The following is a 144,179-nucleotide window of genomic DNA, read 5'->3' as shown; positions in this document are numbered from 1 at the left end:
CCTTCCCTAATCTACTCTAACGTGTGCTAGAGTAGTCTGGTGAATAGAGGGGAAAACATCTAGCACTCAACGTATTGATGTCGGTGACGCCGACCGAACCAGCAGCTGCCAACCACTGTTACGGAATGCTGCCTCCATGGTTCCGCAGGGCGCTGCCGTCACGAAACTCGCCGCTGCCAAGGTCACGACCGGGCCGACAGCGCAAAAGCTCGAAGAGCCGGGCTGTTTTTTCTTTGACACATACATCGGCTGCTTGTTGACACGCCGCTTGGCTTTTTTATAGGCCCCGGGTCATCCATCTGTTGCAACACGTCGACAGGACGAAGGAGGCCCTACGGGCCCTTGTGCTCTCACCGTGTTCTTTTCAACCAGCTCCACATTTTCAGCCATCTCGGCATAAGTTACTAAACACACCTCGTGGCTGACCGCTACGTCTAGCCATCCATGCTCCTGCATTTTCTGCCAACGTGGTAAAATCACCAACGTCCAATCGGGACCGCCGCTGGCGGCGTCAGCTTCCTCAAATTGGGAGCCGCTGCGCTGGGTTGCACCCAAGAATGAATGATGTAGCCACGCAGTGCGTAAGACTCGCCTGACAGGATGGCGCTGCTTGCTTGATTGGGCCCGTGGGTTGAGGGAGTTCGCCGTGCGTTGCATAAGACAGACTGGCGCCACCGCTTGATGACGTCGTTGAGTTGATGGCGTCAGGTGGGCTCGTTTGCTGACCTTAACACAGATTGCCTTTTCAGAGGAAGTCACGTTCGGTGTGGACTCCCAGACGTAACAATGCTCGATGCTTCGACCGTCCGTTTCCTTCGCCAGAAACTTTCATCAGAGGGAACTCTATCCTTGCCTGAACGTATCTACGAGTTGTAGAAGTACCCTCAACTCACCACCACTTAAGATCTTTGCCATTTTCAGGGCGTTAGAAGTTTCTATAGGCGTTTCTTACCACATGCTGCCGACTACCAGGCGCCCCTTCTTGATGTGTTGGCTGGTCTACGAGAAAACGAACCCTCTAACCAACGCCTTCCCTCAACACTGGGACAAACTCCCACCTGTTTAGCGCAACCAACTCTCGTTCGTCGCACAGCTCACCACCGACATCCAAAACGTCAGCGGGAAAATAACGTGGTCGCCGACGCGCTTTTACGTGTGGCCACTATATGCTCAGTGCAGATAACAGCGGACGTTCTCGCCGAGGCTCAGACCCCGGACGCTGAACTTAAAGAACTTCTGACGGGCACATCCTATCTCACAGTTGCAAAAAGTCTCCATTCCAAGGTTGACAAGCACAGTCTGTTGCAACACGTCGATATGACAAAGGAGGCCCTACATGCGCTTGTGCCACCGCCGTGCTCTGTTCAACCAGCTCTGCAACATTAGCCTAACTGCAGAAGACGTCACCTCAGCCTTCTTCTACGGCTTGATTGCCCGTTTCAGTGCCCCCTCCGCATGACCACCAACCAAGGGCGACAGTTTGAGTATCACCTATTCAGGCCCCCGGGACCCGCAGGGGCGTCTGCGCAAGCAGGCGTTCGGTGTGTGGCAACACCACGGACCAGAGCCAAAAGGGGGGGGGGGGGGTTGACCTCTTCCTACGCTTCGCCATACGTGGCTTAGCCTTGTTCGGAAAAAAGGGGGTCCTGGGGGTTGAGTCGACGCCCGGGTGTGTTAAAAACAGTGGACATAGGGTGAAGGAGATGAAGAGAAGGACGAGAAATGACGCCTGGCACGTGAGGTAGTCCTTGAATCGGCGCTGCAATAAACGGACGTCGAGACGCTCTGCTCTTCATCTCCAGGCGTGTTAGTCTTTTGAACTCGTTTTTCCGTGAAAGAAGTCTTCGGATTTTACATTGGTGCCGAAACCCGACCTGGTTTCAAGGAGGACCATGGAACGCTTGCGAAACTTGAGAGCAGCTAGATGGCGACACAGCTCCAAGATAATCAATGCCGTCGATGAGCTTCTAGCTTCCAATGAGTTCAACTTGGTGGGGCTTCGCAGCATTCTTTATCGCCTGGAGAAAAGCACCGACGAGCTCTCCAAGGCTAACGAAGCACTGCACGCCCACATGACAGATGACTAGGTGCTGGCGGATATAGACTCGGTGCTAGCGTACGAGGACCGAACTGCAGGGAGCAATGGCCTTCTTAAACATCACATCCAGCAGCTGGCTCTCCCAACATCAGGGCCAGCCAGGTACAACTGACTCTTCTCTGCCACATCAAGGAGCCCCATCAGATATTTCTGGCGGCACAGGAGCAAGGCTTCCTAAGCTAGACCTAATGAGATTCGACGGGTCCCCCGTGAAATGGCTGCCATTGTGGGACCTCTTTCAACACTTCGTACACGAGAACCGCATCGGAATAAAGTTGATCGGTTTCACTACCTCCGCTCTCTTCTCGACGGCCCTGTGGCAAAGGCTATTGTAGGCATACTGACAGCAGACACCAGTTATAAGGACGCCATTGCTATACTGAAGGAGTGGTTCGGAGACGTGCGCATCATTGTGCAGAGACACATCGAAAATCTTCGCACACTACGTCCCGTCACTACGTCAGCCAATCTTAGTGCCCTGAGAAGCCTTTATGACTTTGCTCAAATCAACACAAGAGGGCTCAAAGGCCTCGGTGTCTCGGAATCCTGCTACACTCTAAGGCAAAAGGGTGTTAAAAGGGTGTGTGTTTCGTCCTTTTGGGGACTAATGGGACTGCCACAATCATTAATACCTTTAAGGACTAACTGCACCGGGTGTAACAGTTAGTCCCCACAGATGAGCTCAAGGGACTAACATTTAGTCCTCACACTTACGCTTTAGTGAGAAACCGTTAGTCTCACAATTAACCTCAAAAGACTAACATTTAGTCCTTACGTTTACACCTTACAGAGCAACTGTTAATCCCCACATTTACACGTTACCGTGCAACCGTTAGTCCTCACAGTTGCATCTTGCCGGACGAACGGTTGATCCACTCAAATACTCCAATCGGAAGAACTTTTTGTCCCCAGTTCAAACATTGATTTCGTTTATTTTCCGTCAGGCACAATACTTTTTTCACCTGTTTTTCTGCGCAGTGAGCAACAAATATCGCAGAAAAGAACACGCAAAAAAGTAGTTATCCACCTATGTGTAACTGCTTTCGCAGTCACGGCAACAACGAACGACAAAAGTGAGACATCGAAATCTTTTATTTTTCTACATACACATGCAGTTTCTCTATTCTTTTAAGCGAATTCATGGTGAAGTGTACAACTCCAGTTTCGTTGTCAAATCTTGTTCACTCCTTGGGGAGCTCCTCCGACGGAAGCGATAGATGACAGGCATTGCAGACACCAGCGCACGCAGCCTTCGGCCTGTTCCCATGGCTGCCCGTACAATAATATAGTAAAAATATTCAGACACACGTGACAGAAGATGAAGATGCACGTATATGACAAATACATGCACGTTAATATAAAAACATGTGTTAAAATATGACAAACAAATAACTTTACCTTCACATCTCACAGAGTCCTTCTGAAGCTACTCTGACGAAAGAGATGGATGACAGGCATCGCAGACGCCAGCACGCACAGTCTTCAGCACGCTGTGTGCCCACGGCTGCACAATAAGTATGTAAAATAGTGCGTCACACGTGAGAGAGGATGAATACAAATGCATATGAGAAATACGTGCAAGGTGAAATGAAAACATACATGAGATATGACATTCTATTAATTTCACCGTGATGTCACATATCGTCAAAGACTCATTTCGATCCCCGTAGCGCAACAGCTTAGGAGCGGCGGCCGCTGTCACGACTCCGCGAACCACCGTGCCGCTAACAAGTCGGCGAGTCCTATGCGAGCGACGTCGTTCAGCTCGACGAAGCGAACGCGAAACCAAGCACGACGCTGCAGGCGGAGTGTCTGCCGCCAGCGAACTTCGAACAGGAGAGCGAGCATACGCGTGGCCGCCGCCACGAACAGCGCCGAGCTGGTTTTGAGCCAGCGCCGAAGAAATCGATGGTAATGCGGCCCTTTCCCACAAACTTGAGCGAGTGCAGCGCGCAAACACAAGTCCGCCGCCGCGGCCAGCGGACGGCGCCAAGCTGCTTGCGACCGACTGTTATGGCGACCGATTTTCAGTGAGTTCCGACGCTAGCGAAAGCCCCGCCAGACCGTTGCTGGTGCACTTACAGCACGCGCCATACTACAACCAAGCTCTTTACGAGAACCCGCAGCGTGTTTTCGACGACTGCCAACACAGCGACGAAGCCTCAGCCTAATATTGTCAGCCCGGAGCTCATTGCGGTGGCAAAGACAGGCGAGCACTCGATGAGTGAGCGTACGGGAGGCCGACGGCAACGGCGGCGAATTTCCAGGCGGTCGCAAAGCACAGGCGAGCTGCAGACGCCGAAGCTGACCTTCGCGATGCATTTCGTGCGTGCGAAATACAACACGACCGAGCCCGTTGCCGGCAAGGACGATCCGTATCACATACGCGACAAGTAGAGTAGAATAAAGAATGATAACCTACTTGCCTTAGAATCCAGCGCTGTTTTCTGCCCTGAGTAGGACTGAAGTATATAACCGATAGGCCGAAATGCTACGCGACGACATTATCCAAGCATCAAAAAGTCCATGGGCGTCACGCATGGTGTTAGTGAAGGAAAAGTATGGAACACCACGCTTCTGTGCTGACTAGCGGCGCATCAACAAGATCACGAAAAAGGACGTATAACCTCTCCCCCGATCATGCAACGCCCTTTATCGACGCCAGAACGCAAAATGTTTTTCGTCAATTAATCTCAAGACACGCTACTGGCAAATTGAAGTAGGCGAGTGAGACCAAGAAAAAGACTGCCTGCATTACACCACAAGGCCTCGTCAAGTTCAAGGTCATGCCCTTAGATCTTTCCTTAGAACCTGCGACATTCCAGCGTTTTATGGACGCCCGTGCTGGCTGAATGGAAGTGGCAGACTTGCCTCGTGTACGTGGCCGATGTCACCGTGCTTTCCTCAATCTTCGACGAGCATCTCCAGCGCCTCAAAGCTGTGCTTCAAGCAATCAAGACCTCCAAATTTATTCTGAAGGCAGAAAAGGGCCGTTTTGCATACGAGAAAGTCTTGTTCTTGGGACACGTGGTAACAAAATCCAGAGCGTGCCCCGACCCGCAGGAAACAATCTTCATCGCTTCATTCCCGCCCCCTGGCGACAAGAAGGCCATGCGTCGATGCCTGATAACGGGCGTTTCGTCAAAAGTTTTTCCCGTATCGCCGAGCCACTCACTAACCTCACAAAGACTGAAGTCGAGTCCAAGTGAGAAATGCTGTAGGAGGAAGCATTTCAAGAACTAAAATGCCGCCTGCAGACTCCTACGATATACTTGTTCAGTTCTACGAAGACGACGACACGAAAATCTACACCGAGGCAAGCAGAATAGGGCTCTTTGTTCAGAAAATTGACGGCCCTGAAAGGGTCATCTGTTAAGCGAGCCGGTTAATATCTAAGGCGGAAGTCAAATATTCCACCACAGAAAATATCCTGTGCCTTGCCATTATCTGGGCTGCTTCTAAGTTTTGCCCCTAGCAGTACGAAAAACATTTCAAAGTTGTGAGCGGCCACCACGCACCCTTTTGGCTAGCTAACTTGAAGGACCCTTCAGGTTGCGTGGGACAGCGAAGTGTGCGCCTTCAGGAATTCGTGATCACCGTCTTATACAAGTCGGGGTGAAGGCGCTCTGACGCCGACTTTCATTTGCGCGCCAACCAATTTACCCATTACAGCAGGACAACGAGAACGGCGACTGCTTCTTAGGAACCGTAGGCGTCGATGACTTTGCAGAATGACAGCAAGGCGACCCTAAAATCAAGGGCTTTGCGCAATACCTCTAGGGCAAGGCTGCCGTGTTTCTAAAGGTATTCAATTGAGGACTGATGTTTTTTTTTTGCATAATGACATCCTTGTCAAGAAAAACTTCTTTCCACATCGGGCGAATCAACTCATCGTAGTACATTAGGCATTACTTCTAGAAGTTCTGGACGCTCTGCATGATGAGCTGTTGGCTGAGCACGTTGGATTTTCTCGCACGTTTGCAAGGATACAGCAAAAGTATTACTGGCCTTGACTCAATGCCAATATAATACACGTCGTAAAAACCTGCCCAGACTGTCAGCAACAGACAACACCACCAACTAGGCCAGCTGGACTTCTGCAGCCCATTAAGCAAGCTCGCCGGCTTTCTCAGGAAATCGGCATAGACCTACGCGGACCATTCTCGACGTTGAATCCCGGAAACAAATGAATTGCCGTAGCTACTGATTACCCCGCCCTCTACACCAAAACAGAAGAGCTGCCAAGAGGCAGTGCCACCGCGATAACAAGAACGTTCTTCGCCGAGAACATCTTGCTGCATCATGGCGCCCCAGAGCTCTTCATTAGCGACAGAGGTATGGCCCTCAGTAGGGAAATAACTGAGGCTATCTTCGGACACAGCCAGAGAAGCCTCCGCCAGATGACATCGTAAAACCCACAGACTAACGGCCTCATGAAGCGGCTGAACAAGACAATCTCAGACATGGGCAGCACCACCAGTCAATCATTCTTGGAGGACGCCTAATATTCTTCGCATTCATTATGCCTACTACACTTCCGGACACGTCACTCAGCACTGCGGCGGTCACCCCAAGCATTCAGGGACGATTTCAGGTGACCGCAATAAAGAGCCAGCCTTTTCTCCAATACGTTCCTGTCCTCTCATTGCGCAGTGCCCCTTTTAACCAGCATGACTTACAGTCGTAAAATCCACCATCTACAAGTCAGCCATAACGTCCTACCATGCGTCGCCAGCCGGGGACATGCTTAACAGGAAAACTAAGGGCTGCAGTTTTGATGACGAGAATAGCGCCGTCTTCAAACAGCTGAAAGCCTCGCTCCTACACTGCTAACTTGGTCACAAGAACTATTGCAAGTGTTTGTCTTTTGCACTTTTAGGCACTAGTGTAGGTGTTTCTCTTATAGCTGCCAATCTCGGTCGCTCACTGCTCATGGTGACGACGTTTTTCGAAACGTTACTCCACACCACAAGCGTGCAGCAAATGACGCCTCTAGCACCATCCACTGCAACAGTGTTTATGAAACGTCATTTGTATATCGCGAGTTCGTTGTACTGTCTGCATGTCATATTCCTCAGCTGGGATTTTTTTTCCCGCCACAATGCGATCATCGATCGCACGCGCGTGGAAGCTGTTTTTTCTACTATGTGACGCCTCATTACAAGACGCTCTTCATAAGTGGCTTAAGTTGCTCGTTCAGGAAAAAACGAACATTCTGCCTGGCACTTTCTCCCTTTTTTGCGTCTCCTTCAAAGCTCTCAGCGGCACTTTAGTTTTTTCCCGCAGTCCGATCTCTTCACAAGTCGTAAAGCTCTACTGCTAGCCTTCGCAACGCCTCAGAATTTCGCTACAAGCAGCAATATAGTCATGCTCAGTTCGCTCTCTGCGCATGTCTTGTTGCTGGTTGGCGAAGGCCCTGGCTGCGTGAAAGACCTTGTGGGCTCTCAAGACTGAGGCACGCGTTCCCAGAGGGAACGCACACAGTAGAACGTTGTCGGACACAATCGAAACAAATTCATTTATTTAATTACTTTTAGAATGATGATACTGCTAGCCAAAGTATACATCGATTGTTATCGGCATGCTAAAACAACCTTTTCATCGCATTATTTTCTTGTACAAGGAAATAATGCGACATATAACGCACCATAAATTGTTAATAGAAAACCAGCATGGATTCCGTAAAGGACTATCTTGTACCACGCCGCTGGTTGAATTTTATCATAATTTATCCTCTAGTATTGACGAAAATGAGCAAATTGACTGTATTTTTCTTGATTTCCAAAAAGCTTTTGATTCGGTTTCGCATGCGCTCCTTTTGCAAAACTTAAGTTATTTAATTTAGACCTAAATGTGATAATCTGGATAGAAAATTATTTAAAGCATCGTCGCCAATGTGTTGTTTTGAATGGAAAAGCATCTAGTTATGTTGACGTGACATCAGGCGTGCCACAGGGCTTCGTTTTAGGTTCTTTGTTGTTTTTAATTTATATCAATGATATTTCGGTTGGTATCTCATCGTCTATCCGGCTTTTTGCCGATGACTGTATAGTCTACCGGAAAATTAGGAGTGAGCAGGATTCCTCCCAACTTCAAATTGACTTGGTGCGTATTCATGACTGGTGTACAACGTGGAAAATGTCTCTAAATTTTAATAAGTGCATTAACCTTTGTTTTTCAAAGAAGACAAAGAAGATCGAATTTAGATATTGTATAAATGATGTGCCAGTTACCACGAAGACAACTTACAAATACCTGGGTGTGTTCTTTTCTTCTGACTGTTCATGGAATGTACAAGTTGATTATGTTGTCGCGAAAGCTGCGAGGGGGTTAAATTTTATTCAGCGTAACTTACGATGTTCGCATCAGCGACTTAAAGAATGTGCGCATTTGACGTGTGTACGACCAGTCTTAGAGTACGCCTGCGCTGCGTGGGATCCGGCGCAGGTATATCTTAGTGATAAAATAGAAAAAATACAGAACAGGGCGGCAAGGTTCGTCCTGGGACGGTATCAATGGCGGGAAAGCTCTACCGCTATGAAACAAGAATTGAATTGGGAGCTGCTTTCATCGCGTAGAAGAAAATTGCGATGAACAATTTTATATCTAATATTCAATAAAAAAACTGGAATCAATAAGGATATGCATTTATAGACGCCGTATTATTTGTCAAATCGAATTGATCATCCTTTTAAACTGAGGGAATACCGTCCCAGGACTGGAATTTTTGCAAATTCTTTTTTTGTCAGAACAATACATGAGTAGAATGGGCACACAAGTGCACAAGTGTCTGCTGTAAATGAAAATTAGTTTTTTTTTTGAATCTGTAACCCCCTGCTATAACGCCTTCGGGCGCTGCAGGTATACTTCGAATAAAGAAACCTTACACAATATTGCACAACACTCAACAACATACAAAACGCAAACACGGTAGCGCGAAGGCAGAATTCATTGATTTATATGTTGGGTTTAACTTCCAAACTACCATATGATTGTGAGAGACGCCACAGTGGAGGGCTCCGGAAATTTCGACCACCTGGGGTTCTTTAACGTGTACCCAAATCTGAGCACACGGGCCTACAACATTTCCGCCTCCATCGAAAATGCAGCCGCCGCAACCGGGATTCGAACCCGCGACCTGCGGGCCAGCCGCTGAGTACCTTAGCAACTAGACCACCCCGGGGGGGGGGGGGCGAAGGCAGAATTCTCAACGCCGACTCACCACGAGGGCCCACGGCAGACGACCCGCGGTGCCGTCCACTACGAACGCACCGCAAAAGACAGCCGTTCGCACCAACCGCCACGCGCCTCAAAGATCCGCTCATCTCTCATGTGCCGCGACCCAGACTCGCCGCCAAGCGTCACTGCCAGCGTTATGGCAGTAACCGATATGATGATTGTAATTAACGCTCGCGAGCCAAACGCTACCTACGACACGATAGGTGCGAACCCTAAATGTGGCCTACGCGTGAAACACGTGTGCGCCACGAGGTGCAAACGACTTAACAGGGGGTGTCAGCACCCCGAAAACCTCGAGTCATTGTTTGTTGTTGACGTCCCAGATTACTACTCCATCAACCAAATGCCCTTTCAGTCTTCTAATAATCGTCAAGGGACACATTTTAGCGCCATTGCCGATACCGTCACGCCTGCTGAGCATGCCGACCATCTTCTGCTGCCTGAATATCGCAGTTCCTTTGATGTGTCATAGCCTCAACTGGGTCACACGTCGCAAGTGAAGCATTACGTCGACACAGGTGTGCCCCAGTCACTGCGTCAAAGACCATACCGCGTCACCGCTGAAGAGTGCCACTTCATTATCGGCCAAATGAAGCGAATGCTTTATACGGATGTTATTCGACCCTCTCACAGTGCCTGGATATCTCCTGTTGTCCTTGTTCGTAAGGAAGACGGATCTATCTGCTTTTGTGTTGACTGCCATCATTTAAACAGAATAGCGCGCAAGGACGTCTATCGTTTGCCGCACATTGATGACGTCCTTGACGTGCTTCAATGACCAGAATTCTTTTACTTGAGCTATGGCTACTGCCAAGTCCCAATGACTGAAACCGATCACCAAAGAACAGCATTTACCACGCCTTACTGGCTACACGAATTCAACGTCTAGCCCTTTGGGCATCTTAACGTGCCTACCACGATGAACGGTTTATGAACAACACACTACTTGAGCTAAAGAGGTCGATCTATGTTTGAGATTTCGACGAATTCGTATTTTTTCGCCCGATTTCCTTACAGATATAGTTGGCCTAAGACACGTTTCGACTTGTTTAGTCAACGCTGGCCTTCAATTGTCATAAAATGGCACTTCGCTTCACAAGATCTTATCATCTTAAGCTACATTGTCTTTTTTTAATAAATGTATGTAAGGAGAGGTTGGTGCCGATGCGTGGCGCCAGCTACTCCTCTTCTCTTGCACAAAAGTCAGCATCGCAGATTATGTAGCAAACACAAGGCTATACATATGTACATAGCACAACACTTACACAATGAGTTCACGTTTTTTCCACACTGAGCGGCCACACGACACAGAAATGGGTCCACACTGCATAGAATTCTGTCCGCATCACTCTGAGTTTGTAAAAAAGAAACAAACAAAAAAACACAAAAGCAATCATGCCAATTCAAGTGTTCACACAAAAACGTGAAAGTTCAATAAAATGTCTAAGGTGATCTCGTCTCTTAAATACTGACATGTTTTCAGAAAGGTTTTCCCAAAAATATTGTAGTGAAACATGAAAATACTGCTTTCAAACATACCGCGGTTAACACTTCTTTCTTGTTTAGTACTTTTGAGCTATTTATGATTCCTCCAGAAAGTGAACAACTGCACGCGCTGCAGTGGCTTGTAGCTTTCCTTTTGGCCATGGACCCAAGAGTTTTTCAATTGATGGAGGTCGCTTATCCAAAGAATTGAGTTTTTGAAACAGGTTCTTTCGAGGTACGTCATGATTTTTACAATGCAGAACAATGTGCTCCGCGTCTTCTTGAGCTTGTCCACATGAGCAGGTAGGACTGCCAGCTTTCCTCATTCTATGCAGGAAAGCCTTCGTGTAGGCTGTACCAAGTCGAAGCCTATGGATGACTGTTGCTACCGATAGGCTAACCTTTACCGGAATATTCAAATTTATACCGGGATCAATGTTATACAACAGGGAGCTCTGCGCACCATTTTAGAACCAGGTTTCCTTAGACAGTTGACAGCTCAGCTTAATTATTAGACACCGTGCATCGCTCGTCGATAGAGGTAGCAGTGATATATTATTTTCTTGATGTGCTGCACGTGCAATGTGATCAGCTATGTCGTTTCCTGTGATTTCACAGTGGCTTGGCACCCACTGGAACATTATGGTGTGGTTTAAATCTTTTGATATAGCCTACGTCCTCTGTATTTCATATGCGAGCTCACTAGCTTTGTTTCCCAAGCTGATTCCTTTTATAGAAACTAATGAGGACTGTGAGTCACTGATAACTACCAATCGAAGTGGACCTGGCTGTAAACATATGAAGCACAAAGCACAGAGTATTGCATAGAGTTCTGCCGTTGTGGATGTTGTGAAATGGCTGAGTTTAAAAGCTTTTCTCGCTTGGTATGTAGGTACAAAGATTGCCGACGTAGAGCTTTGATCCAGACATGATCCGTCGGTGTACACGTGAATATAGTCTTCATAGTTAGTATAAAGGTGTGTTAAAGTTAATTGCGTTATTACGATTATGGGCAAATCGTTCTTACAATTTATTTCCGGAATCGAAGTGGCAATATCTGGGATAGAGAGTCGCCTTGGTGGGTGGAATGCACACGGAGGCCAGTATTCGTGCGTAGGCAGTAAACCTTTGAATTCTACTATATTTTTATGTATTCTTGCAGCTGATCTCTCCTGAATATGTTGGTATAGGGGATGATTAGCGTGTCGAGTTGCCAACCGAAGATAATGCCGGCAAGTTTCCGTAAATCTCATAGCATGGAAAGTTGGTTGACGAGACTCTGCAATTACTAAAGCACTGGCAGAAGCTCGCAGTACACCAACAATCTGGCCAACAATCTTTGAATCCTCTCCTCTAAGTTACGTGATATTCCATGTAAAACCGGGGCAGAGTAAGCTATTCTTTGTCGAATTATTGCTGAATGTACACGCAATAAAGAAGAACATGAACTACCCATCTCACTCCGGTCAGTCAACATAATATATTGATTAGGGAATTGACTTTGTCCTCTAATGATTTTATGTGTGGTGCCCAAGACAGACATCTGTCCAAAATAACCCCAAAAAATTTGTGCTGCCGCACAAGTTGTAAGCTCTGAGAGTCTATCTGACGTTTGAATTTCTTAAGGCATTTCCCTGTGAACGGAAGTACAGATGTTTTCTCATGGGAAATATTTATGCCTCTGCTCTTAAAGAAGCCATTCATTATTGTCAGCCCATCTTGAAGTTTTTGCTGAACTGCTAGAATGCTCGTGTCTGATGCCCAAATGCAAAGATTGTCTTCAATTATGATGTGTTATCGCCCTCGGCGAAACATCGTGCAGTCACATAATATCCCAGGCCGACGACAATAAAGAAAATTTGCAGTTCTGTAGGCTTATGTCCCTACTTCTGGTGCTTAGTTTACGATTTCGCATTTATCATATCACCATTGACAGAGCTTCTACAAGATAACGTGGACCTCTCCACCTGATCCCCTGCATGCGACACCACCTTCACTACGCTCTGCCCCCTGCTCACTTCTCCACCTATTCTTCGCCACTTTGACTTGACAGCTCCTAGCCAAGTACACACGAACTCCAGCTGCGCAGTGCCTGGCGCTGTCCTCGCTCGACGAATGCCTGGCTTAATCCTTTGTTTGTACTTAATTATTTTCTTGATTTGAATAATTGATTCTAATTCAGGTTCTAAAGAGGTTTTTCTCTTGTGCGTAGATCACCCTGTATTTCTTTATGCATCTCAGAAGCATAAGAAGTCAGGTGATGCCAAAATTCGCCATTGGCTTTTATCGTGTCATAATGAGCCTACAATGGTGAAAGTTTAGTCATCATTTTCTTTTGTATTGCTGAAAACGCAGCTCTTTGCTATATGGCTAAAAAACTGCACGGTCGCTGAGCGAACGACACAGCGAGCTCTGCACTTGCGTTTACGAAATGAAGCACAGCGACTGATCGAATCTAACCAGTTCGCCTCATTTGATATTCGTGTGGTGCACGACAGGTGAACGGCATGCAACGAAGGCCTGTGGGCACTCAACTTTGAGCTGGAAGCACGCCTAACCGACGACCGAGTCGCAGAAGATTACGCCTCCGTAGCAGCCTATGAGGAAAACACTGCTGCTACGCTGTCGTTTCTGAGTCACCGCAGGGAGAATCTCAAGGCGTTGACGTCCAAGATTCATGGCAGTGTGGCAACCCACCTTGAGAACTCTGGTGTCGCCACTGCAGGAAGCCGTGTCCTTGGTGATCAGGTGACACACGGCACTGTCGTGCCTGTTCTCGTCGCCCTAAACTGGGGCTGCTTCACTTCACGCAGTGACAACCTTTCTGGGATATGTTCAGGCACGTGGTTCACGAAAACCCTGGTCTATCAAACATTGAACGGTTCCACTATTTGAAGAGCCTAGTGGCTGAACAAGCATTGAAGGCCACGGACGGCATCGAAGCCATGGAGGAGTCGAACAAAGACGCCATCATTCTTCTAAAGAACTGCATTGAATACAAAAACTTCATCTAACACCAATACAGTAACGTCCTTTAGAAATGTGGCTTCATTGCGCAACTTGTTGGGCACCGTCAACATCAGAAGACTTAGTGTGATCGGATGCCCGGAGCTCTCCTATGCTGTCGTGCTCGTCGAGGTCCTCACAAAAGCGATGCCCGGAAAATATTATGGTATAGTATTCCAAGCAACAGAGCCAAAAGGCGAACGTCGAGGTGGGGGCAACGTCGGAGACGATACATCGGTAGCTACTCGAGTACGGGCGCATGGAGGTGGAGGCTCGTGAGAGAATTGCCTTTGTAGACGCCGGCGGTCGTGGTGCCCGAGATCACCGACAAGGCACACTTCATGAGGCACAACGTATGGCGTTTGCTTTGATGAGCCACGCAAGGATTGAAAAGGTACCTGCTTCTTTCGCCTTTTTGCAGTACACATATAGAGTCATTCACAACCGACAATAGCATACATGAAAGGAAGAACCGCCTAGCAAAGGCCGGTAGGTGCTTCAAAAGCACCATCAAAGACCATCGCTGTAAAAAATGCTGTCGCCACCTTATTTGTTATAAGTGCAACGGAAGGCACGCACCAATTTGAAAACAATTAATTCATCACCGATTTATAATAAAAATGCGGTCCTACTACAGACATTTGGTGCATGGCCATAACCGAAAGCGACTCATGCTTTATAAGAAGTCGAACACTGTAAGACAACGGACATTCATTAGAGAAGAGATCTCAAAGGAGCTAGGATTATCTACAGCGCGCGCTATCGAAATGGATGTCAAGACAGTTGTAGGATCTAAAGGAGTGCCGAAAAGACGACTAAACATTGTCAAGGCGACGTTAAAACATTGACGTTAAACATTAAACCAATTCGACCACACCAAGCATGATGTCGAAGCTATACAAGTACCATTCATATGTGAGCAACGGATGAAACTCCAACCCACGAATCAATTTGCGCAACAGTTGCTACATGAAAAAACGTTTATTGCGTACAAAACTGAAATTACGGCTATAAAAGCAAAGACTGCATATGAGGTTGCTTGTGGGAGCCGAGAAGATGTACAAATTTATGCTCAACTATTCTCGTCCACATGGGCAGATTCGAAACCCATCTGCCTTTACCCGAAGATGGGATGGACGATTCAAAGTCCGATAGCATGCGAAGAAATTATTTCTGCAGGTGCTATTACGGAAATCTATGTACTTAGCACGAGCTGCGTGATTCAGATCAGTCACATTCACTTCGACAATTTTCACATCTCGAGACTGGTAGCCATGAAACAGCTACAAATGACTACCAAAATGGCGCACTCCAAAAATTTAACGGGGAAATGCATCACAAGAATAAGCTCTTTAGATTCACAATTCATTCGGAGCAACTGTAATCAGCTCAAGCAAAGAACCACACAACAACCGAGCGAAATGTTCACAGATTAGCACGACAGAGTGCCGCAAGGCAAGAGCACAAGCGACGACACAAGGCGATCAGGCAACACAACTTCGACGGACGTGCTGGAACCCATTCTTCAAAGATGAAGACACGTTTATCGGTGACAGGCGTACCGTCAGCATACGAATACGTGTTAAGGAAGCTAACATCACGTGCGGCTAGAAAACACTTGTGCTACTGCCGAACCGGTACCTCAGCTCACCGTTATGCTTGCTCAGCGAGAGGTATTTCATGTGGGTGTTAGTGCAACTTTCACCCAAATTTATGCCTATTTTGGGTGAGAAGATCCGTGCACGCCATTAAAAGCGAAATGAAAAATGTTTGATGCATTCTCGGTTTCTAGCAAACTTGACAGGTACACGGGGAGCAACTCGCCAGTGCGATCATAGGCAGAAGGATCTGAAATGACAAAAGTTGATTTTGTCGAGCTGGTTAGTGTGGCGCTAATCATGTGTGATTAGTGTTTTAAGCAAGGGCACCTTAGTGTTTCTTAAGTTTACGCTTGTGAGCCGTACTGGTAAAGTTGTTCGTCCATTTCACAATGCTATTCCATCGAATGCTTCAACTAAGGCCGGGAAGTTTGTTGATTACTTTATTAAAGAGAGAGGAAACCAAAGCGTGGTAACGAGAAAAGAGCTTGTGCCTGGTGTGTTCCAAATGAACGTTTGCCGAACATGGACAATTTTATTATTTATTTGATGTATTAAACATCTGTTTTCGCTCCACTCTATCGGTCAAGACACCTTTTTTTCTTCAGTTGTCTTTCGCACTTTCTCAGCCTATTTCGAAAATGTTCTGTGCCACTGACCAAAGGACGAAAGAGAGAAGGATGGGTTGTTTCTTGCTTGTGCCATCTTGGCTATTGCTGCCAAAATTACTTTGTTTGTGCAAATACTGTAAATACACCAGTCTTTTGTTGTCTCGCCGTAACAATATTGTAATGTTTTATTGAATCCACAATGGGACATTCCCGCAAGTTTCTCGATCGTAGATCATATACTTTTCAGGGCCACACAGCAGGTCATAGATGAAGTGGCACAGGCTGCTAATTTTGTTGACCTTTTCCATTAGGGACCACAATTCACAACCTTCATGGAAAACCGTTAAAAGCAAGCTTTACAGGCTTACTGGTTTAATGATAAATTGAACTGGCAGAATGACTGATTGGACGAGTTGGGGATCCATTACACTTGAAATGCGAGCGCGTAACAAAAACAGGGAATTAGGCTGGCTACCCATGTTGTTGTCAAGTTACCTCCCAGCTTTTTTTGTACGCTCGTGTTTCAAGTATTTTGAAGAGACAAGCATGGCTGCAGTTTTAGGCTATTTGAGTATGAACAGTAGCAGTCAAACAGCCTAGCTATGGAACTGACATACTGGGAAAGTGAGGCTAAAATTTTTGTGTCATGCCACTGTTTGGTAGAATATTAAGCTGCAACGCAATAATGTGTTTTTGCTCCACTCGTTTCAACATCTGTATTCAACTTGACATTCCCGCGCGCGGTATTTCACCGGTAAAGAAGTGAACTTTATTAAAGTGAACTTTACTGCCACACAAAGAAAAACATGTTTAAACAGCATGGTAAATATAAGCTGCATATAGGTAGCTTGGCTGGTGCCCCCTACCCGAACAATAACAGCAGAAGCAACAACATTAACGAGAATTCACCCCTGGCACAACAACAAACTGGAAAACACAAATCGAAGCAATAAAAATTCAGTGAGAAACACACATTCTCAACAAACAGAAAAACTCTGTCGGTAGTTGTAAAATTAGTTGGCGCAATTACTTTTCAGAAAGATGCCGTATGTCCTCATTGCACAGATTATATTTATTTAGTGTTGAAGTAAAACATAATCTGTCCTGTTCCTCACACAATAGTTTGATGGTGAAGAACAGAAGTTCTTGTAAAGCAATTTCTTGTAGAGGACGGTGGGACAGGCGCGTGGCGGCGGATGTAGTTTGTATGACAGAAGCCAGCACACTGAATAGCTTCATTGAAATTTCGGCAATACAGTATAAATAAAAGAAGTTTTTATAGTTGAGTGCTTTCTCAATGACGTTAAAGTACTACCAAATTTCTGAACTCTATGTGTTCCCAGCAGCTGTTCAGTACTGCTAACACTCTACTGCTACGTTACTAGGTCAATAACCTACGGAATTAATTTGACATCTCCTACAAATGTTACTTTTTCTTTTTCAAACAACACACAATTAAAGCTCCGAAGTTCCACGAATCATACATATATGAAGTTTGACAGCAATGTGTGTATAGTAAAGCCAATTAAGCTCATCTTCATTGGAGCTGAAGCACCTGTTTTTTAAAAGGTTTTTACTGCAAGAATTAAACCTAAGTTATTTCGCTATAGTAGCCCCATTCTGCTGATATTTCGTAGGCTAAACAAACTATCTGAAACTTCAATTTGCCAAGCGCAATAAACCTCGCATGTATGAACTTCATTGGCAGACCTACGGCAACAACTTCATCGTACTTCCCACAAAAGCGACGGTCGATGCTTGACTATTTCACCTACACCGGATTTGAACGAGGGGCCAGAGTGCCCTTCGCAGCTTCAACTGGGAGTGCCCTTCAAAATAAATACCGGCATGACAACGAGTACCTTCTTTAGGTACATCTTTACTGTTAAAAAAAAGACGTGATGGCTTTCGGATGACACTACAAGGCGATCCGCGTACCAACCGCTTTGGAAGTGAACGCTCTGAAACTCCATCACGAAGTGTGGCAGCTTGATCTAGTTGGTATGGCATGACAATAGTTATAGCGCGAGAACAAAACGACGACACAGAGACAAGAAGGACACGAATGACACGAGCGCTCGTGTCTTTCGCATCCTTCTTGTCTCTGTGTCGTCGTTTTGTTCTCGCGCTATAACTATCGTCCACCACGAAGCAGTACAGCTTAGGCGTGGCAAATTCGGGAAAACTTATAAGCGTGCCTCTACCACTGCCTTCGTATAATTGTGTGCGCCACTGCTAGGGATGGCAGATAATTTTTACCGCTTGGGGTCTGCCGGTGATTCGAGCCCACTTCCAGCTCTATTCTCGCCAAAAATAGGTTTTGTGTCGCTTAGGCAGATGCCAAAGGAACGGAATATTGATATAATAACAATGAAAACGCAAAATTAGCTACACTTTTACGTCATTAGAAAAATTTTGCTTACCATTGTTTTGATGGCGAACTCTCAGTATGTCACAGTTGTCGTATTCGCTCGCCACGAACGTATATTGCGTATTAAGTGTCTTCACTGCAAAAAAAAAAAAAAAATGCAGCCAAAGTCTTTAACATCATTGTCTGCATACATTATAGGTAGCGAGAATATAATTGCTATCGCAGCAAGAAGCACAAGTTATGGCAAGGAATTATGACTTTGATATAGGGAAATTATCCTTACACTGAAACATTTATACTCCAAACTGAGGGTCGGCAACGTTTGTAGGTAGAGAGTGAAGTTACACGAAGCCGACAAGGCCATGGGCTGCACGGCCAATAAACAGGGAGGTTGGAGAGGTGGCTTTAAATTCTAAGAAAAATACATTCAATGAATAGACTATCACGTATACAAAACTGGCAATATTTTTGGGTAAATTTTGGCTGTATTCTAGCCAAGCCGGAAGATGGGGCACAATGATAAATTTAAGATATATCTAACCATTTTGACAATCAAACTGTCTGTCCGCCTGTAAAATAAGATTCATCAAAAGAAAAGGCGTACAGTTTCTTAAAATAACTAGATGGTGGCGCTGCGATCGTTTAGCGACTATGGTAATGATGATTAGTACACGGACTTGCCTAGTCTTCCTACATGCGGGCGACAAATCGCACTTGTGGTCTCATTTATTCCTGTGTTTTGGTTTTGTTTCGAAGGAAAAAACAAACCATTTTCAACTTTCTGACCACATTTGAAATGGTAAGCATAAAGCAATAAGGTGGTGAAGCGGAAACGCTGAAGATTCGCTGAGTTTTGTTTTTGTTTTGTGACAAAACAGCTTCAAGCACACAAACACATTCGGAGCTAAAACTACGAAGTTTAGAAAAATCCGTGTACTACCCATTATTTCCATGCTCGCTAAAGCACCATACGTTGCAGTTCCCGTGGACACTAGCGCTACAGTTCCCTCTAGTTCCCTCTAATGTTTTTATAGGAAACTCTATGGAAAAAGGAAGTTCGGGTAGGAAAGGGGGAGGAGTGATTCAAATTTTCGACCAGGTCCAGCATATTACGGGCTTGAGGGCCACATGCAACCCACGAATCGTAGGTTGTCAACCCCTGCTCTAAGCAACTAGCCGCAATATTCCAATAATCAATATTTTGAGAATGCGCACTAAGAGTTGGCACAGCACAAGTGACTTTCGTGTTTTACGCACGAAAGCCGCAACAGAAGAAGGCTATCGCACAGCGCTATCTATAAACAGGTATTCCTTTTTGTACAAAGTGATCGACGGCACACTGACGCATTGGTTACCCTTTTTTTGTATGTGATATGCCTCCAGTACCTCACGTGCTAACGTTTTCCTGCGTCGTCCTAACACACGTGCTTCTCAAAACAGTGGTGTGCAGCCGCACGAAGCACAATGTAACGACAGGTATGAACCCACGCCATTCTTAATTAATAATATATGTACCCTAAGGTCATCATTAACAAAGCGTCCTGTTTGGCCTATGGAGACTTTGCCACAGCTCAACAAAATTTCATAAATAATTCCCAAGAGGTTTTTCCTTGCTAGTATCAGTTGCGCCGCCATTATTTCATTAAGCTATGCACCAACTCACCCAACGTCACATTCTGCTAAAACTAATGACGTGAACATACATGTGGCCTAATGCGCAGATGGTCGGCACATGACAATGGTGACTTCAAATTAAGAGAGCCACCTGCTAGCAAGTGCCATCCCTAAAACTCGAAATTTCGAAGAGGCTATAGAGCTGGTGCTTGGGTCCACAACGGTCAGCGTCGTAGTTAGTAACTCTACCTCCTCAGGCCCAAGAAGTCTAAGAAACAATACCAAGGGGGAGATGGAACCTTGCGACGAAAAATCTGTAAACAGGGTTGTGTTCATCTGACGTTTGCACTAGCGAGCTTCTCTTTCTGAAGGCTATATTTGAACTGTTCAAGCCTTGGGGAAGACAATTCCGCTTGTAGAGTTTTAAGGAAGACAAGTCTGCTCCTCGAAACGTCGACTCGACACAACCTCTCTTTACAAATCTTTCATCACGGGCCTGCGAAGATAATTTGAATTCAATTGATTTCAAACTTTTTTATTTTGATATTTGGCACACTAGAAAATGTAGACAGCTTTGTTTCGGAGCAATATTATAAAACTTGCTATATTTGCTGATTTTTACCAATTACAAATATTGCTTTTGTAATTTATCTAAATAATTTAAACAACTCGTTAGTGCAAGTTAAAACACAAATTAGGTACAAGAAATGATTACACTTAATTGGACACCATTCATCATTGCTGTCACATATGGTGGGTAAAAATTAGCAGCCGATCCACAAAGTGAATGCTGATAATGAAGCGAAGCTGAGTCCTAAGGCCATAATGTCTGCGTTGAAGTCATCGAATAGTATGAAAGACGGACAGTTAGACGCATGTACGTATGGACAGACGGACTCACGTGCAGATGAATGGACTGACGCAAGCACGTACGTACAGAAGGATGGACAGAGTACCGTCTGTTTTTAAACCATATGTGCGCTATGAATGCTCCATGTATGGTGTGCGGAACACCTCAGTTTTGGTCCGACGGGAGCTATGACAACTATCACGTCAACGAACATCATACGAGCCTGAGGAGCTTCGCTTGTAAAGATAAACGGCGGGAAATTCCATTTGCGTGCTTCCAGGACGGAAACGTTGTAGTTTCTGAGAACGCCTTTTCAAACTGACCGTACGTCCCACATACCCAGCACAGAGCGTCATCTCGTTGGGCTTAAGTATAGTAATGCCTTCCACATTAGAAATTTAAGTTGAGTATAAAGATATTTCCTTCATAATAAACGTCGCTTGCTCCGAGCAATATTCCCAATAGTGGTCATGGAGATTGAAGAGGCAAATACCGCAATTCGTAAGTTCACTGATGGAAGCGCCTCTAAGGAGGCGATAAGTATTATGACCACCTATGGCGGAGAGCATGACCATTACGTTACATAGTCGCACACCCACTCCTTTATCCTGGGCAATGAAACTGCGCGTGCGCTAGCTCAAGACTCAGCGAAGTGAGCAGGGGCAATAATGACGTACTTGCGCATGCCAAGAGAGAGTACATGGTCAAAAATTCTGCTTATCTCACGTGAGTAACTTGGGATTCGACGGTATGCGAAGCATGCAGAGGTAAGATCACCGTGTTGCACTTTTTTTATGGCGCGACACGTCATGGAATGACGCTAAATATATGTACTAATGTTGCACACACCGACACATGTTGAAGAGTTGCAGTTGTTTATATAACCAGTTGTTTGCACTTGCGCAACGATCCAAACTGGAGCGTGCGTATTAGCAACAGCAGAAGCTGATATTAAGCGCTGATTCTCGCGAAGATGCTGGCCCTAGACACTGCTATAAAAATCAACTTTAGCGCATGGCAACTAACCACAATTGATGTTAACCCAGCGTGACGGCTGTATTGAAGGATTACATATGTAATGGTTATAAGATTGGGTAGGCAGCACTGCAACTACAATTGGCGTTTCACGAAGATTAGCATCTATTTAAAAGTAGTTCCGAGACCTGGCGTAGCTCTGGGGTAAAGTGCTTCATTACCATGCAGAATGGTTGGGTTCGAATTCAGCTGGGACACTGACTTTGATTATTTGCATTCGTTGAGTTGACGCTACTGATTTCAGGTATTACTTAAACCTCGTGAGTTAAAATTCCCCATGCGTGTTCTCGTCGTTCCTCAGTAGATACTAAGTGTAAATCACTGTGGAATATACCCGCATACCAGCAGCACATACATACCCACCCGTTGGTATGTGCCACTGTATGTAAGGAAGTGTTCGACGATGCACGCCATGGGACTCTGACATTATTCATGTTTTGACCAGCGCGTCATATTCGTCGAACCATCTTGCCCTCCAATGCTGAATTGGGTTCACGCCAAGTGAAGGGGGTGACCACGCATGAGAGTACCAAAAGGTAAGCAGCTAGATAGATAGATAGATAGATAGATAGATAGATAGATAGATAGATAGATAGATAGATAGATAGATACGCTCAAATTCACCAAAGTTCGCTAAAATGCTTCGCATTTATTACAATGAAATGAACAAACGCTCTAGAATAGGATGTCAACATTGCCACCTCCAATAACCCTCCTTACTGAACAAACAGTAGGCGACAGAACGGTGATCATTTTGAAGATCTTTCCAAGCCCAATCACTCATAACCTTTGTTACTCACACCTCTACTCCGTTAGACGTAAACACTGGAATCAGTGGCCGCACTTCAAAGACAATATTTAGGCGTTCCCCAACATTACCAAAAAGCCAAACACATATATGAACGCGAAGAAATGAGGCATCATGTTGTTAAGCTCAGACATTGAGGACCACCCACAAGTCGTCAGGCAAGCGGAAGAACGACTCTTAGATGCCATCGAAATCAGGGGAGATAAACACCTCTTAGACTTCTTACTTCATTATCGTGCGCATTTTCGCAAGGAAAGAAGAGCCTCACTGATGGGCTATAAAGCAGGACACAGGCACGGGCTACCTACGCCTTCAGTCCTCGAACACATCATGAGGACCCAATTTTGAGCAGCGGGCCCTCGCTTTGCCTTCATCGGGAGGTACCCAGTTTATATCGAGATGTAAGCGTTGCTAAGGTTCAGTGATGCCACAGTGACCAAAAAAGTGTAGACGCCACTGTTGGCATTTCTAGTTGAGCTTTGGTTCCGTCAATATACTGCTGCAATCTAACCACTAATATCAGGCATTGTTCTAGGCGAGTTTGCTGAAGCATCGGTACTCACGGTAAAGAATATTAAAGATGATAGTCTTCCTTCGGGACCTTCGACGGAAAACTTTTGATCTGTCTGTCTGATTGTCTGTACATTTGTCTGTTTGTACACCCTTAACGATACCTAAAATGGCACCAAACGGCCGTACCATCCACAGCACCCACCAATATTGCTCAAGGTTGAGTGTTCATAGTTGTGCGAATGTCAAGTAAAAAAGAATAATTGCGCATATCTGAGGCACCATAACAACACGTCGATGTTTTTTATGTGTGCCTTAATTCTAGAAGAGGCGCAAACAAGTAACTGTAAAAACTGTAGCGTTTATCACGCTGCGTTCACAGTGCAACGCAATGCTCAAAAAGGTGTTTCCAACGCTTTGCTAAGACGACACGATGGTGTCACATGTACGTCGCTTTGCGTTCTACACCTTATCACCTCCGAGGCAGGCACGCATCTTTCTCCTCGGACGCGCATGCCTTCACTTTAAAACATAACTGCCAGATGGCGCTCGTGTCTAACGTGCGTCGATGCGCTCTTTCGCCTCCGCTTCACACTCGAGGCGCTCTAACGCAGTGCCTCCAGAATACCATTCACCAATTTTCTTGCGCAGAACAACAAATAAACATGTTTTCACTCTCCCCAGACGCAAGACTATCGTCCTTCGACGACATTTGCAGTGTAACATGCAGATTTGGGGCTAATGTTTTAATAGAACATTTCTATCTCTGTCTTTTCTTCTTCTTTCAATTTCATGACTCCGCAATCTATTCAACACAGATAAAAGCACCCAAAAGTTTATATATGTTTTTAAATCACAAGTGAGAGCACTGTTGTGTGTAGCAGCTAAACCTGTGAAATGCTGTGAGATATGTGTGAAGTCATCTAAGTACTTAGGTGACCTGTGGGACGTCACCTAAGTGTTTCGCACAAATGTTTACGATTACCACAGTGCTATGTTTTTATTTTACATACGCATCTCCTCTTACTGTACCCATCATTTTCATTACTCTTTTCCTCCATTTCTATTTTTCTTTGTGAGCTGAGTAGCAGACCAGAGAGCGCCACCTCAGGCCTTCCAATAAACTAGCGCCCTATCTATACCATGTAACTTTCAAGTTGCTGCTATTAGGGTTCGAAGAAACTTGTCCTGTGATTTTTTTTGTGGAACAAAACTAAACAGATATCTTGACCATCAAACCGCTGTAGTTGCCTAGCCAGGCACACACACACACACACCCATCACTTAAATTTCATTCAGTAATATTATATGTGGTTTAACGTCTCAAGATCTCCACATGATTATGAGATGCCGTATTGATGGGCTTCGAAAACTTCGACTCCACTGGGGTTTAATAACTGCAGGTGGGTATAAAACATTCTAGTTCATATCGAAACTGCGGCTACCGTGGTGGTTTACGCACTACAGATGCGCTTGCGGCAGGTTTCCTACTATGAGGTTGTTTCACATTGAGGATAACTTTGCGGGTAGTCGAAGCGATAACATCATATCAGCGACGCGCTTCATGTAATAAATATCCCCACAGCGGTACCTGAATCCAACTTTTCCCGAGGTTCATCGCTTAATATTTCTTAGCTGTGCTAGTTAGCCTACATATATTTTGGCGAAAAAGTACCAAATAAGAGACCACGACAACAAAGTTTCATCCCGTTGTTCTAAACGAACTCGCCAAGCTATGAACTATTCTTCATTTCCTTCTTTCTGCATTGGAACTGTAGAGCCTTTAATCTTTGTTCACTCCAGATTGCGTCTGAGTGCACAACATTCTCCTCAACTCTATTGTTTTTTCCCTGTCAAGAGCCTTCCTGCTTTCAGCCTTGGTCTAGCTTGTAGGAACTGCCCCACCGCACATGGGCTACATCTCTGAGGTTTTTATGCGTGGTCAAGTTTACATACAAATCAGCCTTTTGTTATGAATGTCTTCTTTTTGCCTTTGCAATATATGCCAAGAGAAGCAAGTTCTCTTGGCATATATTGGAAAATGTTTTCGAGGAGATTTGACGGCGAATGCAATAAAGGAATGCACGCGGCGCAACACTATGCTGTTACTCAGAAGCTCCATAAGAAGTGACCAAACACACCAGAATAGCTATACGGTCATGTAAATGGTAATGTTTAAATACCGGATAAAGACAAACGGACATTGACAATTGATTCGAAGTACTGGTACAACCTGTACCAGTACTTGGTACACGCTTCATTCCCATTTTGTCAAATTGGTACAACATGTACGAGTTGCGCAAAATGTAAAAGCTTGCTTTATTACGAAATAGTGCAAGAAAATCAGGCACAGAGCAAGAGTCTGACAGTTGCATTTTGGGACAGCATCCAATATCTTCCAGAGTGCTTTTGTGTTACCACAGAAACAAAAGACAATATCGCTTTTGAGTAATTGTACTGGAGCAGAACAAATCAAATATTTGGTCACTTGATTACATAGGCTCAAAGTACACTTCTCCGGAAGCACATGGATTATAATTGTTTCTTGTACATTCAAGAATCGCATCGCACCCACCGTTAGGCTGCAGGGGAAAGCATAGCGCAAGATGTGCAAGAGCAAATTAATTAACCACACATACATCGCGTTTGTCGACGTAGCTACTTATAAGCGTGTCTTCTTATCCATGGCTCCACATCGCGAAGGAAAACGTACAGCGGGTGCTGCTGCAAGCTATCCACACATATAAATGCCAGTGGAAAGAACTGTCGCAATCTATATCCCCAAAACAAGTGGAAGTAATCTTCAGTCACTCTGAGACGGCGGTAGGATATATCGTATAAATTTGGATCTTCCGAGAGGCACTGCGAACACTAAAGCTATGTAATAGCAAAGAAAAAAAACATGATTGATATGTCCTTTTCGGAATAGGTAAAACGCTGAAGTTAAACGTGTTCTCGCAGAGGTTGAGCATTCACTGCGCATTGTTTAGCCACAAGGCCAAAGACTCAATGCTGCAGTAACAAATTGCAATAGCATGTGAATAACGGTGAGCATCTCGAAACTTGCGGAGCACATTTCAGACAGGAAGCATGCTCGAAATTAACATACTTAGGACTAGCGTGTACAAACAACTGTCAGGATTCTAACTCCATGTGTGAAAAACACGCTTTTTCCGTAAATGCGGCCATGGCAGCGAGCAAACTGACGTTCACGTGGTAACTACTGTAACTTAAAAACAAACTTGCGGTGGAACCACCACAGATACCAAGCACCCGTATTCCAAGATAAGCGGGCATGCCAGTGAGCTAACACGCTATAGAGCATCTCCACGCATTTTTACCACGTTGAACACGCCATGTGGAGGCGCGTGCGCTCAACGCGTGCTTGCCATGCCATCTCGCTACTGATTACTAAAGCGCACTGACCTTTCTGAGCTCTGACGACCACCAGCGGTCTATGGTGTATATAAATGGGTCGCTTGTACGCTCTCCGCCAGAGGTATTGATTCATATGTGGGGTTTAACGTCCCAAAACCACCATATGAATATGACAGACGCCGTAGTGAAGGGCTCCGGAAATTTCGACCACCTGGGGTTTTTTTACGTGCACACAAATATGAGCACACAGGCCTACAACATTTCCGCTTCCATCGGACATGCAGCCGCTGCAGCCGGGATCTGAACCCGCGACCTGCGGGTCAGCAGCCGAGTACCTTAGCCACTAGACCACCTTGGCGGGGCTCTCCGCCAAAGGTAGTTTTGTGGTCTAGTGCTTACCACGCGGGCTTAGGAGAGCGAGGTCACTAGTTTGACGCCCCGTTGCGAAATACTTTCTTCTGCCTTCTTAAGGACGGTAGTCTTTCTTGTGGACCTTCGACGCAAATATTTTCGTCTGTCTGTCTGTCTGTCTGTCTGTCTGTCTGTCTGTCTGTCTGTCTGTCTGTCTGTCTGTCTGTCTGTCTGTCTGTCTCTCTGTACGATTGTCTGTTTGTTCACTCTAAACGGCATCGGGTACTTGAAACGGCCGACCTCATCCTCAGTGCCCACCAATGTTGCTCATGATTGAACGTTCATGCTTGTACAATTGTCATAAAAAAGTAATCATTGCGCATGTCTGAGGCACCATAACAACACGTATGTATTCTGCATGTGCGTTTTTCACTAGAAAAGGCATACATAGGTAATTTTAGGACCGTACCAATTATCACACTACCCTGACCATGCAATGCTTGCACGGAAAGACGAGTGTTTCCAACGCTTTGCTAAGACGAGACGGTGGTGGCACCTACGCGTCTCCTTGCGTTCTACACCTTATCACCTCTGAGATGGGCGCGCACACCCGCCTCAAAGCCACGCGCTTTCTTTTCTAACAAAACTACCAGATGGCCCTCATGACTCACGTGTGACGTGAGTTTAGCTATCGTTCGCCTTCCCTGCACGCTCGAGGCACTCTAACGCAGCGCCTCCAGAATACCATTCACAGATTTTCTTGCGCAGAACATCTTGTTTACTCTCTCCACACGCAAGACTATCCTCTTTCGGCGACATTTGCACATTGACATGCAGATACGGGGCCATTTTTTTTCTCTGCAGTCGTGTTTGGAAATGTTTTACAACATCACATTCGGGACGTAAATGCTTCATGCAGCGGCGGTTGGCCCCGACATGAAAATTTTTCGTGTTAAAGGTTAGTATATTTAGTACACCAAGTCACAAACTAAAAGACAGTAGCCCGAGAGCTTACAGACTAAGCCTCGGTTCTCCGCCTTACCGGCTACCTAGGAGTAGGAATGCAAATACGGAAGGACCAGATATCACATAAATAATGAGGAACAGGAGTGGGTGGGTGGTTACATGATCATATTTCACGAAATATCACCACACCATACAATGCAGAGACGTACACTCGTACCACTACCCTCAATAATAAGCAAAGCTCAGGCTTTAAATTCGCAGTACATACAAACGCAATCCTGCACCAGTCGGGGTTTTATGCATCTATAACCCAGATTTATACGCGACAGAAAATTCAGGATTTAACCTCCAAAGTAATCTTAGAATACCCTATATCAAAATAACCAGGTTTATTGCACAATAATAGTCATCACAAACGGTAGCGTTTGCGCACCCTGTGAGTGTGTGTTGCTCAGATCGAACAAGCACAACGAAATCATGACCATGCAGTGAGCCGAGGAGGCCACCGAAAGCCAGCAATTTTCGGCCTACTCAAGCTTCGGGCCTCTGCAACGATTTACCGGGGGCTTTCCATAAATGTCTTTGACCCCTATAAAGCGGCTAAAGTCAATGATAGTATAAATGAAGAATCGCTTGTCACTCCCAAAAAATAACAAGCGGTATCTTTTTTGACGCCGTACAGAAGTGTATAGCACCTCGTCTTTGCATGCTTTTTGGGTACGACAGTTCTTTCTGTAAAGTATGCTATTTCTTACTTGACCCAGCTGTGCTGTAGAAGCAGTCTACGATAGCAGTTAAAAGTGCGGTGCCATGTTTCAGTGCGCTTGCCATTCCTCTAGTCATGGAAAGAAGAGTTGAGAAACAATGCTTTGTCATGTTTGGTCAAGATTTTTTTTAATTGACGACGTTCCACCACAACTTACCACTGTTTGGGGACAGCGCATACGCGTTAGGAATTCTGTAGCCTTCGGTCGTTTCCGAAAAAAGGTAGGCGGTTGCATTGACTCTGTAAGCGAAAATCATCATAGCTGTTCAAAAGCACACACTATTGAGAGCACATAATTTTTCGAGAGAAGGTGCGAGTGCTGACACGGACGCAGCAAAAACATGCAGTTCACTTTATAGAAGCACCATGTAAAGTTCGTGATGTACTTGGACAGGTGAGGCAGGCAACAGGCTCACGACACATGCTTCACTTGCTATGAAGGTTCTCATGAAGATAGAGCCTCGTAGACTGCGAGCGATGCAAATCCCAATGACATGCAACTTCGAATTGCGCACACAGGTCATATTTCATACGGATGTCACCAGCCACCATCGAATGTTTGTGTAATCCCATTTGAACAGTTTGGCTCCCAATCATAATTGCACTCGTGCAAGCAGATAAATCCTCCCTAACAAGGCCAAGATGTAAATTGTGCGTGTTTCGGTATTTCTTTAGCGATACGCTTTCTGACAGTTTTAATGAAGAAAACATCCCCAAGTGAACTTTTCACGCCTTTGCCGTTACGTCAACACAACTGGCAGAGCAGGAACACCAGTGTCAAGTCCACCAGACAGAAAAAAAGAATGGATGTAATAGTATCGTGAACACAGTCGCATAAAGAAGACCGAAGGAAGAGCGGGGACACAAAATCCGCAATATCACGAGCTGTCGAACGTCGGTTCGCTTCTGTAAGCGCCAGTTACGTATTTTCAACTCTTGCAAGCGTTCTGTATAATGAACCAAAGCTTTAAGCATGCATGCTTTCTCTTCGTAGTTTTCTGATTGCTTTGACGAGACTGAATGGTTGTCCCTTTACTCCGGAAAAATCCTGGGTGCATGGTCTCACACTACATCTGCCAAGAAAGCCACACGAGCCCTTCGGCAATTCTTTAAGGCAACATCACTGAGCTTCTGCCTGTGATACCCTGCACTTTGTTTGGTGTGCAATGTCCAATTCCTCTCTCTCATTTTCTACTTCCTTACCTTCGTCTCCCCTCGTGTTGGGTAGTTAATTGAATGTAGTCTAGTTAAGCTCTCTACCTTCGCCATGCTCCCTCTCTCCCTCTCTGCTCTCTTCCCTATTACAAAGTGCCATGGCTGACCTGTAGATTTAACGTGCAAAAGAATGTTAGCTGGAACGAGGAACGAACTATTTTGAGAAACATTTTCATGGCAGGAAATGTTTTGACAAAAAAATTGGTTCCTAGCAATAATTTTTTGGCAGAATCTTTTTATCGCACTGTAAAAAAGTGACGATGCAGCTGAACTAACTGATACTACAAAAAAAAAAAAAACACTGATGCTTCCGCTGACCATGGGCCAGTTTCATCTCTATCTCATTTCGACGTTTCTTTTTCTCTGAGCTTTTATTGCTTAGACCGTATTCATCTTAGTGCTTCTGCAAGCTCCTGCTTCTGTACAAAGCACTGTAGAGTGATTTTGTTACTTACAGTATATTGAAGGGTATGTTTTGGGGGGACAGAAGTCACTTCGGATATTTCTTTTACACATTCCAGGAATTGAGATAAAACGCTCTTTAAACTACAATGCAGAGATCATGGCAGAAAAATTCTGAAAACAAAATGAATACCTTAGAGCTCTGGCAAGGTGTATTTGAGAATCATAATAAACAAGCAAGAACATACCACATGTTCATTACGATTTCACAGTGTTATCACAAGTATTTCAATTTTCTCACAAGTGTCCTCTTGATATTCAAGAAAGTAATTTCTCTTCTGTCGTGTAACAAAAACGTTCCTTTCACTGCGTAAGCAGCTTTTTTTAGCTTTGTGAGGAAGTGCTGTCATGCTGAGGGAAATTATCATGGACTTCTTTTTTAGCTTATTTCGCATATCACTTAAGTAATGAAAACAATTGGGGTTAAAAACTACGACTTGACGCGTAATAGCAGTGTCACCTATTCGGTCATTACAGCGACGCCGGCGGCACCACGCGGCCCACCTCCAAAGCTCACACATGGTGATAACGATCTGCAGGGCAAATGATGTGACCGATTGCTTTGCCTGCAAACATGTCTGCGTCTGCTTAGCGATAAGAAGTACAGTCCACGGCGAAACTAGAGGGCCTGACGTCCTTTGTTAGTCCAGACGCGCACGCTTGTGAGATCGCCTCATCATCATCTCGCCCACCATTTCGACCTACTGTTGCGCCGCCTATAATTGCCGGAATGATCGAATACTGGTCTCAATACACATCTTTGTCGGATCTTATTATAAAATACTTCAGTCGCTTACTTGTGGTACTCAGACAGAGGCCAATGTAAAACGCCCACGGCATATTTTTCTTCAGGGTAGAACTCAAGCACAATGTCTTGGATACACTTCTGGTCTCCGGAAAATCCAGCATCGTGTTCGAATGACCGCTGGTACAATACGAAGGGACGATCTTGTAGCATAGCCTGTAATTAACAAAATTTTCTGTTTCACGACAATAAAAACGTTGTGAGGCTACTTATTCAAACTGTTCTGCAATTCATGTTGTTGAACTTACTTAGGCCGAATCCCTGGACAGCCGAAAAACTGACTTTTCGGATCGAAGCTCCTTGGCAATGGGTTGTGCGGTGCCGATGTATGTATGTAGTAGTAGTAGTAGTAGTAGTAGTAGTAGTAGTAGTAGTAGTAGTAGTAGTAGTAGTAGTAGTAGTTGTAGGTAGCCACCTACCGTTTAGTCCTTGGAATGTCTGCTAGAAGGCGATACATAATGAACTAATCTTAAAAATACAGGGCTTTGGTTAGATGACATTGGTGTAAGGCATTTAAAACTGGTTGCACATTTAGTTTCCGATAAGCTGTGTCATAATATACACCTTACGTTTAAACAGGGTTTATTTCCTGCAGTCTGAAAAAAAGCTAAAGTAATTCTAGTTTTTAAAAAAGGCGATAAACAAGCACTTTCCAACTACCATTTATTTTTGATTCTTTCCTGCCTCAGCAAACAAGCCGAAAAATTGTTTGTTGAACGTCTGAATGGATATTAGTTAAATTTAGATTGCTTAGAGACAGCCAATTTGGTTTCCGTCCAGGTAGGTCAACAAGTCTAGCTGTGCAGTCTCTCACTGACTACATAAAAAAGTATCGATTCGGGAAATTTAGTTGCTTCGATTTTTTTAGATCTCACAAAAGCTTTTGACACTGTAAACCATCAAGTCTTATAGCATAAACTTCAGTCCTATGGAACAAAAGGCCCTGCGCTTGCATTCTTAACAAATTACCTACTTGAAACGACAGTACACAGTACATGCCGCAAATACCTTCTCTACAACAAAATATGTTAACCAAGGAGCACCGCAGGGCTCAGTATTGGGTCTTTTGCTATTTATTTTATATATGAATGATCTTTCTGATGTTCTTAGCTATTTTGATTGTGGTCAGTGTGTTCTTTACGCTGATGACACAACAATATCTTCATCTTATAAAAACATTGATGCTCTTGTTTCAAAGTTCAATCTTGCATTAGGTGCCCTTATGAATTGGTGCAACACTAATCACTTAGTTATCAACCCCACAAAAACTACATTTATGGTGTTTAAAAGTGCTCAGAGGTCATTATTTGCTATTCTCTTAATACAAATCGGTATTCATTCGATTTTCACTTATTGTGATGTCGTCTTTCTTGGCATTCACTTTGACCCATGCCTTACCTTTCGCAGTCACTTTAACCATCTTAAGCAGAAGACGGCGTTTGGTATCCGTGCAATAATCAATGCTCGCCCTTCGTTTTCCCGTGAAGCTCTACTGGCGCTGTATTTTGCGTTCATTCATAGTCATATTATTTACGGTGTAGCCTCATGGGGCAACACTTACGCTTGTCATTTGTCATCAATACAGCACATTCAAAATTAGTCAATCCGCATTGTCACTTCTAGTTCTTCTCAATCGAACGCCTACACATTACTACGCTCTTACAATATCTTGCCAGTAAATCTTTTGTTCCGGTTAAGTCTTGTGACCTTATTCCACAAACTGCTGTATAATCAACTCGCATTCCCATTTATTACATCTGATCTTTTGCAGACTAATAATGTGACGAGGTTTGCGGCTGATAAAAATTTCCTATTACCCCCCGCTCATACTAATTATGGGCAAAAAACTTCCACTTTCAGTGCGACATCCTTTTGGAATGCGTTACCTTCTAGCATTAAGCATTGCACTTCAATTCCTTTGTTCAAAAAGTCCGTCAAAAATTATTTTCTCGAATAACCTTACTTGTGATCGTTTACCTATTTATCTAGTTTGTTCTTCGTTTATTTATACAATGTTGCGGGTTTTGTCTTGATTTGTGATATAAAAGTGCCTTTTGATGTTGTATATTGTTGGAATTTTCTGTTGCTCTGTATAAATTTTACCGTCGATTTGTATCGACAAACCGAGGGTCCCACCAAAGTCTCTGACTCTGGGACCTTCGTATGTATATATTAGATTTTGTACCTTGTTTTTGGAAATAATAAAACTTGAAACTTGGAAACTTGAAACTTGAATATATGATGAAAATAAACGAGATGGTGGTACTTGGAGTGTTCACTAGATGGATGGACTGACAGACAGACAGAAGGACGGATGGACAGATGCACAGACGGACAGATATACAGACTGAGAGACAAATGGACTCATGGACTGACAGTCAGACAAACAGACAGATGCTGGATGCATGGACTGACACACGGATGGGCCAACAGAGAGACAGACAGACAGACAGACAGACAGGCAGGCAGGCAGGCAGACAGATGGATGAACGAACAGACGCACAGATGGAGAGACAGACATATAGACGGACGCATGGATGGACGCATCGACAGACAGACAGACAGACAGACAGACAGAAAAACAGACAGACAGACAGACAGACAGACAGACAGACAGACAGACAGACAGACGGACAGACAGACAGACAGACAGACAGGTGGATGAACGAACAGACGCGCAGATGGAGAGACAGACATACAGACGGACGCATGGATGGACACATGGAAACACAGACAGACAGACAGACAGACAGACAGACAGACAGACAGACAGACAGACAGACAGACAGACAGACAGACAGACAGACAGACAGACAGACAGACAGACAGAATTGATGAATGCGCCGACGGAGGAAGGCCGCACGGACAGACGGAGGAAGGCCGCACGGACAGATGAAAGGGTCATCAGTTAAGCGAGCCGGTTTCTATCTAAGGCGGAAGTCAAATATTCCACCACAGAAAATATCCTGTGCCTTGCCATCATCTGGGCTGCTTCTAAGTTTTGCCCCTAGCTGTACGGAAAACATTTCAAAGTTGTGAGCGGCCACCACGCGCCCTTTTGGCTAGCTAACTTGAAGGACCCTTCAGGTTGCGTGGGACAGTGAAGTGTGCGCCTTCAGGAATTCGTGATCACCGTCTTATACAAGTCGGGGTGAAGGCGCTCTGACGCCGACTTTCATTTGCGCGCCAACCAATTTACCCAGTACAGCAGGACGACGACAACGGCGACTGCTTCTTAGGAACCGTAGGCGTCGATGACTTTGCAGAATGACAGAAAGGCGACCCTGAAATCAAGGGCTTTGCGCAATACCTCTAGGGCAAGGCTGCCGTGTTTCTAAAGGTAGTCAATTGAGGACTGATGTTTTTTTTGCATAATGGCATCCTTGTCGAGAAAAGCTTCTTTCCACATCGGGCGAACTAACTCATCGTAGTACATTAGGCATTACTTCTAGAAGTTCTGGACGCTCTGCATGATGAGCTGTTGGCTGAGCACGTTGGATTTTCTCGCACGTTTGCAAGGATACAGCAAAAGTATTACTGGCCTTGACTCAATGCCAATATCATACACGTCGTATAAACCTGCCCAGACTGTCAGCAACAGACAACACCACCAACTAGGCCAGCTGGACTTCTGCAGCCCATCAAGCAAGCTCGCCGGCTTTCTCAGGAAATCGGCATAGACCTACGCGGACCATTCTCGACGTTGAATCCCGGTAACAAATGAATTGCCGTAGCTACTGATTACCCCGCCCTCTACGCCATAACAGAAGAGCTGCCAAGAGGCAGTGCCACCGCGATAACAAGAACGTTCTTCGCCGAGAACATCTTCCTGCATCATGGCGCCCCAGAGCTCTTCACTAGCGACAGAGGTATGGCCCTCAGTAGGGAAATAACTGAGGCTATCTTCGGACACAGCCAGAGAAGCCTCCACCAGATGACATAGTAAAACCCACAGACTAACGGCCTCATGAAGCGGCTGAACAAGACAATCTCAGACATGGGCAGCACCACCAGTCAATCATTCTTGGAGGACGCCTAATATTCTTCGCATTCATTATGCCTACTACACTTCCGGACACGTCACTCAGCACTGCGGCGGTCACCCCAAGCATACAGGGACTATTTCAGGTGACCGCAATAAAGAGCCAGCCTTTTATCCAATATGTTCCTGTCCTCTCATTGCGCCGTGCCCCTACAAACCAGCGTGACTTCCAGTCGTAAAATCCACCATCTACAAGTAAGCCATAACGTTCTACTATGCGTCGCCAGCCGGGGACATGCTTAACAGGAAAACTAAGTGCCGCAGTTTTGATGACGAGAATAGCGCCGTCTTCAAACAGCTGAAAGCCTCGCTCCTACACTGCTAACTTGGTCACAAGAACTATTGCAAGTGTTTGTCTTTTGCACTTTTAGGCACTAGTGTAGCCGTTTCTCTTATAGCTGCCAATCTCGGTTGCTCACTGCTCATGGTGGCGACGTTTTTCGAGATGTTACTCCACACCACAAGCGTGCAACAAATGACGCCTCTAGCACCATCCACTGCAACAGTGTTTATGAAACGTCATTTGTATATCGTGAGTTCGTTGTACTGTCTGCATGTCATATTCCTCAGCTGGGATTTTTTTCCCGCCACAATGCGATCATCGATCGCACGCGTGTGGAAGCTGTTTTTTCTACTATGTGACGCCTCATTACAAGACGCTCTTCATAAGTGGCTTAAGTTGCTCGTTCAGGAAAAAACGAACATTCTGCCTGGCACTTTCTCCGTTTTTTGCGTCTCCTTCAAAGCTCTCAGTGGTGCTTTAGTTTTTTCCCGCAGTCCGATCTCTTCACAAGTCGTAAAGCTCTACTGCTAGCCTTCGCAACGCCTCAGAACTTCGCTACAAGCAGCAATATAGTCATGCTCAGTTCGCTCTCCGCGCATGTCTTGTTGCTGGTTGGTGAAGGCCCTGGCTGCGTGAAAGACCTTGTGGGCTCTCAAGACTGAGGCACGCGTTCCCAGAGGGAACGCACACAGTAGAACGTTGTCGGACACAATCGAAACAAATACATTTATTTAATAACTTTTAAAATGATGATACTGCTAGCCAAAGTATACATCGATTGTTATCAGCATGCTAAAACAACCTTTCATCGCATTATTTTCTTGTACAAGGAAATAATGCGACATATAACGCACCACAAATTGTTAATAGAAAACCAGCATGGATTCCGTAAAGGACTATCTTGTACCACGCAGCTGGTTGAATTTATCATGATTTATCCTCTAGTATTGACGAAAATGAGCAAATTGAATGTATTTTTCTTGATTTCCAAAAAGCTTTTGATTCGGTTTCGCATGCGCTCCTTTTGCAAAACTTAAGTTATTTAATTTAGACCTAAATGTGATAATCTGGATAGAAAATTACTTAAAGCATCGTCGCCAATGTGTTGTTTTGAATGGAAAAACATCCAGTTATGTTGACGTGACATCAGGCGTGCCACAGGGCTCCGTTTTAGGTTCTTTGTTGTTTTTAATTTATATCAATGATATTTCGGTTGGTATCTCATCGTCTATCCGGCTTTTTGCCGATGACTGTATAGTCTACCGGAAAATTAGGAGTGAGCAGGATTCCTCCCAACTTCAAAATGACTTGGTGCGTATTCATGACTGGTGTACAACGTGGAAAATGTCTCTAAATTTTAATAAGTGCATTAACCTTCGTTTTTCAAAGAAGACAAAGAAGATCGAATTTTGATATTGTATAAATTGTGTGCCAGTTACCACGAAGACAGCTTACAAATACCTGGGTGTGTTCTTTTCTTCTGACTGTTCATGGAATGTACAAGTTGATTATGTTGTCGCGAAAGCTGCGAGGGTGTTAAATTTTATTCAGCGTAACTTACGATGTTCGCATCAGCGACTTAAAGAATGTGCGCATTTGACGTGTGTACGACCAGTCTAAGAGTACGCCTGCGCTGTGTGGGATCGGGCGCAGGTATATCTTAGTGATAAAATAGAAAAGATACAGAACAGGACGGCAAGGTTCGTCCTGGAACGGTATCAATGGCGGGAAAGCTCTACCGCCATGAAACAAGAATTGAATCGGGAGCTGCTTTCATCGCGTAGAAGAAAATTGCGATGAACAATTTTATATCTAATATTCAATAAAAAATCTGTAACCCCCTGCTATAACGCCTTCGGGCGCTGCAGGTATACTTCGAATAAAGAAACCTTACACAATATTCCACAACACTCAACAACATACAAAACGCAAACACGGTAGCGCGAAGGCAGAATTCATTGATTTATATGTTGGGTTTAATTTCCAAACTACCATATGATTGTGAGAGACGCCACAGTGGAGGGCTCCGGAAATTTCGACCACCTGGGGTTCTTTAACGTGTACACAAATCTGAGCACACGGGCCTACAACATTTCCGCCTCCATCGAAAATGCAGCCGCCGCAACCGGGATTCGAACCCGCGACCTGCGGGCCAGCCGCTGAGTACCTTAGCAACTAGACCACCCCGGGGGGGGGGGGACGAAGGCAGAATTCTCAACGCCGACTCACCACGAGGGCCCACGGCAGACGACATGCGGTGCCGTCCACTACGAACGCACCGCAAAAGACAGCCGTTCGCACCAACCGCCACGCGCCTCAAAGATCCGCTCATCTCTCATGTGCCGCGACCCAGACTCGCCGCCAAGCGTCACTGCCAGCGTTATGGCAGTAACCGATATGATGATGGTAATTAACGCTCGCGAGCCAAACGCCACCTACGACACGATAGGTGCGAACCCTAAATGTGGCCTACGCGTGAAACACGTGTGCGCCACGAGGTGCAAACGACTTAACAGGGGGTGTCAGCACCCCAAAAACTTCGAGTCATTGTTTGTTGTTGACGTCCCAGATTACTACTCCATCAACCAAATGCCCTTTCAGTCTTCTAATAATCGTCAAGGGACACATTTTAGCGCCATTGCCGATACCGTCACGCCTGCTGAGCATGCCGACCTTCTTCTGCTGCCTGAATTTCGCAGTTCCTTTGATGTGTCATAGCCTCAACTGGGCCACACGTCGCAAGTGAAGCATTACGTCGACACAGGTGTGCCCCAGTCACTGCGTCAATGACCATACCACGTCACCGCTGAAGAATGCCACTTCATTATCGGCCAAATGAAGCGAATGCTTTATACGGATGTAATTCGACCCTCTCACAGTCCCTGGATATCTCCTGTCGTCCTTGTTCGTAAGGAAGACGGATCTATCTGCTTTTGTGTTGACTGCCGTCATTTAAACAGAATAGCGCGCAAGGACGTCTATCGTTTGCCGCACATTGATGACGTCCTTGACGTGCTTCAATGACCAGAATTCTTTTACTTGAGCTATGGCTACTGCCAAGTCCCAATGACTGAAACCGATCACCAAAGAACAGCATTTACCACGCCTTACTGGCTACACGAATTCAACGTCTAGCCCTTTGGGTTTCTTAACGCGCCTACCACGATGAACGGTTTATGAACAACACACTACTTGAGCTAAAGAGGTCGATCTATCTTTGAGACTTCGATGAATTCGTATTTTTTCGCCCGATTTCCTTACAGATATAGTGCCTAAGACACGTTTCGACTTGTTTAGTCAACGCTGGCCTTCAATTGTCATAAAATGGCACTTCGCTTCACAAGATCTTATCATCTTTAGCTACATTGTCTTTTTTTAATAAATGTATGTAAGGAGAGGTTGGTGCCGATGCGTGGCGCCAGCTACTCCTCTTCTCTTGCACAAAAGTCAGCATCGCAGATTATGTAGCAAACACAAGGCTATACATATGTACATAGCACAACACATACACAATGAGTTCACGTTTTTTCCACACTGAGCGTCCACACGACACAAAAATGGGTCCACACTGCATAGAATTCTGTCCGCATCACTCTGAGTTTGTAAAAAAGAAACAAACAAAAAACACAAAAGCAATCATGCCAATTCAAGTGTTCACACAAAAACGTGAAAGTTCAATAAAATGTCTAAGGTGATCTCGTCTCTTAAATACTGACATGTTTTCAGAAAGGTTTTCCCAAAAATATTGTAGTGAAACATGAAAATACTGTTTTCAAACATACCGCGGTTAACACTTCTTTCTTGTTTAGTACTTTTGAGCTATTTGTGATTCCTCCAGAAAGTGAACAACTGCACGCGCTGCAGTGGCTTGTAGCTTTCCTTTTGGCCATAGACCCAACAGTTTTGCAATTGATGGAGGTCGCTTATCCAAAGAATTGAGTTTTTGAAACAGGTTCTTTCGAGGTACGTCATGATTTTTACAATGCAGAACAATGTGCTCCGCGTCTTCTTGAGCTTCTCCACATGAGCAGGTAGGACTGCCAGCTTTCCTTATTCTATGCAGGAAAGCCTTCTTGTATGTCGTTTCCTGTAATTTCACAGTGGCTTGGCACCAACTGGAACATTATGGTGTGGTTTAAATCTTTTGATATAGCGTGCATCCTCTGTATTTCATATGCGAGCTCAGTAGCTTTGTTTCCCAAGCTGATTCCTTTTAAAGAAACTAATGAGGACTGTGAGTCACTGATAACTACCAATCGAAGTGGACCTGGCTGTAAACATATGAAGCACAAAGCACAGAGTATTGCATAGAGTTCTGCCGTTGTGGATGTTGTGAAATGGCTGAGTTTAAAAGCTTTTCTCGCTTGGTATGTAGGTACAAAGATTGCCGACGTAGAGCTTTGATCCAGACATGATCCGTCGGTGTACACGTGAATATAGTCTTCATAGTTAGTATAAAGGTGTGTTAAAGTTAATTGCGTTATTACGATTATGGGCAAATCGTTCTTACAATTTATTTCCGGAATCGAAGTGGCAATATCTGGGATAGAGAGTCGCCTTGGTGGGTGGAATGCACACGGAGGCCAGTATTCGTGCGTAGGCAGTAAACCTTTGAATTCTACTATATTTTTATGTATTCTTGCAGCTGATCTCTCCTGAATATGTTGGTATAGGGGATGATTAGCGTGTCGAGTTGCCAACCGAAGATAATGCCGGCAAGTTTCCGTAAATCTCATAGCATGGAAAGTTGGTTGACGAGACTCTGCAATTACTAAAGCACTGGCAGAAGCTCGCAGTACACCAACAATCTGGCCAACAATCTTTGAATCCTCTCCTCTAAGTTACGTGATATTCCATGTAAAACCGGGGCAGAGTAAGCTATTCTTTGTCGAATTATCGCTGAATGTACACGCAATAAAGAAGAACATGAACTACCCATCTCACTCCGGTCAGTCAACATAATATATTGATTAGGGAATTGACTTTGTCCTCTAATGATTTTATGTGTGGTGCCCAAGACAGACATCTGTCCAAAATAACCCCAAAAAATTTGTGCTGCCGCACAAGTTGTAAGCTCTGAGAGTCTATCTGACGTTTGAATTTCTTAAGGCATTTCCCTGTGAACGGAAGTACAGATGTTTTCTCATGGGAAATATTTATGCCTCTGCTCTTAAAGAAGCCATTCATTATTGTCAGCCCATCTTGAAGTTTTTGCTGAACTGCTAGAATGCTCGTGTCTGATGCCCAAATGCAAAGATTGTCTTCAATTATGATGTGTTATCGCCCTCGGCGAAACATCGTGCAGTCACATAATATCCCAGGCCGACGACAATAAAGAAAATTTGCAGTTCTGTAGGCTTATGTCCCTACTTCTGGTGCTTAGTTTACGATTTCGCATTTATCATATCACCATTGACAGAGCTTCTACAAGATAACGTGGACCTCTCCACCTGATCCCCTGCATGCGACACCACCTTCACTACGCTCTGCCCCCTGCTCACTTCTCCACCTATTCTTCGCCACTTTGACTTGACAGCTCCTAGCCAAGTACACACGAACTCCAGCTGCGCAGTGCCTGGCGCTGTCCTCGCTCGACGAATGCCTGGCTTAATCCTTTGTTTGTACTTAATTATTTTCTTGATTTGAATAATTGATTCTAATTCAGGTTCTAAAGAGGTTTTTCTCTTGTGCGTAGATCACCCTGTATTTCTTTATGCATCTCAGAAGCATAAGAAGTCAGGTGATGCCAAAATTCGCCATTGGCTTTTATCGTGTCATAATGAGCCTACAATGGTGAAAGTTTAGTCATCATTTTCTTTTGTATTGCTGAAAACGCAGCTCTTTGCTATATGGCTAAAAAACTGCACGGTCGCTGAGCGAACGACACAGCGAGCTCTGCACTTGCGTTTACGAAATGAAGCACAGCGACTGATCGAATCTAACCAGTTCGCCTCATTTGATATTCGTGTGGTGCACGACAGGTGAACGGCATGCAACGAAGGCCTGTGGGCACTCAACTTTGAGCTGGAAGCACGCCTAACCGACGACCGAGTCGCAGAAGATTACGCCTCCGTAGCAGCCTATGAGGAAAACACTGCTGCTACGCTGTCGTTTCTGAGTCACCGCAGGGAGAATCTCAAGGCGTTGACGTCCAAGATTCATGGCAGTGTGGCAACCCACCTTGAGAACTCTGGTGTCGCCACTGCAGGAAGCCGTGTCCTTGGTGATCAGGTGACACACGGCACTGTCGTGCCTGTTCTCGTCGCCCTAAACTGGGGCTGCTTCACTTCACGCAGTGACAACCTTTCTGGGATATGTTCAGGCACGTGGTTCACGAAAACCCTGGTCTATCAAACATTGAACGGTTCCACTATTTGAAGAGCCTAGTGGCTGAACAAGCATTGAAGGCCACGGACGGCATCGAAGCCATGGAGGAGTCGAACAAAGACGCCATCATTCTTCTAAAGAACTGCATTGAATACAAAAACTTCATCTAACACCAATACAGTAACGTCCTTTAGAAATGTGGCTTCATTGCGCAACTTGTTGGGCACCGTCAACATCAGAAGACTTAGTGTGATCGGATGCCCGGAGCTCTCCTATGCTGTCGTGCTCGTCGAGGTCCTCACAAAAGCGATGCCCGGAAAATATTATGGTATAGTATTCCAAGCAACAGAGCCAAAAGGCGAACGTCGAGGTGGGGGCAACGTCGGAGACGATACATCGGTAGCTACTCGAGTACGGGCGCATGGAGGTGGAGGCTCGTGAGAGAATTGCCTTTGTAGACGCCGGCGGTCGTGGTGCCCGAGATCACCGACAAGGCACACTTCATGAGGCACAACGTATGGCGTTTGCTTTGATGAGCCACGCAAGGATTGAAAAGGTACCTGCTTCTTTCGCCTTTTTGCAGTACACATATAGAGTCATTCACAACCGACAATAGCATACATGAAAGGAAGAACCGCCTAGCAAAGGCCGGTAGGTGCTTCAAAAGCACCATCAAAGACCATCGCTGTAAAAAATGCTGTCGCCACCTTATTTGTTATAAGTGCAACGGAAGGCACGCACCAATTTGAAAACAATTAATTCATCACCGATTTATAATAAAAATGCGGTCCTACTACAGACATTTGGTGCATGGCCATAACCGAAAGCGACTCATGCTTTATAAGAAGTCGAACACTGTAAGACAACGGACATTCATTAGAGAAGAGATCTCAAAGGAGCTAGGATTATCTACAGCGCGCGCTATCGAAATGGATGTCAAGACAGTTGTAGGATCTAAAGGAGTGCCGAAAAGACGACTAAACATTGTCAAGGCGACGTTGAAACATTGACGTTAAACATTAAACCAATTCGACCACAACAAGCATGATGTCGAAGCTATACAAGTACCATTCATATGTGAGCAACGGATGAAACTTCAACCAACGAATCAATTTGCGCAACAGTTGCTACATGAAAAAACGTTTATTGCGTACAAAACTGAAATTACGGCTATAAAAGCAAAGACTGCATATGAGGTTGCTTGTGGGAGCCGAGAAGATGTACAAATTTATGCTCAACTATTCTCGTCCACATGGGCAGATTCGAAACCCATCTGCCTTTACCCGAAGCTGGGATGGACGATTCAAAGTCCGATAGCATGCGAAGAAATTATTTCTGCAGGTGCTATTACGGAAATCTATGTACTTAGCACGAGCTGCGTGATTCAGATCAGTCACATTCTCTTCGACAATTTTCACATCTCGAGACTGGTAGCCATGAAACAGCTACAAATGACTACCAAAATGGCGCATTCCAACAATTTAACGGGGAAATGCATCACAAGAATAAGCTCTTTAGATTCACAATTCTTTCAGAGCAACTGTAATCAGCTCAAGCAAAGAACCACACAACAACCGAGCGAAATGTTCACACATTATCACGACAGAGTGCCGCAAGGCAAGAGCACAAGCGACGACACAAGGCGATCAGGCAACACAACTTCGACGGACGTCCTGGAAGCCATTCTTCAAAGACGAAGACACGTTTATAGGCGACTGGCGTACCGTCAGCATACGAATACGTCTTAAGGAAGCTAACATCACGTGCGGCTAGATAACACTTGTGCTACTGCCGAACCGGTACCTCAGCTCACCGTTATGCTTGCTCAGCGAGAGGTATTTCATGTGGGTGTTAGTGCAACTTTCACCCAAATTTATGCCTATTTTGGGTGAGAAGATTCGTGCACGCCATTAAAAGCGAAATTAAAAATGTTTGATGCGTGCTCGGTTTCTAGCAAACTTGACAAGTGCACGGGGAGCAACTCGCCAGTGCGATCATAGGCAGAAAGATCTGAAATGACAAAAGTTGATTTTGTCGAGCTGGTTAGTGTGGCGCTAATCATGTGTGATTAGTGTTTTAAGCAAGTTCATCTTAGTGTTTCTTAAGTTTACGCTTGTGAGCCGTACTGGTAAAGTTGTTCGTCCATTTCACAATGCTATTCCATCGAATGCTTCAACTAAGGCCAGGAAGTTTGTTGATTACTTTATTAAACAGAGAGGAGACGAAAGCGTGGGAACGAGAAAAGAGCTTGTGCCTGGTGTGTTCCAAATGAACGTTTGCCGAACATGGACAATTTTATGATTTATTTGAGGTATTAAACATCTGTTTTCGGTCCACTCTATCGGTCAAGACACCTTTTTTTCTTCAGTTGTCTTTCGCACTTTCTCAGCCTATTTCGAAAATGTTCTGTGTCACTGACCAGAGGACGAAAGAGACAACGATGGGTTGTTTCTTGCTTGCGCCATCTTGGCTGTTGCTGCCAAAATTACTTTGTTTGTGCAAATACTGTATATACACTAGTCTTTTGTTGTCTCGCCGTAACAATATTGTAATGTTTTATTGAATCCACAATGGGACATTCCCGCAAGTTTCTGGATCGTAGATCAGATACTTTTCAGGGCCACACAGCAGGTCATAGATGAAGTGGCACAGGCTGCTGATTTTGTTGACCTTTTCCATTAGGGACCACAATTCACAACCTGCATGGAAAACTGTTAAAAGCAAGCGTTACAGGCTTACCGTTTTAATGATAAATTGAACCGGCAGAATGACTGATTGGACGAGTTGGGGATCCATTACACTTAAAATGCGAGCGCGTAACAAAAACAGGGAATTAGGCAGGCAACCCATGTTCTTGTGAAGTTACCTCCCAGCTTTTGTTGTACGCTCGTGTTTCAAGTATTTTGAAGAGACAAGCATGGCTGCAGTTTTAGGCTATTTGAGTATGAACAGTAGCAGTCAAACAGCCTAGCTATGGAACTGGCATACTGGGAAAGTGAGGCTAAAATTTTTGTGTCATGCCACTGTTTGGTAGAATATTAATCTGCAACGCAATAATGTGTTTTTGCTCCACCCGTTTCAACATCTGTATTCAACTTGACATTCCCGCGCGCGGTATTTCACTGGTAAAGAAGTTAACTTTATTAAAGTGAACTTTACTGCCACATAAAGAAAAACATGTTTAAACAGCATGGTAAATATAAGCTGCATATAGGTAGCTTGGCTGGTGCCCCCTACCCGAACAATAACAGCAGAAGCAACAACGTTAACGAGAATTCACCCCTGGCACAACAACAAACTGGAAAACACAAATCGAAGCAATAAAAATTCAGTGAGAAACACACATTCTCAACAAACAGAGAAACCCTGTCGTTATTTGTAAAATTAGTTGGCGCAATTACTTTTCAGAAAGATGCTGTATGTCCTCATTGCACAGATTATATTTATTTAGTGTTGAAGTAAAACACATTCTGTCCTGTTCCTCACACAATAGTTTGGTGGTGAAGAACAGAAGTTCTTGTAAAGCAATTTCTTGTAGAGGACGGTGGGACAGGCGCGTGGCGGCGGATGTAGTTTGTATGACAGAAGCCAGCACACTGAATAGCTTCATTGAAATTTCGGCAATACAGTATAAATAAAAGAAGTTTTTATAGTTGACTGCTGTCTCAATGACGTTAAAGTACTACCAAATTTCTGAACTCTATGTGTTCCCAGCAGCTGTTCAGTACTGCTAACACTCTACTGCTACGTTACTAGGTCAATAACCTACGGAAATATTTTGACATCTCTTACAAATGTTACTTTTTCTTTTTCAAACAAAACACAATTAAAGCTCTGAAGTTTCACGAATCATACATATATGAAGTGTGACAGCAATGTGTGTATAGTAAAGCCAATTAAGCTCATCTTCACTGGAGCTGAAGCACCTGTTTTTTAAAAGGTTTTTACTGCAAGAATTAAACCTAAGTTATTTCGCTATAGTAGCCCCATTCTGCTGATATTTCGTAGGCTAAACAAACTATCTGAAACTTCAATTTGCCAAGCGCAATAAACCTCGCATGTATGAACTTCATTGGCAGACCTACGGCAACAACTTCATCGTACTTTCCACAAAAGCGACGGTCGATGCTTGACTATTTCACCTACACCGGATTTGAACGAGGGGCCAGAGTGCCCTTCGCAGCTTCAACTGGGAGTGCCCTTCAAAATAAATACCGGCATGACAACGAGTACCTTCTTTAGGTACATCTTTACTGTTAAAAAAAAGACGTGATGGCTTTCGGATGACACTACAAGGCGATCCGCGTACCAACCACTTTGGAAGTGAACGCTCTGAAACTCCATCACGAAGTGTGGCAGCTTGATCTAGTTGGTATGGCATGACAATAGTTATAGCGCGAGAACAAAACGACGACACAGAGACAAGAAGGACACGAAAGACACGAGCGCTCGTGTCTTTCGCATCCTTCTTGTCTCTGTGTCGTCGTTTTGTTCTCGCGCTATAACTATCGTCCACCACGAAGCAGTACAGCTTAGGCGTGGCAAATTCGGGAAAACTTATAAGCGTGCCTCTACCACTGCCTTCGTATAATTGTGTGCGCCACTGCTAGGGATGGCAGATAATTTTTACCGCTTGGGGTCTACCGGTGATTCGAGCCCACTTCCAGCTCTATTCTCGCCAAAAATAGGTTTTGTGTCGCTTAGGCAGATGCCAAAGGAACGGAATATTGATATAATAACAATGAAAACGCAAAATTAGCTACACTTTTACGTCATTAGAAAAATTTTGCTTACCATTGTTTTGATGGCGAACTCTCAGTATGTCACAGTTGTCGTATTCGCTCGCCACGAACGTATATTGCGTATTAAGTGTCTTCACTGCAAAAAAAAAAATGCAGCCAAAGTCTTTAACATCATTGTCTGCATACATTATAGGTAGCGAGAATATAATTGCTATCGCAGCAAGAAGCACAAGTTATGGCAAGGAATTATGACTTTGATATAGGGAAATTATCCTTACACTGAAACATTTATACTCCAAACTGAGGGTCGGCAACGTTTGTAGGTAGAGAGTGAAGTTACACGAAGCCGACAAGGCCATGGGCTGCACGGCCAATAAACAGGGAGGTTGGAGAGGTGGCTTTAAAATCTAAGAAAAATACATTCAGTGAATAGACTATCACGTATACAAAACTGGCAATTTTCTGGGTAAATTTTGGCTGTATCCTAGCCAAGCAGGAAGATGGGGCACAATGATAAATTGAAGATATATCTAACCATTTTTGACAATCAAACTGTCTGTCCGCCTGTAAAATAAGATTCATCAAAAGAAAAGGCGTACAGTTTCTTAAAATAACTAGATGGTGGCGCTGCGATCGTTTAGCGACTATGGTAATGATGATTAGTACACAGACTTGCCTAATCTTCGTACATGCGGGCGACAAATCGCACTTGTGGTCTCATTTATTCCTGTGTTTTGGTTTTGTTTCGAAGGAAAAAACAAACCATTTTCAACTTTATGACCACATTTGAAATGGTAAGCCTAAAGCAATATAGTGGTGAAGCGAAAACGCTGAAGATTCGCTGATTTTTGTTTTTGTTTTGTGACAAAACAGCTTCAAGCACACAAACACATAAGGAGCTAAAACTACGAAGTTTACAAAATCCGTGTACTACCCATTATTTCCATGCTCGCTAAAGCACCATACGTTGCAGTTCCCGTGGACACTAGCGCCACAGTTCCCTCTAGTTCCCTCTAATATTTTTATAGGAAACTCTATGGAAAAAGAAAGTTCGGGTAGGAAAGGGGGAGGAGTTATTCAAATTTTCGACCAGGTTCAGCATATTACGGGCTTGAGGGCCACATGCAACCCACGAGTCGTAGGTTGTCAACCCCTGCTCCAAGCAACTAGCCGCAATATTCCAATAATCAATATTTTGAGAATGCGCACTAAGAGTTGGCGCAGCACAAGTGACTATCGTGTTTTACGCACGAAAGCCGCAACAGAAGAAAGCTATCGCACAGCGCTATCTATAAACAGGCATTCTTTCTGGTACAAAGTGATCGACGGCACACTGACGCATTGGTTACCCTTCTTTTGTATGTGATATGCCTCCAGTACCTCACGTGCTAACGTTTTCCTGCGTCGTCCTAACACACGTGCTTCTCAAAACAGTGGTGTGCAGCCGCACGAAGCACAATGTAACGGCAGGTATGAACCCGCGCCATTCTTAATAATAATATATGTCCCCTAAGGTCATCATTAACAAAGCGTCCTGTTTGGGCTATAGAGACTTTGCCACAGCTCAACAAAATTTCATAAATAATCCCCAAGATGTTTTTCCTTGCCTGTATTAGTTGCGCCGCCATTATTTCATTAAGCTATGCACCAACTCACCCAACGTCACATTCTGCTAAAACTAATGACGTGAACATACACGTGGCTTAATGCGCAGATGGTCGGCACATGACAATGGTGACTTCAAATTAAGAGAGCCACCTGCTAGCAAGTGCCATCCCTAAAACTCGAAATTTCGAAGAGGCTATAGAGCTGGTGCTTGGGTCCACAACGGTCAGCGTCGTAGTTAGTAACTCTACCTCCTCAGGCCCAAGAAGTCTAAGAAACAATACCAAGGGGGAGATGGAACCTTGCGACGAAAAATCTGTAAACAGGTTTGTGTTCATCCGACGTTTCCACTAGCGAGCTTCTCTTTCTGAAGGCTATATATGAACTGTTCAAGCCTTGGGGAAGACTATTCCGCTTGTCGAGTTTTAAGGAAGACAAGTCTGCTTCTCGAAACGTCGACTCGACACAACCTCTCTTTACAAATCTTTCATCACGGACCTACGAAGATAATTTGAATTCAATTGATTTCAAACTTTTTATTTTGATATTTGGCACACTAGAAAATGTAGACAGCTTTGTTTCGGAGCAATATTATAAAACTTGCTATATTTGCTGATTTTTACCAATTACAAATATTGCTTTTATAATTTATCTAAATAATTTAAACAACTCGTTAGTGCAAGTTAAAACACAAATTAGGTACAAGAAATGATTACACTTAATTGGACACCATTCATCATTGCTGTCACATATGGTGGGTAAAAATTAGCAGCCGATCCACAAAGTGAATGCTGATAATGAAGCGAAGCTGAGTCCTAAGGCCATAATGTCTGCGTTGAAGTCATCGAATAGTATGAAAGACGGACAGTTAGACGCATGTACGTATGGACAGACGGACTCACGTGCAGATGAATGGACTGACGCAAGCACGTACGTACAGAAGGATGGACAGAGTACCGTCTGTTTTTAAACCATATGTGCGCTATGAATGTTCCATGTATGGTGTGCGGAACACCTCAGTTTTGGTCCGACGGGAGCTATGACAACTATCACGTCAACGAACATCATACGAGCCTGAGGCTCAAATTCACCGAAGTTCAAATTCAAATACGCAGTTCACCGAAGTTCAAATACGCTCAAATTCACCGAAGTTCACTAAAATGCTTCGCATTTAATACAATGACATGAACAAACGCTCTGGAATAGGATGTCAACATTGCCACCACCAATAACCCTCCTTACTGAACAAACAGTAGGCGACAGAACGGTGATCATTTCGAAGATCTTTCCAAGCCCAATCACTGATAACCTTTGTTACTCACACCTCTACTCCCATAGACATGAAAACTGGAATCAGTGGCCGCACCTCAAAGACAATATTTAGGCGTTCCCCAACATTACCAAAAAGCCAAACACATATATGAACGCGAAGCAATGAGGCATCATGTTGCTAAGCTCAGACATTGAGGACCACCCACAAGTCGTCAGGCAAGGGGAAGAACGACTCTTAGATGCCACTGAAATCAGGGGAGATAAACACCTCTGAGACTTCTTACTTCATTATCATGCGCATTTTCGCAAGGAAAGAAGAGCCTCACTGATGGGCTATAAAGCAGGACACAGGCACGGGCTACCTACGCCTTCAGTCCTCGAACACATCATGAGGACCCAATTTTGAGCAGCGGGCCCTCGCTTTGCCTTCATTGGGAGGTACCCAGTTCATATCGAGATGTAAGAATTGCTAAGGTGCAGTGATGCCACAGTGACCAATAAACTGTAGACGCCACTGTTGGCATTTCTAGTTGTGCTTTGGTTCCGTCAATATACTGCTGCAATCCAACCACTAACATCAGGCATTGTTCTGGGCGAGTTTGCTGAAGCATCGGTACTCACGGTAAAGAATAATAAAGATGATAGTCTTTCTTGGGGACCTTCGACGGAAAACTTTTGATCTGTCTGTCTGATTGTCTGTACATTTGTCTGTTTGTACACCCTTAACGATACCTAAAATTGCACGAAATGGCCGTACCATCCACAGCACCCACCAATATTGCTCAAGGTTGAGTGTTCATAGTTGTGTGAATGTCAAGTAAAAAAGAATAATTGCGCATATCTGAGGCGCCATAACAACACTTCGATGTTTTTTATGTGTGCCTTAATTCTAGAAGAGGCGCGAACAAGTAGCTGTAAAAACTGTAGCGTTTATCACGCTGCGTTCACAGTGCAATGCAATGCTCAAAAAGGTAAGTGTTTCCAACGCTTTGCTAAGACGACACGATGGTGTCACCTGTACGTCGCTTTGCGTTCTACACCTTATCACCCCCGAGGCTGGCACGCATCTTTCTCCTCGGACGCGCATGCCTTCACTTTAAAACATAACTGCCAGATGGCGCTCGTGTCTAACGTACGTCGATGTGCTCTTTCGCCTCCGCTTCACACTCGAGGCGCTCTAACGCAGCGCCTCCAGAATACCATTCACCAATTTTCTTGCGCAGAACAACAAATAAACATGTTTTCACTCTCGCCAGACGCAAGACTATCATCCTTTGACGACATTGGCAGTGTAACATGCAGATTTGGGGCTAATGTTTTATTAGAACATTTCTATCTCTGTCTTTTCTTCTTCTTTCAATTTCATGACTCCGCAATCTATTCACCACACAGATAAAAGCACCCAAAAGCTTATAAATGTTTCTAAATCACAAGTGAGAGCACTGTTGTGTGTAGCAGCTAAACCTGTGAAATGCTGTGAGATATGTGTGAAGTCATCTAAGTACTTAGGTGACCTGTGGGATGTCACCTAAGTGTTTCACACAAATGTTTAGGATTACCACAGTGCTATATGTTTTTATTTTACATACGCATCACCTCTTACTGTACCCATCATTTTCATTACTCTTTTCCTCCATTTCTATTTTTCTTTGTGAGCTGAGTAGCAGACCAGAGAGCGCCAACTCAGGCCTTCCAGTGAACTAGCTCCCTATCTATACCATGTAACTTTCAAGTTGCTGCTATTAGGGTTCGAAGAAACTTGTCCTGTTATTTTTTGTGGAACAAAACTAAACAGATATGTCGACCATCAAACCGCTGTAGTTGCCTAGCTAGGCACACACACACACACCTCCATCACTTAAATTTCATTCAGTAATATTATATGTCGTTTAACGTCTCAAGATCTCGACATGATTATGAGACGCCGTATTGGTGGGCTTCGAAAACTTCGACTCCACTGGGGTTTAATAACTGCACTTAAATATAAGTAGGTGGGTCTAAAGCATTCTAGTTCATATCGAAACTGCAGCTACCGTGGTGGTTTACGCACTACAGATGCGCTTGCGGCAGGTTTCCTACTATGAGGTTGTTTCACATTGAGGATAACTTTGCGGGTAGTCGAAGCGATAACATCATATCAGCGACGCGCTTCATGTAATAAATATCACCACAGCGGTACCTGAAACCAACTTTTCCCGGGGCTCATCGCTTAATATTTCTTAGCTGTGCTAGTTAGTCTACATATATTTTGGCGAAAAAGTACCAAATAAGAGACCACGATAACAAAGTTTCATCCCGTTGTTCTAAACGAACTCGCCAAGCTATGAACTATTCTTCATTTCCTTCTTTATGCATTGGAACTGTAGAGCCTTTAAACTTTGTTCACTCCAGATTGCGTCTGAGTGCACAACATTCTGCTCAACTCAATTGTTTTTTCACTGTCAAGAGCCTTCCTGCTTTCAGCCTTGGTCTTGCTTGTAGGAACTGCCCCACCGCTCATGGGCTACATCTCTGAGGTTTTTATGCGTGGTCAAGTTTACATACAAATCAGCCTTTTTTATGAATGTCTTCTCTTTGCCTTTGCAATATATGCCAAGAGAAGCAAGTTCTCTTGGCATATATTGGAAAATGTTTTCGAGGAGATTTGACGGCGAATGCAATAAAGGAATGTACGCGGCGCAACACTATGCTGTTACTGAGACGCTCCATAAGAAGTGACCAAACACTCCAGAATAGCTATACGGTCATGTAAATGGTAATGTTTAAATACCGGATAAAGACAAACGGACATTGACAACTGATTCGAAGTACTGGTACAACCTGTACCAGTACTTGGTACACGCTTCATTCCCAATTTGTCGAATTGGTACAACATGTACGAGTTGCGCAAAATGTAAAAGCTTGCTTTACTGCGAAATAGTGCAAGAAAATTAGGCACAGAGGCTACAATCATCATTACACAAGAGTCTGACAGTTGCATTTTGGGACAGCATCCAATATCTTCCAGAGTGCTTTTGTGTTACCAGAGAAAAAAAGGCAATATCGCTTTTGAGTAATTGTACTGGAGCAGAACAAATCAAATATTTGGTCACTTGATTAGATAGGCTGAAAGTACACCTCTCCGGAAGCACATGGATTATAATTGTTTCTTGTACATTCGAGAATCGCATCACACCCACCGTTAGGCTTCAGGGAAAAGTATAGCGCAAGATGTGCAAGAGCAATTAATTAACCACACATACATCGCGTTTGTCGACGTAGATACATATAAGCGTGTCTTCTTATCCATGGCTCCACATCGCGAAGGAAAACGTACAGCGGGTGCTGCCGCAAAATGCCAGTGGAAAGAACTGTCGCAATCTCCATCCCCAAAACAAGTGGAAGTAATCTTCAGTCACTCTGAGACGGCGGTAGGATATATCGCATAAATTTGGATCTTCACAGAGGCACTGCGAACACTAAAGCTATGTAATAGCAAAGAAAAAAAAAACATGATTGATATGTACTTTTCGGAATAGGTAAAACACTGAAGTTAAACGTGTTCTCGCAGAGGTTGAGCATTCACTGTGCATTGTTCAGCCACAAGGCCGAAGAATCAATGCTGCAGTAACAAATTGCAATAGCATGTGAATAACGGTGAGCATCTCGAAACTTGCGGAGCACATTTCAGCCAAAAACCATGCGAAATTAACATACTTAGGACTAGCGTGTACAAACAACTGTGACGATTCTAACTCCGTGTGTGAAAAACACGCTTTTTTCGTAAACGAGGCCATGGCAGCGAGCAAACTGACGTTCACGTGCTAACTACTGTAACTTAAAAACAAACTTGCGGTGGAACCACCACAGATACCAAGCACCCGTATTCCAAGATAAGCGGGCATGCCAGTGAGCTAACACGCTATAGAGCATCTCCACGCATTTTTACCACGTTGAACACGCCATGTGGAGGCGCGTGCGCTCAACGCGTGCTTGCCATGCCATCTCGCTACTGATTACTAAAGCGCACTGACCTTTCTGAGCTCTGACGACCACCAGCGGTCTATGGTGTATATAAATGGGTCGCCTGTACGCTCTCCGCCAAAGGTATTGATTCATATGTGGGGTTTAACGTCCCAAAACCACCATATGAATATGACAGACGCCGTAGTGAAGGGCTCCGGAAATTTCGACCATCTGGATTTTTTTTACGTGCACACAAATATGAGCACACAGGCCTACAACATTTCCGCTTCCATCGAACATGCAGCCGCTGCAGCCGGGATCTGAACCCGCGACCTGCGGGTCAGCAGCCGAGTACCTTAGCCACTAGACCACCACGGCGGGGCTCTCCGCCAAAGGTAGTTTTGTGGTCTAGTGCTTACCACGCGGGCTTAGGAGAGCGAGGTCACTGGTTTGACGCCCCGTTGCGAAATACTTTCTTCTGCCTTTTTAAGGACGGTAGTCTTTCTTGGGGACCTTCGACGCAAATATTTTGGTCTGTCTGTCTGTCTGTCTGTCTGTCTGTCTGTCTGTCTGTCTGTCTGTCTGTCTGTCTGTCTGTACGATTGTCTGTTTGTTCACTCTTAACGGCATCGGGTACTTGAAACGGCCGACCTCATCCTCAGCGCCCACCAATGTTGCTCATGATTGAACGTTCATGCTTGTACAATTGTCATAAAAACGTAATCATTGCGCATGTCTGAGGCACCATAACAACACGTATGTATTCTGCATGTGCGTTTTTCACTAGAAAAGGCATACATAGGTAATTTTAAGGACCGTACCAATTATCACACTACCCTGACCATGCAATGCTTGCACGGAAAGACGAGTGTTTCCAACGCTTTGCTAAGACGAGACGGTGGTGGCACCTACGCGTCTCCTTGTGTTCTACACCTTATCACCTCTGAGATGGGCGCGCACACCCGCCTCAAAGCCACGCGCTTTCTTTTCTAACAAAACTGCCAGATGGCCCTCATGACTCACGTGTGACGTGATTTTAGCTATCGTTCGCCTTCCCTGCACGCTCGAGGCACTCTAACGCAGCGCCTCCAGAATACCATTCACAGATTTTCTTGCGCAGAACATCAAAGAAATATCTTGTTTACTCTCTCCACACGCAAGACTATCCTCTTTCGACGACATTTGCACATTGACATGCAGATAAGGGGGCCATTTTTTCTCTGCAGTCGTGTTTGGAAATGTTTTACAACATCACATTCCGGACGTAAATGCTTCATGCAGCGGCGGTTGGCCCCGACATAAAATTTTTTTGTGTTAAAGGTTAGTATATTTAGTACACCAAGTCACAAACTAACAGACAGTAGCCCGAGAGCTTACAGACTAAGCCTCGGTTCTCCGCCTTACCGGCTACCTAGGAGTAGGATTGCAAATATGGAAGGACCAGATATCACATAAATAATGAGGAACAGGAGTGGGTGGGTGTTTACATGATCATATTTCACGAAATATCACCACACCATACAATGCAGAGACGTACACTCGTACCACTACCCTCAATATTAAGCAAAGCTCAGGCTTTAAATTCGCAGTACGTGCAAACGCAATCCTTCACCAGGGGGGTTTTATGCATCTGTAACCCAGATTTATACGCGACAGAAAATTCAGGATTTAACCTCCAAAGTAATCCTAGAATACCCTATATCAAAATAACCAGGTTTATTGCACAATAATAGTCATCACAAACGGTAGCGTTTGCGCACACTGTGAGTCTGTGTTGCTCAGATCGAACAAGCACAACGAAATCATGACCATCCAGTGAGCCCAGGAGGCCACCGAAAGCCAGCAATTTTCGGCCTACTCAAGCTTCGGGCCTCTGCAACCATTTACCGGGGGCTTTCCATAAAAGTTTTTGACCCCTATAAAGCGGCTAAAGTCAATGATAGTATAAATGAAGAATGGCTTGTCACTCCCAAAAAATAACAAGCGGTATCTTTTTTGACGCCGTACAGAAGTGTATAGCACCTCGTCTTTGCATGCTTTTTGGGTACGACAGTTCTTTCTGTAAAGTATGCTATTTCTTACTTGAACCAGCTGTGCTGTAGAAGCAGTCTACGATAGCAGTTAAAAGTGCGGTGCCATGTTTCAGTGCGCTTGCCATTCCTCTAGTCATAGAAAGAAGAGTTGAGAAACAATTCTTTGTCATGTTTGGTCAAGATTATTTTTAATTGACGACGTTCCACCACAACTTACCACTGTTTGTGGACAGCGCATACGCATTAGGAATTCTGTAGCCTTCGGTCGTTTCCGAAAAAAGGTAGGCGGTTGCATTGACTCTGTAAGCGAAAATCATCATAGCTGTTCAAAAGCACACACTATTGAGAGCACATAATTTTTCGAGAGAAGGTGCGAGTGCTGACACGGACGCAGCAAAAACATGCAGTTCACTTTATAGAAGCACCATGTAAAGTTCGTGGTGTACTTGGACAGGTGAGGCAGGCAGCAGGCTCACGACACATGCTTCACTTGCTATGAAGGTTCTCATAAAGATAGAGCCTCGTAGACTGCGAGCGATGCAAATCCCAATGACATGCAACTTCGAATTGCGCACACAGGTCATATTTCATACGGATGTCACCAGCCACCGTCGAATGTTTGTGTAATCCCATTTGAACAGTTTGGCTCCCAATCATAATTGCACTCGTGCAAGCAGATAAATCCTCCCTAACCAGGCCAAGATGTAAATTGTGCGTGTTTCGGTATTTCTTTGGCGATACGCTTTCTGACAGTTTTAATGAAGAAAACATCCCCAAGTGAACTTTTCACGCCTTTGCCGTTACGTCAACACAACTGGCAGAGCAGGAACACCAGTGTCAAGTCCACCAGACAGAAAAAAAGAATGGATGTAATAGTATCGTGAACACAGTCGCATAAAGAAGACCGAAGGAAGAGCGGGGACACAAAATCCGCAATATCACGAGCTGTCGAACGTCGGTTCGCTTCTGTAAGCGCCAGTTACGTATTTTCAACTCTTGCAAGCGTTCTGTATAATGAACCAAAGCTTTAAGCATGCATGCTTTCTCTTCGTAGTTTTCTGATTGCTTTGACGAGACTGAATGGTTGTCCGTTTGCTCCGGAAAAACCCTGGGTGCATGGTCTCACACTACATCTGCCAAGAAAGCCACAAGAGCCATTCTGTAATTCTTTAAGGCAACATCACTGAGCTTCTGCCTGTGATACCCTGCACTTTGTTTGGTGTGCAATGTCCAATTCCTCTCTCTCATTTTCTACTTCCTTACCTTCGTCTCCCCACGTGTTGGGTAGTTAATTGAACGTAGTCTAGTTAAGCTCTCTACCTTCCCCATGCTCTTTTTCTCTCCCTCTCTGCTCTCTTTCCTATCACAAAGTGCCATGGCTGACCTGTAGATTTAACGTGCAAAAGAATGTTAGCTGGAACGAGGAACGAACTATTTTGAGAAACATTTTCATGGCAGGAAATTTTTGACAAAAAAAAATTGGTTCCTAGCAATAATTTTTTGGCAGAATCTTTTTATCGCACTGTAAAAAAGTGACGATGCAGCTGAACTAACTGATACTACAAAAAAAAACACTGATGCTTCCGCTGACCATGGGCCAGTTTCATCTGTATCTCATTTCGACGTTTCTTTTTCTCTGAGCTTTTATCGCTTAGACCGTATTCATCTTAGTGCTTCTGCAAGCTCCTGCCTCTGTACAAAGCACTGTAGAGTGCTTTTGTTATTTACAGTATATTGAAGGGTATGTTTTTTTGGGGACAGAAGTCACTTCGGCAATTTCTTTTACACATTCCAGGAATTGAGATAAAACGCACTTTAAACTACAATGCAGAGATCATCGCAGAAAACTTCTGAAAACAAAATGAATACCTTAGAGCTCTGGCAAGGTGTATTTGAGAATCATAATAAACAAGCAAGAACATACCGCATGTTCATTACGATTTCACAGTGTTATCACAAGTATTCCAATTTTCTCACAAGTGTCCTCTTGATATTCAAGAAAGTGATTTCTCTTCTGTCGTGTAACAAAAACGTTCCTTTCACTGCGTAAGCAGCTTTTTTTTAGCTTTGTGAGGAAGTGCTGTCATGCTGAGGGAAATTATCATGAACTTCTTTTTTAGCTTATTTCGCATATCACTTAAGTAATGAAAACAATTGGGGTTAAAAACTACGACTTGACGCGTAATTGCAGTGTCACCTATTCGGTTATTCCAGCGACGCCGGCGGCACCACGCGGCCCACCTCCAAAGCTCACACATGGTGATAACGATCTGCAGGGCAAATAATGTGACCGATTGCTTTGCCTGCAAACATGTCTGCGTCTGCTTAGCGATAAGAAGTACAGTCCACGGCGAAACTAGAGGGCCTGACGTCCTTTGCTAGTCCATACGCGCACGCTTGCGAGATCGCCTCATCATCATCTTGCCCACCATTTCGACCTACTGTTGCGCCACCTATAATTGCCGGAATGATCGAATACTGGTCTCAATACACATCTTTGTCGGATCTTATTATAAAATACTTCAGTCGCTTACTTGTGGTACTCAGACAGAAGCCAATGTAAAACGCCCACGGCATATTTTTCTTCAGGGTAGAACTCAAGCACAATGCCTTGGATACACTTCTGGTCTCCGGAAAATCCAGCATCGTGTTCGAATGACCGCTGGTACAATACGAAGGGACGATCTTGTAGCATAGCCTGTAATTAACAAAATTTTCTGTTACACGACAATAAAAACGTTGTGAGGCTACTTATTCAAACTGTTCTGCAATTGATGTTGTTGCACTTACTAAGGCCGAATCCCTTGACAGCCGAAAAACTGACTTTTGGGATCGGAGCTCCTTGGCAATGGGTTGTGCGGTGCCGATGTATGTAGTAGTAGTAGTAGTAGTAGTAGTAGTAGTAGTAGTAGTAGTAGTAGTAGTAGTAGTAGTAGTAGTAGTAGTAGTAGTAGAAGTAGTAGTAGTAGTAGTAGTAGTAGTAGTAGTAGTAGTAGGTAGCGACATACCGTTTAGTCCTTGGAATGTCTGCTAGAAGGCGATACATAATGAACTAATCTTAAAAATACAGGGCTTTGGTTAGATGACATTAGTGTAAGGCATTTAAAACTGGTTGCACATTTAGTTTTTGATAAGCTGTGTCATATTATCAGCCTTACGTTTAAACCGGGTTTATTTCCTGCAGTCCTAAAAAAAGCTAAAGTAATTCTAGTTTTTAAAAAAGGCGATAAACAAGCAGTTTCCAAGTACCATTTAGTTTTGATTCTTTCCTGCCTCAGCAAACTAGCCAAGAAATTGTTTGTTGAACGTTTGAATGGATATCTAGTTAAATTTAGATTGCTTGGAGACAGCCAATTTGGTTTCCGTCCAGGTAGGTCAACAAGTCTAGCTGTGCAGTCTCTCACTGACTACATAAAAAAGAATCGATTCGGGAAATTTAGTTGCTTCAATTTTTTTTTAGATCTCACTAAAGCCTTTGACACTGTAAATCATCACGTCTTATTGCATAAACTTCAGTCCTATGGAACAAAAGGCCCTGCGCTTGCATTCTTAACAAATTACCTACTTGAAACGACAGTACACAGTACATGCCGCAAATACCTTCTCTACAACAAAGTATGTTAACCAAGGAGCACCGCAGGGCTCAGTATTGGGTCTTTTGCTATTTATTTCATATATGAATTATCTTCTTGATGTTCTTAGCTGTTTTGATTGTGGTCAGTGTGTTTTATACGCTCATGACACAACAATATCTTCATCTTATAAAAACATTGATGCTCTTGTTTCAAAGTTCAATCTTGGATTAAGTGCCCTTATGAATTGGTGCAACACTAATCACTTAGTTATCAACCCCACAGAAACTACATTTATGGTGTTTAAAAGTTCTCAGAGGTCATTATCTGCTATTCTCTTAATACAAACTGGTATTCATTCAATTTTCGCTTGTTCTGATGTCGTCTTTCTTGGCATACACTTTGACCCATGCCTTACCTTTCGCAGTCACTTTAACCATCTTAAGCAGAAGACGGCGTTTGGTATCCGTGCAATAATCAATGCTCGCCCTTCGTTTTCCCGTGAAGCTCTACTGGCGCTGTATTTTGCGTTCATTCATAGTCATATTATTTACGGTGTAGCCTCATGGGGCAACACTTACGCTTGTCATTTATCATCAATACAGCACATTCAAAATTAGTCAATCCGCATTGTCACTTTTAGTTCTTCGCAATCGAACGCCTACACATTACTACGCTCTTACAATATCTTGCCAGTAAATTTTTTTTCTTGTTAAGTCTTGTGACCTTATTCCACAAACTGCTGTATAATCAACTCGCATTCCCATTTATTACATCTGATCTTTTGCAGACTAATAATGTGACGAGGTTTGCGGCTGATAAAAATTTCCTATTACCCCCCGCTCATACTAATTATGGGCAAAAAACTTCCACTTTCAGAGCGATATCCTTTTGGAATGCGTTACCTTCTAGCATTAAGCGAGTCACTTCAATTCCTTTGTTCAAAAAGTCCGTCAAAAATTATTTTCTCGAATAACCTTACTTGTGATCATTTACCTATTTGACTAGTTTGTTCGTCGTTTTTTTATACCATGTTGCGTGTTTTGTCTTGATTTGTGATATAAAAGTGCCTTTTGATGTTGTATATTGTAGGAATTTTCTGTTGCTCTGTATAAATTTTACCGTCGATTTTTATCGACAAACCGAGGGTCCCACCAAAGTCTCTGACTCTGGGACCTTCGTATGTATATATTAGATTTTGTACCTTGTTTTTGGAAATAATAAAACTTGAAACTTGGAAAATTGAAACTTGAATATATGATGAAAATAAACGAGATGGTGGTACTTGGAGTGTTCACTAGATGGATGGACAGACAGACAGACAGAAGGACGGATGAACAGATGCACAGACGGACAGATATACAGACTGACAGACAAATGGACTCACGGACTGACAGTCAGACAAACAGACAGATGCTGGATGCACGGACTGACACACGGATGGGCCAACAGACAGACAGACAGACAGACAGACAGACAGACAGACAGACAGACAGACAGACAGACAGACAGACAGACAGACAGACAGTCAGACAGACAGACAGACAGATGGATGAACGAACAGACGCACAGATGGAGAGACAGACATATAGACGAACGCATGGATGGACGCATCGACAGACAGACAGACAGACAGACAGACAGACAGACAGACAGACAGACAGACAGACAGACAGACAGACAGACAGACAGACAGACAGACAGAGAGACAGACAGACAGACAGACAGGTGGATGAACGTACAGACGCGCAGATGGAGAGACAGACATACAGACGGACGCATGGATGGACACATGGAAATACAGACAGACAGACAGACAGACAGACAGACAGACAGACAGACAGACAGACAGACAGACAGACAGGCAGGCAGACTGACAGACAGACAGACACACAGACAGACAGACAGACAGACAGGCAGACAGACAGACAGGCAGGCAGACAGACAGACAGACAGACACCCAGAATATACGAATGTGCCGACGGAGGAAGGCCGCACGGACAGACAGACAGACGGACGCATGGATGGAAAGATATAAGCACGGACACCCGGACAAATGCACGGTAGGACGGAAGCACGGATGGTCGGACCGGCGGAAGCACCGACGAATAGACCCACCGATGTTGGCCAGGGTGGGTAGAAGAAATCACGGACGCAAGCACGGATGGACAGAACATTCCTCCGAACATTCCTCTCGACACCACACGCACCTCACCGTCCACCTTGGTTTTTGGGCTGCACAGTCACCTCGATGGCTACTTCGCTCCCCTTGGCAACCCGTTCATGCACGCCATGGTCCTCGATGACGCTGCTGCGAAAAAAGTCTCAACACGCAACGATGCAGCAATGCACCAGTGCTAACGTCGCGGTTAGCGCAGACAGCGCGCATGACGAGTTGGCCTCATGCGGTTTTATGGCACTGGATGCTAATGACGTCTGCAGGTACAAGTGATACCTCGGGAGCCTGAGAGCTGAGCTGCCTCCTCTGGCCGTGGCTATCATTGTGGAGGATAGAAGTGAGTTCTAGGGATGTGATAAAGAGACCAGTGAGTCTAGGACCGGTAAGCGGGACGTCGCCGATGTTGGCATAGCAGCGGAAATCGTGTGCAGAGGCTCTGCAGAGACGACACGGCGTCGCAGACACGCAAGGAGCAGGCAGTGGCGACAATGGGGGGGAGGGGGGTTCAGAAGACGAAGATGAAAGGTGGAAAAGTAAAAAAATGGAGCAATCACGTTGGTCACCGAAGTGATGTGGATGCAGCCGATTGCGTTGGCGACGGAAAATACGCGGAAAATGATTGCGGTAGCGTTGGTTACACGGATGTTAACTGCCACGACGGCAGAGAAGAGACACTAGAGCTCCGGTATGCTGAAGTGGCGGCTGTTGACGAATAGGGAGCCGAGGAGAACCCAAGAGGTGATGACGGCACTGATGCTTGAGAAGGAGCAGCAGTGAGCGCATACAATAATGTCGAGGAGGGCGTGGACAAAGTCGAGTACTACGAGGAAGTCGAAGGCGCGACCCAAGATGGTGAATGAGACGTGGTGGAGGGCATGGCCGCCGCAAACGCAAAGGTCGTACATGAGGTGGACAGTGCCGCGATTGCTGAGGACAATAGATTTGTTGCGAATGTTTTGGACAACGAGTCAGAGAAATTAGAAAACGTCGAGAGGAGTGTGCGGCAAAAGCCCGAAAAGCCCGGGAGGACAGAGCTGGGTCCATGCTAGAAACCATCTTTGTCAGAAACAATGCTGTTCAGCGAAACGGAACTACACCAGATGGTTCAGCAACGACACAGATTAGGACTACAACGATTTCGAGGTGTGCATCTCTGAAATCCGATGCAGTACCTACATCAGTGAAAGCCAAAAAATGGCTGCTGAAGGCGCAGGCAGCCAAGACTTTTATGTGATCGTCGCAATCCCATGGCTGCTGAGGTCACCAGCATTCGATGACTACTAGGCAAAGGAGTGGCAGCCATCCATATGTGAATGGTACAGATGGCTTCATTGGTAAAAAACGACAAGTACACATGACAATGTCAACCTGTATGAGTGTGGTACGCCTCCATGTTTGGGCGGTGGTGGAGTTAGTACCCCTGTGCTAGTCAGCAGTTACCATGTCCGGCAGCCCATGAGGTCCCACAAGGATGGATGGATGGATGGATGCTATGAGCGTCCCCTTTATAACGGGGTGGTGACAAGTATGCCACCAGGCTCGAAAAAAAAACCTTTTTCTTTTTTTATGTTGGCCTAATGCCTCTACTTCGATAAATTCTATCTTAATGGAAAAAAAGGTAAATTTTTAGCTTAAGTTCTCTGCCATTTACGGCACACTGTCCATATTTTATTTTTCCAATATTTATTTTGTCCTTTCTCTCTAATTTTCTGCCACCAATACTCTAACCGTCTCTTACTTATTTCAATCGCGGGTGTGTTCAGCTTTCCATTGTTGTCCCTAAAACCCAAGGCTTCCTGTAGGCTCGTGCCCAAACGTACACCTGGGTGGATATCTCCACATTCAATCAGAACATGCTCCGCCGTTTCCTTATCTTTCCCGCAGCATGTGCATTGTTCTTCTTCTTTACTGAATCTTGCTTTATAACTACGCGTTCTAAGGCAACCCGATCTCGCTTCAAACAGTAAAGCGCTTCCCCTTGAATTATCGTAAAATGCCTCCCTCCTTATTTCATTTTTGCCCTTTCGGTAGTTACTCAAAGCCGGTTTTTTCTCCATAGCTGCCATCCAGTAAATCCTCTCCGCCTCCCTGACTTTTCCCTTAACGCTCTTTGTTGACATATGGCTTACAATACCAGCCGTATACTTACTAGTGAGTCTTCTAGTTCTTTTTCTCCACTGTGTGTCCACGCTCTTCCTATACAAATAACGGAACACCTTCTCTGCCCATCTACTCTCCTTCATATTTCTTAGCCTTTCTTCGAACCTTATTTTGCTCTGCGCTTCCCTCGCCTCAAAACCTGCCCACCCCATATCGCCCTTTACAGCCTCGTTTGTCGTCTTCCCGTGAGCACCCAACGCGAGGCGTCCCACAGTCCTTTGAACAGGAGTTGTGGGTGGACAGCGCCGCCACGTGGTCATGTGTGACACGTGCAGTGAGGCCGTCGCCATGGGTAGACAGGACAGTTGCGTGGGCTAATGTAATGAAGTAGGACGTTTTCTTCTTCACTTTTTACTGAAGGGAAGGGGCAATAAAGGAGTGGTAGCTGAGACCGCATCGACTGATAGAAGGAGAGAACGATGATCGCGAGTGCCCTCATGGCACCCGCCAGCTCCTGGCATCGGGAAGTTGCGGCCGGGCATCAGCGGAGTAAAAATAGCTGCTAGTCTGTCTCGGCATCGTCCGTGAGAGGTTCCGAACAAGCCGCAGCCCAAAACCCAACAAGATCCATGTGACGTAGTGGTTTTCCACTAATCTTTTCCAGAGAAATTAAAAAGCGCACACGCTGCAACTTAGGTTAGCTTTTCTCCCATCCCAGTTCTGCTACCGCTGCAAACGTTCCTTGACTATTTTATCAATATCCGTATATTGGCATCACCAAGACTCAAAAATTGAACCTCGAGACCCTTCTCCTTTGGATTTCTCGCATGATGCTTGGTACCCCTCATATGCAAACTCTGATTTGGTTCAAGTTCCGGCAATCCTCCCATACCTTGAGGAGCTCGCTCAAATTCACCGCGAAGCAATATTCATGCAGCTCAAACATTCCTCACAAGAGTACGCCCTGATTCGTGAATTAGGCTACGACATAGCTGCACCTGTAGCATTCGAAGGAACCAGGCCCCCATGGGTGTCGCTCGACCAGATCACCGTCGAACAAATACCGCGTCACATGAATCGAGATATCCAAACAAGATGATGCGAATAACAAGTGCAACATCTGAAAGAACCCACAGGAGAGTGGACCTTGTACACGGATGCATCTCCGTCTCATACCGGCGAGGGCTTTCGAACGGAAATAGCTTCCAGTGGACACTACTGTCATGGGGCTTCCATTGAAACATTACTACGCAATGCATTGCAGAAATCGTGGTCATAGTAGAACCAGTTCCGAAGCCCCACCCAAATTCCCATAATTTACTGATACGCACAGATTGCCAAGCAGCCTGTTAGCTCTCGCAACAGATCAAATTCTAGACGCCCATTACAGCAAACTTACGATTCACTTAGCTGACCAAACTTCGTTACGCGTTCATACACAGTGCATACAAGGAAACTCGAGGAACACAGGGAATGAAGTGGACACGCCTTGTCCCGCGTAACACTCCCAGGCCCTCCTCAGTGGTAGCCGGACTCACTGAAGCGCACCAAATGACTTGCTATGGCACGTTTAAGGGGCGCGAATGATTAGATGACACAGGCTACAATCACAGGGTTTATGCCGATCCTCCTCCCTCCATGACGAGACGTGAGGCAGCCCCTGTCTTAACTTACTCTTTGATGACACTCCACCCTTAGCACTAAATACAAGGCGAGGAGCAGCGGTGGTGTAGTGGTTAGAGCATCCGCCTCGCATGATAAAGGTCCGTGGCTCAAATCCCAGTGCCGCGCAGTTCCCAACCGGATAAAAAAAATCCGCGTGGTGATGGAACTACATTACGAGGCCTGGGGTGCGGCCTCTCCGGCAACCAACAACGGGAACGCACTCCCTGACCAGAGAAGGATTGGCCACCCTGGTGCAGTATCTGGCCACTACCTCCCACTTGCATACGTCAAATAGCTCACGGCCCTCAGTCCCCAGCAGCTGCGAAGCAACTGCCCACGGTGGCCGTCAGATCTGCAACGCAGCAGAGGGTGCTAAGAATCTCTGGGTCCGGACAGGCCGCCATTGGAACCTGAACTTGGCAACGTTTAACGCTAGAACCTTATCTAGTGAGGGACGTCTAGCTGTACTATTCGAGGGGCTAGGGGGTGTTAAACGGGATATAATAGGGCTCAGTGAGGTTAGGAGGACAGATGAGGCCTATACAGTGCTTCAGAATGGGCACGTCCTTTGCTATCGGGGCTTGGCTGACAGAAGGCAACTGGGAGTGGTGTTCCTAATTCCCAGAAACATAGCTGGCAACATAGAGGAATACTATAGCATTAATGAAAAGGTGGTAGGTATCGTAATTGAACTGAATAAAAGATACAAGATAAAGGTGGTACATGCTTAAGCGCACACATCCAGCCATGATGACGCTTCAGTTGAAAGCTTCTATGAAGACATGGAATCGGCAATGAGTAAGGTAAAAACACAGCATATAAAGCTGATGGGAGACTTTAGTGCAAAGTCAGGGAAGAATCAGGCTGGAGACCAGGCAGTAGGATATTATGGCATCGGCACTAGAAACGCCAGAGGAGAGCTACTAGCAGAATTTGCAGAACGCAATAATTTACGGATTTCGAATATCTTCTACCGAAAACGAGGAAACCGCAAGTGGACACGGAGGAGCCCTAATGGCGAAAATAAGAACGAAATACACTTTATAATTAGTGCGCACCTAAGGCATCGTGCAGGATGTGGAAGTAGTTGGCAAGGTACGATGCAGTGATCATAGAATGGTAGAGTCTGGAATTCGCCTAGACTTAAGGAAGGAACGACAGAAACTGATACCCAAGAAGCCAATCATGAGCTAGCACTGAGAGGGAAAGTACAGGAATTCAGAGTCTCGCTTCAGAACAGGTACTCGGCTCTTAGTGAGGAAACAAACCTTAGCTTAGATACAAGGAATGATAATCTGACGAGTATCATTACGGAGTGTGCAGTGGAAGTTGGGGGCAGGGTAGTTAGACAAAACACTGGCAAGCTTTCCCAGGAAAAGAAGATTCTCATTAAGAAGCGTCAAATCATGAAAGTCTCAAGTACAACAGACAAAATAGAACTGGCATAGCTTTCGAAGTTGAATAAAAGGCGTAAGATATCCGATGTAAGAAGGTATAACATAGAGAGAATTGAACACGCTCTGAAAAACAGAGGAAGCATCAAAGCAGTGAAGAGGAAACTTGGGATAGGCAAAAATCGGATGTATGGACTAAAGGACATAGAAGGCAAAATAACTACCAATATGGATAGGATAGTTCAAATAGCGGAGAGTTTTACAGAGATCTGTACAGTAGCCGCGACAATGACGACTTTAAGACAATAAGAACTAGCAGTAACCCAGGTGACACCCCACCAGTAATGATAGAAGAAGGCAGAAAAGCTTTGCAGAGCATGCAAAGAGGCAAAGCTGCTGGGGAGGATCAGGTAACATCAGATCTGCTGAAAGATGGAGGACAGATTGTGTTACAAAAGCAAGCCACCCTGTTTACGAGGTGTCTCCTGACGAGAAGGGTACCAGAGTCTTGGAAGAACGCTAACATCATCTTAATACATGAGAAAGGAGAGGACAAGAATTTGAAGAACTACAGGCCGATTAGCTTGCTCTCTGTAGTATACAAGCTATTTACAAAGGTAATTGCTAACAGAGTAAAGATAACATTAGAATTCAATCAACCAATGGAACAAGCAGGATTTCGAACAGGAATACTCAACAATTGACCACATTCATACTATCAATCAGGTGATAGAGAAATGCTCAGAATATAACCAACCACTATACATAGCCTCCATAGATTACGAGAAGGCGTTTGATTCAGCAGGATTGTCAGCCGTCATGCAGACACTGCGGAATCAGGGCGTCGATGAAGTATATATAAACATCCTGGAAGAAATCTACAGGGGATCAACTGCTACCATAGTGCTTCATAAAGACAGCAACAGAATACCCATCAAGAAGGGTGTAAGGCAGGGGGGCACAATCTCCCCAATGCTATTTACCGCGGGCTTACAGGAGGTTTTCAGAAGCCTAGAATGGGAACAGTTAGGGATAAGAGATAATGGAGAGTACCTTAGTAACCATCGTTTCGCTGATGACATTGCATTTCTGAGTAACTCAGGGCACGAACTGCAACTCATGATTACGGAGTTAGACAAGGAGAGCACAAAGGTGGGTCTTAAAATGAATCTATAGAAAAGGAAAGTAATGTACAAACACCTCGGAAAAGAGCAGCGCTTCGAGATAGGTAATAGTGCACTTCAAGTTGTAAAAGATTATGCCTACTTAGGGCAGGTAATAACCGTGGAGCCGATCCACGAGAGTGAAGTAACTAGAAGAATAAGAATGGGGTGGAGCACCTTTGGCAAGCACTCTCAAATTATGACAGGTAGATTGCCACTATCCCTCAAAAGGAAGGTACATAACAGCTGTATCTTGCCGTTACTTAGCTACGGAGCAGAAACTTGGAGACTTACAAAGAGGCTTCAGCTTAAATTGAGGACGACACAGCGAGCAATTGAAAGAAAAATGGTAGGTGTAACCTTAAGAGACAAGAAGAGAGCAGAGTGGATTAGGGAACAAACGGGGTTTAAGGATATCATAGCTGAAATCAAGAAGAAGAAATAGACATGGGCCGCGCATGTAGCATGTACACAGGATAACCGCTGGTCGTTAAGGGTAACTAACCGGATTCCCAGAGAAGGCAAGTGGGTTAGGAGGAGACAGAAGGTTAGGTGGGCAGATGAGATTAGGAAGTTTGCGTGTATAAATTGGCAGCAGCAAGCACAAGACCGGCTTCACTTGCGGAACATGGGAGAGGCCTTTGTCCTGCTGTGGACGTAGTCAGGCTGATGATGATGATGATGATGATGATGACAAGGCAAGGGATGGTCGCCTGCTTGCATGGCCTGTGGTGGTTTCCTGGATAATGCTAACGTTCTGTGGGACTGTCCGGGTGGTCGCGGAGCTATGGGCGGGCGCCTCAAGCAGATACCTCTGAACCTGAAAATTGCGACGCTAGAGGAGGGGCTGCTGGACTCTCCCCAGACATCATGAAGACACTGCTTAAACATTTCAAATTTCTTTGTCTGTCTGATGGAAAGGCCTTTCTTTAGTGGTGTCTCTCTCTCTCCTCCCTCTCTGTTAGTTTCATCATCCCACAATGGTCCACAAGCCATCCATGGCTGGGAATGCTGTGTTATGTGAACGCCGAATGCACAAGAGACCACGTCCTTTTTGCAGTGCTGCCTCTGTAGTTGACCTGGCCACTAGCTGCATAAATCGCTGTGCCGCTGAGCGTACAGAAGGGCAATTCTCGAAAGTGCGCTGCCCACAAGTGCAACTGTAAGCGCCGATAATGAATAATTTATGCTGTGTCAATCTGTGACATATCAGCGACCAGCCGCTTCTTACATGTATATCTGATTTTTGATCGAATCGACTTGTCCTTTAACGTTGCACCTAATTGTATGGTTTATACATCTGTGTTACAGGGAGACGAGAGAAAAAGCTGATAGTTTCAATATTCACATAGTCACTGGAATTAAGGAAGAAACAACCAAGATGGCGAGACAAAGAACCACTTGATTCTTTACTTCTTCCTCTATGAAGCCGCACATAACATTACCTTCCAGCGGTGCAACCACCGACTTGGTGCAACTGAAGAAAGATGGAAGTAAAAATGGTCACTATACACGTGTGTCGACGGAGTCTGGTGTACGATAAGGCTACAGACAGACAACGTGAACGATATCAGTATGGGGTTCAGTTTGCGAGGGCGAATACAGTGTTTCAATTTCATACAAGACGTTTGTATGAAATTCACAGCGCACACAATATTTTCTGATGTACGGGAACAGTAGCTTCTCAAATCAAAAAGCGGATGGCAAGAGATCCTGGGAGAAGGTGGGCGTCTTAGTGACGGCTGTCGTAACACAATTTTTGTCACTCTTGCGAGTCAGCTGAACACGCCCAAGTTGACATGCATGGTGAATGCAGGCTACTGCTTCTTGAGCCTATTCAGTACGTGGGCACGATGAAGAATGCCTCATCGGGTCCATAGACAACGTCGCATTTCGGCCAAACAAAAGAAAGGTGAAAAGCCAGCCATCTCGTGTCATGAAGTGTTACAGGTAAACGTGACTAAAGGCAACGCTGCATTTATATTACAGAGTAAGATCACGACCCTGGTGGTCGGCGGATACGTATATTGCCAGCATGTCCGTAATGGTTCGGGTCATCGGCTCCATCGAGCCATTCATCTGGGAATAGTAGGCCATAGTTAGCCTATGTTTTTTCAATCAAGACATTAAACAATCATTGATCCTAGAAAGAAACTGCCTGCCATGGTCCGTTAGGAGTTTCCGCGGTGCTCCACGCGGAAGAATTACGCGTTAGGGCAAGAAGTCTGCGACATCGGTCGCACAGCTGATGGGAAGTGCACGAGTAATTGCAAATTGTGTGGTTTATTCCTTGGCAACGACGATTCATTGATTTCACGAGACAGACGTAGGGAACAGACCAAGAAAGTCGATGCTGACACGTTGAAACGACTCATGTGGGACATCGAGGGATTGAAGGCGGCCAGCACGCGGGAGTGCTGCCTTTTTCCGGTGCTGAAAGTGGTCGCACGAGCTCACATAACGGCGCAGCCACCTATACATTCCGGGCTAGTAGAACCGACGGCGTGCGCGATTGTAGGTTCGGGAACCGCCAAGATGCCCCACTGTCGCCACGTCGTGAATCTGGCGTGATAACAGTCCAACGATGGTGCACCGAAATCATAGGTGAAGACCATCAGATATCCAATTGCGACGAAGCGAGGTGCCGGCACTTACAGCCGCAGCCACGCCTGTGTACAGCGCTCGAGCAGCTGGTTTTTTCTCTGCTGCTCGATACCTTTAGGCAGTTTTGGGCTCTAAAGTGATGTATTAGGAGCATGCATGGCCTAGTTGTCAGGCTGACCACGTCAGAGCCTGATACTGGCTCAAGGTTACACCCCACAGGGCAAAAACCGGCTGTTCGAGTGCTCTACACAGACGTGGCCGCGCATGTAATACTAAGAACCGAAGGGAAGGGTCCGGAGCCAGTGAGTTGAGGTGGTCAATGATCTTGCGGAGAGCCGGGTCAGGGCGTTGGTCAGCAGAAATGTTGATGAGGTCAATTATAGCGAGCACAGATGTGTGATATTATTCTCTGTAGGGTCCAGTGGGTCTACGGGATAATGGGACAGGCAGTCGGCTTCTTGTTTGAATCGACCAGATTTGTAGACGACAGTCGATGTGCACTCTGGAAATCGTGGTGGCCGATGACCAAGACGACCAGTGCGATGCTTCAGAGAAGACAGCCAGCATAGGGCATTGTGATCACTTTCAACGGTGAAGGGTCTGCCGTACAGATATAGACGAATTTTCCCGACAGCCCAAACAAGAGAGAGGAACTCTCTCTCGGCTATAAAAGAGTTCCGCTCAGCTGCGGAGAGAAGGTAGCTGGCGTAAGCAATGACACAGTCGTGACCACGTTTATTTCGGCCGAGGACAGCGCCGATACTATGACCACTGGCATCGGTACGCCCTTCGGTAGGCGAACAGTCGACCAAATGGGCAAACACGGGGGGCAACATGAGTAGGTCGAGAGAGGAAAAAAAGGCTATGCTTAGTCTGGTCTCTAAGACAAAGAGACTTCCTTTTTCAAAGGGCATGTGAGGGCTTGTACAATTGCCGCAAAATTGTTAACAAAGCAGTGAAAATACGAGCACAGGCCAAAAAAAAACAAGTAAACGTCCTTAGGAGAACCTGGAGTAGCGAAGCTGATGACGCAGCATATTTTTGTTAGAGGAGGTGGTATACCCGCAGCGTCAACAAGATGGTCGAGCACGGTGGTCTCCCAGCGGATAAAACGGCATTTGGAAGAGTTCAGTTGAATACCGGTGGCACAAAAAACTTTGGAAATTGCCGACCTGCGTTTCAGGTGACTTGTGAACGTAGGTGAGAAAACGATATCGTCCAGGTAGCAGAGCCCTGTGGATCACTTGTAACCCCGTAGTAGGGAGTCTATCATGTGGTCCATTGTTCCTGGCGCCCCGCGCAACGCAGAGGGCATGAATTTAAACTCATATAGACCATTGGAGTAATAAAGATGGTCTTCTCCCGATCATGTTCATCGACAGCAAATAACCAATAGTCCAAGCCAAGGTATACGGAAGAAAAGTACCTTGTCCCTATAAAAAAGAATCAAGAAAGTCGTCTATTTGCTATAGAGGGTCTTTCTTGGTGATGTTGCTGAGGGGCCGGTAGTCAACGCGGAATCACTAGGTGTTGTCTTTTATTTCTTGCAAGTATTACGGGCGACGCTTAAGGGCTTGAAGATGGGTCGATGATATGCTTAGCAAGCATCTTGTCGACTTCCGTTTGAATAACGCTACGCTCGGACCGTGAGACACAGTAAGGACGTTGATGAATGGGTCTTGCGCCTCCAGTGTCAATTCGATGGGTCACCAGAGATGTTTTACCACGTTGGGGTGAAGCGAAATCAAAAACATTGTGATATGACGCCAACAAAAGGCGTAGGTCTTGGCTTTTAGACGGAGAAGCATCCTGGACAATCATGTTGTGGAACAGGCTGACAGGTGTTCCGCAAGTAGCAGGGCTGCCTGAAGGTTGCTGTGGGGCATCAATGTCCAGGGTAACAGGACCGTTTGCGTCAAACGGTGATTATTGTGTCCAGTGTGATAGCTTTAGGATGCAGTTCTGCGCAGCGTTCAATGTTAAGGACAGATATGCAAGCGCTGCTCGCAGAAGTAGTCACAATAGAGTGAGGCCGAGCTACACGTTCAGTTAGGACAACGTCAAAATATGGGGTAACCAGGTAGTCACCGTCGCGTACTGTTAGGTCTGTGTTAAATGAGACGTAAGTCGTGGTACCTGGGTGCAAGCGAATAAACTGAACACATAAACACGGCACCATCGCGAGAGTGAGGAAAGGTATAGCAGGAAGTTATAACTGTAAAGAACAGTCGATAAAGGACAGAATTCGTGCTCAGAAAGTCGTGAATGAGGATGAGGTCATTGGGGCACTCTCTTAGAATAACTAAGATAACTGAGATCTTGTGGTCGCCGAAATTCATACGCGCAGCGCACATTCCAAGGACGGTAGGTGTACCACCATCGGCTACACGAACAACAGGTGATTAGGTGTGTGTAAGGATTTCATGGAGACGACAAGAAAAGTGAGTGCTCATGACGGAAAATTGGGCACCTGGGTTGATGAGCGCTGAAACATTCATTGATTTATATGTGGGGTTTAACGTCCTAAACCACCATACGATTATGAGAGACGCCGTAGTTGAGGGCTCCGGAAATTTTGACCACCTGGGGTTCTTTAACGTGCACCCAAATCTGAACACACAGGCCTACATTTCCGCCTCCATCGGTAATGCAGCCGCCGCTGCCAAGATTCGAATCCGTGACCTGCGGTTAAGCAGCCGAGCACCTTAGCCACTAGACCACCGCGGCGGGGCATGAGCGCTGAAACAGGCACGCCATCTACTTGTACGTTCAAAAAGCTTGTCGACTTTTCAGAGCTAATAGATGATTTCCGGGTCAATTGATTATTGCAGAACGACCTCTGAGACGGGCACTGGTCAGTTTCCCGTGGAGAGACGACGGTGGAAGGCGAAGGGGACCGACACAGCATAGGTGACCGATAATGTCGCTAGGTCTGTGGGGACGGTGAGCAGTCGTAACGTGGTCAATATTCGGGCATTAAGTTTCAGTGGGTGATCCCAGTTGTGCAAAGGAGAGGTTCGAGTGTGGTCTGAATGGTATTGTGAACGAGGAGACGATGGCCCATGATAGCAACAATAGCGAGAATTGTGCCCTGCCCTATTGCAGTTAAAACATATCGGCCTGTCATCACGTGTGCGCCACTGGTTCGAATCCAGAGATGGATTATCCAGGGTTCAAAGGGTTCAAATGAACCGGGCCCTCCGGTTTAAGGGGCCGCCTAAGGCACAAAAAATGGCCAACTTTATTATTTTGTTCGAAAAAGCTTAACCTTCCTTGTGGATTTCCCTGATAGAAACGCAATATATATTTCAATGATCAATATACCTGCTTCTAAGAGGTTGTTCGTTGCCTAATAGTGCATAGTTTTCAAGTCACCTTACAGTTCTTCAGTCTGTGGTAAAAACCTTTTGCTTGCCCACGACCATGCATCATGTTGAGGGACGGCACTTATCCAACATATAGACACATAGAGCAGCCTGACAAGTATTTCAGCAGCTGTGGTCCAACAAGCAATGTGAAGGTGTATAGTGAGTGGTTCATGTTTTAATTATTGTTTAAAGTGCTGAGTGAAAAAAAATTGGCAGATGCCAGGTAAAGTGGGAATCGATGATATGCAAAGCACGAACGAGGAAGGTTGATATATCACGTCAAATTGAGCAAAAAGTAACGAGGCGGAGGTTAATTATGCCATACGTACATTACCTTTATGTGATGTTTATCAAGTTTATACGTGTCCTCTACCTTTATCGTCTATTCACGTCACGTAATACCAACTTTAGTGTATGTTGAGCCAGCGAAACGGCCGCGAGCACGCAATGAGCGTAGCAAATAGTCAAGTTTTACAGACACGCACATCTTGATTATTATGTTTGGACCTTTTATTTGCATTCGTCGTCTATTCACGCCGCGTAATACTAAATTTGGTACATGTGGAACTTGTAAAACGGCCGCGAGTACGCTATGAGCGTATCATGTAGTCATGCTTTACAAGACACTGATATGTGTAGTGTAACGTCCCAAAATTATCATATGATTATGAGAGACGCCGTAGTGGAGGGCTCCGGAAATTTCGACCACCTGGGGTTCTTTAACGTGCACCCATATCTGAGCACATGGGCCTACAACATTTCCGCCTGAAGGTAAACAACGCTATAGGTTAAGACGAATGGAAAAAACACGTATGGTATTTGGACTGCGCTTCTAAGAGTCGTACGCATTCTTTCTTTTATTCTTAACGGCTCACACAGTTTAGCCTTTTTTTCAGTTTGATCGAACGAACCAAAGAAGTCCTAATGCTCTCCATGTGTATTCGTCTCCTGATATAGGTAATTATTACTATGACAATCTCTCCGCGTGTTCCGGAAGAAAGAAAACGCCCAGGTGACATTAAACACTCCGGAGAGGCTCAGAATAAATATAGCTTTTATCATTGGCAGCTAAATCTAAAGAACGCTTGGTCTCAACCATGACGAGGTGATAAGCGGGGGAAAAAGGGGCGGGGCGAGGGTAAAGCCTCCTCCCCCCTTATATTTTTTTAACTGGTCCCTCCACACTGTTATTCCGGCCCCGAACGGTACTGGAGTGAGTCGGTTGTGGGTTATAAGATGACACAGGGCTGACTGCGGGACGACGGACGCAATATATGGACAGAATATCTGCATTTTCAAGTTCTTCCCTCTCAACGGCTTGGATTATTGACACTGTCAAGGCAGGCCTCCTTCAGACAAATAGCCTGGGGAGCAGATGGGGTCGCGACCTCGATTCTCGTCTCAAAAGACGCAAGAATTTTTCGGTACAGGGTGGCGGCTGGATTTTAACGTCTTCGCGCGACGACATGGGGGCAGTTTTACTGAGCCAAACAAAACGCTGCGTGACTCTTCGGCTCTTTGCTTGTTGGAACCACTAGCACTCTTTGATGATGTTCACAGGGGTGGAGCAGTCCTCATACAAAAGCAAATGAAAGGTCGATCCTTTAAGAATGTGGCTGACTTTGTCAGCTTCGGGTATTTGGCAGTCAGCTTGCCGGCAGAAGGCTAAGACATCGTCTTTGCACACCTTGTATGGTTCTACCAAGGTTCGGGCACGGCACGAGAGTTTTTCTTTACTGGGTGGCTTGTTGCGTGCGATTCGCTTTTTGAAAAGAGCTTTATTTTTTGTTTACATACGCCCTAACTTGTCAGCTGTTCCTCGTGCGTGTCTAACCACACTGTCCGTACCCCTAAGGTAGTAAATGAAATTTGCAAAAATCAAAGTTGGATCCTACTGTTTAGTCTTGCTGACACGCTTGTAGACGGCCAGCCATTTTTCCACGTGCAGTCCCGCAGAAGGGACCGGGGTCTCGCCGGTGAGTCACAACAACGTGGCGAGCGGCATGCGACATAGCGGAGGCTGTGTCGATAGAGCTGTTTGTAGACATGATGGTCTTCCAAGAAGGCGCGCTGCAAAATTTCATGATGTGCTTCGGAAGTATTCCACGTCCTCCACAAAATATGTCACGAAAAGTCGACAGAAAAACGTTATAATTGCAATATCTACACTGTCACAGTAATCGCGGTAGGGACAGCCAAGATAGCGAGACAAGGATATTGATGAAGATGAGTCCACAACCATGGCTTATACTCGCCCGTGCGCTCAGATTTGGGTGCACGTTAAAGAACCCCAGGTGGTCTAAATTTCCGAAACTCTCCACTACGGCGTCTCTCATAATCATAGAGTGGTTTTGGGACGTTAAACCCCACATATCAATCAATCAATCAATGGCTTATACTCACTCAGGGTGATCGGCGAGAATTGATTGCACAATTTACAGAGACTACTTCCATATTGACAATCTATACCCTCCCCCACCTCCAAGAAAACTGTAGAACGAAAAGCATGTAATAATTGTTTGTCACTCGATCAGATCAGACAATGAATTCGTTACCTTGGACAGACATTAGCGTGGTTAAACAGAACTCCTGTTTTCGTTTAATTATTCATGCAGGAAGAAAGCTCAGGTAAGTAAAAGTTGAAATCTTTAAGCTTCATTAGGTGAAATACAAACTGCATCAAAAGTGTTCTTGTGGCTGAAGCCCAGGTCTGAAGCACCAAAGGAAAGTATGTTCGCAGTTGTGAAGTTCAGCCCTAGGCTAGAAAATTGGACGACTAAAAGTCTTTTTTGCTATCTGTACTGGTGACATGAGCAAAAATTGTGCTCTGTTATTTCTTATTTTGAACAAAAGTTCCGCAAAGTTGATAACGCCAGACCAGCCCTGTGTGAATAGAAATTTAACGGGAGACATGACATTGAGGTTTGGTTAGATAGATAGGTATGTGAGGTTTAACGTCCCAAAACCACCATATGATTATGAGAGACGCCATAGTGGAGGGCTCCGGAAATTTCGACCACCTGGGGTTCTTTAACGTGCACCCAAATCTGAGCACACGAGCCTACATTTCCGCCTCCATCGGAAATGCAGCCACCACAGCCGGGATTCAAACCCGCGACCTGCGGGTCAGCAGCCAAGTACCTTAGCCACTAGACCACCACGGCGGGGTTTAAGATTTGCTCATTATGACTTCCAACTGCCTTATAGGACACCGCTGGATATTCCACGATAATCTTAAGTGTGTAAATTCTGTCGATGACATTATTGCTTCCATGTCATCTGCACGAAGCGAAAGTTTTGTGTATCTTGCCGCAGTTATTGTAGCCACTTCATCAAGGACAGATACTGGACCATTCAATGCCGCTCGTGCTAGAGAGTCAGCAATTTAAATTACTTTTATTCCGCAATGGCCAGGTACCCATTCTAATCTCAGTAGCTACAACTGAGGAGGGACTAGCATAAGTGGCGTCTTTAAGGCCATAGATTTTCATGACACCGTAATCGATGTACATACTCACAGGGCATCAGTAATTACGATTGCGGCGGTTGTGTGTCCGATAGAGGCGGAAATGTTGTAGGCCCGTGTGCACAGATTTGGGTGCACCTTCAAGAAACCCAGGTGGTCAAAATTTCCGGAGCTCTCCACTACGGCGTCTCTCCTAACCATACGGTGGTTTTGGCATGTTAAACCCTTCATATCAATATCGGTAATTATGATTGCGTTATGAACATTCAAAGTTAGATTCCGCAGCGCTAGAAATATTTCCAACTGTTCGGCTTCAAAAGCAGGGTTGAAGTCCAGTAGTCGTAAAAAAGATACCAGCCAAGTCAATAATATACTTACACCTTTTCATTCATTACTGAAACATCTGTGGCTATGATATTATAAGTTTTTTTCATTTGCAAGATAATCTCGCAGTTGGCTATTCCAGACCCTGTATGAGTGCAATCTGAGCTTAGAGGAAAAATTTCATCAAATTTTATCTTAACATTCTGATTTGAAGTCTGCGCTGCAAGCACATCTCACTATTCACATTTATCCTGTCCAATTGTTTCTGGACAAAAGTAATGTGAGTTGTTCGAACCCGTGCCCAATGGGCAAAAAAGGTGTTTGCATCATTTATAAAAGTATATTCAGATCGTCTTGACGCATAGCTACAAAACCGAGAGACTAGGAGCCACTTAGTCCTTCACTTCTACGTCGCCTGTGAAGCGGCACATAATACTGTGACCGTTGTCTTGACCTATAGCCATAGACATGTTGGGCTTCTAAGCACTAAGAAAGTGGTTAAGAGAGATAATTGTGTAGTTCAGTGAAAAGAAAAAGAAAGAAAGAAAGAAAGAAAGAAAGAAAGAAAGAAAGAAACTCACAGTGGCACTGCAAGGGTCAAGCATCAATGCGATGGCAACAAACTAGAGCTTGCTATGGTTGCGGCTTTGGTGAGTTGTTTCATGCTGCTGTTGTGGCCTCTTTGTCTTGTGTCTGAATTTCGCGCTGTTCCTTCCTCTTATGAACAAACGGGAACTTCGTGCAAAGAAAGGCTAGCAGCTCATTACTTTGACACACAGGCCGCTGAAGCGAGCCATGTGAGAGTCATGCGGTCTATAGCGTCAACGCGAACTTCGCTATGGAAGCTCGACATGTATGAGCCTTAGTTTGCAGAGATAAGTGCGCCAGCACGACAACGCCCGAAGGACGGAATCAGAAGAACGCTGCCAGTCGAAAGATGGTAGGGGCACTGCTTTCTAAAGAGCAGTATGGAGCCTACATGACCACCAGGCTCCCTAAAGCGCACTCTTTTACACCTTGCGTCTTCCTGCGGGTAATAATCAACAAGTCTCTGCCCCACTGAAGTACTTTAATGGACCTTGGTGATAACGTCAAATAGTGCATAGAATGTCAAAGGAGCTTATTATTTGATGCACGTGGACGTGAAGCAGGGTTGGGGGAGACGAGGAGGAAGAGGAGGTTAGAAATAAAGAAGATGGCTGACACCCCAGCCAGATTACCGGATTTCACCCCAGTTTTTGAAGCTGAGCTGTTGGCAATAGTTCTAGCGCTGCGAAAGCTACCTTTGAATGCCGCTAATGCGATCATAATAACGGATTCCCTGTCAGTATGTACGTCGATTACGGCGTCAACAAAATCGATGGCCTTAAAGACGCTCCTTATGCTAGTTCCTCCTCAGCTGCAGCTACTGAAATTAGTATGGGTACCCGGTCATTGCGGCTTAGAAGTAAATGAAATCGCCGACTCTCTAGCACGAACAGCATTGGAAGGGCCAGTACTATCAGTCCTTCCCGAAGTGGCCACTATAACGGCGACAAGATACAGAAAGCTTGCGCTCAGTGCAGACGCTATGGAAGCAATATTGTCAACACTAGAATTTACTCACTTAAGATTTCCATGGAAAAGTCATTGGTGTCCTACAAAACAGTTGGAAACCATAATAACCAGATTTCGATGTCGTGTCCCCCCGTTAAATTTCTATTCACATAGGGCTGGTCTGGCGATATCACCACTATGCAACTTTTGTTCAGAATTGGAAACAATAGAGCACTATTTTTTATCATGTCGCCGATACAAATTGCTTAGGAAAACATTCTTAGCCCTCCCATTTGCTAGCCTGGGGCTGAATTTCACTATAGAAAACATACTTTCCTTCGGTGCTTACGATCTGGGCTTCAGCCACGAGAACGTTTTCTACGCAGTTTGCAAGTACCTGAATGAAAGTAAAAGAATTAAGCTTCTAATTGCGTGATTATTAATCATGAAAAAAATATAATTCTAATGAACACGAGAGCATTGTTTAACTATCCTGATTCTTATTCAAGGTAATGAATCGTTGTCTTATCTGCACGAGTGACAAGCAACTATTGCACTCCATTCATTCTAACTAGGGTGTCTTTACTTTTTTCATTCATTTTTTTTTCTGGTGGGTGGTTTCGATATTAAAAAAAACTTACTTAATTAAGTCATTGATTCTTGGCCAATCCCCCTGAGTGGGTACGAGCCATGTCTGTGGATTCATCATCATCATCATCATCATCACCCCAGCCTAGTACTGTGTACTATTACAAATTGGCGCAGCCGCGTATACTTTCTGTGCGGACATTCAAGATGTGGGTGGACTTCACCATTGGAGCAAATCAACGTGGTGGCATCCGGATCTTGACCGCAACGCCCCAAGATGAAGAGGAACTACAGGTTTTCCCGCTCAATTTAATCCAAGCGCCAGCCAAATTAATCTAGGCGCCGGTCAATTTAATCCAGCCGCCACTGAAATTAATCCAGGTGCCATTCATTTTAATCCAAGTGCCACTGAAATTAATCCAACCGCCAGCCGATTTAATCCGGACGCCAGCGAATTTAATCCTGATGACATTGTGACTTCAAAACGACCTAGAATTTACGGGAATGCGTGGAGTGAATAGCTTTGGAGTGAATTTAACAGGGAAAAACCATGAATGAGTCACTCGTGACACAATGTGACTCACGCGACATTATCTCGCCTATCACCCGCGTAAGCACTATTCACACCTTCGACATGCATATCAAAGGAAAAGCCGTCCACACAGTAATAACTTGATAATTATTAACCAGGCCAATGATCTCATCACGAGTGACTTAGGTGGCGTCCTCACGCATATCACCCACGCACGCACTGTCTTAACCTTCCGTCATGCATATCAAATGAAACGTCTTTGAAAGGGCGGGATCTTGATACCTAAAACTCGGCCAAGTCACCTGATAACCAGTTCCTCAGGGGACGCCATCACAAATATCACCCGCGCACGTTATTTACTCGCCTGCCGACATGCATGCCAAACGAAACGTCTTTGAGAGAGCAATAACGTGGTACCTATGACTCGGCCAACTGAATTGATCACTTGTGATTTAGGTGACGTCATCACGCCTATCACCCACGCACGCAATGTCTAACCTGCCATCATGTATACCAAACGAAACGTCTTCGAGAGGCTAATAAATTGAACGCTGTCAATCGGCAGAGTGACGTGATCACTAGTGACTCGTGTGACGTCATCCCGCCTGACACCCACGCACGTAGTGTCTAAGCTGAGTTCATACATATCAAACGAAACGTGTTTGAGAGAGTAATAACTTGAACGCTGTCACAAGGCCCAGTGACGTCATCACTAGTGACTGGCGTGACGTCATCTCGCCTAAGACTCACGCAAGCACTCTATAATGTGCCTTCATGCATATCAAACAAAACGTCTTTGAAAGGGTAATAACTTGAATGCTGGCACTAGGCCGCGTGACGTCATCACTAGTGACTCACGTGACGTCATTACGCCTATCACACGCACACGCAGTGTCCAAACCTGTTTCATGCATATCAAACGAAATGTCTTTGAGAGAGTAATAACTTGAATGCTGTCACAAGGCCCAGTGACGTCATCACTAGTGACTGGCGTGACGTCATCACGCCTGACACCGACGCACGCGGTGTCCTAACCTGTCTTCATGCATATCAAACGAAATGTCTTTGAGAGAGTAATAACTTGAACGCTGTCACAAGGCCCAGTGATGTCATCACTAGTGACTGGCATGACGTCATCACGCCTGACACCCACGCAAGCACTCTGTAACCTGCCTTCATGTATATCAAACGAAACGTCTTAGAGAGAGCAATAATTTGAACGCTGTCACAAGGCCCAGTGACGTCATCACTAGTGACTGGCGTGACGTCATCACGCCTATCACACACGCACGCGGTGTCCTAACCTGTCTTCATGCATATCAAACGAAATGTCTTTGAGAGAGTAATAACTTGAATGCTGTCACAAGGCCCAGTGACGTCATCACTAGTGACTGGCGTGACGTCATCACGCCTGACACTGACGCACGCGGTGTCCTAACCTGTCTTCATGCATATCAAACGAAATGTCTTTGAGAGAGTAATAACTTGAACGCTGTCACAAGGCCCAGTGACGTCATCACTAGTGACTGGCGTGACGTCATCACGCCTGACACCCACGCAAGCACTCTGTAACCTGCCTTCATGTATATCAAACGAAATGTCTTTCAGAGAGTAATAACTTGAACGCTGTCACAAGGCCCAGTGACGTCATCACTAGTGACTGGCGTAACGTCGTCACGCCTGACACCCACGCAAGCACTCTGTAACCTGCCTTCATGTATATCAAACGAAACGTCTTAGAGAGAGCAATAATTTGAACGCTGTCACAAGGCCCAGTGACGTCATCACTAGTGACTGGCGTGAAGTCATCACGCCTATCACACACGCACGCGGTGTCCTAACCTGTCTTCATGCATATCAAACGAAATGTCTTTGAGAGAGTAATAACTTGAATGCTGTCACAAGGCCCAGTGACGTCATCACTAGTGACTGGCGTGACGTCATCACGCCTGACACTGACGCACGCGGTGTCCTAACCTGTCTTCATGCATATCAAACGAAATGTCTTTCAGAGAGTAATAACTTGAGCGCTGTCACAAGGCCCAGTGACGTCATCACTAGTGACTGGCGTGACGTCATCACGCCTGACACCCACGCACGCGGTGTCCTAACCTGTCTTCATGCATATCAAACGAAATGTCTTTCAGAGAGTAATAACTTGAACGCTGTCACAAGGCCCAGTGACGTCATCAATAGTGACTGGCGTGACGTCATCACGCCTGACACCCACGCAAGCACTCTGTAACCTGCCTTCATGTATATCAAACGAAACGTCTTAGAGAGAGTAATAACGTGAACTCTGTCACAAGGCCCAGTGACGTCATCACTAGTGACTGGCGTGACGTCATCATGCCTGACACCCACGCAAGCACTCTGTAACCTACCTTCATGTATATCAAACGAAACGTCTTAGAGAGAGTAATAACTTGAATGCTCTCACTAGGCCTAGCGACGTGAATACTAGTGACTCATGTGACGTCATCACGTCTATCACACACGCACGCGCTGTCCTAACCTGTTTTCATGCATATCGAACGAAACGTCTGTGAGCGAGCAATAATGTTATACTTATGACTCGGCCAACCGACTTGATCACTATTCACTCATGTGACGTCATCACGACTAACAGTCATGCAAGCACTCTCTAACGTGCTTTCATGAATATCAAACGAAACGTCATTGAGAGAACATTAACAGGCAGCGTCTGCTAGTAAAAAACTAACTTTTCGCGCTGCACAGCCGTTCACCAGCTAACCGGTATACGTAGGCACCAGATCGCGTGTTTCGAATTCAGTCAAAGGCGTCTTTACATGGCTTTTGTTTGACTTGACGCTTTTCTTGACTCGTGTAGATGCGATGGATGCAACAGTACCTTCAAGCAGCAGTGTGGTACAACCCAACAACAGTGTCACATCGCTCGTTGAGGGCAGCGCTTCTCCTTCATTCAATAAATAGATATATTCAATTACGCAATATTCAACCGATACCCTCACCTCCCTGCGACACGTTTACTCCAGCTCGTCGTGTGGGTAGATGTACGCGTCTTTTTTGTTGCTTCTCGTGTTTCGTAAAATGCCTTGAAAATACGGGCAGCCAGGCCGCAATACTGTGAACGGACAGGCGTTCTACACTAAACAGGCACGCTTATTCCAAGCACACTAACCTATAAGAAACGGCGTGGCATAGAATGTAGAAAGGAAGGCACGAGTCAGCCACCGCATTGAATGGCGCATCAGCAAATGGCCAGTTGCAAATAGCAATAGTATGTATCTCAAGTATGGGGACTGCCCTCTATTACAACGGATTTGTTTCACAGGATAACCAGATGAAATAATTGTTGAGCCGAAGGAGTGGTAGACAAATCTTTTTGTAGCAAGCTTTGGAGCAGGCAGACCGTGCGTCTTATGCTTGATTAAGGATATACAGTGTTATGACTATAGCCGAATTATATGCAAACGCCTGTTTCGTTTCTTGTGCTCATATCGTGTCATTTTGACACGTGAGCACAAATTAGAGGGCGAGGAGAGCTTTTATAGTGCTTTTATAGTGCCTATATATACCTATTTTGGGCGTTGTAGCCTCAATTCGTATAGGTGCCTGTAAATGTATGTTTTCAAAATCGATGCCTATATAAACGCTATTTAACCTGAAATTTTGCTTTCAAGTACCACTGAGCCCGGTATTCATGTTACCGGGCAAAATATAGGTTTCGGGACACTGTGTGGTGCAAACTACTTTTTATTTCACGAGTTACGTTTAGAACTGTCAAACTCAGAAGGCATTTTAGCCAAGAGGGAGGTAGACTAGCCTCTACACATGTATACCATCCATGTCGCGTCGTCTGCTCAGCCTCTTTTCAGTGTGCGCTCAGATGCGTAGGGAGCAGGAGGTGCCTCTGTGCAGCGGCAGGAAGATGAAGAATGAATTCGAAACTGTGGAGAGTCATCAGGGGAAGTAAGGAAGTAGAGTGCAAATAAAAAAAAGCAATATCTATGTAGTTTTTGTTTTTTGTTTGTCATTAACAAGATTGATTGATTGATATGTGGTGTTTAACGTCCCAAAACCACTCTATGATTATGAGAGACGCCGTAGTGGAGGGCTCCGGAAATTTAGACCACCTGGGGTTCTTTAACGTGCACCCAAATCTGAGCACACGGGCCTACAACATTTCCGCCTCCATCGGAAATGCAGCCGCCGCAGCCGGGATTCGAACCCGCGCCCTGCGGGTCAGCAGCCGAGTACCTTAGCCACTAGACCACCGCGGCGGGGCGTCATTTACATGTGGTGCTTCACTGGGTCAGCTGAAAATATTTATTTAGGCAGTGGAAAATGTTGCCTGCCCAATGAAAAGGTTTGTGTCACTAGAAATTTTAATTTGATCATTAGAAGCGGCGAAAGCATAATCTCAGGAGGTGAGCTTGAAAGCTTCGCCACTAACTTTAAGAAGACTTCGTAAGTCCAATTCCTTCCCCGCTATTGGTATGAAATTCACTCGGAGCTGGAGCATCACACGACGTGCATGAGCACGTCATGCGCGCGTAACCTACACTCGCATGAGATGCCTATGTCAGCCCGTGCGTGCAAGCGGTGTTCTGCCGTCTCGATGTTCTTTTGTATTGTACTGCAAGTTTTTGTGGGATGGATCCCTATCTGCGCACACGTTTGGAGAGGCTGGCTTGGATAACGTATCCTTACCCCGATACACAGCGTCACACCGCTGCATCTTCTGCTAGGCACGATACACCAAAACCACGCCCAGCGTTGTGAATGCTGGCCCCGACACAATGCGCAAACTGCGAGAACACCAACGCAAACAAAATGGAGGCACCTTAGTCTCGCGTCTCTCTCGATATGAAATTAAATAAATAAGGCGAATAGATTTCGCTTGTGTGTTCTAACATTTTTGTAAACTTTCATGCTTCTATTTAGGCAACAGTTTGTACAAATACACACGTTGTCTCAAATAGTTCTCGCAGTGTCACGTACTACTTTGACATAGGCAGGACCATTCTATCACCTTCACCATGTTGGGGCGCACGCCCATGAGATGAAGGTGAAGCCGTGTTCAGTTTGGCCTATCACCTCTTTATGCCACGCGTAGTACTGGAAATCTTGGTAAATGAGATCTTGAGCGCTCAAAGCATTCATTCCTTTACGCTTCTCAAAACTCTTAAGTTTGTGTAACGACCCTAAAGTGTTACAGACAGAAGAAAAATTGAGCCTGTGTGGTTAGGCCAAGTTAATACGCCGCAAAAAAAATCCTTCTGGTGCCTGGCACTCTGACTATTTGCGCATGTATAGCCCTTCTTAGATATGGCACATAGAAAGAGACCCAGAAGCATATTTCTACGATGGTTCACACTTAACTGACCATGCTGAACTAGAAATGGAGAGACCGTATTCTGCGAACCCCGCGGAAAAACGCATGATCATGCTAAATCATTACCCGTTTGTACAATTATAAACTACAACATTTTTGCTTGCTTTCATGTCGTAGAGACAGATACCACACCTGTTTATTGGAAAATTTGAGTTTTGTCAAAGATTATTCTGCCTATATTCACAATTTTGGAAGCCTGAAAGAGTGTTTTGGCCACCTATTATTGATGCCTAAATCCCGGTTTTTCAGTGCCTATAGAGCTGGCCTCTATAGTTACGACCTACCTCACATGTTTTCGCAACGCCGAAGCAAAGATGATGCCCGTTTAAAACATCTACCGTACCTCAAGAAAAAAATTGTTGTTCTGATAACGTCGAGCTCGTCAAATTGGTTATGAAATGGGTGATGAAAGAGAACTGGGGCAAGTCCGTGAGAAACAAAATTTATTATTATACAGGCAAAGCAATTTTTATAAACAAGCACCCATAGATGTCTTCTGAGCAGTGTTATATACATCAAGGAAGTCGAGGGCAGCTTGTACAAAAGTGTAATTGTGCCTATCATAAGCGGCACAGTCCACACGCTGGATGTGCTGCATAGAGCGCCCCGCGGCCTCAACCACTAGAGCACGGCGATGTTCTTTCTTGGAGATCCCTTCCGGTGTCGTGAGGAGATCATCCCTCCGCTCGCTTAGGAATCCCTTTACACCTGCCTTGAACTTTGAGAAGAGCTCCTCAATCGGATTGAAGAAAGGGCTGTATGGCGGTAGCCACTTGACTGTGTGGTCGCTTGCCGCGAGGACAGCCTGTTCGGCGCGGCGGTGCGCTGGTGCGTTGTCAAACAGGAATGTGAAACTTTACTCGACACTTCTGCAAGAAAGTCGTTGAAGACAGCCCAGTGGACCTTGTCGGCAATTGTCCAGTGGAGAAGGCCATTTGCTGACATGCAGGCTATAACATTTACATTCGCCCCTTTCGCACTAGTTGACAAACGGCATGTTGGAGCACCTCGTTTCGCCCTACCGAAACTGCGCGAGCACCATACGTTGGAGTTGGTCTCGTCGATGTAGTATCGTGTTAGAGTAGTTCCCTCGCTCTGAAGCCGCTGGGCATATCGGCACCGCAGCTGTTTCACGTCGGCGTGATTTCTATCTACTGGGCTCGGGGTCAGCAGCTTCACCGAATAACCATGGCCATCGAGAAGCCGATCAATCGTCGACGTGCTCACTTCAATGTTAGACATCTCATCTTTGAGAGCTCTCTTTATTTGTTCCAGTGTGAAGGATGGGTTTCCCTGTACGATTCGTTGCAGGGCGTCCACCACGTCCAGTGCGAATTTCCTCGACGAACCACCACGTGTTTTAGTTGTGTCACGATCACTAGCGGCAATAGAACGCACAGTCTTTATATTGATTTTGAGTGTTTCGGAGAGCACTTTTAAATCGCCTCCGCGCCTGTGAACATCTATTATACGGCAACGATCTACAGGAGAAACGCGAGCGTACTTTTTCTTCGGTTCATCAGGCGCCTTCCGTGGCCTTCCGGGCCGCCGAGAGTCTCGGTCTTCCATAGCACCAGTGGTCGAAGCGCAAACTTTCACTTATTCTCAGGACTGCAAAAGCGCTCACCTAACGATGACGTGGCCGGAAACATGAAACTACGCCGTCTTCTCGCTTGCGTCGCACAACGTCGTCCTGTCGTCTGCCCGAAAGAGACTCGCCGAAAACAGCTACGACACAATGTCGTCTGCTTCTGTTTTACTTAGAGCAATTGCTTTAATTCATAAATAACCAGCATTAGGGTATTCTAACGCGAATTAAAACGTATCTTCAATTCTTTGATTCGTTATTTCGTGGGATTGTCATCTGCATTGTAGAACGTCTGCCCGCCGTCTGCATAACGACGGGCAGTCATGCAGACGACGGTGCAGACGATGAGACCAACTTACACGTATGGTGCTCGCGCAGTTCCGGTAGGGCGAAACGAGGTGCTCCAGTATGCCGTTTGTCAACTAGTGCGAAAGGGGCGAATGTAAATGTCATAGCCTGCATGTCAGCAAATGGCCTTCTCCACTGGATAATTGCCGACAAGGTCCACTGGGCTGTCTTCAAAGACTTTCTTGCAGAAGTGTCGAGTAAAGTTTCACAGCAGGAACCAGGAATACCGGCAGTGTTCCTGTTTGACAACGCACCAGCGCACCGCCGCGCCGAACAGGCTGTCCTCGCGGCGAGCGACCACACAGTCAAGTGGCTACCGCCATACAGCCCTTTCTTCAATCCGATTGAGGAGCTCTTCTCAAAGTTCAAAGCAGGTTTAAAGGTATTCCTAAGCGAGCGGAGGGATGATCTCCTCACGACACCGGAAGGGATCTCCAAGGAAGAACATCGCCGTGGTCTGCTGGTTGAGGCCGCGGGGCGCTCTATGCAGCACATTCAGCGTGTGGACTGTGCCGCTTATGATAGGCGCAATTACACTTTTGTACAAGCTGCCCTCGACTGCCTTGATATATAGACCACTGCTCAGAAGACATCTATGGGTGCGTGTTTATGAACATTGCTTTGCCTGTATAAAAATAAATTTTGTTTCTCACGGACTTGCCCCAGTTCTCTTTCATCACCCATTTCATAACCAATTTGACGAGCTCGACGTTATCAGAACAACAATTTTTTTCTTGAGGTACGGTAGATGTTTTAAATGGGCATCATCTTTGCTTCGGCGTTGCGAAAACATGTCAGGTAGGTCGTAACTATAGAGGCCAGCTCTATAGGCACTGAAAAACCGGGATTTAGGCATCAATAATAGGTGGCCAAAACACTCTTTCAGGCTTCCAAAATTGTGAATATAGGCAGAATAATCTTTGACAAAACTCAAATTTTCCAATAAACAGGTGTGGTATCTGTCTCTACGACATGAAAGCAAGCAAAAATGTTGTAGTTTATAATTGTACAAACGGGTAATGATTTAGCATAAACATGCGTTTTTCCGCGGGGTTCGCAGAATACGGTCTCTCCATTTTTAGTTCAGCATGGTCAGTTAAGTGTGCACCATCGTAGAAATATGCTTCTGGGTCTCTTTCTGTGTGCCATACCTTAGAAGGGCTATACATGCGCAAATAGTCAGAGTGCCAGGCGCCAGAAGGATTTTTTTTGCGCCGTATTAACTTGGCCTAACCACACAGGCTCAATTTTTCTTCTGTCTGTGAACACTTTAAGGGTCGTTACACAAACTTAAGAGTTTTGAGAAGCGTAAAGGAATGAATGCACTGAGCGCTCAAGATCTCATTTACCAAGATTTCCAGTACTACGCGTGGCATAAAGAGGTGATAGGCTAAACTGAACATGGCTTCACCTTCATCTCATGGGCGTGCGCCCCAACATGTTGAAGGTGATAGAATGGTCCTGCCTATGTCAAAGTAGTACGTGACACTGCGAGAACTATTTGAGACAACGTGTGTAATTTGTACAAACTGTTGCCTAAATAGAAGCATGAAAGTTTACAAAAATGTTAGAACACACAGGCGAAATCTATTCGCCTTATTTATTTAATTTCATATCGAGAGAGGCGCGAGACTAAGGTGCCTCCATTTTGTTTGCGTTGGTGTTCTCGCAGTTTGCGCATTGTGTCGGGGTCAGCATTCACAACGCTGGGCGTGGTTTTGGTGTATCGTCCCTAGCAGAAGATGCAGCGGTGTGACGCTGTGTATCGGGGTAAGGATACGTTGGATACGTTATCCAAGCCAGCCTCTCCAAACGTGTGCGCAGATAGGGATCCATCCCACAAAAACTTGCAGTACAATACAAAAGAACATCGAGACGGCAGAACACCGCTTGCACGCACGGGCTGACATAGGCATCTCATGCGAGTGTAGGTTACGCGCGCATGACGTGCTCATGCACGTCGTGTGATGCTCCAGCTGTGAGTGAATTTCATACCAATAGCGGGGAAGGAATTGGACTTACGAAGTCTTCTTAGAGTTAGTGGCGAAGGTTTCAAGCTCACCTCCTGAGATTATGCTTTCGCCGCTTCTAATGATCAAATTAAAATTTCTAGTGACACAAAACTTTCCATTGGGCAGGCAACATTTTCCACTGCCCAAATAAATATTTTCAGGTGACCCAGTGAAGCACCACATGTAAATGACAAACAAAAAACAAAAACTACATAGATATTGCTTTTTTTATCTGCACTCTACTTCCATACTTCCTCTGATGACTCTCCACAGTTTCGCATTCATTCTTCATCTTCCTGCCGCTGCACAGAGGCACCTCCTGCTCCCTACGCATCTGAGCGCACACTGGAAAGAGGCTGAGCAGACGACGCGACATGGATGGTATACATGTGTAGAGGCTAGTCTACCTCCCTCTTGGCTAACATGCCTTCTGAGTTTGACAGTTCTAAACGTAACACGTGAAATAAAGAGTAGTTTGCACCACACAGTGTCTCGAAACCTATATTTTGCCCGGTAACATGAATACCGGGCTCAGTGGTACTTGAAAGCAAAATTTCAGGTTAAATATCGTTTATATAGGCATCGATTTTGAAAACAGACATTTACAGGCACCTATACAAATTGAGGCTACAACGCCCAAAATAGGTATATATAGGCACTATAAAAGCACTATCTCTTAAGGTAAGGTATCTCTTAAGAGACAAGAAGAGAGCAGAGTGGATTAGGGAACAAACGGGGGTTAAGGATATCATAGCTGAAATCAAGAAGAAGAAATGGACATGGGCAGGGCATGTAGCGCGTAGACAGGATAACCGCTGGTCATTAAGGGTAACTGACTGGATTCCCAGAGAAGGGAAGCGGGTTAGGGGGAGACAGAAGGTTAGGTGGGCAGATGAAATTAAGAAGTTTGCGGGTATAAATTGGAAGCAGCAAGCACAGGACCGGGTTAACTGGTGGAACATGGGAGAGGCCTTTGTCCTGCAGTGGACGTAGTCAGGCTGATGATGATGATGATGATGATGATAAAAGCACTATAAAAGCTCTCCTCGCCCTCTAATTTGTCCTCACGTGTCAAAATGACACGATATGAGCACAAGAAACGAAACAGGCGTTTGCATATAATTCGGCTATAGTCATAACACTGTATATCCTTAATCAAGCATAAGACGCACGGTCTGCCTGCTCCAAAGCTTGCTACAAAAAGATTTGTCTACCACTCCTTCGGCTCAACAATTATTTCATCTGGTTATCCTGTGAAACAAATCCCTTGTAATAGAGGGCAGTCCCCATACTTGAGATACATACTATTGCTATTTGCAACTGGCCATTTGCTGATGCGCCATTCAATGCAGTGGCTGACTCGTGCCTTCCTTTCTACATTCTACACCACGCCGTTTCTTATAGGTTAGTGTGCTTGGAATAAGCGTGCCTGTTTAGTGTAGAACGCCTGTCCGTTCACAGTATTGTGGCCTGGCTGCCCGCATTTTCAAGGCATTCTACGAAACACGAGAAGCAACAAAAAAGACGCGTACATCTACCCACACGACGAGCTGGAGTAAACGTGTCGCAGGGAGGTGAGGGTATCGGTTGAATATTGCGTAATTGAGTATGGTTTGTAAAATGCTTAATTGTCATTTCGACTTCATTATTTCTATTTATTGAATGAAGGAGAAGCGCTGCCCTCAACGAGCGATGTGACACTGTTGTTGGGTTGTACCACACTGCTGCTTGAAGGTACTGTTGCTTCCATCGCATCTACACGAGTCAAGAAAAGCGTCAAGTCAAACAAAAGCCATGTAAAGACGCCTTTGACTGAACTCGAAACGCGCGATCTGGTGCCTACGTATACCGGTTAGCTGGTGAACGGCTGTGCAGCGCGAAAAGTTAGTTTTTTACTAGCAGACGCTGCCTGCAATGACCTTCAAGTTAATGTTCTCTCAATGACGTTTCATTTGATATTCATGAAAGCACGTTAGAGAGTGCTTGTATGACTGTTAGTCGTGATGACGTCACGTCAGTCAATAGTGATCAAGTCAGTTGGCCGAGTCATAAGTATAACATTATTGCTCGCTCACAGACGTTTCGTTCGATATGCATGAAAACAGGTTAGGACAGCACGTGCGTGTGTGATAGACGTGATGACGTCACATGAGTCACTAGTATTCACGTCGCTAGGCCTAGTGAGAGCATTCAATGTATTATTCTCTCTAAGACGTTTCGTTTGTTATACATGAAGGCAGGTTACAGAGTGCTTGCGTGGGTGTCAGGCATGATGACGTCACGCCAGTCACTAGTGATGACGTCACTGGGCCTTGTGACAGCGTTCAAGTTATTACTCTCTCTAAGACGTTTCGTTTGATATACATGAAGGCAAGTTACAGAGTGCTTGCGTGGGTGTCAGGCGTGACGACGTTACGCCAGTCACTAGTGATGACGTCACTGGGCCTTGTGACAGCGTTCAAGTTATTACTCTCTGAAAGACATTTCGTTTGATATACATGAAGGCAGGTTACAGAGTGCTTGCGTGGGTGTCAGGCGTGATGACGTCACGCCAGTCACTAGTGATGACGTCACTGGGCCTTGTGACAGCGTTCAAGTTATTACTCTCTCAAAGACATTTCGTTTGATATGCATGAAGACAGGTTAGGACACCGCGTGCGTCAGTGTCAGGCGTGATGACGTCACGCCAGTCACTAGTGATGACGTCACTGGGCCTTGTGACAGCATTCAAGTTATTACTCTCTCAAAGACATTTCGTTTGATATGCATGAAGACAGGTTTGGACACTGCGTGTGCGTGTGATAGGTGAGTCACTAGTGATGACGTCACGCGGCCTAGTGCCAGCATTCAAGTTATTACCCTTTCAAAGACGTTTTGTTTTATATGCATGAAGGCACATTATAGTGTGCTTGCGTGAGTCTTAGGCGAGATGACGTCACGCCAGTCACTAGTGATGACGTCACTGGGCCTTGTGACAGCGTTCAACTTATTACTCTCTCAAACACGTTTCATTTGATATGTATGAACTCAGGTTAGACACTGCGTGCGTGGGTGTCAGGCGCGATGACGTCACACGAGCCACTAGGGATCACGTCACTCTGCCGATTGACAGCGTTCAATTTATTAGCCTCTCGAAGACGTTTCGTTTGGTATACATGATGGCAGGTTAGACATTGCGTGCGTGGGTGATAGGCGTGATGACGTCACCTAAATCACAAGTGATCAAGTCAGTTGGCCGAGTCATAGGTACCACGTTATTGCTCTCTCAAAGACGTTTCGTTTGGCATGCATGTCGGCAGGCGAGTAAATAACGTGCGCGGGTGATATTTGTGATGGCGTCCCCTGAGAAACTGGTTATCAGGTGACTTGGCCGAGTTTTAGGTATCAAGATCCCGCCCTTTCAAAGACGTTTCATTTGATATGCATGACGGAAGGTTAAGACAGTGCGTGCGTGGGTGATATGCGTGAGGACGTCACCTAAGTCACTCGTGATGAGATCATTGGCCTGGTTAATAATTATCAAGTTATTACTGTGTGGACGGCTTTTCCTTTGATATGCATGTCCAAGGTGTGAATAGTGCTTACGCGGGTGATAGGCGAGATAATGTCGCGCGAGTCACATTGTGTCACGAGTGACTCATTCATGGTTTTTCCCTGTTAAATTCACTCCAAGGCTATTCACTCCACGCATTCCCGAAAATTCTAGGTCGTTTTGAAGTCACAATGTCATCAGGATTAAATTCGCTGGCGTCCGGATTAAATCGGCTGGCGGTTGGATTAATTTCAGTGGCACTTGGATTAAAATGAATGGCACCTGGATTAACTTCAGTGGCGGCTGGATTAAATTGACTGGCACCTACATTAATATGGCTGGCGCTTGGATTAAATTGAGCGGGAAAACCTGTAGCTCTTCCGGAAGCAGTGAGCACTGACGCATTTGTTTCCTATATAAGCACTAAACTGAATATAGCTCCAGACCATTTACTTGCTAAAAGAACGGTGAGGATCAACATGAAACTTCAGGATTATGAGAATTTCGTGCTGACTCCAGTAAAAAACGACGCGAAGCCTGCTACCGCTGCTTCGCCTGACAGTTCCATTGAGCTAATCAACAAGTTTCTTGAACTGCACCAAGAACAGAATAGGCAGCAAAATGATTTATTGCGCTTGCTTGTAAACGCGACGGAAAGATTAAGCAGACCGAGTCACGAACAAGTGAAGCCAGACATGTTTGACGGAGAGTCTAGTAATCCCGAGTCCTGGGTCACGTTTTACGAATATGCATGCAATGAAAACTACTGGCACAGCGACGAAGATAAAGTGAAAAACATGCGACTATTCCTATCGGGCATAGCAAAGAGTTGGTACGAATGGCGTCTCAACGCTCACAGCAACAAACCATGGACAGAGTGGAAAGCAAGCTTTCTGAGCTCCTTCAGCGAGAACAAGGTGTTGCTATGGGACAAAGCAATCACGTTCAAATACAGGTCTGGATCTGCACTCAGCTATTTCTATGAGAAAAGGCGCTTGCTACAGCTGGCGGACTCATCTTTGCCTGAGACGTCTGTGGTTCCGCTTATCATTCGTGGTTTAAGTCCGGACCTCCAGAAGCAAATACAAATGCGAGGACCCAAGACGGTCGAAGAACTTCTGCAGGGAATGCGAAACCTCTACCTCCAGGACCTAGGAACCCAACGTCCACCCATGACACCTGCTGCAAGAAATACCGGGGCCAGACGAGCTGAGGAACGACGCCCGCTTGCAAGCTGGAGACCTACTGCAACACCCGTATCCTTTGTCAACGCAACATTGTTGTGGGAGGGAACTGAAGAACTTAAGTTCCATAACGGGAAGTTCACAGTCCCAGAAACAATGGTGCCTCGAATTTTAGAGCTCTATCACGACTCCCCGCACTCAGGTGGACATGACGGCTTTTGGAAGACATATAAGAAGATTCATCAGCGTTTCCAGTGGAAACACATGAAACAGGACGTTCAAAGGTACGCTCAGTCTTGTCATCAATGTCAAGTTCACAAAGCCAAGTACCTTCAGAGAACAGACGAGATGGTTTTGCCTCAACATTCCGACGTACCATTTGAAGTCATTCATCTGGATTTCGCAGAGCTCAAGAAGAAGGCTGAAGGAGTAAGAAGAAGAGTCTTTCCTAGTGGCAATAGACCAGTGCACAAGAATAGTGGCTGCACGGCCGGGAAGGGAAGACGCAAATAGTGTGATCGCTCTTTTGAGTCGGGAGATGTTCAAGAATACGAAAATAGTAATATCAGATAATGGGCCAGCGTTTCTCAGTCAGCGTTTGCAAGATTGGGCGAAGGAACGAGGAGTTGTATTGCGACGCTGCGCTCCGTACCATCCTGCAGGAACTGGCATGGCTGAATGAATCATTCGGGATTTGAAGCAGTTCATTTCAATGTATCCAGGTTTTCAGGGTGGATGGAAGTGCTGCTTGGAGGCAGCTGTCGCTCATCACAATCGGTCGTACACTGCGAGCATCGGATGTAGTCCATACTTTGCAGCTTTCGGAAAGGGACCAGTGCTTCCTGCTGATCAAGAACTTTGCATTGTAGACCGCCTGCAATTGTGCGAAAAACGAAAACCTTCGGAAGCCTACCAGCGATACCGGGAAAATATGAAGAGGAACTTTGACCGTCGCCACAACACGCGGATACCTCAGATACAACTGAACGATCTGGTGCTTGTCAGAAAAGACCTTCCCGGCACAAAGCAGGTGTACATGGGACCTTATCGCGTGGTGCAGATCGCAGTGCAACATGGCGTTCTCAAAAGGGTCGGTTACACCAACAATGATGGTGTGCTGGAGTTTGCGACCATTGGAAACGTTTTCAAGTATCACCCCAGGAGGGATGAGTCTTCAAAGAGGGGGAATGTACGTGGACGTGAGGCAGGGTTGGGGGGAGACGAGGAGGAAGAAGAGGTTAGAAATAAAGAAGATGGCTGACACCCCAGCCTAGTACTGTGTACTATTACAATTGAGTGACCAGAACTGCATGGGCGATCACTAGAAGCAGTGACTCCCATATGTAGGACAAATTCATTTGCATCAGGTATCCAGTTTCTTAGACGTTCGTAATTGGAATTAATGGAGACTGAAAAGTAGATGCGCAGGTAATTAAATCTAAGTGCACGTTTAAAAGTCAGTGCGGTGGAAATTTTCAGAGTACTCCGCTGTCCCGTCCGCCTATTTATATCGCGGTTTTGGGCTGTAAAACCACAATTAATATACTTCAGATATGAGTGAGTATCAGTGATATTAGGGTTTTAGGGCACGTATTATAAGAAAGGCGCATAGATACTTGCGCTTTAGATTTGCAACAGTGTTGAAATGCTAAAGTAGGTATGACTCACACTGTTCACATGCCCTGTGAGAGTGCTAATGTCTTTGTTGAGCCAGGACTGTCACCTTCAAGAATAGTATGATCGGAGAGAAGGCTTAAAGAGGCCCTGCGACACTATTTGAGCATGCATTTTTCATCAGTTCTTCAGGTGCTGTGGAACTCGCCGATATCGCTGTGCAAATGGCGACGCCAAAATTGACGCTGTCATAATTTTAATTCAAGGGACAAACTACCTTGATGTCAGACTAGGGCAATGCACATCGGCTATTTTCGTTATGAGAAGTGGCGTAATATTATGTGACGTGATGACAAACACCGTTCGCTTTTGATTGGATGGATGCGTGGAATAGCGTGCAATATTCATATGGTGGTAGCTAGACCATATGAGTGAATGCTAAAAAGAGCAAAAATGTTTTTTTTTGTACTTTCTCAGAAAGAAATCATTCCTGTTTCTAAATGATGTATTTTGAGAACAACGAACACAACACAGCCTGCGAGTGAGGCTATGGTGCGCCAGCAAGCAACTAAAAGAGAGAAAGGCATGCCACGTTTTTAGCCAGCCAAAATTGCGACGGGTGATGGGCGCCGGCGTTGCCGTAGAACGAGTCTTGCATGCAAGCTGAGAAATGACCCTGCCCAAAGTGTATGTGTGTATCTTACACAGTGTGACCGTGGGAGCGTCTTCTACTCGACGCAGGTGGTTCACAGTAACCACGCTAAAGACGCCGTGAAAAAGAGCAGTAGCGAGGTAGTGTGTGAAAGTTACCATGAGGTTACATTTCCAGAATGTCTTTATGAGACACGCACTGTGACTGTATGCGACCTTTGGCGTCAGCAGGCGAGTGAAATGCGAAAGAGAACTTTTCTCTTCGTCGTCCTCTAGAGTTTTGAGCTTTGAGGACTTCTCTGTGCGTGCACCAATTTTCATCATTTTGGTTGCATTCGTCTCAGTAATCATCACTACATGTGTTCCGGTGCTTGATGGATCCGTAACTTCATCCGCCTCAGCTGCAGCCTTCGTGATTCCTCAACTGGGTATTTCCCGACAGTACAAATTAGATCATAGGTCATCTTCGACAGCTGCAGAACTTTTTCTATACAAGAAGTCATAAAATTTGTGAACGACCAAGCACCGCGTAAATGGACGATTCTGTCTGATTCAAAATCAGCGCTTGAAGCTATCCATTCTTACTCAAGAAGAGGCCAATTTTACGAGTTAACGTTAGGAATCGTCCAAGCATTTGACCTAACACACAGGAGTGGTCACTTGATTACACTCCAATGGATTCCTGGACACTGCGGCCTGGTTGGCAACGAAACAGCTGATAGCGAAGCAAGAGCGGCAATATACAACGCTCCTATGTACGTCAAAGTACCCTACTCGCGAGGTGACGTCAACACATTGTTGAGATCACTCATGTGCGAATGCGCTGCCACTTACTGGTCGCTACCAGATCACCGGAACAAGAGCATGCGGGAAACAGACCCCAGTATGACTTTTAGTCTTCCAGATAAAATCAGCCGAAGACATGCTAATATACTGCACCGAATTCGCCTGGGCGTAGCCTTCACTCGCCACTACACCCACCTAATCGGCCGTGCGGACAGCCCAAACTCTGAACGCTGCCAAGTGCGCGAAACGATAGCTCACATATTTTGTGACTGTGCATTATACATGAAACAAAGAGAAATGCTAACTGCAACGTTGGCAAGCATTGGACGAACACCATTAAGTGAAAGCCACATATTGTCAGCAATGAACGACCAAACAGTGTCAAAAACTGCTACAAAGGCTGTTCTAAACTTTATAAAAAGCCCTGGACTAGAAACTAGACTGTAGGGTACTTTACTAAGTGGCTACTGTACATACGCACCACCTCTTCTTGTCCCCATCATCACCCTTCATCCCTCTTTCTTTCCCCTTTCCCTTATCCCCTGTGTAGAGTAGCAGGCTAGAGCGAACTAGCTCAGGCCGACCTCTCTGCCTTCTAATAAATTCTCACTCACACACACACTTCCGGTGCTTAATAGGGACGTTTCAAAAGTGTCGCAGGGCCCCTTTAATTACATCGTCAAATGTGATCGATGATTGCTAAATCGTAAAAGAATGGGTGTATTAGTTCAATGCTTTGTTTAAAATCGTATAGGAGGTACCTGCTGAGCACGTCACATTCTGTCGGCTAACCAGAGTCATCTGTACTTTACCAGGCTCCAGTATTGAATCAAGGAGGACCTGGCACTACATATAAATTAATTCGCACTATGTTCGGCGATGACATTACCCTCCAAGCATCTTGGTGGTCCGACAAATAAGGCTTCCTTTCAGGAAAGTTGGACACTCCGGTGTGAGCAAGGGTAACGATGGCCAGGACCCCAATGGCAAGACTTGTAGGTTTCATTATCCGCATTCTTCGCTTGGATGAATGGCTAAGACGAGCAGCGCACCTGCGAAAGAGGAGCATCGAGCGACGAAATTGTTTATTGTTAAGTGACATTATGTTTGCTATATTTCGTATTTATAAAATAAAAGTATCTGCTATATGTTAATAAGTACGCGTTACAACACTAAGAAATGCTTACTGGGAACATCTCGACATGTTATATTTATAGGGTAGGCCGCAGAAGAGCGCTGCGTAGAATAAACAAAAGAACGTTTACCCGTGTGGTGTGGGTTGTATGTGCTGTAGTATAGATTGAGCTACTCGGCCAATCCCCTGCAACGCGTATGTTCCAGGCTCAAATCAGAGCAAAAAAATAAGCACGCGGAGGATGATTGCCTTCGCCTTTGTCACTGCAGCGTGACTGCGCAGGGACACCGTGTGCGTCGACTGCTATAGCATCGTTTCTTTTCTCGGTGCATTCTTCAACCTCGTCACGAGAAAACGGTGGCCCAATATTAGCTGTTCAAAACTAACTTAAAGTGCCTACTGCAAGTACTATTGCGAAAAACTCACTATGCCATAATTCGTGCTTCCGTGTATCAACCAAGTGTCCACTTCGCGTCTGTAAGCAACATGCCAACCTACGCAGCTTCTCGATTTGCTGATGCTTTTGCTGCTGCTGCTGATTATATATGTTTAATGAGTCGTAATGTGTCGGCCTTGAAAATACCAGCTCGCTGCGAAACGCACGTGTTTAAACGCATGTCATGATTCGGCGTTTCATCTGAGAAGTATTGCATGCGTTAAGGTGACTACTCTCACTACGAGGTATTCACAGAGCATATTGTTGTTGTTGTTAGAAATGTTGTTAGAAAGGCACAAGGGTTCGCTTTGTCATAGACTACGTGCATTTGTGGTGGATCACGTACATGGCCTGAATGAACTTTTTACTCGAGCCAAAGATTTTCGGTATTTAATTCATTTACATTTTCTGCAATTTTCCTGTGAGGGACAACGCTGATTTTTTTTCCCTCTCGTATGCAACAAGATAGTCACCGACACCAGAATTGCTTCAAAATTATCTTTTTACCGGTAAGCACGTAACGCAAAAAATTATTTGACATAGGGCAAGAAAGCTCTTTACAAAAGTCTTGCCCGTATCTGATAGCAGCTAGTTTTAATGAGCAAGCCCAGCGACTTTGGAATTCTGGTTACTCCTCTCACATACAACTTTCAGTCTCGGAAAATTTCTTCAAGAAGCTTCGATTCACGAAATAAGCTGGCTCACGTGTTCGAGCCAGTGAGGCCTCATAATCTTGCTGTATTTCCGTATCTACAAGACGTCTCGCGCATCTTGAAAAAAGTAGGGGAGCCAAAAATCGTGAACGTGTTTTTTCTGCCCTGAAAACAGCTGTGTATTTGTGTATCAAGGATGTTTTAAACTAAAATTGGGTTGTTTGAAAAATTACAAAATTCCGTTTGTCGTGTGTGCAGCAAATGTAATCTATCTGATACCTATACCATGCGGCGAGCAGTACAGATGGCAAACTGCCAGCTGTATTGATGACCGGCAACGTGAACACGCTCGTAACGCCATGAATAGCCACGATGGTTTCTAGGCATTACATTGCAGCCCTTGTGGCTGCAAACCGCTTTTGCATCACACCGTAACTGTTGAGGAAAAAATAGAAATAAAATGAAAACAAAAAGTATTCAACTAGAGAGGATTTGTGGATTAGAGCTGAACGGTGTCAGCACTCCCTCTCTCAAGCTGTGTCAAAAAGAATTGTCTTTCTTGAGAATGTAAAAGGCTCGCGCTTGGCAGTTCTGGTGAAAGAAGAGGGAGTTGGGGGCTGTCTAGCAAGCCAGGGCTATCACCGAGGACAACGCATGATGCTCCGCGGACGATGGTTCCTGGAGGCCTAGTCTGAGCCAGTGATTCCTCGTTGGATCTTTATTAAAGTTTATCACCTACTAAGCGCTCGTCTTCGTTCTTTCTCTAGTTTTGCGTCAAACATTTGTTGCGCTACGTCATCAGTTATGCGTTACCGACACGCTCAACTTCCTCCTCTCTTCTTTAAAGAGACCGACAACTGATTTTATTTGATCCAGTTTTTCCCAGTGTGACAGAAAGCTTACCCTTCATGGTGTTTGTAGCTGCAGTTAGTAAGTTAGAAAAATTTTATTTTGTGATCTGGTGGACGACAATCCTAGTCCCGCGAGGGAAGGGTCATCGTGATGCGGCCACACACCATCTCCGCATGACGTCCTCTACTCGGCGAGCAGCCCTCGCTATTCCAGCCTTCTGGCACCCACGCCTATCCCTGTGGATCTCGGCTGCCCTCGAAAAGCAGCACCCGAGTGAAGCGCCAAGTGCTCGTAGCTGCAGCAGCTAATCCCGAAAGCGTGTTGTTATTCTGTAAGCAGTATTTTTTTTATCTTAAAAGCTCTGAACAAAGATGTCCCTACTTCTCCAGCTACACTAAAAATTGATAGCAATGTCGTTTGCCCATCCAGCGACTTGTGCATGGTGTTGTTCTGCCTTGGCAGGAGTTCTTACTATGCTCAACAATGTTCATTCTGAGCTTTACAGCTATTTTGGAAAAACGCAAGCCGTGACAATGGGACAACGTGACTTTATAGAGCTTCCCTGTATTTGTACCGTGTTTCTTGCGCCTGCAGCCCCGGTTGATGTGCCTGTGTCGTAGATGGCTTGTCTCGTTTGCGTTACTCTCTCGACACGCTAGCCAAGCCAGGTCACCGAAAACGTCACTGCGCATATGCGTGGCTGTGCCGAGTATCACAGCGTACCTTAGTGACCAGAAAACTGCATGCACGGTCCTATGAGCTCGCAGAAGAGTTTCTCAAGACGCACTGACGAACATGGGATCATTAGTCATACGAAAGCACCGCCACTTTATTGTGTAGTACTGACGCAGGCTTATATGTAATTTTTTAATAGTTTCTTTTGCTATAAAGCTAGAAGCCAACAATATTTGAATACTAGCAAGAAACTTGTTGGCCACGAACACTAGTCTACGGTCATGTGAATTGGTACTTCGAACATTTGAAGTTTCTTCCGCCAGGCGGCACCACACACCACATCAACAGGCCCTGACAGCATCCCAATCATGCTGATAAAGAAACTAGGACCAAATCAAAGCAAACATTGAGAGAGGCAGCGAGCACAGCAATAATAGATGGTGAAGCTCCCAATGGGTGGAAACGTAGCAGGATGAGCATGATCTATAAAGGAAAGGGGGACAAAGGTGATATAGACAACTACTGTCCTATAACATTGATATCGGAAGTTTACAGGCTGTTGATGCAGATAGTAAAGGAAAGACTACAGGCATGGGTGGAGAATAAGGGGGTGCTAGAAGAACTACAATATGGGTTCCATAAACGAATGAGACTGGAGGACAACCTATTTTCATTGATGCAGTGTATTGGAATAGCAGGAAGTAACACAGGCCCCTGTGGCTGGCATTTATAGATATCAAGTGAGCTTACTATAGTGTGATTCAAGAAGACTTCTGGGGAATAATGGACACATTAGATGTGGAAGATGGAATAACTAATATTTGAAAGGATATCTATAAATGTAACAAGGTAGTTATCAAATGGGAAGAACAGGTATCTGACCCTATAGAGATACAACGCGGGATTCGACAGGGATGTCCCTTGTTACTTTTGTTATTTATGCGATATCTCCAGGGATTAGAAGCCAAATTAGAGAGGAGTAGACTCGTATTCAGCCTCTCTTTTGCCAAGCAAGGAAAACACATTGAACAGTCATTACCAGCATTGATGTATGCAGATGATATTGTATAACAGTCGACAACAAGGAGGATCTGCAGAGATTGATGGACATCTGCGGTAATGAGGGAGATAGGTTAGATTTCAGATTCAGTAAGGAAAAATCAGCAGTCATGAGTTTTAATGATAACGAAGGTAGTGAGCTTAGATAACATGAGGTCATGCTAGAGATAACAGATAAATAGAAATATCTGGGCGTATGGATAAGCAATGGGGCCGAGTGCCTAAGGGAAACGAAATATACGTGACGACTAAAGGTAACAGGAATGCAGCGGTGATGAAAAACAGGGCACTGTGAAATTAATAGATATCTGTGGTAATGAGGGAGATAGGTTAAATTTAAAGTTCAGCACAGAAAAATTGGCAATCAGGATTTTTAATGATAACAAAGGCAGTGAGCATAAGATACATGAAGTCACGCTAGAAATAGTGGATGAATACAAATACTTGGGCGTATGGATAAATAACGCGGCTGAGTATCTAAGGGAGCACGAAAGATACGCAATGACTAAAGGCATCAGGAATGCAGCTGTAGTGAAAAATAGGGCACTTGGAACTACAAAAGGTATGACGTAGTGACAAGGATTTGGAAAGGTGTCATGGTACCGGGTTCGACGTTCGGCAATGTGGTCTTGTGCATGAAATCAGAAGTTCAAGCAACATTGGAAATCAAACAACGTGGCATAAGTAGACTTACTTTGGGGGCACACGTGTATACCCCTAATCAGGGGGTACAGGGAGACATGGGGTGGACATCGTTTGAGTGCAGGCAAACTAGCAGCAAGATAGAATTTGAGGAGCTATTGAGGAAAATGGGAGAGGAGCGTTGGGCTAGGAATGCTTTCAGTTACTTGTACACGAATGTCAATACTAAGTGGAGGAAACGAACTCAAAAATTGTCAAGCAAGTATTTAGACAACAGCAGAATACCCAGCCAAAGGAAAACACCGGTTAAGAAGAAGGTGAAGGAAACGGAGAGGGACATGTGGAAGATGTGAATGCTTACGAAATCAATACTGGAGACCTACCGAACTTTTAAGCAGGAAATTGGAAGGGAAAATATCTACGACAATTTTCGCGGTAGTTCTCTGCTCTTCGAGGCCAGAACGGAAGTATTGAGGACCAATACGTATCGATCAAAATACGAAGGCACAGACATGGTATGTAGTCCGTGTGGAGAGAAGGAGGAAAATGACTGAACACTTGATAATGTTCTGTAAAAGGCTCCACCCAATAGTCGAAGATAATGGCGACAAATTTTTCAAAGCATTGCAGTTTAGAGGCACTGAAGGCAAAAAGACTTTAAACGGGTAGAAATAACCAGGAGGAGGCTAACTGATTGGTGGCGCTACATTCGAGGCGCGAGTGAAATTAAATCCTTAAACATGCAGTGATAGCACTTAACTTTATGGCTAGGTGGCGTAAACCACCGCCCAGTTCTTCTTCAACCATCGGTCCTGGGACAGCACTGAAGAAAAGGACGATTTCGAAATACCCTGTGCACACTCCTACCACAGCAGTTGTGGGAGATTCACAAACAAAGTATATACATCAATACTTCGACCCACTCTGCAATGGCGCACCAGCCTTCATTTCGCAGTGTGGTGCTACAATCGGTGATGTGCGTGACTTACTAGATCTAGTGCCCCGCTCAGCATCCTGTCTTATTCTTCATGTTGGGACGGTCGATGTGGCTTCGAGTTCGGGACACGAGGCGTTTGCAAAATACCGCGATCTACTTGAAAGCATTGCAAAAGACCGCCCAGAAATTCGGCGAATTTACGCCACGCTGATACTGCCTAGAAGTGGAAACCGTCGACAAAGGAACTGTAACCTGACATTCGTCCGACGCTGCAACAGAGAAGCATCAGTGTTCAACAACATGCTTCAGAATTTTTGCCGCTATTACCGGCTAGTTTGCTACCTCAATCATGAAATCAAATGGTTACCACCCACACGCGTCTTCGCAGCAGACGGCCTTCATATGAGCTTCGAAGGTGTGTCGTTGCTTGCAAGCCACATCCGCCACCTGTGCTTCAGGAGACCGGTGGATGCGACATCAGCTGCCTGGTGCGATTCATCAACAAATGACGACCCTCCGCATCGAGTGGATCGAGCTGGGCGACCTTCAGCACCCAGTCATCCTACAGCACAGTCAAACTCAAGAAACAACACCGCGCCGACAGCAACCTTCACCCTGACGAGCAAGCCTTCCGTAGCAGAGAACGTCACCTCGATAGCATCGCGCGCCCACATGAACAAGTTGCTATTTACACAGCCTACGTCTTGCCTACCACCGCCTGCGGTCGTTGCATCACTTTCGCCGTCTCAACCACGCTACGGACTCCGGAACAGGGGCACAACCACGAGAGGAACGAACTGACTAACACAACGCCAGCTGGGTGAGAGTACTTTATCTGTTGGCTCAATGAACTTTTTAAGGACCAGGAAGGTTATAGAAAAACGTACTCGTTGTGAATCACACATTTCTATGCTTAGAATGTATGTCGCGGCAACAAGTGCTCCTAAAGGTTTACAACTAAAACTGCAGCCGGCCACATCAGAGATGCCAAAGAAAAACCTGTCAAGGTGGCACAACACCTTAAATCGGGCGTCTGTTGAACTAACCAGCATACTTATTAGCCATTATGAATCATCAGAAAAAGGTCTGCGGAATCAGGAAAAACAGCTTGTGCAATCCTCTCAGTTTACGACTGAAGAATTAAAAACTCTTGAATTATATTGTTCACAGAAGTTAGCCGAGCTGGATGCTAAAAAGTCAAAGAAGGTCGCGCGTGACAACTTAGGAAAAAAGGAATGCTCCCGACGAGGAAACATTCTAACTATAGTTGAAATGCGCCAGCCCGAGCTGGAAAGTAAATCTTCTGGACAGGATAACATTATAACTTTGTCATGTTACGATCTATCAATTGAGGAACGTAGTGTGTTATCTCGAGGACTTAATTTTTGTCCTGCAACAGGAGGCTATAGTGAATTTCAGTTGGTGAAGGATCTTCACAATTTCGAACGTAACATGCGCCTCCGTGAGTACTTTTATGATCGGTCCTCGGCTCACAATACCGATAGCTCATCATTGCCATCTTACAAGCATTAGACACCCCCCTCCCAAATTGACAAATGTCTGGACCTTTATATCAGAGCTGTACAATGTGATGTCATGCAGGCATATAAAGAACGTACACCATTGCACCGCAACCTTACTGACAGAGAGCAACAAGCAATTGAATCCCTCGCTAGTCGTAATGATTGATTGATTGATATGTGGGGTTTAACGTCCCAAAACCACTATATCATTATGAGAGACGCCGTAGTGGAGGGCTCCGGAAATTTAGACCACCTGGGGTTCTTTAACGTGCACCCAAATCTGAGCACAAGGGCCTACAACATTTCCGCCTCCATCGGAAATGCAGCCGCCGCAGCCGGGATTCGAACCCACGCCCTGCAGGTCAGCAGCCGAGTACTTTAGCCACTAGACCACCGCGGCGGGGCGCTAGTCGTAATGACATAATTATAAAACCTGCAGATAAAGGAGGCGCCATTGTTGTAATGGACAGAAGCAAATATATCAGCGAAGGCCATAGGCAGCTCAGTGATTCATCATATTACAAGCGGCAAGATCATGACCCAACAAACGAGTTCAAAGATATTGTTCGTGATACTTTGACTGCGCTCTTTAATAATAAAGAAATGAGCTATGGCACTCTGAAATCCCTAATACCGTTGAGCCCAGTAGCTGGCAGGTTTTACCTTCTTCCCAAAATTCATAAGGGAGATAATCCCGGTAGACCGATAATTTCTGGAATTGGAACAGTGACTGAGAACCTTTCCCGTTATGTAGATAGCCTCATCAACACCATTTCGTCCAGCTTTTCTTCTTACCTTAAAGATACCAATCACTTTCTATCAGATATTGTTGACCTACAGGTTCCTCAAAATTCGTTTCTCGTTACGTTAGATGTCACGTCACTGTATACTAATATCCCTCACTCAGATGGCATCGAGGCAGTTATCTGCGCGTACAACGATTGCCACGCCAACAAACTAGTTTCCGCATCTACGTTAGCTACGTTGCTTAAGCTCATTCTTGAACTTAACAATTTCGAATTTGATGGGACACATTGTGTTCAAGTTAGCGGTACATCTATGGGCACAAGAATCGGACCAAACTACGCAAACATATTTATGCGACTCCTTCAAAACAAATTTCTTGCAAATTGTGAATATAAACCATTTTACTATAAGTGGTTCATTGACGACATTTTCCTAATCTGGCACCATTGTGAATCGCAACTTTTTTTTTTCATAGCAGACCTTAAGAACGCCCATCCGGCGATTTATTTTTCGCACTCATATTCACCTGTGAACATAAACTTCCTTGATGTCATGGTCACTCTACGTAACGGGAAGCTGATAACTAATCTTTACAGAAAACCCACGGATAGGTAGCAATATCTTCACTTTAGCAGTAGTCAAGTGAAACACAACAAAACTAGTATTCCCTACAGCCAAGCAGTCCGTTTTAAAAGAATATGCTCTGATAGCAGTGAATTTTCCCGCCACTTCGAACAACTTCGGAGCGCGCTCGAAAAACAGAGCTATCCGGCCAGCATAATCACAGACGCCATCAAACGTGCAGAAGAGCTTGACCGTTCAGACCTGCTGAGTACTAACAAAAGACCCAAAGACTGTTCGCGGACCAATCTAATTTTGACACATGCGGCCTCAGCTCCAAATGTGAACCATATCTTAAAGAAACATTTCAACATATTAAAACAGAGCGAGCGGCTCAAAGAAATCTTTACAGAACAACCACGCGTGGTCTACCGGCGGTCGCGGAACCTTCGTGATTTACTAACCTCATCTAAAACCACGTGTTCATATCATGAAGGCTGTCATCCCTGCAACAAACCACGTTGCAAAGTGTGCGCGCACATGACGACATCTAAAACAGTTTTAAGTACATCGTCCAGTTTTTCTTTAAAGATAAATGGGAACTACACGTGTGTAGTATAAACGTCATCTATCTTCTCGAGTGTTCAACATGCGGAGCTCAGTACATAGGTCAAACAGAGACAAGTTTCAGAAGTCGTTTTAATAATCACTGTGCACATGCCGTAAGCCTCCCTAATCTACCGCTGTCGAAGCACGTCAGTATGCCTGGCCATGGTTTCGACAAAATTAGGGCCACTATTATTCAGTCCGGTTTCAAAACAAATCACGATAGGGAAGTGAGGGAATCCTTCTTGATCCATAAATTTACACCATTCGTTCAGGTATCAATGAAAACGTAGGAAAGCTCACCTGCCTCGCACTATAACAATACGACTTCTTAGATTAGTAAAATATTTTAGTGTATATTAAAATGTATATTAGTCAACCGTGGTTTCTTTACTTCAGAGCTCTTTTGCATGTCCTGCCAACCATACTGTGCCCCGCGTGTCGATGCGCAAGGAAATTTGAGACTTGTATATTCATGCACCCGTCACATGTCAGTCATGTTAACACAAGGTTCTGACAGATTACAATTTTTTTTACTTTGATTGTCCTAGCTGCTATAGCGAGAGTTCATCACGTGAGCCTATAAAAGCGGCTGCATTGTATCATACGTACTTAATCTGACGAAGGCCGTGCCACGGCCGAAACGTTAGTAAATACGATCCTTTTCTTATGTGCTATCTGCAAGTTAATTCAATATAGAAAATACCCGGACCTGTCGTGCCTTCCCTTCAAGTTCTTCTATATATATATATATATATATATATATATATATATATATATATATATATATATATATATATATATATATATTTTGAGATATAACAGACAGTAATGCCAAGGAATGTACAGGGGAAGTTATTAAAACCAATGGAATGTAAATAAGAAGAAAGAAAAGTGGATGAAAAATTACCAACTGTGAGCAGGAATCGAACCTACGACCTTCGAATTACGCGTTCGATGCTCTAACCACTGAGCTATCGCAGCGGCCCTCCCTCCATCCACTTTTTTGGTTTATCTGTGAATTTAGAAGCTGTGATAGCTCAGTGGTTAGAGCATCGAACGCGTAATTCGAAGGTCGTAGGTTCGATTCCTGCTCACAGTTGGTAATTTTTTCATCCACTTTTCTTTCTTCTTATTTACATTCCATTGGTTTTAATAACTTCCCCTGTACATTCCTTGGCATTACTGTCTGTTATATCTCAATAATATTGTGTTAAAACACGGAAAAACGAGCCCTTAGGTATACACTTCTTTCCCTTATTTCATTGAACGAGGGTCTCGTACTGGCAGACTTGGTGTGTTTAGGTTGTATAAGAGGGACAATTAATCAGCTGCCCGCTCATAATAAGTTCACGTGCTACGTGACGCCAAACATGCGCATAAGAGTGTTTTCACACTCGTTGTTTGGCTTATAGATGGCGCTGACTGTCGCTCCTACTTCTAAATTCACAGATAAACCCAAAAAAAGTGGATGGAGGGAGGGCCGCTGTGATAGCTCAGTGGTTAGAGCATCGAACGCGTAATTCGAAGGTCGTAGGTTCGATTCCTGCTCACAGTTGGTAATTTTTTCATCCACTTTTCTTTCTTCTTATTTACATTCCATTGGTTTTAATAACTTCCCCTGTACATTCCTTGGCATTACTGTCTGTTATATCTCAATAATATTGTGTTAAAACACGGAAAAACGAGCCCTTAGGTATACACTTCTTTCCCTTATATAAATAAATAAATATATATATATATATATATATATATATATATATATATATATATGACGCTTTGCGCATTAGCTCGTGCAGACCTCTCAACCTTTTAATACGTTCTCACACACTTTTTCTCAGTAGCAATGTTCAAGAATCTAAAGTAAGATTGACGAGGACAGATAGGAGGATAAGTGGGAGGGAATAGAATAAATTAGAGCATCGAGAGCATAAAAAAGTATAAACAAGGAAAATAAAAAAGGATAAATAAAAGAACGAGAGAACAAATAGAAGCAAGAGATTGAAAGTAGTCGAAAACAATAATGAAAGATAAAAAGAAGCCACAAATACACAACGAAAGAAATGTCAAAAATAAAGAAAAAAAATAAAAAGATTGAGGAATAAAAAAACGTGTATATAAAGAGCAAAACAAAGGAAGATAGGGAAACAGTTGAAAAGAGATGTACACAGGATACAAGGACAATAGAGAGAAAAGACGGAAATATGTGAAAAAAATAAAGAAAATATTTGCAAATCTTAGCAAAAGAGCCACTGCGCGGGCTGCATAGGTTTCCATCTACAGGCGCCTTCAGTGCAAACTGGGCTCTTTTTTTTTTGGATTGTGGCCAAGTGCTGTCCACTTCACTGGACTTGTTGCAGCATTTCTAAGTAGCCGCCTCGATATAACTTACGCATTATACAGGCATTTCAGAATTTTCAGCGTCCCTCCAGGAGTCGTATACACGTGTTCAGATAACATTAAGGTGCACAGTTGAAAGTCGATCAAGTGAAGTGATTGGGACTCTCATATTGCTTCATTTATTCAGCATGTTATTCAAATTGAGTACTTTCTTGGCTCTTCTAAACCTCTAATAGTAACGTTGCGCTAACGTGATGCTACCAGGCCGTTGTTCTCGGCACCATTCTACTCCAGCACATGTGAAAAGCCGTCGAGAAGACCCCGTAATGGAGTCTCCCGTGTTGTTCGGAGGCAGAGAGAAGCCAAGCTCGGCGATGCAGGCCATAATGACGGTTGGCTGAAGCAACTGCGGGTGAACAGTATGCGCAAATTCGGAAAACAAATGAACTAGCTGTATGAGCTGGGCGATCCAAGAAAGTTTCAAAGACATCAGTACTACCATGGAATCTTAAAACCAATAATAAAAAACTCCCGAGTTCATTGCTCCATGCAAGTGGTCAGCGTGCAGGCTCGTCAAACTAAAACTGGGGCCATGAATTGGTTGCCGAGACGTTTTAATGCAATAGACATATAGCGCACGCTCGAATAAAAAATCCATCTCTGCAAATTGGGATTTAATGCACCATTTTATTACTTACTCAGGTGTTTATGGAACAACGTTAAATTTGGTTTGGCAGCCAAGCTACTTTGTTATTTTGGGTTGATAGCACCACGGAGCCCTGTCATATTTTCTGTGAAATTAGAATTCCTTTGTTAGGCTGAGACTCGCGCAAAATTGTGTTTCGTCACATTGAGTTTTGAGTGTATTCTTTGCATACCAGAACTGTAATGGCCCGAGTAAGTGGATGCCAGTTGTGAAAAGTCTCCATGTAACGTATAAATACACACACAGACAGCCAACATGGCATAAAACACAAGTTTTAAATACTACAATCTTACGAAGCATAATTGCGATTTTTTCTAATTTAGTGTACTTTCTGATGGACATGCACAACCATGCACAATAATACCAATCGTACTTCGTAGATAACGTCCGGCTCAGTACCCAAGTTGAAGACAAAGGCTCTGGACTGTGAAGTATACAGCATGTGGTACAGTGACGACACCCACTTAGCGGCCATTGCGCACATGCTCTATAACTCTGACAACTGCTTCTGTGCCTACATATAAATTATAGACACCATCCATTTGACACCCTCAACACCACTGATGAATAATTATATCTTGCTTAGAAGATGGCGAAGAGAACGTGCGCACTGCACTGCGAAGGCAGCACAATATCCCACGCATTGTCAATTATGCCATATAAACCGGCAAACATGAACTTGCCACAGAAACTTAAAAAAAATAATAAGAGGACGCTCTTAATGAATGATTTAGCTGGTACAAGATTTTGCAAGTGTGGCGAATCCTACAGTATTTAAAACCTAAATTCATTGAAAGCTTGAGCAAATGTCATTTCGGGCATAGTCGTCTATACGCGCTCTCGACAATCCGGGCTCTAGGTGAGAATGCTAATTGGCTTAGTATTTTTTTTCTCACTGATATCTTCAGGGAAATACTGGCGGGCATACTTAACCGTGTGCCTCTTCCGGCTGAGGGTTGGACTGGGCCATCTTGTACAAAGTCACCATAAGCAATGTTCTAGGACGTGAAAGTGTGGGCTGACAGGTACCACACAGCAAAGTGAAGGCGTCCATATTACTGGTGGAATAGTACATGCCCTATCACAACCCCTAAGATTGTAGCTATCTTTCGTCTTGCTCACCTGGCTTCTTATAGCCTTTGAAATCTAGCATACGAGTGGAACTGTTCGTTAGTATAAGGTGATATGTCAGTTATTTTGCGCCTTTTCTCAACCTACCAAAACTCTGCGCAATTTAGAGAGCATTAGCATTTTTTATGTGATGCTCACGGTAGACAAGAAACACATATATGTTGGAGGTGATATTGAATTAGTCAAGTCAGACATATCGTTCACACTCAAACTTGGCGAACCTCTCAGAAGTAAGGGGAAGAGCGAGAAAAAATGTTAGCCGAAAAGTAATTGCCATTCCATAAACATTATCGCACAAGTCAGCCTATCACAAAGCTCGAACTTTGACTCACCAGGGCGGTCTGACTTGCAAAGGTGTCGAAGTCCTTAGATGCAAGTAAGAGTACCTGCATGCAGCATCGCTTCAGCCGCGGCATCTTCCCGAGAGAGGAGGACGATGAGTGCGAGAATAAATAACTCCTTCTTTTTATGCCTCATACCTTCATCGTGCAAACAATTTGTTGTTGGCCCACACGGAAAAGAAGTGAAGCTGTAGACGCACAGGTGCTGCGAGAGGATCGTGTCTTAGGCGGAAAACGTCAGCATGCAACCACAGCTTATTGTTGATTGCAGTCGTTTTCCTTGAGATTAGGCTGCATAGGCCCTTGATGGCGCGAATATTCAGAGACAGCAGTCTTTCTAGGCGCGTAGATTTTTTTTCTTTTTGGCACGGCGTTGTACGTGTTTATGACCGGCGTTGTACTTTTGACATATTACCAGAATATTTCGCTTGTTTAAGAAAACGTTAAATATAAAAATTCAGAGCCGCTTGGCCATTCCGAAAATGAGGGCAAGTGGAGCCCCTGTGTGAATCTGACGTACACGTTTTTTTCTACCGCTCTGAGTAGTGCTCACTCTTGCATATTTTTCGTAATGGCAGAAATTCGTGCGTCTGGGAGTGCCACGCTTCAGCTGCTACAGGCATTAAAGACGGTGATACGTTCACACCCCGGCAACAATGCAATGCGGCAATACGAAATGATGAGTTAGCTCGACAAAAGATGACTTTCTCGTATCAGAAACGACTGATATCCGTCGAGGCCTTGATTGAAAGAGAACGGGGCACCTAACTACGCCCCAGACTGGCAAATCTACTAGGAACACAGTTCCTTACGGTCACAGACACCGGTATTTTTATTCGTTTATTTTGTTTGCCCACCATGTCCGAATGTGCAAGTTTCGCTAGTGAGCTCATGAACACTTCCGCTTCGTGATAGCACAATGACAGCGCCTAATATTGATGAAAGATACAGAATGTCACCAAATTTTTATGAAACGAACTAGTGTTCTTTTCTACGTTTCTGTATTTCCTTTTAAGCTTTCTATGCTCTAGCGGATATTTCATTAACCTGACACAATATTGTCACGGCGTTGTGACATTGAAGAAGTTAGTGGTGTGTGGGCTCAAGACGAGACTCTTTATTTTTACAAACTTTCGGCGGGCAACGTAGAAAGAAAAACTATACTAGCAATACACAATGTACAATGATAGCGGTGAAGGGAGCATCGGCCATCGACAATCTGATAAGCGGCCACGCGCGTCCGCTTTTATATGTGTACTGCTGTACATTCCGGAGTTATCGCTTGCGGCTACGTAAGTTTTAAAACTAGCCCTTATGTTTGCATTGTTCACGTAATTTAATGATAAGGTTCCAATATTTCGAAGATTGTCACTACTCATTCGGTCACACTTTGCGCAAGGCAGCATTTACATTTGTAATGGCGCACTAACAAAAAATACAAACATATTAGCACATGTAGCCATGCAGCAAAATCACCGTGAAATAAGTTTCTGGTCATAATGAACATTTATTGACTTGAGAATAATGTCCTACCTGTCGTAAGTCACGACATACTTGACATGGCATCAATTCTGTCGTGGCCGATTCATTAACTTCGTATGCACTCAACTCGACATGGAATGACATCACTACAAAGAACACAAGTGGGTCAAGTCATTAAAATGCTGTCATGCATGTCATGTATATCATGAAATACATTACTCAGCCGAAGTGCTTTCGCGACTGTTTCAATAATTTCATGAGTACAGATAGTGTAAGTGATGAATATTGCTTTATTATTTCATTTTTATATGGACATTACTGCTACAAAACGGCCTGCAGTTCAAATTAATTCTCTACTATGCAAAAAGAAAGCTTACGTTATGCATAAATGATATGTTCATGTGTTTACAATACAATTATAATGCAAGAACTGCAGGCTCATTCAGTAAAACATATGTCAATACGGCTTCCATATTATGCTGTTATTGCTTGAGTTCGGGACTTAGTAGAAAAAGGGAAAGAAACCTATCCTAATGAAAAGCCGCAGATGTTTGCCTATCTATTCGCCTGACATGCTATTCCAGTCGGTGGCTGCTCATTATGACATATAGACTGATAAACATACAACGCGTACAGCCAGGCTCGAAGCCCGCAAGAAAAGTCAGTATCACTTTTGTGGCGCTACCTCCCAAGGGCCACTTTCATGCATGAACCCAGAATGTGTCGCAACTCGAAGTACAAGTCTCAATGTATTTAAGGGCGCGTTCAAACTGTTCCTCTGATGCGGACAACTTTCGTCCACAGATGGATTTGTGGGGTTTAACGTCCTAAAATCACCATACGATTATGAGAGACGCCGTAGTGGAGGGCTCCGGAAATTTCGACCACCTGGGGTTCTTTAACGTGCACCCAAATCTGAGTACACGGGCCTACAACATTTCCGCCTACATCGGAAATGCAGCCGCCGCAGCCGGGATTTGAGCTCGCGACCTGCGGGTCAGCAGCCGAGTACCTTAGCCACTAGACCACCGCGGCGGGGCATTTTTTTTCTTGTCCACAGAGGACATGGTTGAGTTCTTCTGTGACGTTATACATCAGACATACAGTGGTGAGTCCGACGGCCCGATCTTGTTTCTAAAGTATTTGGTCTATGCGACTTTTGGTCTGATGTGGTGCAAGCATGTTTCCTCCCGTCTGTTGTGTATTCGCGGAATATCGAAGTGGCCCGAGAGCTCAATCTTTAAAAGGCCCGTATGGGCAGCGAATGTTTCTTCGAGCTATCGCGAGAGGTGATATGTGTTCCTCCGCATTTTTTCTAGAGAAAGCTATCTCGACAAAAACAATCTCGACAAAAGCTATCTCGACAAGCTTTGGCAGAGTCGTCAGCCTGGACGTTGCCTTGTGTTCTGCAGTGGGACGTTGCCTTGTGTTCCACTGCAACACAGTGCAGTGATGGTGGTAGTAGGCTTTGTTGCATAGGAAGTCGCACATTTCAAACGTAACGTGCATATTCATTTCCATTTAGAAGAAAAAGAGCAGTATAGGCTACGAGTCATAGTACTGAAAAGTTGTCACAGCCCATTTGAGTACTGCCTTGGAAAGGTTCTGATGCTTTTAACAGCGAATCTATCCTACCTCGGCATAATGTCAGTACCCAAGAACTTTCAATAGAATTGACAGATATGTGCCCCGCGAATTGCGCAACAGACTGGCGGCGTAGACCAGAGTAGAAGAAAGGGACAAATAGATACGAAGAAAGGAAAGAGGGACAATCTTGGCGATAAAAAATGCCACGCGAGGCAGCGACGATCCCATTGCAAGCATCTTAACCACTCCGCTATTCAGGCGTGCTGAACGAAAAGAGTATAGCCTTGCATAGTATCATTTATCAAAAGCGTAGAAAAGGAAATCGGAGGTCAGGAATGAAGGAACGGATTGGTGAGAAAGTATAGAATAGCCTATAAAAAGGAGAGGAGAGAAATAAAAAAATAAAAAAATTCAGGATAAAGAAACAGGGAGACAAAGGGAAAGACTGAAACAAAGAAAGAGAAGTAAATGGAGAGTTAAAGGCAAAAATGCGACAAGTTAGCTCAAAGTCACACAAAGCTTGGCCAGAAAATATGGCCGATCCTTAAGCTAACAAGCCACAACAATGCAGAACATGTTTAGCATATCAAAACCTAGAAAGGATCAGCTTCAAAATAGAAGCGATCGGTGTTAACTCAAAGACTCCAGGACCGACCATCTTCACTGTGACATGCTTTGCAATCTTACCACAATCTTTATTACAATTCTGAAGCGATCTTCAATCGGTCACGTGTAGCTTTTTTTTTTCACTGCTAAACTTATATCTATGTTTGTAGACAATACATTTTAAATAGTCAAACGCTCTGTTCACTTCATTTGTTTTTTTACGCTTGTGTTTTTCTTTTATTCTGCATTCATTAGACGTTTTCATTGGTTAATTGATTGTTGTTCATTGCAGTTGCCGCAACTTACAACGTGATGCTGCTGACTACTTCAGCCACCCGTTTGTAGCCTTTTTTTTCAGTCATCCTGTAACTGCGCATATTTTTATTTAGTATTGATTTTACTTCCACAAACACAAAAATGGTGGAAGGGGTGAGATCGGAAGTGACTATCTGAGTTCTGTAGTGGAGCATACGCACCAACGCGTATGCGCCTTCGGAAGACAACGAAAAGCCCGTGCTCTGGTTGCGCGAGAGTTTGTGCCGCCTTTGCCAGACTTGCCGTACGCCCACTTTCCGTTGCGACTTTTCTGCTCGAATAAACGTCATCACATTTGGTGGAGGTGCTGAGATCCCCAAGCAGACCTGGAGCTCCGCTCTCGCAAGTTGCCTGAAAGACTACCGCGAAACATGACTGACGCAGTCGCCAACCAGCCCGTCCCAGCCCAGCCAGCACCATCGGCTGCCCCGTCTACCTGCCCCGGCGCTACTCGCCAGCGGGACCCACCAATCTTCAGCGGAAGTGGTGAGCAAGACGTCGAAGACTGGCTCTCCTTGTACGAGCGCGTAAGCGCCAGCAACATGTGGGACGACGACTCTAAACTTGCCTACGTTATCTTTTACTTGGCAGACGTCGCTAAGCTTTGGTTTACCAACCGCGAAACCGCCATCGCCAACTGGTCCTCCTTTAAGACCCTCGTAATTGAAGCGTTCGGCCGACCAGAGGTCCGCAAGCTCCGCGCTGACCAGCGTCTGCGCCACAGAGCCCAGCAGCCTGGCGAAACGTTTACGAGTTACATTAAGGATGTGCTCGACCTCTGCAGGCGTGTTAACCCATCTATGCCTGAAGAAAAGAAAATTCGGCAGATTCTCCAGGGCATTGAGGATGGCGCATTCCAGATGTTGCTAGCGAAAAGCCCGACCTCGGTGGCAATCCTCGTAAGCCTGTGCCAGAGCTTCGATGAATTACGCCGTCAGCGTTCCATCGCCCGACAGAGTGTCTTACCACCAGATTCGATCTCGGCTGTCGCACTCGCAAATGCCAACCTTCGCCAAGAAAGTCTGTCCAACCAGATCAAAGACTTCATCAGGGAGGAAGTCGCCCGACAGCTCTCCCTGCTGCCGCATAGCGACGCGCCCACCACAAGTCTGCCTTCGACACTGCAGCAGGCCATACGCACTGAAATTTGCGATGTCCTACCTACAGTGCAGGCCCTTTACGCATGCACTTCAGCAGCATCTAATCTCTCAGCTGTCAGCTACACACCACCTGCACCATCTTCACCTCTCAGCTACGCAGCTGTGGTTGCGCGGCCCCCACCGCATCCAGTATCCTTATCGGCTCCACCTCCTCCGGCAGCGCCTCCGGTTTACAGGCCCACACCTCGTTTTTTCCGTCCATCTATTGAGTGGCGCACCCATGACAACCGTCCTATCTGCTTCGCGTGTGGCATCGTTGGCCACATTGCACGCTACTGCCGCCGCCGTCCCACACCTGCGTACGCCTCCTTTGGAACTCCTACCTATCCGTCGCAGCAGGCCACCACGTCTGCATACGAACAGAGGCACTCTGACTCGGATCATCGCCCATCAACTTCTCGTTTCCCATCTCCTCGTCGCCGATCGCTATCTCCTATGTGACGTAGACCACCGCCTGAGGAGGGAAACTAATCAGTGCAATTCCAGAGGCAAGAACTGCAACTTCTGCGCAATTATCAAGGCCTCCATTTTCGCCGCAAAATGTTGTTGATGTCAATGTTGAGGGAGTCGCCACACAAGCGTTAATTAATACTGGGGCCGCCGTTTCTATGATGAACGCAAAATTTTGTCGCAGACTGAAGAAAGTGACCACATCTCTCTGTGGCATCGTGCTGTTCACGGCTAGCGCGCAACGCATTCAGCCCTCGGCTGTGGGTACGGCGCGCGTCGTAATACAAGACGTTTTGTACATCGTCCAATTTTTTGTACTACCATCTTGCTCTCATGACCTCATCCTGGGTTGGGATTTCTTATCAGGTCATGAAGCTATCATCGATTCTTGCCGTGCAGAAGTGTCCCTAGTGCCAAGTTGTGAATTTCCATCGCCCGAACATTCACCACTGCTCTGCAAACTCATCGCTGATGACATCACTTTGCCTCCGGAAGCTTCAGTCCCTATTAGCCTTTCATGTGTGGCGCAACCTGACGCCACAGTGGTGTTTACGCCATCCCCTGTTTTTACTGAACGCAAGGGCATCGTGCTCCCATTTGTCGTTCTTACGATTGCGCCTGGTTTAACCGTAATGCTGGTTACCAACCACTGCAACTACCCCATTGGCTTGCTTCGTGGTGAAACGTTAGGATATGTGCAACCTGTTGACCATATCAATGATATTATTCTTCCCCAAGAAACGCCATGTCACATTGCCGCGATCACTCAGGCATCTGAGCCATCAAGCTCGCCAGCCTTCGACAATGCTATTGACGCAGACCTTCCCCCCTCGCATCGCAGCCAACTTGTTGCTCTCCTTAACAAGTTTCGCTCTTCTTTCGACTTTCAGAAACCTGCTTTGGGCCGCACCACGACTGTCACTCATACTATTGACACCGGCTCACATTCGCCTCTGCGACAGCGTCCTTACCACGTTTCTACCGAAGAGCGCCGCGTCATTACGGAGCAAGTAGATGACAAGCTTAAACGTGGAGCCATACAGCCTTCTCAAAGCGCTTGGTCGTCACCCGTGGTTCTGGTAAAGAAAAAAGATGGCACCGTTCGATTTTGCGTGGACTATCGCCGCTTAAACAAGATTACAAAGAAAGACGTCCACCCGCTACCACGAATAGACGATGCTTTTGACTGTTTACAAGGCGCCGAGTACTTTACATCTTTGGATCTGCGTTCTGGGTATCGGCAGGTGCCAATGGCTGAATGTGATCGCCCTAAAACAGCCTTTGTAACGCCGGATGGCCTATATGAGTTCAAAGTCATGCCATTTGGGCTCTTCAACGCGCCTGCGACGTTTGAGCGCATGATAGATACCATATTGTGGGCCTACAAGTGGAAAACTTGCTTGTGCTACCTCGATGACATCGTAGTCTTTTCAGCTGATTTCCCGACACATCTTCGTCGTCTCCACGAGATTCTGACGTGTCTAGCTTCTGCAGGCCTACAACTTAACACCAAGAAGTGCCACTTCGCAGCCCGAAAACTAACCATCTTGGGACACGTCGTCACAAGAGACGGTGTTCTTCCGGACCCCGATAAGCTTCGAGCTGTCGCTGACTTCCCAATGCCCACATCACTGAAAGCCCTAAGAAGTTTCGTTGGTCTTTGCTCTCACTTTCGTCGCTTCGTGCGCAACTTCGCGTCCATCATTGCACCTCTGACTAGTCTGCTTTCGAACAGCAAAGGTATATCTGCATGGTCACCTGCATGTGACGACGCATTTCACCAGCTGCGCCGCCTGCTGACCTCACCACCTATTCTTCGCCACTACGACCCCACTGCTGCCACAGAAGTTCACACTGATGCAAGTGGCGTTGGTCTTGTCGCAGTTTTGGCACAACGGAAAGGCAACCAAACCGAATACGTAGTCGCTTAAGCAAGTCGCGCTCTTAAGAAGGCTGAATTGAATTACTCCGTGACAGAGAAGGAATGTTTCGCCATAATCTGGGCGCTTACGAAGTTTCGCCCGTACCTTTACGGCCGTCCTTTTGACGTGGTCACAGACCACCATGCTCTATGTTGGCTGCCAACCTTGAAAGACCCGCCAGGACGTCTGGGGCGTTGGGCACTTCGATTGCAGGAATACGACATCCGTGTCGTATATCGTTCCGGTCGCAAGCATGCGGACGCCGATGCACTTTCCCGATCGCCATTAACACCAGATGTGGCTTCTCTGTCACCCCCTTTTACCACCTTGGCACCACTCGACACCACTGACATGCTTTCGGAGCAGCGTAAAGACCCATACCTTGCCTTGTTAGTCGACTACCTTACCGATTCGTCTGCTGTCCCTTCCACGAGAGCGCTACGCTGGCAAGCAGCCCACTTTTCCTTACGAGACAACATTCTGTACCGCCGCAACTACATGCCTGGTGGTCGGAAGTGGCTCCTTGCTGTCCCAACTCATATGCGCTCTGACATCTGCATGAATTTCCATGCAGATCCCCAAAGTGCTCACGCAGGTGTCCTGAAAACCTACGAAAGGCTGCGCCAACGATATTACCGGCGAGGAATGTATCGCTTTGTGCAGAAGTACGTTCAGTCTTGCACCACTTGCCAACAGAACAAGACAGCTCCGCGGCACCTTACTGGCATGTTACAGCCGCTCCCGTGCCCGGCTCGCCCATTCGACCGCGTGGGTATAGACCTCTATGGCCCCCTCCCATATAGTAGCTCTGGAAACCAGTGGATTATTGTCGGAGTCGATCATCTGACACGCTACGCTGAGGCAGCAGCTCTACCGGCAGCGACCGCCCACGAAGTTGCACTCTTCATTCTCCGCAGCTTCATTCTACGCCATGGTGCTCCGCGGGAATTACTCAGTGATAGGTGTCGAGTGTTCCTGTCGGAGGTCATCCAAGCTATCCTCGCTGAATGCAACATTATCCACCGGAAATCTACCGCATACCATCCACAGACAAATGGTCTTACTGAGCGGTTCAACCGCACACTTGGCGAAATGCTGAGGATGTACACCTCCTCCGACCACACTAACTGGGACGCTGCATTGCCCTTTGTTACCTTCGCTTATAACACCGCGACTCAAGCGACTACCGGTTTTCCCCGTTCTTTCTATTGTACGGCCGCGAACCTTCCCACCCACTCGACACTATACTCCCGTATCGCCCTGATGCATCTGAGTGCTCCCCGCTTTCGGAAGTTGCCAGATACGCTGAAGACTGCCGTCAGTTGGCTCGGTCTCAGACAAGTGAGGCTCAAGGTCTACAAAAGACTCGACACGAGGACGCTCACCACATAGCTCCTACATTTTGTGCTGGCTCCCTTGTGTGGCTTTGGGTGCCCCCGCACGTTCCTGGCATGTCTTCTAAACTTCTGGCCCGGTACCATGGTCCGTACCGTGTCATTGACGCGACCTCCCCGGTGAATTACATCATCGAGCCATTAACACAATCACCAAATTTGCGCCGACGAGGACGCGAGACCGTACACGTCGACCGTCTTTAGGCCTACTACGACCCCCTCATTGTGCCTACTCCCTGAGTCGCCAGGATGGCTACCCTTCGACCCGGGGGTATTGTAGTGGGGCATACGCACCAACGCGTATGCGCCTTCGGAAGACAACGAAAAACCCGTGCTCTGCTTGCGCGAGAGTTTGTGCCGCCTTTGCCACACTTGCCGTACGCCCACTTTCCGTTGCGACTTCTCTGCTCGAATAAACGTCATCACAGTTCGCACATGTTTGTGCGATGTAGAAATCACTGATTTGAATTGATATGTTGAGCCTTCATAACAAACTTCACACAGAATCATTTCGTACGGTGAAGTAGCCCACTTTTTGTAGGGACAAAGGGAACAGGTAGGACATGTCACTCGCTTGTTCTTTTTGTCTCTATAAAAAGGCGCCGCTTCGTCATACGATACAATGATTTGTCGCCTACTAACAAAGCTCTCAACTTTAATAAACGTGACACAGTCTTAAATCACTCGTGGCCGCTTCATTAAGATGACATACGAAAAGAGCTTGATCACGAAATTATTGAATATGGAACACCAACATTCATGAACATTAATGACAGGTCATGTAGTCAGCGTCATATCATGCACGACAATACCCTCATGACATAGTAGCGTAGCTCTCGAAGCATTGTCATTAGTTCAATATTTACAGATGGTGGTACGGAATGACAAAGTTTTAACACAAATTTAAATGGCCAGGTAATGAAATGCTTATTATATTATGCATTCTATGCCTACCATGATATGCACATGATTTTGGCTTTCTCGTGGCATTTTCTTTAACTTCATACGTAAAACAACTTGGCGAACGACATGACTTAGTGACAAATGCTGTGGGGTATAGCCAGATGACAACGAAAACAACAACCGGTCATCATCGCCGATATAATTAAATTTACTCCGGGCCCTGTTTTAGATTCAAATAACTATGTTCAAGGTAGGTTTTGTGAAAACAAGCTGGGGTCGCCTAAAATTTTAAGAAAAATATCCACAAAAAGAACAGCTTCGTACCAATTTGGCAATAGTTGAAGGGTAAGCTCAGGTATCAATAAAACAGTGTATTTCCTGGTCGCAATATTAATTGCCCACACATAGCAAGCAAAATGCAACAATACGAGCATTTTCCCATGGTGCCACCTGGGACCGCAAGACGGATCAGATAAACGAAGACTACGCAAACAGGCAGTATTATTCTTCTCTTGTATCTTGTCTGCTTTGAGCTCGTAAATAACAACAAGAATAAGTACAAATTCCTCCAAATATCCTGGTTCTAGAACTGATATTTACAGTATTACATTTGCTTTCAAAAAAATGAAAAAAAAAACACAGTGGCATACGATTTCGTTTATTGTTCTTAAGGCCGCAAAAACCTCATACATCACTTTGAAAGGCAGCCAATAATTTTTAAGATTCTATTACTCATACTAGAACTCGTTAGTGTATGACATCTACATACATAAGAAATTAAGGGGCAAAAATGTTTTGTGTCCTGTAACTGCGACTACTAATAACCACTTCTTAATCATACAGCGCTTTTTCGCAGATCAAACATGTGCTGCGGCAAAAGTAGCTTAAAAGTGCTATGTACGTAATTGAATAAGGTCCGAAATTAGTGTTCTTTTAAACGTGCTACATGATGATACACCTAGTACTGGTGATTACTAGATTTCTTGTTTCTTGATTAACCTAAGAGTACCGAGAAAATATTGGGGCTGGTTGGGTATTTTGGACCATCTTTGTGAAAAAAAGGACATTGTATCAAATTAACACAATTGGGAAGCGGTTGCATCCCTGAACACGCAAATAGGAACACAAAAATAGCATGTGTGATGAAGAGGAACTTTTATACATGTAATATTGTCCTACAGAAATAAAACATGTGCTGTGAATAGATATGAATGCCTGAAATAAACAGCCAGTCTCACCAACAACTCACGACCACACAAACAAAGAAAACACAAATACGGGATGGGTGCTCGGTTGCAACTGGGTGATTCCACGAGAGATCAATGCTTGTTCGAAAAATGATATTTAAATTTGATTGAGTATTCTATATTTCGTACACATACCACCAAGTAGCCCGAAAGTAAACTTCGTTGTTTTTTATTAACTGCAAAGTTTAGGAGTAATAAAATATCAGACTTAATCTGCACGGAGGAACCAATTTCGTCCCTTGTTATTCTCGAAAGTTAACAACCACATAAAAACGGAAATGTTAACCTAACGAAGACGATCATTCTTTAAATAAATGTATGCATAATGAAGCCTGAAGTAGCATTCTTTGGAGCTTGTGCGCTGAAGCAAACTGTTTCTGAAAAATTGTTTACTGGGGACATTTTTAATAAAGTCCTATATTTCTCTTTTTTTTCTCCTAAGGTAAACAAGCCAGTGTTTCATAACCTTGTGACCTATTACAACCTAATGTTTACAATATTGCCTATCAATACCGTAGCTGTACCTCACAAAATTACTTTATTAAAAGCCCTCATACTTTCAATTTCTCTGGCTGTTAGGCTTACTTTAAAGTAATGTTTAAAAAACCCATTTTAAGTTTTCTTGAAATCCTACAAAAAGACTCTCGCAGGTCATGGAAAAGTAATATATATATATTAACATGCTGCATTATGTCATTGGCAGTGATAATATTGCTACATGCATGCATATCGATATTATAAGGGGCGACGCGCATGTGGGCCGGACGAGGAAGACGAAAGGTTGTCTCCGCTCGATCGTTCAAGAACCTTTCGGCTCGTGGCTCGTGGACTAGCTGAGCCTGAGAGTCGACGCTCTACTTAGGTTCTTCGGACTGTGTCGGGCCTACGCAAGCTCCTGACTAGCTGGAAGAAGACTGCGCTCGTGCCTGCGCCTGCGTTCCTTGTTCAATCCTCAGGGTTTCGGTCAAGTAGCCGGTGGTTACTTTTATTTTATTAGATCTACCTCTTGTTCCGCAACTGTTTTAGTGCATTGATAAGTGTAACTTCTTCTTATTTCATGCCTGTTTCTTCTCCGGGCCAGAGGCCTGCCCACTGGTCAGCCTCTGTTCCCCCTCAAGATCTTCCCTGGAGTTGTTTCTCCACAATGGAACCCGTAGCGTTCCTGTGGCTTTGGTGCCGACCACCGGTGGGTTCATCCGCATGAAAAATCCCAAGACAATCCAAACGGAACTTCGTGCGATCATTCCCCACTCTCTACTGATAACAGAGGTTTGTCAGTTTGGACGCGGAGGGACACTATGCTGCTCACCAAACAAGGCTTGCATCCAGGACCTTCTGAAGTGCACTACTTTTGCATCACATCCGGTGAGCTTTTTTATCCCACCTCATCTAGTTTGCTGCAAAGGATTGGTTCGGGGGGTAGACGCAAGTCTAAGCCCAGCAGAAGTCTTGGACATCTTTTCCCCAGCAGGTGTTATTTCTGTTTACCGCTGTACCAAACAGAAAAACGAACAGAAAGTTCCCACTGAAACTGTAATCACCACATTCGCCGGAACAGATCGTCCTTCGGAATCAAGTCATGGCCGCTTATCTATAAAGTCGAACCTTTGGCTCCCCGTCCGCTGCAATGTGCTAAATGTTGGCGCTTTGGGCACAGTACTAAATGTTGTCGATCAGAGACTCGATGCCGCATATGCGGGGCCATATACGGGGCTGGTCATAGTACTGCTGAGTGTTAATCAGACAATAAGACATGCTGTTTGTGCAAGAAAAATCATGCTGCAGACGATCCTAACTGTCCTGCAAGATCAAAGGAACTTTAGGTGATTGAAATCATTGAAAGGAGACGATGCTCTCGTAGAGAAGCAATTGCAGAAATTCAAAGCAGGAATCAGGGTTATGCCGGCATAGCAGCTCGTCCACCTCTTTTTATGGATGCATCACTTTCTCAGTCCATTTCTGCTATGGTAGAAAAGGCCGTAGAAAAAGTATTAGAAAAATTTTTACTCAATCTGTCCGACTCACTCAATAATATTATGGATTCACAGATGGCGGGCGCATCTGATCAAATAACTAAGCGTATCCAACCTCTGAGTGCCTCAATTAATAAACCTGCCGAACATCAGTCAGATGTCTATATCGATAATGAGGCAATGCCTTCCAGATCTAACACAACTGAGCAGGAAGGTATATCTGATTCCGATTCAATAAGTAATTGGGATGTAGATATGGATGCTCGCCTTTTGAAACGCACCAGATCACCCACAAGCAAAATTAATATTTCTTATTATCCAAAAACAAAAAAGAGGGTGAAGGAACCTAGGACTAAAGCGGACTTCTTAAAAGATAGTATCTTAGATCAAGCAGTTGCTTCATCTTGCTTATCATCATAGGGTGCCTTAGAGTACTTCAGTGGAACTGCCGTTCAATTCTCTCGGCAACTACAGACTTATTATACCTAATTTTTCAACAATCTCCAGACGTCATAATTTTACAAAAAACTTGGCTGTCTGCTGATCAAAACTTCTATCTAAAAAACTATCAGTGCTTTCGACTGGACCAAGACTCACGTGGTGAAGGATTAATGTTTTTTCATTTCATCGAGAATTTGTCATAAAGCACACTTAGTTTACCAACAAATATCACACGATCATGAAGTGTTGGTTCTGGAAATTCACTTTCCCGGATGCGCGCCACTATCTACAGTCAACAACTACTTTCCGGCTGGAATACAAGATGAAAGAGCCCTTGACGTGACTGTGAGTTTTTGCAAAAACAGTATACTATTTGCGGGAGACTTCAATTCCCATCATGTTTCATGGGGATTCCGCACTGATTCATCAGGAAAACGGTTGTGGGACTGGACTAATCGGAATAACCTTATTTGTTGGAACTCCAGAGTTCTGACATTCGTTCGATGTAATTCGAGGTCCGTCTTATATTTGACATTTGCTAGCTGAAGTGTGACAATATCATCTTGGACTGTTCTTGATACCGCTACAAGTAGTGATCACTGCCCCCTGGTATTTGAAGTCAGCATTCCTTTAGTGACGGTAGATCGCCAGGTGCAAAGTTTCGTAAACTACTCTAAATTCAAACTTACAGTCAATGCTGTCTTCCTTGCTCAATAAAGAAGCAAATATGAAAGCTATGAGCCTTTGTTCCACCCTAAAGTGTACAATCAAAAAATCACAGTTCACTATATCTTCAACAAAGGGAAAATTCATATCTGCCTGGTGGAATGTGGATTGCACCAGAGATTATAGACGCCGTAACGCTGCATGGAAAAATCTCCTTACCAACCAATGTCCGACTAATTGGAGAAATTATTTATTTCCTAAAGCTACCTTTAAGAGAACAGTTTCATTAGCAAAAGACGATTATGAAGAAAAACGGTACAGCTATCTATCGAAGAGCGGCAACAAGAAAGCTCTATTCAGATTTCTTCGTAATCGTAAAGCTATTACAGCACACGTAAATATTGACTCAGTTATTTTTTCTCCAACTGAGCTGGAAGATACATTAACTGAAATTGCATTAGGATTGGAGAAGAGATTTACATCACAAATCAAAATACAGTGTGCAAAACCGTCATTCGGAAATGATTTTATTGAAGTAAGTAGGAATGAACTTGCGCACGTCGTTCGTATTCTGCCAAACAAAGGTCCTGGACCAGATGGCGTCACTTCAGAAATGTTAAAAATATTATTCGACATCTCTACTGAAGACCTCCTTAACGTTGTCAACTATTCACTTGAAAATAGTTGGATACCTCCTGACAGGATACTTGCAAAAATAATACCGCTTCTTAAAAAACAGGGACTAGGAATGCAGATAGATAACATTAGGCCAATCGGTTTAACATCACACATAGTTAGGTTAATAGAAAGAATACTTTACATTAGAGTTACAAAGTTCATAACAGATAATGCGATACTCAGTGCGTGCCAGATTGGATTTAGACCAGGTTACTCTATATGGTGGGCGCATGTTAATTTAGAGGCTCGTATAAAGCTTGTTCGGCACAGACGACAATATGCAGCCCTAGTAACCCTTGATTTAGCCAAGGCACATGAAAGTGTTGAACATCCTATTCTTATCAATGTCCTAAAAGAGCTTATGTTCCCGCAGTACATAACAAATTGGATATACAAATTTTTAAAAGACCGAACATTTTATTGCTTCCAACAAGGTGTTTCCACGCCGAAGTATAGCCAAACGAGAGGTGTTCCTCAAGGCTCTGGTCTATCGCCTGTGCTATTTAACATTTTGTTAAGTTCAATACTACTGAGTGATAAGGTACAAGTATATGTATATGCAGATGATATCGCGTTCTTTGCATCTCACAGCGATATTTATTTACTACATTCGACTTTACAGTGTTATTTGGCAACATTGGAAACCTGTTTTCAGAAAATTTATATGAACCTGAACTTAACTGAAATTGCTATAATAGTTTTTTCATTGGACGCACCAGTTACTATTTCTCTTCAGTACCATCAAGAAATAATTCCCCAGGTTAACTGTATTAAATATCTAGGTGTACTGTACGATCAAAAACTGAGCTGGCGTGACCACATTGAATATATTAAAATTAAGGCTACACGCGCTGTTGGAATGATAAGTAGGCTTGGCCGCCTCCGTCCCGGTCTTCGTAGAGATACGCTGATCATGATTTATCGCATGTACGTTCGTCCAATTCTTGAATTCGGATGTGTACTATTCTCTGGTGGACCAGCATAAAATAAACCACCTGATTCTCTTAGAGCGGGAGCGGGAAGGTGTGCCAAAATTTACAGCTAACAATGTTTTGTATCGAGAAGCTCGGATACCCGCCCTTGCTTGCAAAATTCGTATTTTAACAGTAAAAACATATTTAAAATTTTCTGAATCCACTTTAAGAAGGCGACAGTTTGCATTCTTTGCCGAGCCTGGTGTCTTTTTCAATGAGCATCGGTCCCGTGTATATAAACCCCAAGTGCTATTTGTTCAAACACTTCTAGATGCTTTGAATGTTAATATATTCGAGATCACACCATCTGTCAAACCAATCGGCCAAGTGCAAATAAAATTTGACGATATCTTTCCCATGAACGCTAAACACTTGCCCTCTAAATATTTCATTGGTTTATAAGAACAACACCTGTCTCAATTAGGTACTAATATAGTAATTGCAACGGATGCATCTATGAGTGGCGAGAAGGCAGGTGTGGGTATTTTTTCTCTCTCATTATTCTGGTCATTTTCATTACGCATCCCAGATTATACACAAATGTTTGAAGCGGAATTAATGGCCGTTATACTAGCTATTCGTAAACATCCTGCGACTCATTCGACACCTGTGATAGTATCTAGCTCGTATTCCGTGTGTTCATTTTTATCATCGTCGTCGACATCAGCAGTACTAGAAACTTTTAAATCATTAATCCCAGCAAACATTCGTCTAGTGCGAATGATATGGGTGCCAGGCCATCGTAGTATATTTATAAACGAGATGGCTGACACATTTGCACGAACATCTCTTGATCTTCCGATTGTGCCAATCATGCCTCCTACAGCTTATGTAACAGCAGCGAGATTTAGAAAACTTTCCCTCCTTGAAGACTCATCAAAAACCATGATACCGAATCCAAATTTTTCGCACCTGCACTTCACGTGGAATAATAAATGGTGTCCCACGCGTAAATTTGAAGTCTTGATAACAAAATTACGTTGCCGCGTACCACCTCTTAATTTCTACTTAAACAGGTCTGGTCTGGTGCCATCCCCGCTGTGCTCAAGCTGTAACGAACCTGAACATATCGACCATTTTCTTATCCCATGTCACCGTTTCAAAAATCAAAGAAAAAACTGCTTCGAAGTTTTATTAAAAAAACTAGGAATATCACTTATTACTCCCAATATTTTGTCTTTTGGGGCCACTTCATTGGGACACAGCGACAGAAACATCTGCGGGGCTCTCTGCGAATTTATATATAACACAAAAAGATTACCTTGCTGAGTCAGCGATCAGCTCTCGAATTTTACTAGCCACACTACCACTTATTATTAAGCGGATACACTGCAATGATTCAACTTTCAGGAGGATTTAATATAACATTTCCACCTCGGATATTCAACAAATTCTATTATTTCTGTCCCCCCTTTTTTTCTTTTTTTTAGATCACGCCAAATTATATTTCCCAGTTAAAACACAGTAATCATATTCCCCTGGTCTAGAAAATCTAAAGGTATTGACTTGCATTAACCACCGGCTTCTTGGCCAATCCCCCTTAGTGGGTGAGAGCCACAAATGAAAGGAACAAGCAAATAAGCAAACCAACCGCATTCTTAGGAACACAATCGTCTAGACTACACTCGCCTCAGATTAGGTTCGTCTAAGCGCTGCTACAGTCTCTCAATGTAAATATTTATCAGATTGCCATAACAAAAAAGCCTGATTCAAAACATAAAATTAAATTTGATGATATTTGTCCCTCTAATGCGGAACAACTGCCCCTTCAATATTTAAATAATCGGTTACAAGATTACTTAACTCATCTGTTCATTAACAACATTATTGCGACGGATGCATCCATATTAAACGAAAAGGCTGGAGTAGGCATCTTCTGTACTTCTCTCGACTGGTCTTTTTCAGTTCGATTACCAGATTTCCCACCTATATTCATCGCTGAATTATTTGCTATCATTCCAGCGCTTCGTAAACTTCCTGCAAGCGAATCAGAAGCGGTCATACTTACCCATTCTCTCTCAGTATGCACTGCACTATCTACAGCAAAAAATTCGAAATTATTGAGTATGATTAGCAGTTTATTACCAGCAAACCTGATAAAATTTCACTTGCTATGGATACCGGGCCACTGCGGGATTTATCCAAATGAAATGGCAGACTCTTTAGCCAAACCATCTTTAAGCGAACCATTCTTACCTATTTTACCTGATTTCGGCCATGTAACAGCACTCAGATTTAGAAATGCTTGTTTGCACAAGGAAATTGAAAAATTATCATTGGATAAAGTCAGATACTTCGTACATCTAAGATTTTGCTGGAACAAACAGTGGTGTATATCTCGGCAATTAATTAGAAATTACAATCACTAGATTACGATGCAGAATTCCGCACCTGAATTATTACCTACATAAAGCTGGACTCACAGCATCTCCGTTATGTCTCTTTTGCAAGGAATCAGAATCAATAGATCATTTCTTTTTATCCTATCAACGATATTCTTATCAAAGGAAAAGATACCTGGTCGAACCGATTGAGAAGCTAGGTTAAAAAATAAACGTGGAAGTAATTTTATCCTTCGGAGGGATTACATTAGGTTATAGCCACAAGGAAGTTTACTCTGCCGTGTGTACGTACATAATGGCAACAAAAAGATTACCTTGTTAGTGTATTGTTATTATTATTTACGACTACAAGACTACTTGAATGCCTGACTTATAACTAACATACTTGATGATCCAGCCACCCGGTTCTTGTCCGATCCCTCTTTGTGGGCGAGTGCCAGCAAAGCTGAAGGCTCATCATCATGATCATCATCATCATCGTCGTTAGTAAACTGGTCACGCCATTACTACTGGTTTTAAAATACATCTAATCCCCAGCCTCGTTGATACGGATTCACAGCCTGAATGTCCAACGCGACGGAATGTCCAACGAGACGGAATGTCCAATGTGTCACGTGATGGGCGAGACTGAATGTCCAAAGAGCCTGAATATCCAACCAAGACTGAATGTCCATCGAGACGGAATGCCCAAGCCGGAATGTCCAACCGAGACTGAATGTCCATCGAGACGAAATGTCCATCGAGACCATCGGCAGTTTCGTCAGTCAGCCCAGAGACCAAGCAACTGCGGAAAAAGCGTAGGGCATAGTCTGCCAAATACAATGCGCCAACCCCCGCTTCGTACGTTGAAGAAACTGCGAACTTCCATGAAGGAATAAGGCAGTACAAGAATGACCTCCGTCAATGCAACAGCGTACAGAGCGCAATGGCATAACACTGTGAGCAGTTCGACTACCATACTAGTACCGATGGTGCGCTGTCATGCTGTTTGCTTTGTTTTGTACGCTTCCTGCATTCCTTGGGATGCATAAAGAGAACGAAAACATGGTGTAACTGTCAGTTCAAGCGCACGATTAAACAGAAAGGAAGAGAGGACAAGCGCTGTTTATTCGTGCGCTTAAACTGACAGTTATACCATGCATATCCAACTAGCCCAACTTTCGATTCTAGAGCAAAAAACAGGTACGAGAAACTTGACTCTGCGAAACGACTATGCTGCCAAGCTTTTCGCAGTGTGAGCTGCATGAACATAATCACGGGTGACAGACCATCGAAAGTGCTGCGGCACTTCAAAGTTGACTATAACTGGAAAGGCGCCTAAAAAAGAAAAAAATACAAAAACACAGGCGTTGCTTTGTTGTGTTGGTATGGCTGAACTGCAGACGTGTTGGGAAATTAGGGAATATCTCATAAGGTGACTCAATAATTCGAACAAGTCATTAAAGTTTAAACACCCTTGTGCCGAGACGTAACAGATTGCCGAGACGTAACAGATTTTTTGACCACATTGAAGCTCGAAGTAATTTGTTTTTACGAGTGATAAAGCGTGACATACGGCAGAAACGCTGCGTTTCTACCTCCTTCCTTCGTGAAACCTGGCCGCTACAACTTTCAAGGTACCATAAATAACGCAGCTGCTGTTTAATATGTAGCAAAGGACATGACGAAATCTGATTGACTCCCCGTAGGGGCGCCTGCGCAAGTAGGCGTTTGGTGTGTAGCGACAACACGGACCCGAGCTAACGGGGGAGTTTTAACTCCCTCATACCTCCTTCCTTCGTGAAACCTGGCCGCTACAACTTTCAAGGTACCATAAACAACACAGGTGCTGTTTAATATGTAGCAAAGGACATGACGAAATCTGATTGACTCCCCGTAGGGGCGCCTGCGCAAGTAGGCGTTTGGTGTGTAGCGACACCACGGACCCGAGCTAACGGGGGAGTTTTCACTCCCTCCCACGCCTAGCCGTGCGTGGCTTTGCCGTGTCCTGGGAAAAGGGGATCCTGAGGGTTGAGCGGACGCTGGGTGATTGGACCTTTAAGGCCCCCCGGCAGAGGCAACGCACCCCTTTGGCCCCGGCTTCACGTAGACGGCACCCCTGGGCTGACCCACCCAGGGGAAATCGGCAATCACCTTTTCCTATCACTCTCTCCCTAGATCTTCGTCTTTATCTCTCACTTTTTATCTATCCTGTCTTCTAGTCTCTTCCGTTTACTTCCAAACTTCCTGGTGGCTAGGGTTAACCTTGTGTAGTTACCCAACCTTGGGTAGTTATATCTGGTTATAGCGGCGATGTATGACTGACGCCTTCAAGTGTTCTACCTTGTAGCGTCCCCCTGTTGGGCTCGGTGGTGGGTTGTCACCATCACCGCCGAACATGAAATGCACCACATGGCAAAATCTTTCCCCCTTCTCAATGATCGGTCCCTGAAAAGGAACCGCACCGATGGAAGCTCCAAACGAACCGGAAGCGATTGTGACCATTTCCCACGCTTTCTAGTCATACACTCTCTGGCAGATAACGCCTCTGTTGCAGGACTGTCGGTTTTCCTGATAGCTTAAACACTTGAAAACCTAATAAGCAAAAAGTACGACGCAAAGAAACTGTCATCCGGTGATCTTCTTGTTGAAGTAAGCCAGAAACAGCATGCAAACACTCTCCTTAAACAGAATCAGTTCGCCCACCTGGACGTCTCTATCACCCCCCATCGCAGTCTTAACACTGTTCAAGGCATCATTTCACAACGTGATCTGATGCGAGAAAATGAAGCTGACCTCCTTGAAGGCTTTCGAGAGCAAGGCGTAGTCGCCATCCGTCGCATAACCATCAGGCGAAACAATGAAGTGGTGACGCCTCATATAGTACTAACATTTAACCACTCCATCCTGCCAGAATCCGTGAAAGGTGCGTTTCTTCACTGCAAAGTCCGCTCCTACATACCCAACCCTAGAAGGTGCTACAAATGGCAGAAATACGGACATGGGTCAAACACCTGTCGTGGAAAACAAACATGCGCAAAATGTGGTGATCATGAGCATCCAACGGAGAGCTGTGCTTCCACGCAGAGTGCCCTAACTGTCACGGGCCGCACGCAGCGTACTCGTGGACATGTGAAATTTTCAAAAAGGAAAAGAAAATCATCCAAATAAAAGTAATGGAAAACATCACATTTTCTGAAGCCCGGAAGAAGGTGTCGCTCTTCTCCGGAAGAACGTATGCTGACGCCGTGCGCCGGGGGGCCGGGCGGCGTCTAATGACGGTGGGCACGCAATACAGCTTTGCTGATGCGTGCACATCTCGGCCCCCCACCAAGCAGCCGCAGGCTGCACCAACGTTTGAAGTCTCGCAGGTCCACCTCCATCAGACCTCGGAAACAAAACAGACAACCCAAACCCCACAGGTCAACCTCCGTGAGACCTCGGGTACGACGGATACAACTGAGAGGGCACCTGTCCCTCTTGAGAAACCTCCATCAGCCTCCGAGTGTTCACAGGGGGCAATGGATGTGACACCGGCGTCCTCAGCGTCTTCGATGCTCGCGGAATCCATCCTAGTGAAGCGGAGCCCAACAGAACGCCTCAGAGGGAAGAAACACCGTCCAGTTCAGGCGCCTGACAAACGCGGCGAAGTCTGAATAACCCTCCAACATTTCTTCCTTCTTAAAAAAATGGCTGCCGAGAGTATCATCTTCTGGAACTGCCGAGGTCTACTGAAGAACCTGGATGACATTTATGAAATACTTACGCAACACCGACCTAACATACTTTGCCTGCAGGAGACACACTCAAACTCAACACACACTAACTTTCTAAGAAGATATGCGGTATACCGAAAGGACAGGCATGAAACAGCCCATTCATCCGGCGGTGTCGCTATCGTGGTGCAGAAAGCACTCCCGTCCCAAAACCTCACTCTGCTTACCGACTTAGAGGCAGTGGCAATACGAACCCTTATCTTTGGACGAATGACAACTGTGTGCTCATTATATATCCCTCCAGAAAACTGTAGTCGACCAGCTCCCACATCTATTCCTCTTGGTTGGAGATTTTAAAGCTCACAACCTCCTATGGGGATGCAGAAGAACAGATTCTCGAGGCTCTTTCATTGAAAACTTCCTCTTGTACTCCGGCTCCTGTATATTTACCAAAAAAGAACCAACGTACTTTAGCGCAGCGTGCAATTCATACACAGCCATAGATCTTGCTATCGGCTCCCCTTCACTCATAGGAACCACAGATTGGTCTGTTATTTATAACCTCTATGGAAGTGATCATTTTCCTGTCTGCCTAAAACACACAGGAAGTACAAGTAAGACGACTACAAATGTATTCAGGTTTAGAGAACAGGATGCTGACTGGACGAAATTCCGAGAACTTACAGAACTGTCACGTTCTTTCATTGAAAACCTAGACATTCATGACTGTGAAGCATTTGTCGTACTTCATATCATACAGGCCGCAGAGCGATCAATCCCACAGACATCTGACAAGACGCGAAACAAACGACGGCCCTGGTGGAATGTGGAGTGCGAAAAAGCTCGCGAGAACCAAAACAAAGCTTGGTCGAAATTTCGCAGGCACCCGACAGCTGACAACCTGATGTATTTCAAGCGCGCAAAAGCAAATGGTAGGCGTATTCGACGAGAATCAAAGAGGCAGAGCTGGCAGTTCTTTCTCTCGTCAGTTAACTCCTACACTGATATGCATAGGGTGTACAACAGAGTAAGAGCACTTCAAGGGCACAACACTCATCCGGTCCCTCTCGTCAGTACTGCTGGTGATACGCTGGAAAACCAGGCAGATGCCATAGGCCAACACTTTGAGTATATCTTCAGCTCAGCACATTATACAGACTCCTTTAAACGACACAAGCTTGCTGAGGAACGTAAGCCTATCCGCGATAGAAGGCCATCTGCTGGAGGCTACAATACTCTGTTTACCATCGACGAATTGAAGGCAGTGCTGGCAACATGTGGTAACTGAGCTGCAGGCCAAGACAAGATTACATATGACATGCTGAAACACTTACACGAACACATGCTTGATGTCATTCTCTTACTGTTCAACAGCTGATGGTCCTCCGGGCGTCTACCCAAGGCCTGGAAAGAGGCAGTTATAATACCCATCCTCAAATAAGGAAAACAAGCCACACTTGTCGCTACTTATAGGCCTATCGCCCTGACTAGCTGCTTGTGCAAGGTATTTGAAAAAATTGTAAACCGCCGCCCCATGTATTACCTTGGCCTCCTTGACCGTCGTCAATCTGGATTCAGATCAAGCCGGTCGACAGCTGACCAACTCGTAGCATTCGAATCCTACGTCAGGGATGCCTTCATTCACAAACAACACTGCCTTTCTGTATTTTTCGACTTGGAGAAGGCTTATGACACGACATGGCGTTATGGTATTCTTCGTGACTTGCAATCTCTTAGAGTGTCAGCGAACATGCTGAATACAAATCAAAGCTACCTCTCTGAACGTACGTTCGTGGTTCGTGTTGGAAATGTCCTTTCAAGGCAGTTTACGCAGGAAAATGGTGTCCCCTAAGGGGGCGTACTTAGTTGCACATTATTCATGGTAAAAATGAACTCCATAAACACTATACTGCCTAAAATTATTTCCTACTCTGTATATGTGGATGACATTCTGATCAGCTTCAAATCGTGCAACCTAGCCATCTGCGAATGTCAGATTCAGTTGGCAGTAAATAAGCTCCCAAGCTGGACAGACAAAAATGGTTTTAAGTTTTACTGTGACAAGAATGTCTGCCTCCTCTTTTCAAAACTACGTGGCATAAGGCCGTCCCCCAAAACTTCTATGAACGGACACACCATTGCTACTAAGAAGGATCATAAATTTATAAATGTTGTGATGGATGAAAAGCTCAGATTTGTCCCACACATCAAGCAGCTGCGACTGAAATGCTTCAAAGCCTTGAACTTGCTCAAGATTCTCTCACATCAGTCATGGAGTACAGATCGTGACTACAGCGCTCTTTCTGTCTACTCTGTCTTTTTTCCTTTGTTCGCGCGCTGAAACATCTTGAAAATATGTCTATTAAACCTTCTCAGTAGTGTAGTGCTCTCACGTGTTGATTATGACTCGGTTGTGTACGAATCAGCATCGGGATCCGCACTTAAGATGCTCGACCAAGTGCATCACCATGGGCTTCGTCTGACTAGTGGCGCGTTCCGAACCAGCCCAATAGCCAGCCTGTATGTTGAGACAGATCTGTGGTCATTAGAACGACGACAGCAGTTCACAATCACCAAGTATGCAACCAAGGTGCTCCCTCATGTCGACCACCCATCTCGTGAGCTATAGCAGGATACATCGAACGCCCACCTATTCTTGAGGCGACCATCAGCTACGCCAACGTATTCCATCAGAGTGACGTCACACTTTAAAAATCTTAATATACCCGTCTTCAATCTTCAAGTAAGTTCCCACAAGGACACTGTGACACCATGGGAAATGCGAGCTATCAATTGTGACTTGTCATTCCTAGAGGTAAGAAAGCATGGCCTCCCAGTTGCAGTCAATCAGCATTGTATGTACTTGCAGGCAAAATACAGGTGTGCTGAGTACTACACTGATGCTTCCAAGTCCTCGGCCATCGCATGTGTTACATACGGCTCAGCGTACTCTGAATCTGCAACAATGAATGAACATACCAGCATATTTACTGCTCAGTACTATGACATACTGCTAGCTATAAGGCACATCTTAAAGAAGAAAAAAACAGCCTCCATCATATACACAGATTCCTTCAGTGCAGTGACTGCGTTGTCTTCCGCAAAAACACACAAAAATCCAGTGACCCTTCTAAACTGCCTCATGTTGGCCTAGAGATCCAAGCTGAAAATCACGCTATGCTGGATTCCGGGACACTGCACCATAGCTGGCAATGAGGCAGCGGACCGACATGCGAAGTCCGCTGCACTCCGCCCAACAGTAAACGTAGTGGTCATACCGTATGAGGACTTGAGGCCGCTAACCAGGAACCGAATGCGTAAGCAATGGCAAGAGGAATGGAACGCAGCAATCGAAAACAAACTGCACACAGTAAAGCCAATAATAGTAGATATGCTCCTGAAAAACGTAACAGGCATCAAGAGGTTGCACTGTGCAGACTCAGGATCGGTCAAACACATGCAACACACACGCACCTTTTAAGCAACTCTCCTGCATCGTGTTGTGAAAAATGTGGTGATGTGCTATCTGTCGTTCACGTTTAAATTATGTGCCCGTTCCTTGAACCACAAAGACTTCATCACTTCCCAAAGCAATACAAATGCCACATACCGCCTCACCCTTTATTTTTTCTTGGGGACGATCCCATGTTTCCCATAAAAGTAGTTTTAAGCTTCTTAGCTGATGTTGAATTCCTGCACTTAATTACATATTCTCACTAATCTCAGCCCTCTCTCAAACCTGAGAGAACCGTTGAGACTTCTTTACCAAACGTCATTCAGCACGCACTCCTTGTCTTGACAAAGACCACTGCCACCACTGCTTGACTTTTTAAAACCCATAGGTTTAGACCATTTTAAACTCATCACACATAGTCATTACACTTATGTTTAATCCCTATACCCTACTCTTTTATGCTTGCCACCCTGAGATTTTTTTCTATAATTGAACCAACGAAAAACCCTGTGTTTGGCACTCTTTGGCCTGAGTTGCCCTTGCGCCACTAAAATCTACCATCATCAAATCTGATTGACTCTGTCGTTGCTACATTTAACAAAACAAATTTGACGATATGGTGCATAGCTCTCAGAAATTTTCAGCGCACAACAATGCCCTCATAAGACTTCACAATCGCCCGTCCTCTCCTTTCGTTATTGTGAATAATTTGTTTAGCGTTCATAACTTTCCCACTAACCACATTTATTCATGGAAACAGACAGACAGACAAAGAACTTTATTGGGTCCTGAGAAACGCTACTCCTTTAGAGCAACGTCGCGGGCTGCTCCCACGCAGGAACGGGGAAGTCTAGCCTCACCGCCGCATCGTGGGCTCTCTGGACAGCCCGTAGTTGTGGTAGCAACTCTGAACATCGTAAGGCAGAGTCCCAATCTTCTTCTGTGAGCCTACTTGATCCCCGTAACGAGGGGCACTGCCAGAGCATATGTGCTTAGTTACTAAGCTCACCACAAGCCAGACGATTAGAGTCAAAAGCCTCTGAGGAGACTATGCTGAGGAAAAATAGGCTTGAATAGGGCCTGGTCTGGAGCATTCTCAACGTGATAGCATGAGGTCTAGAGAACTTGCTGTGTGGAGGAACAAATTACTGCCTACTGAACTCGTAGTGTTCAGCCACTTCACTGAATGTAAGTAAAGCGTCCCTGAACATCTCACTGCCAGCCTGCGGGCCTACGTACGTCGTCCCTCACACGGAGGGTTAGTGCGCGCACACGGTAGTGAGCAGTGTCCTTCAAGTTTACTAGAAAGTCCAGTAGGGGTTCGAGATGTGCAGGAATCCAGGTAATGGTACGTGTAGAAAGTGTCCAATTTTTAAGTAGAATAAATACTTCAGTACCGACGGAACCGGAGGCGAAAGCCTTGACCGCTGACCTTGAGTCAGTAAAGATTTACGATTTACTGTCATCTAGAAGGGCAAGGGCTACAGCTAATTGTTCGGCTCTTGAGGGAGTAGAGTCCCTAATTAACGCAGCATTAATTATAGAACCCATATGATTGACGAAAATAACAGACAACCTAGCCTAGGGACCGTACTGAGCGGCATCGACCAAACACACTAAATGAGGATCGATCCTGATGTTCTTCAGAAGTGTGATGGTCCTAGCCGGGCGCCTTCCTACGTTGTGCTGAGGACGGACGCTTCGCGGAAACGAAGAGACCTGGATAGCAGTACGCTATTCATCTGGTAGTTCAAGACGGAGATCCTCTAGGAGCACCGGAGTGAGGCCTAGGACGGACAGAATCTTCCTACCAGCCGGTGTAGACGACAGGCGCATTAGCTGTGCAGTCCATTGGGCTTCAATGATTTCACCTAGGGTGTTATGAACTCCTAGCTGCATAAGCCGCTTAGTACTTGTTCGCACGGGGATACCAACACCCTATTTACGCTTTTTCTGATCAGAGTTTCCAGTTGATTCATGGAAAACATGAATTGACATTTTGAACAGAAGCAGTTCAATGCAGCAAATAGAGAATGGGTGCTGCTCGCGAATCGTGCTGTTTTGTGGCCTATTAAACTACCTGAACGATAAAGCCGTGGCATTGCACTCATTATTCATTGATTTGATAAGTAACTGTAGACCAAGCTCATTGTGAATCACGAAGTCCCATAATGAAGTTGGCCAGGAGTTGCACATGTGTCTGAACATGCTGCACAGCCCCCTTCCATGCCCTCGTATACAGCCATGTTTGTATATTTCGAACGTTTATGAGACACACAATAATGCAATAATCAAGAATTATTCAGTTTTCCAACTTTTTAGTATCTAGCTTAGCTACACGCTCTCCCCTAGAGAAAAAATTACGCGAGTTTTGTAACATGCATGAACATAAATTGCTGTTTTTACTTCGTCATAGACTGTCATCGGTGTGCTCTCCAAACACGTCACCTACTAACATTAAAGTTGGAAACAGTGGACTGCATAAAAACCACTTTTACATCACGAAAACTTACGGGTTTCTTGAAAAGAAACTTCTAATGCCTAGATATTCAAACTGAAATTTTGAAATCGTCCCACCGCAAACGGGATTAGCTCCTGGACCAAATACACTGTGAAATGTGCTACAATTAGCAGTGCACTATGGATGTATTGTTATTGTTATTATTATTATTATTATTATTATTATTGTTGTTGTTCTGAAGCAGGTCATCGTGTTTAACCTTGCGTTTAGAGTTTTTATATAACCTCCCTGAAGGTAGCACATGCACCTTTAGCCAATCTCTGTCATCTAGTAAGTTACCTACACAATAAAACTAAAGGGTGTTAAAAGGGTGTGTGGTTCGTCCTTTTGGGTACTAATGGGGCTGCCACAACCATTAGTCCCTTTAAGGACTAACGGCAACCAGGTCTACCAGTTAGTCTCCAGAATGGACTAACATTTACTCCTCACATTTACACCTTAGTGAGTAACCGTTAGTCCCACAGTTCACCCCAAAGAACTTAACATTTAGTCCTCCCATTTGCACCTTTTAGAGCAACTGGTAATCCCTACATTTACACCTTACCGGGCAACCGTTAGTCCTCACCGTTGCACTTTGCGGGACTAACGGTTGATCCACTCAAATACTCCAACAGGGATGATGTTAGCCACCTATGTGTGACTGCTTTCGCAGTCACGGCACCAACGAAAGACAAAAGTGAGACATCGAAATCTTTTATTTTTCTACATACACATAAAGTTCCTCCATTCTTTTAAGTGAATTCATGGTGAAGTGTACAAGTCCAGCCTCGTTGTCAAATCTTGTTCACTCCTTGGGTAGCTCCTCCGACGGAAGCGATAGATGACAGGCGTTGCAGACGCCAGCGCACGCAGCCTTCTGCCTGTTGTGTTCCCGCGGCTGGCTGTACAAACAATAGGGTAGTAAAGATAGTTAGACACACGTGACAGAAGATGAAGATGCACGCATATGACAAGTACGTGTGCGTTAATGAAAACAAACGTTAAAATATGACACACAAATAACTATACCTTCACATGTTGCACAGTCCTTCTGAAGCTGCTCTGACGAAAGAGATGGATGTCAGGCATCACAGATTGCCAGCGCACAGTCTTCAGCACGGTGTGTGCCGACGGCTGCACAACAAGTATGTAAAATAGTAAGTCACGCGTGACAGAGGATGTATACAAATGCATATGAGAAATACGTGCAAGGTGAAATGAAAACATACGTGATATATGACATGCTAATAACTTCACCGTGATGTCACATCGTCAAAGACTCATTTTGATCCCCGTAGCACAACAGCTTAGGAGCGGCGGCCGAAGCCACAACTCCGCGAACCACCGTGCCGCTAACAAGTCGGCACGTCCAAAGCGAGCCACGTAGTTCAGCTCAAGCAAGCGAACGCGAGACCAAACACGGCGCTGCACGCGGAGTGTCTGCGGCCAGCGAACTTCGAACAGGAGAGCGAGCAAACGCTTGGCCGCCGCCACGAACAGCGCCGAGCTGGTTTGCAGATAGCTCCAAAGAAATCGACGGTAATGCGGCCCTTTTCCACAAATTTGAGCGAGCATAGCGCGCAAACGCGGGTCCGTTGCCGCGGCCAACACACGGTGCCGAGCCGGCCGAGCTGCTTGCGACCGGCTGACGGGAAAGCGAACTGTAATGGCGACCAATTTTCAGTGAGTTCCGACGCTAGCGAAAGCCCCGCCAGCCCGTTCTGGTGCACACACAGCGCGCGACATACTACAACCAAGCTCTTTACGAAAACCCGCAACGTGTTTTCGACGACTCCCAACACAGCGACGAGGACTCAGCCCGATATCGCCAGCCCGGAGCTCATCGCGGCGGCGAAGACAGGCGAGCACTCGATGAGCGAGCGTGCGGGAGGCCAACGGCAACGACGGCCGATTTCCAGGCTGTCGCAAAGCACAGGCGAACTGCAGACTCCAAATCTGACCGCGATGCATTTCGTACGTGCGATATACAACATGACCGAACCCGTTGCAGGCAAGCGCGACCCGTATCGCACACGCGACAAGTAGAGTAGAATAAAGAGCAAACCTCATAAGCGTGAAATTGCACCCGACAGCGACGAGCGATGCAATGAGCGACGAAACAGGGCGTTCGCGCGACGTTTCGCGTGCTCGTTTTCGCGTGATCGCTCGGTTCTCCAGATTTGAAAACCGTCGCTCATAGCCCAGAAGTGCTGGGCTCAAGCAGCCAATAGCGAAAAACCGCAAAAGACAAAGACTTCATAGGTGCACGTGACCCTGCCCGAGTCACGTATGCACAACAAGAAATAACGCAATGTTTACGCATGTGCATATAAAAAAAGTGCTGCAAGGCATTCATAAACACTTTCCGTTTCATTACACAACAATAAATCTTATTTTTTAAATTGCATACCGCTCACTATGCGGTTTTTTTGGTGCGAGTAGACGGCCTCATGCCCGCAACAGTGGAGTTCGTTCGCCGAAGTCGTCCCGTGAATCAGGTTTGCCTGCGCTAGCGACTGATCGCGCTAAAACGATCTACGTCGCATCGCTCGTCGCTGTCGCGTGCATTTTCGTGCCTGTGAGGTTTGGGCTTGCAGAATGATAACCTACTTGTCTTAGAATCTAGCGCTGTTTTCTGCCCTGAGTCAGACTGAACTATATATCCGATTGGCATGTTGTCTTCTCGGCCGCCATATTGGCCTTCCCAACTGTTGCTGTCTTGTGTTGGTCGTGACTGTCTTGAAGCCGTAAATATACAGCGTGGCGTGGTGACGTATCGAGGCTTGCTCCAGACTTCATGGGTGCAGCGAAACGCAAAAGCTGCAGCCCACGCTCATTCAAGCGTACATGCAAGCACCACGTCTTCATTTTTAGATCGTCGAATCCAGGCGGCCGTGGTCGAGCACTCTGAGCGCGACGCACCGCGAACCGTCGCCGGCAAAATACGGGGAAACACTGAGCCAGCAGGGGAGGAGAAGGACATTTGTTCTGTGGAGAAGAAGGCACAGTCACCTTGGCAATGCTTTTCGCGCTGCCTGCAATCCCCGGGCGGTTCATCCCTTTGGAGACTAAGTGGTTTCGCGCTGCACGCTTCCATTTGTGGTTGCTTCTCAATGGTCTATCCGTTCATCGCACGCGCCTATTGGGCTCCGTTACTCCTTTTTTCGGGTAATTTTGCCTTAGAGTGTACTTTGCCATGTTGTTTGAGGTACTAATGAAAGCGATTCCACAAGACATAATCGTAGAATATCACCGACGACAGCGACTTAAGCGTCAAGTGCGAGCGACCAACCGAGCTTGGTAGAACTTCGACAATCGCTCAAGTACCTCCGCATCAAGGTCGAGTACAGGAAGCAGACCACCTACCAACGATGGATGTCGCACATCATTGAACTGCAAACCTCCGGCAGCTGCAAGAATCAGCCTAAGGCATCAGCGGCAGTTCTCAACAGTGCCGTTACAAAGGAGGCGTGCCTTTTTGCAAGAAATCACACCCAACTTTTGACTGCGATGCATCGCTTCCTGACTCGGATAAATGGCGTCTTCTGTCGATGACTGGCTGCTGCTTCAGATGTACCACAAAAGAACATCGAGCAAGAGACCGTCGATGGAAGGTGAGCTGCTCACACCGTCGTGGAAGACACGCTTCTTTGATGTGCTCTAGACAGGGTAGTACAGCCGTTGAAATAATGTTATGGGTAACTTATTTATTAAATTAAATACCATGCACCATGCTCGGCGAACAAGATGGTGACAGTTCATGAACAACCAGCCACCAACGTCGTCTTTCTCTTTCTTGCAGCCAGGCTGTGCCGGCTGTTGTGTATCATAACCCCCCCCCCCCCCAGCGATATAAGGCGATAGAAGCACCGTCTCGGTGCTTGAGCCACTCGGATGCCGTAGAAGGAGGGTGATAAGGCTTGTGTCGAGCTATGTGCACGATGTCACTTGAAAGTGACGATGATGACGTTGAATCGGCTGAAACGTCCCGTATGTAACGTCAGTGACCTGGCGAACGACGCAGTGTGGTCCAGTGTAGCGTGACAGCAGTTTTTGAGAAAGCCCTACACGCCGAGTGGGGGACCAGAGGAGGACAAGAGAACCCGGTGAAAAGTGCACATTTCGATGATGGGAATCGTAGAGCTGTCTTTGGTGCTACTGTGAGGCCTGCAGGCGGCTGCGGGCGAGTTGGCGTGCGTGGTCGGCTCGCGCGATGGCTTCGCCGGCATACTCAGTGACCGAGGGCAGCAAGGTGTCAAATGGTAGGGCGGGTTCTCGGCCGTATAGAAGATACACTCTAAGCCAAAACGGAGCAACAGGGGTATAGGGGTTGCTCCTTTCAGGGAGCAATTGCATTGCCACTCCCATTACTCTCCTAAAAGGAGTAACTGCAGAGGGAGGAACCGTTGCTCTCCTTTCAGTTCCTCCTTCGGGGGATGAACAGTTACTCCCTCCAGTTCCTCCTTGCAGACCAACAGTTACTCCCACCAGTTGCTCCCTGCCGACCAACCCTTACTCCCACCAGTCGCTCTTCTAAGAGCAACAGTTACTCTTTACCATTCCTCCCACGTGTTTGCAGTTACTCTCTGAAAACCAACTGCACATGCTTCCAGTTACTCCTTGGGGAAATGAGTATTTATCTCGAGTATGCTTGTCACACGCTTAACACATGGCGAGAGCTCCTTGGAAGAGCACTGCTTGGGTGCTTCTAACACAAAAAGTGGACAATATTGAAAGGAAAATAAATGCTTTATTGTTCTTTTCATGAGGCGACGTGTGACCACACGTAAAAGTAGACTTCGCCACACCACAGCCAGCACTAAACAAACACCATAATACATCAAAGGTTTTCTGCGTCATCCGTGGAAAAACAATCTTGAATTTCTAGCATAGGGCAGTCTGTGTCATCATTGGTGAGAGAAGGGCAACTTCTCCAATTCTGAAGAACTCAAGTTTCGCAGCTGGTGTTTCCATCAGGCTAGCGCAGCAGAACGTCACCGCAGGCATATGTGAAGCATCTCATTGCTGCAAGAAAAAAAATAG

At 45.1% G+C, this 144,179-nt stretch overlaps 2 protein-coding genes and 2 non-coding genes across 5 annotated transcripts; 2 read left to right on the top strand and 2 right to left on the bottom strand.

Moving 5' to 3' along the window:
* Positions 1–16,206: 16,206 nt before the first annotated feature.
* On the bottom strand, positions 16,207–31,321 carry LOC142768347 (uncharacterized). The gene is made up of 4 exons (XM_075870319.1): positions 31,161–31,321; positions 28,844–28,926; positions 18,461–18,544; positions 16,207–16,365 (listed from the first exon to the last, which is right to left on the bottom strand). Exons 1-4 carry the CDS (start codon positions 31,319–31,321, stop codon positions 16,223–16,225), a joined length of 471 nt encoding a protein of 156 aa, XP_075726434.1. The 3' UTR covers positions 16,207–16,222.
* Positions 31,322–44,342: 13,021 nt separating this feature from the next.
* LOC119178643 (male-specific histamine-binding salivary protein) lies at positions 44,343–111,453 on the bottom strand. 2 transcript variants are annotated; one of them, XM_075870306.1, is made up of 6 exons: positions 111,339–111,453; positions 97,893–98,055; positions 57,952–58,115; positions 55,635–55,717; positions 46,615–46,698; positions 44,343–44,531 (listed from the first exon to the last, which is right to left on the bottom strand). In XM_075870306.1, the coding sequence occupies exons 2-6, from the start codon at positions 98,016–98,018 to the stop codon at positions 44,377–44,379; spliced, it is 612 nt and encodes a 203-aa protein (XP_075726421.1). In that variant the 5' UTR covers positions 98,019–98,055; positions 111,339–111,453; the 3' UTR covers positions 44,343–44,376. The 2 variants fall into 2 exon arrangements, with proteins under 2 accessions (XP_075726421.1, XP_075726427.1); XM_075870312.1 differs by having other exon boundaries at positions 44,343–44,519.
* TRNAT-CGU (transfer RNA threonine (anticodon CGU)) lies at positions 107,859–107,931 on the top strand. The gene has a single exon. It is a non-coding gene; the product is annotated as a tRNA-Thr (tRNA).
* On the top strand, positions 108,315–108,387 carry TRNAT-CGU (transfer RNA threonine (anticodon CGU)). Its single transcript has one exon. It is a non-coding gene; the product is annotated as a tRNA-Thr (tRNA).
* Positions 111,454–144,179: the final 32,726 nt, after the last annotated feature.

The sequence above is a fragment of the Rhipicephalus microplus genome, chromosome 1 (assembly GCF_043290135.1).
Source record: "Rhipicephalus microplus isolate Deutch F79 chromosome 1, USDA_Rmic, whole genome shotgun sequence".
Taxonomy (NCBI): Eukaryota; Metazoa; Arthropoda; class Arachnida; order Ixodida; family Ixodidae; genus Rhipicephalus; species Rhipicephalus microplus.
Note: the sequence above shows the minus strand (reverse complement) of the source record. Positions and strands in the feature narration are given on the sequence as shown.

Excerpts from the sequence above, each read along its gene's own strand:
- LOC142768347 (XM_075870319.1), bottom strand. The coding sequence starts at position 31,321 with ATGCTACAAGATCGTCCCTTCGTATTGTACCAGCGGTCATTCGAACAC. Across the intron at positions 18,545-28,843 it reads TGCGCTGTCCCCAAACAGTG|TGAAGACACTTAATACGCAA; the intron begins GTAAGTTGTGGT and ends TTTTTTTTGCAG. Across the intron at positions 16,366-18,460 it reads AGTTCGCCATCAAAACAATG|GTTGTGAATTGTGGTCCCTA; the intron begins GTAAGCAAAATT and ends TTTTCCATGAAG.
- LOC119178643 (XM_075870306.1), bottom strand. The coding sequence starts at position 98,018 with ATGCGGATAATGAAACCTACAAGTCTTGCCATTGGGGTCCTGGCCATC. Across the intron at positions 58,116-97,892 it reads ACCACCAAGATGCTTGGAGG|GCTATGCTACAAGATCGTCC; the intron begins GTAATGTCATCG and ends TGTTAATTACAG. Across the intron at positions 44,532-46,614 it reads AGTTCGCCATCAAAACAATG|TTTTCCATGCAGGTTGTGAA; the intron begins GTAAGCAAAATT and ends TGCTTTTAACAG.